Genomic DNA, 144,179 nt, shown 5'->3' with positions numbered 1-144,179 from the left:
TGTCCCTTCATGAATTTTAATTCTCTAATCCTCATCCTTCTCCAAAGCTTCTGTAAACAGCCGCAAAGACAAGTCTTTACGAGTAATGAGCCAGAAATTTGTGATGCTGTTTTTGGTGTCGACGCCTCAAATAGTAAGCCTAGAAATTGCTGCCAAGATTTTAATTGGGGAGGACCATGTGGAAGATTTGGATAAAAGCAAGTTTAAAAGTAAGTGTCATGACTGCCGTGGAAATTTGGACCACTTCTTAAACAATAAAAGCTCAGCTGTAAACTGGTTTCCAACTATATTGAGTATGTAAACAGATCTTCTCTGATTTTGTTTTTTATCTTCTCCCCAGAAGCCTTGGTAATACTGATTTAGTTAGCTTGGAGGATTCGAAGATGTGAAAAAATACTCATTTACCACTTTGGCTTCATTTGATATTGTAACGTTGCTCACATTTTACTCAAGCAAAATCTGTACTGCAGCCTAAATGAGCAGTAAATTATAAAGTGGGACGGGTCCCTGGGTCTCCACTCTTTCCACTGATGCTGGCACATGAGTGTGTAAATAGCTCGTAAAGTTGTCCCCAGAAGTGACCAGCAACACGGTCTGCCATTTTGAAAGGATGGTTTTGGCCAGATTACCTGCTCTCCATTGGAAAGGGACTGTATACCGACTTCCTAACATGGAGCCCTGTCCTCAGCACTATGTCAGACATTGCTGGAAGGATGTAGAAAGAAGCACTCAGCAGGTGGGGAGGGACCCGTTCACACCCATCTCTGCTGAGAGCTACCCTGGTCATGGGCCACTTGTAGGACCTGGCTGGATGGTGAAGAAGAGCTGCCCCCATTGACCGCAGAGGTTGTGGGGGATGCCTGGGAGCTATCACACAGAGACTATCACACAGAAGTCTATTCAGACATCTCCCACTGATAGTGTATCTGTAAAGACAGATTTAAGAAGGGAGAAAAGGCAGTAAGGCTTGGGTGATCTGCAATTTCAGAAAATGTGCCCTAATACTACTGAAGGGTGACCTGCTTCTTCTGAGTCACTGGACAATTTCAGTGCTCTGTTTCTCTGGTTAGTCACATCCTTGAAATCAGCTCCAGGAACTGCAGATGTGTGATTTGCTCAATCCCCAGGGATTTCAGAGCCCCCTGGCATGGCTATGAAAAAGGGGACTCCATCTGTCATTTTGTACCATCAAGACAGAAGTAAAAACAGTCTTCTTATGACAAAACTTTTTGAGATTTTTGATTTGCTGCATTAACAAATCTATGCTTTGCCTATTATATAAAGACAATATAAAAAAGTTAATGAATTTTGATGAAGTACAGTATTTTCCATGCTGTGATATTAAATAAATCTTGTTATAAGCTATTGCAAGCAGGAAAGCAATACATTTGTTACTGATGCTTTTATTTCTCTCTGTTCATAAAGTTCTGAATTCTCATGAAAAGATACCCAGGAGTGGACTTTTTATTTCAAAATCTATAACATAGTTTCAGACAGAATGATCTCATCAAGTCATTTTTTTCATCTTCAAATGTACTGTTGTCACTTCAAAATTCAGTACCAGCAGGAATTGAGTCCTTTAAATATTTAAAACTATTTTTTGTCTTAATGCCATATCACTAGAATAACTTAAAAGGAGTCACATGTTCCTCTGACATTGATGGTTAAGACAGCTTTTAGAATACACATGAAGTCCTTATGAAGCAAAATCCTTTGATCTTTCATTATTCCTTTAAGTAGTATATATGCTTTTTTTTTTCCAGCAAAAATTAGGAGGTTGTATGATATAGCTAATGTTCTGAGTAGCCTGGATCTTATCAAGAAAGTTCACATTACAGAAGAAAGAGGCCGAAAGCCAGCTTTTAAATGGACTGGCCCAGAAATCAGTCCAAATACCAGTGGTATGTATTTTTTTTTCTCTCATTCTTTGCTTCATTATTTGGAATTAAGACACATTTGGAGATAGTCTCCCCTCCCCTCTGTACCCACATATGAAAAAAACACATGTAAATGGTTGAAAAGATAAAGATGAATCACAACACACAGTGTTTGACTATGGCTCTGTCAGCAGCCCAAGATCCATAATACCTGCCACCCTGTGTCCAGGAAGCAGAATCTGTATGTGAAAGTGTCTGAGAAAGCACCACAAAGCATAAGATACTATTGCCATCGTTATTATGCTGTTTGGTGGCCACAACAGAACCCACACACACTGAGAACATGAAATGAGTAAATTCTAGTACCAAAGTAGATATTTCTAGTCCTTATCTTTACTCTGTGATTCTGATACTCTGCATTCCACCAAAAATCTCCACCCAGAATCATTGGAAAATGACAAGAACATGGGCCATGCAGGCAGAGGGAGTCTTGGGTTCCAGTCTCAGCTCTGTCACTCATTAACCCTGCTGCCTTGAGCAAGTTATTTCTCCAAGGTTCAGCCTCCTCACCTGTGAAATGGAAAGAATAATGGCGCCTTTTGGGGATTATTGTGATTTTGACTGTAATCTCAGAGAGAGGTCCTGTGGTGCAGGAACTCAAAGTTAAGGGCTATACTGACCAGATTCCAGGCCCCTGTGCTCCCAGCTGAGAGACCTTGACACAGTGGGTTAACATATATGTGGACCACAGCTCTCACCTCTCACGTGGGGGTGTGTTTCCTGAGGACTTACCTTGTAGAGTTGTAAGGTTCACCATATTTCATCAGATCTAAGACTGCACTGACTATATATAAGATGCACAATTCCGGCCGGGCTCGGTGGCTCAGCTGTAATCCCAGCACTTTGGGAGGCCAAGGCAAGTGGATTGCCTGAGCCCACGGGTTTGAGAGCAGCCCGGGCAACTTGGCGAGACCTTGTCTCTACAATTTAAAAAAAAAAAAAAGCTAGGCATGTAAGTGTGCGCCTGTAGTTCTGGCTACTTGGAAGGCTTAGACGGAAGGATTGCCAGAGCCCAGCAGGTCAACTGCACTCCAGTCTGGGCAACAGAGTGAGACTCCAACTCAAAAACATTAAAAAATATATATATAAGATGTACAGTTCCTTATATATGCCTAAAAAAAGAAAAAAAAATCATTCATAACTACTCTCCGGCACACCACTTGTTGTAAGAGACAGTGCAGCTTCAGAAATGTTAAAATATGAAACAGCATGTCTCAATTCATTCAATAAGCTAAGGTTTCATACATAAACAGTGTCTGGTACTTGGCTGATGCTCTAGAACTGCTGCCGGTTTTTATTCCTAAAGTCATTTTAGACTGACATTTTGATTTCCTATCCCAGGTTTTAACACACAGACCTTTTCTGTTTCAGGCGCCAGCCCCATTGTGCATTTCACTCCCTCTGATTTGGAGGTAAGGCGGTCTTCAAAAGAGAACTGTGCCAAAAACCTCTTTTCCACGCATGGGAAACCAAACTTTACTCGGCATCCATCCCTTATCAAACTGGTAAAGAGTATAGAAAGTGATCGGAGAAAGATAAATTCTGCGCCCAGTAGCCCTATCAAGACAATCAAAGGTATGTTTCCCATAATGTCAGCACTCTGCTAGAAGGAAATCCTTTTTTATCTTTTTCCTGTTTTTTTTTTTTTTTTAGCTTACTTGATCCCTGCAATGCTTGTCAGAGAGTTGTTTCAATATTCATATACTCAAACCCTCTTGAAACCTAACTTATGTATGAGTTAAGGGATAGAAAGTTGTTTGTGGGGTTTACTGTTCAATTGCCATGAAGTTTTGAAGGGAGGTGTTTGTTTTCTGTCCTTTGACAGCAGGGTCCATCTGTGGGAACATTTATCCTTTTGCTTGAACCAATGCCCCCTCCCTTTCTATTTTACCAGCTGAGAGTTCTCAGAATTCAGCACCCTTCCCAAATAAGATGGCTCAGCTTGCGGCTATTTGCAAAATGCAGTTAGAAGAACAGTCAAGGTAGGTTGGCAATCCTCTTGAGTAACAGAATGAATTACTTTTACATTGCATTATTAGGATTGCTTATTTTATGTGAGAACAAGCACTAGACTTGGAAACTAGAGAGCGAGTCTTTTCTATATCTTACACTCAGTCATTACGGAACTATCTGCCAGTTTCATAAAAACCTGGCTTCAATCTGAGGCTTAAAGTGGTAGAACACTTCAGAGGAAATGAGTTTCCGTTGTGTCATGTTTTAAATCTTGTCTTTTAGTGAGCCCAGAAAGAAAGTGAAAGTACAGCTAACAAGACCTGGGTACTGCAAGCCTGTGGTCCCTCTAGACAACTCCGTGAATGCCGAGCAGGAGCTGACTGCACCATCCCTCATGCAGCCCCTGGGGGTGGTACCCTTGATCCCCAGCCCGTTGTCATCGGCGGTGCCCATGATCCTACCTCAGGCCCCTTCGGGTCCATCTTATGCCATCTACCTGCAGCCCGCCCAAGCCCAGACCATGACACCACCCCAAGGCCTGAGCCCAAAATTCTGCCCCACCCACTCTTCTAAAGCTATTGGATCAAAAGACTCCACAGATGTCCCCACCGAGAAGACGGTCAACAATGCCCCCAAATCCAGTGTCTCCACCAGGCCTGGGAGCTGGTTGCCGGCACCAGAGAGGCAAGGTGCAAAGAACCGAAACAGGGAGCTGGCTGGAGAAAGAGGCTCAAAGAGGGCGGGCATACTCGAGGACAGTGGTGCCCCCAAAAAATGTAAAGAGGAACTAAAAGGACTTGACAGTGTCTCCGCAGTAAGTACTGCCTTGAACTGCGCAAAGCTTTAGGAATTCCCTGGTCGATTAGAGAATTTGGTGGCCTGTGAAATTTACCAGAGCAGAGAGCAGTCTTTCAGAAGATAAGGAACTGTTCCTTAGCATTCTCATAATCCAAATGAAGTCCTAGACAGCTAATCTCCTGACTGGGATGATGGCAGGGACATTTTTAACCTTCAGAGGAAGGGATTATTAGCTATCTTTTTAAAGCACCATGGGTGGTTGTCTTTAATTCCATTTCTCCATCACATACTGGAATGCAAACACCTGTCGTGAAAATCTTAAATAATTTACAAGCAGACATAAGCCCAAGTGAATGGATGGATGCATAGGGTGCCTGTAACTCCTGCTTTCTGAGTCATTACCTAATGTTTGTTTGATGCTGTGTAACTGACATCAGTTGCCTAGAAGAGAAATTCTTCCCATTTCTACTTTCTACCTAAAATTGAAACCAAAATTTCTATTTTGTATAAATAGAAAAATTAAACCAATCTTGGCAAATCATAGGTTTAGTTGACATATTGGTTTCTAGAGATTTTGACATTCTGGATAATTTTTTTTCCTAGATGGGAATTTGGGAAGGAATTAATTGTTCTTGAATGCCTACCTACAAACCAGATGGAATAGGTGTTAGGCACTTTTATATACATTATCTCATTTTTCTCCCTTAGGACAATTATATATGAAAGGCATTACTATATCATCAAATGAATACCAGTAAATGTGGAAGCAGAAGTTAATCTCTCATTTTGTCTCTGCTGTCTACATAAGTGATTTCTTTTTTTGGAGTTGGATCCTCACTCTATCCCCCAAGCTGGAATGCAGTGGCACGCTCACAGCCACCACAGCTTCAACCTGCTGACTCAAGATGACGCTTCCACCTCAGCCTTGCAAGTAGCTGAAACTACAGGCGTGTGCCACCATGCCTGGCTAATTTTTAGTGATGTATTTGTAGAGACGAGGTCTCGCCAAGTTGCCCAAGCTGGTCTAGAACCCCTGGTTTTAAGCAATCCTTTCACCTCTGCCTCCCAAGGTGCTGCGATTATAAGCGTGAACCACCACGCCCAGCTGTGATTTCACTTTTCTATATCTAGTTTTTCCTCATCTGTAAAGAATTTATTCCATCAACTTTCCTTGATGGTGTCCTGGGTATAAAGCTCTGAGCTGTGGATCAAATCTAACCCAGCACCTGCCTTTGGTGGCAGTTACTCTTGAGTGTTTGTCCCATGGCCACAGTTTTGGTGGGGTTAAGGGAACTTATTACATGATGGTATACATAAAGAGTTCTGATCCTTTTAGAATGCCATCGAAGCTGGAGGGTATTATCTGTTACTGTTGTTATTACGGAAGCTTTAGTGTTTGTCAAATCTTCCCTGAGGATGGCCTCCTGGTAACCATTCAAAACATCTATTATCTCACATAGTATCATTTTGTATTTAATGTGCATGCTAGGGAGAAATCACAAGGCTTTGGCTTGATTCCATTTTCTGGAAGGTCCATAATCTCTTTGGGCCACTGGGTATGACTTAATAGCAGTCTCCTGTTGCTCAGTTATTCAGGATTAGGTTTTTCAGTGGATAGGTTTTCCATGTCCTCCTGCTTCTTTTTATTTTTTCAACTGTGCCACTCCATTTTGACCATTTCTTTTTCTAGCATGGACTGAGCAAAACAAGATGAGTCATGTGTTAATTCATTTAGCAAACACATACTGAGAATCCACACCTCTAAGGGTGGAGAGAAGACAGTTTGCAAATAAATGCAAACATCTCAGAATTACAAAAACCATTGGTGATTTGATAGGAGGAGAGGGTGGCAGGACTACTATGGGCTAGAAGAGGTGATATTGGAGTTGAAATGTGCCAGATCTATTCATTCAGCTAATTTAATTGTTCCAATTTTTTTTTTAATCCTCTTTTATCCTGGCGTCATGGGAAAAAAGATTTTGTAATGAATACAGTTGTTGAAAACTGAAAAATTATTATTAGAATACTGTATGCTTTACTGAAGACTTGAAAGAGTTAAACCAGCAATCAAAATAACTTGTACCATGAGAAAATATGACTAAAGAGAGCAGCTCTTTGTAAAATGCCTAAATCTACCCCTTAAGCATTCTCTATTCCTGCAGATTTCAGGGCACCTACTAGTAAAGATTTGGAGTGGGACCAGGCACCCAAGAAATGGAATTAAAAGAGCTTAGGGCATACTTTTAGCATTGTGGATTCTGAATTCACTGGCTCCCAAGGAAAAGACCTATTCACAGCTAGATCAAACTGTTGTTTTGACAAAGCAGAGAAGAAGGATCTAAAGGAAGACAAAAGGAGGGGTCCTCATTTATAATAGTCGTTTAGCTTTTGCCGTGACCAAGCACGGTACGGCTGAGGCAGACATTTCAGGCAGTTCAGCCACCCATGCAGACTTTTTCTGTGTGTAGAAGTCCAGTCATCTAACAGGCTTGGTTGGAGTGTCTACAAGCCACCCACGGGGCCTTTTTTCTTTGGACTATAACTTTATTGCCTAAAGCTTTTGCCCAACTACATGTGGGTCTCTAATAGGAACTAATCATTGCTCTTCTTCATAATTTTTTAACTCTGGTGTACTTAGTTTGCATATTATAAGAGTGTTATTATCAGAGAAAGCAGTACTAGAGAAAAATACTGGAGAAAAATATACTTGTATAATTCCTTTGTTCAAAACCAGGGGCTGGCAAACTTTCTGTAAAGGGCCGGATAGTATTTCTGGCTTTGTGAGCCACATGGTCTTATTGTGCCTATTCAGCTCTGCCATGTAGCAGGAAAACAGCTATAGACAATACCAAAATGAATGGTCATGGCTGTGTTTCAATAAAACTTTATTTATATAAAGAGGCAGGAAGTGGGATTTGGCCCTCGGACCATAGTTTGGCCACTTCTAAATCAGCACTGCTTAAAGTGTTTTCTTTGAATGCTAGTCCTCCCTAATAGCTTACCAAAAGTATAGTTGCCAAATAGTCTGGGAAATGCTACATGCTGTGTCTCTCCCTTAGAGAGTTACAATGCATGCCAGCATTAAACTCTCTTGGAAATCCTCTACTAAAGACACCAGTTGTCTTGGTTTAGTTCAGCATTTCCCAGACATATTTGATCTGAGTCAAGTACCTGTTTGCATCCCATGGACCTAGAGTCTCTCAGAATACACTTTGGGAAATACCATCCTATGTCATTCAAAAACAATCAGATGGTCGGATGGCCGGGCATGGTGGCTCATGCCTATAATCCCAGCACTTTGGTAGGCTGAGATGAGAGAATTGCCCAAGCCCACGGGTTCAAGACCAGCCTGGGTAACTTGGCGAGACCTCATCTCTACAATAAATAAATAAATAAATAAATAAATAAATAAATAAATAAAATTAGCTTGGCGAGACCTCATCTCTACAATAAATAAATAAATAAATAAATAAAATTAGCTGGGCATGGTGGTACAAGCCTGTAATTTCAGCTACTTGTAAGGCTGAGGTGGAAGGATCATCTCAGTCCAGGAGTTCGAGGCTGCGGTGGCTGTGAGTGTGGACTCCAGCATGGGTGACAGAGTGAGACTCCAACTCAGAAAAACCAACAAAACAAAACTAAACAATCATGATAATCAGCAGTACCATGCATAGAGTTCAACTGCATTAAGCTTGGTTCTAACAGTTATACTGAGAAAACTGATAGCAGGGGTTAGGGTGTCAATGTGAAGGTAGTGTGCCGGGTGAATCCTACCCCTAAGCAGGCTCAGTTCCGGCTTCCAGATGTTTCCTAAGACCACAGATGGCATTTAAGTAATGGAGGTTTAGCCAGGCATGGTAATCCCAGTACTTTGAGAGGCCAAGGCAAGAGGATTGCCTGCATCTCTACAATAAACCATAAAAATTAACTGGGTGTGGTGGTGCACACCTGTAGTTTCAGCTACTTGGAAGCTTGAGGAGGAAGGATCGCCCAAGCCCAGCAGGTTAAGACTCAGTGACCATGAGCATGCCACTGCACTCCAGCCTGGGTGGGAGAGTGAGAATCTGACTCAAAAAAAAAAAAAGAAAAGAAAAGAAATGGAGGTTCTGCATTACTCAGGACAAGCTTTGGAAAGGGTGGGAGGGGACTGTCCGGCAGGAGCTGATGGCTGCCTACCTCCAGCCTGTACCATTGAAGGAGTTTGTCTGATGAGACAAACACTAACCAAGGGAGATTAGTCCTGGAGACCATTTTCCTTCCCGTATTTGTGTGTAAAATAAACCCTTCCTCCTTGTTTTCTAGACCTTGTTCCCATCAGGATACCTAATCCCTCTCACACAGTGCTCAGCCCTGGGGGCAGAGTCCATGTTGTCTAGTAAAGAAAACTCATGCACTCTTTCCCCAAACCACAGGATCTACGGCCCCCCGCTTACAGGTGAGTGCACATCGAACACTTTTCAGATGTGGGCCAGTCTCGAGTTCGCTGGCGCTTTGTACACTTCTCGGATAAATGCCTGTGTTTTTAAGATATCGTCCCCTTTTTCTTCCCAGGTGTTGTTCCAGTGACATCATCTGAACTCACTGCTGTTAATTTTCCCTCTTTTCATGTAACACCTTTGAAGCTAATGGTCTCACCAACATCCGTGGCAGCCGTACCTGTCGGGAACAGTCCGGCTCCCACTTCGAGCCACCCCATTCCCATCCAGAACCCAAGTTCAGCCATTGTAAACTTCACCCTACAGCACCTAGGACTCATCTCCCCCAGTGTGCAGGTGTCTGCCAGCCCTGGGCCTGGAATCATTCCTGTGTCTCCAAGAATAGAGGCTGTTAGTGTCGTCCCAGAAAATGCAGGCACTCAGCAGGCAAGGGCCACCCACTGTGACTCGCCAATCCTGGGCCAGAATCAACCAAATGGACAATCAGCTACTATGACGGGGACACAACAGGTGAGAGTATTTCCACTTAGTTTCATTTTCCCTTGAGTTATAAAGTCCCAAATATCTGCATTTTCGCAGCCTTTGGAGAGCAAAAGGATAAGAGAGAAGAGACAAAGGCCTACCTTCCAGAACACAGGGAGAGCATCCAAGAAGTCCACACTCTTGGGTTATCATGAGATTTTTGTCTCTCCTTAAATAAAATAATTTAGAATGTAAAACTCATCGAGGCTGCCCTTGCTATTTTTTTTTTTTTTTTTTGAGTTGGAGTCCCACGCCGTCACCCAGGCTGGAGTGCAGTGACACACTCACAGCTACCCCAGTGTCAACTTGCTAGGCTCCTGCAATCCTTCCACCTCAGCCTTCCTAGTAGCCGGAACTATAGGTGTGCACTCCCACGCCCGGCTAATTTTTGATTTATTGTAGAGATGAGGTATCACCAAGTTGCTCGGACTGTTCTCGAACCCATGGGCTCAGGCAATCCACTTACCTTGGCCTCCCAAAGTGCTAGGATGACAGGCTGAGCCACCAAGCCTGGCCACCCTTGCCAATTTTAAGGCATGCTATTTTACCAACACATGACATATCCATCTGGTCCAGTCTTCCAAGTCTGCTAGGGCTTGTGTATCTGTGTGTATTTGACTTCTTTTTTCCATTTTGCTCTTTCCAATCAGCCTGTTCCTGTGACACCCAAGGGGTCACAATTGGTGGCCGAAAGTTTCTTCCGTACCCCGGGAGGACCCCTCAAGCCAACCAGCTCATCCTGTGTGGATTTTGATGGTGCTAATAAAACCTCTTTAGGAACTCTCTTTGTCCCACAGCGAAAACTGGAAGTCTCGACGGAGGATGTCTGTTAATTGACAGATGTTGGCTTCGTTTAACTTTCTAAAGAGTTGTTTCATGGAGAAGATGTACATAGACTGATTTGGAGAACACATTCTCCGAAAATACTGTAAATACGTTGGGGGTTTGCTCAGTGTCAAACCAGATACTTGTTTTCGTACGTGTATATATATATATATATATGTATACACACACACATACACATATATATTTGTATAAAGCAAAGTTTAGCCTTCAGTCCTATAAAATAAAAGCAAAATGTTGAACTAAGATATATTAACTTTTAGAGGGAAAGATTCCTTATTTCAGCTGTGCCTATACTATTATGTAAAGTAACTATTAAAGTTTACTTCCCTCTGAGTAAATATGTTGACATGCCTAGCACAGCATTCTCTCCAACCTTTTTGCACAAAGAAAGTGCTGTGTGATGTACAATGTTGTATTTTTAAATAGGGCTATAGCTATATTTTTTTGTAATTTTTTAACCTGTTGCAATATGTCTTTTTTTGTAAAGTTCGCAACAATCTTCAATCAAGTCTATGGAAAAATTATTTATAAAATGTATTTTTAATCATAAGTTGTTCAAATTAAAACTTTTCTAAAATGTAGTTAACATTTTCATTTGACCAGTTAGGGCACTGTCAGGAGAAGATGAAAATGTATCTACTCTTAGAAGCCAATTCTTGGTAAGGAGTATATATTGGGTTCCCTTAGGTATGCAAATGTACAGAATATGTCTACATTCTTCCCTTCTTTTAACCCTGGAGATTGCTTTTGCAGAAGTGAAAATGAATTTAGAGAGGCTGTTGCTTAGCCAAGGTCACCCAGCTAAATCCCATGTGCTTTCTACCACATCCTGGGATATTAGAAGTAAAAGCTGTAATCCCAGCACTTTGGGAGCTGGAGGCGAGAGGATTGCCTGAGCCCAAGGGTTGGAGACCAGCCTGGGTGACACGGTGAGCCCTCATCTCTACAATAAGTTAAAATTAGCTGGGTGTGGTGGCCACACGCCTACAGTTCCAGCTACTTGGAAGACTGAGGCGGAAGGATCACCTGAGTCCAGCAGGTCAAGGCTGCAGTGGCCAGTGAGCATGCCACTGTACTCCAGCCTTGGCGACAGAGTGAAACTCTGACTCAAAAAAATAAAGTAAAAAAAAAAAAAATGAAAGGCAGCACTGGGGTATTCCCTGCCCAGCCCTAGCATGACCAGCATGTACACCAGGCTTTCCACTCTCCACAGAGCAGAATCTATACCCAGTCCTCTTTCCATATCTTCTGGATGGCACATCTGCAGAAGTGGGAAAACAACAGGATTCTAATTTTCTCCATGCTAAATCCCCATGAGTTTGAAGACAAGCAATGAACTATGATGTGTTCAGTGTGCATCTCTCTAACTCTTGTTACAGAGAAAATTGCACCTTGAGAACTGACAAGCTCCTTCCCTGGTCAGGGTCTTAAGGAAGTGTTGCAGGCCGGGCTCAGTGTCTCAGCCTCTAATCCCAGCATTTTGGGAGGCCAAGGCGAGTGGATTGCCTGAGCCGGCGGGTTTGAGATCAGCCTGGGCAACTTGGCGAGACCTCGTCTCTACAATTAAAAAAAAAAAAAAGGTGTCACAAAATCGATTACTCGATTTCCTTCATGTTTAAGTACAGGATCTCTGTGAGCTAGGACGGAGGTCACTGAGGCTCAGAGTTTAAAGCAAGTACATGGTCACACTGCTAGTGGACCTCTTTATCCATTACCCATCTGCCTCCTGATGCATGACTGGCAACTCTAGTAGGACCCAAGTTCTCAAGTAGGAAAATTGAGACAGTTTCAAGGTATTCTGACCACAAGGTCACCCCTTTCAAATATATGCTTTTTGTTTGCACAACCAAGTACAGCTAAAAGAGGGCAGATTAGCACCTTGATCTAAAAACTACTCTCCACACCACCAGAGAACCAATAAGAGATACTTCTTCCATAGCACCTTTTTTTGTTTTTATCCACTTGGAGGATGTGCAAATGGTCCCTGATATAAGAAATGGTCCCTGCCTTCGAAGTGCTAGTAATATAGTTGAGAAAGATAGTATTTACAGGTGAATAAATAAGGGATTTCCATGCAGTAAAGAGAAGGTAAATTTGCATAATGATAAATGTAGACAAAATATATAGTTCTGTAGAGACAACTAGATTTTACTGCATACCCAGAACTAAGAGAAACACCAACCCAGACAGCCACTGTAGCTCTGAAGAGGTGTGGTTCCTTATATCTCCCTCCTCCTCCTCTGACTGAGCTAGAGAAATTGGAAGTCAAAGTTTTGGTTTTGCTCCCTTCATCAACATTTCACATGAAGAAGTACCTTCCTAGGGAAATCAGATGCATAGGAAAAAAGAGGTATGTTTGATTTTGAGGCAGCTCTGGAGATTGTCCCACCCAGAGCCACTGACAGATCTGTAGGGTTGTCTCTTGGTCCCCATAGCCTGGTGGTGTTCATGTTCTTATGTGATCCCCTCCCCTTAAGCATGAGTTGGACCTGCAACTTGCTTCTAACCAATAGGATACAGTAAAGGTGATAGGGTGGGTGATTATCTGATTATATGACATAAGACTGTGTTACTCATCTTACTGGAGTCTCTCTCCCTTGCTGGCTTTGAGGAATCAAAGCAGCCACGTCAGGGGATCCAAATGGCAAGCAACTGTGGTAGCCTCTTGGAGCTGAAGGCAGCCTTGCAGCCAACACCCAGCAAGAAACTGAAATCCTCCATCCTAAATATAGCTGCATGGAACTCAATTCTGCCAACAACCCAAGTGAGTCTGGGGTGAATCTTTTCCTAGTCAAGCCTCAGGTGAGACCACAGCCCCCACTGCCACTCTGGTTGCAGCCTCATGCGACTCTAAGCAGAGGACCCAACTAAGCCATGCCCAGATTCTTGACTCAGAAACTATGAAACAATAAATGTGAGTTGTTGTAAGATGCTAAGTTGACAGCAATGCTGTTATGCAACAACAGGTAACTAGTACAGCTACATGGCCCACTAGTATTCACAAATACCTTCCAGTTTCTCCTATTATTGTCCATTGGCTTATAGGCATTCATAGAAGGAAACACCCCTAGGACACGGTAACCCCGGATGCTTTAATGGGAAAAGCATTTTCCATTCATTTTCAAAACTGGAAGGAACTTTAAAGACAATAGGTAGTAGCACAGTAGTAAAGTTCTCTACCCAGTATGAAATTTATTTCCCCAAGCTGGTTCCTTATTTCTGCCTAAGGAATTACATTTTCCATGTTGGATGGAGTCCAGTGGACTGTCACTGAGGGCCCCACTAATGTCTAGCAAGAGTGGACACGTTTTCCAGCCTGGGTCAGCCGCCTTGGATTTTGACATCTGCCTCATCCTAGCAGTGGCCTTCTTGCTATTCTGTTCCCACTGCAAGACTGTCACTGGGGTCCTGCTTCCCAGCCTCTAGAGCAGCCATGACACCTGCCCATCTTCAAGCCCAGTTTTCAGCCATAATCCACCGATTCTGTGGGCCTTTGCTACCTTTCAATACGTTTCTTTTGCATAAAGTTGCCAGTCATTTCTGTGGCTGGTAACCAAAGGACTCTTACAAAGGGAAACCCACAGCTGGGGTTTCCTAGTTTTCAGACAAGTTAGCTCCCTATCCTCTGGGTCTGGTGAAATGTAACCACTGACTGAGTAGAAAAGACCTTCAGAAATGCTTATTTCACCAGAAAATGCAAGTAACTTGCCTATGCTCAAGTGAATGTAAAGTGCCATTTCAAATACCTGAAAGGGACATTTTTGAAATATGGCATAGAAGAAACCCAGGAAACTTGAGCGATGGAATTTGACACCAATTTTTTTTTAGTCAGTTTTAAAACAAGTTCCTTCAGTCTTGTCCTTTTCAAGTGATTAGTGTTTCTGCAGAATTTAAGGCAGATAAGCTGTCGGGAACAATTCTATTAGTTATAAAAAAGAATGTGGTTAGACTGCAGATTTTTTTGCAGTATTTGTCACCAGCAGTTGCCAAATCTTGAGGACCTAAAATGAAAGATAAGCTCAAAGAAAAAGTGTCATTATTTTAGGTTAAAAAATATAGTATCAGTCTAGGTGCAGTGGCTCACGCCTATAATCCCAACACTTTGGGAGGCCAAGGTGGGATGATTGCTTGAGCCCAGGAGTTCAAGACCAGCTGGAGCCAGGAGCGGAGGCTCATGCCTATAATTCCAGGACTCCGGGAGGCAGAGACAAGAGATTACCTGAGCCCAGGGGTTCGAAACCAGCCTGGGCAACACGGCGAGACCTTGCCTCTACAATAAATCAAGAAATTAGCCAGCCTGGGAGACACAGTGAGACTTCTATTTATTAAAAAAAAAAAAAAAGGCCAGCCTCGGAAGCAAAATAAAACCTCGTCTCTATAAAAAATAAAAAAATCAGCCAGGCGTGGTGGCACACACCTGTAGCTCCAGCTACTTGAGGAAACTGAGATGGAAGGATTGCCTAAATGTAGGAGTTTGAGGCTGCAGAGAGGTGTCAGAGCAAGACACTGACTCAAAAAAGTATCAAACTCTTAGTCAACTTTTAAAGAAGTAGTTTTACACCTCCAAGTCCCATTTAAGTGAATTAGGTCAATGACTTGCTCAATCGGGCCAGTAGCTAAATGAGGACTTATCATGAGTGTCAACATTTGTAGAAAAACATAGGTAAGGAATATATTTCATTGTTCTCTAACAGTCAAGTAATCAACTATCCTTTATGGGGGGTGGCGCACAACATCAATAAGGGTAACTGATCTCAAATCGGGCGAAGTGGGGATCAAAGGGAGGCCCAGACTTTACCTGTACAAGGACCATTTGTATACCTAATTCTGAAATGTAGCTCACATCTTTAAAATAAAAAAAAAGAAAGGCCCCTTATATATTGAATTCTATGTTTAAATATTTATTTAATACCATATGCTCAGTACTGTGTTGTACAAAACAATGCCTATTATCCTACTTTGTTTAATAAAATACTCTGTATATGTGAATCTTCTAGAAGTTTATCCTGAATAGATATTTTTATTTCAATTATTTTAGATTAAAATCTAAAATGATAATATAGCTGCCCAATTCCCCTAGAGTACTATACTTTAAATATAATTTAACCTTTTCTTCATGTTTCAGAAATTCACAAGCACTATTTGTTAGATTCAAGTTCAACAAATGCAGTTTAGGCTACCTATGATACAGGACTGCCTTCAGGGGCTATTACGTAGGTGGTCTGTAGTCTCTTGAATGAATGGCTCCAAAATACTATGCTTTTTTTTTTTTCGAGTCAGAAGAGTGAGTTTGGTGACATGGGTTCCCCTGGAATCCTTCAGTTTTTCTGGGGAAAGGACTCTGTCACCCAGGTTGGAGTGCAGTAGCATGCTCATGGTCATCGCAACCTCGACCTGCTGGGCTCAGACGATCCTTCCACCTCAGCCTTCCAAGTAGCTGTAACTACAGGCATGCACCACCATGCCTGGCTAATTTTTTGACTTATTGTAGAGATGAGGTCTCACCAAGTTGCCCAGGCTGGTCTCAAACCCTTGGGCTGGTCGGAATACAATAAATCAAGAAATTAGCCAGGCTGGGCGACACAGTGAGACTTCTATTCATTCAAAAAAAAACAAAAAAAAACAACCTCGGAAGCAAAGTGAAACCTCGTCTCTATAAAAAAAATCAAAAAATCAGCCAGGCGTGGTTCTCTGTCTCCAGCTTCGATATCAGCTTCCAGTTGCCTCTCCCCTCATGATTCATGTCTCCTCTCCGACCCAGGAAAACTGAAGGATTCCGGGGGAACCCATGTCACCAAACTCACTCTTCTAAACCACTCCAAGTCAACAGACTTTTGTCTACCAGCTTAAGAAGACTCCTCCTTCTCCTGGAGGGGAAAAGGCATAAACTCATGTCAGGTACTTCCCTTGCCGACCAGTGGTCTTTCTCACTATCCACACAAACCGGAACTTGTTGATACTGGAAACCTGGGACCACAGCAGAATGCCAGGGATGCTGAATACAATTATATCCCTATATTCATTACCAAAATCCCATCTATGACTATTTTAGGCTCTATACTTTTGGTGACTGATTCTGTTTCAAATCACCTAAGCCAGAATAGCATCTCACAAAAACCCCTCCACATTATGGCTGTGATTTTGAGTTGGCCCAAAGAGGAACTTGGACAAGAAGGGCATTTCTACATGGAGATATTCTTAGAAACAGGACAGTTCCTAGATGTCCTAGGGGAAAGCGTGAGACTTGGGAGAGAAAAGGAATAATTTTTATTGAGCATCTACTATTATTCCCGCTGCCAAACAATATCAAGGTAGCTCGTATCGGCCCCATCTTGGGGAAGTTAATGTGAAAAAGCTTATGGATCACGTCTCCACCACACAGCCAGGGTGTGGGCTGTGCAGCAGAAGTGCCTGGCCCCAAGGCCTGTGCTGACTCCAACACACCGCATGCTAGAGATGAGGTAACCAAGAGTCGCCTCACGGTCTCAGACTGTGGTGAAACAGGCAGATTCCAGATTGTTTCTGACAGATGGCCACGGTGCTTCTGTGGTGTTACTCCCAAGGCGTGGTGACTCCCACACTTGTGGTGACTGATTGACGATCAAGTTGCTTAAGCCAGAACATTTCACCCAAATCCCTTCATGTTGTGGTTGTGATTTTGAGTTGACCCAAAGAGGAATTTGCACAGGATGCTGGAGGGAGAAAGGAGACAACCACCATTTTTTTTCTGAAGGCCATTACAGTGTGACATAGAGACGGACACAAAAGTGCCCATGGCTGCCTCACTGTCTCCCACTACTTGTCTACCGCCTCTTGCTGATGGGGCTAGGGGACTGCTGATGCCCAGCAGCTCCAGGCCTATCACCAGAAGCTTCAATGTGGACCCACAGAGATAACAGATCCCCAGATCTTCCCAGATAGGCCGCCAGCCCCTCCTCCACAGTCCTTCTGGGGTGACTGGACATGTGTGGCTTCTCAAATTGACCAGTTTATGACTCCTTTGAGCCTCCAACTCACCCTTTCAAACCTTTGCTTCCCCAGTTCCTCTCACAATTGTGTAAGGTCTAATTCCTTTTAAAAAATCCTTTCCTTCATAATTCATAGTGGCTGTTTTCCTGATCAAACCCCGCCTATACCATACCATGTAGTAATTCTGAGGGAAAATGGGGGGGAAAAATGTTCCAGAGAGAGTCAGGAGTCATCCACTTCACAGTGCCCAGAGAAGAGGATGTGCTAGCAAGTTGGCACTTTGCAAACTGTGGGTCATTTTAGCTGCCCGTATTTTCATAGCTGCAAATCCAGGAGCTGAAACATGCTTAGGTCAAAGTACCCTTTACAAATGCATTGTATGGCGCCCAGCCACTGCCAACTGCAGCTGTTTGACCCAGCGCAGTTACGATGCCAGGAGACTGCATCCAAGATCCCACTTGATTCAGCTCAGTGAGAAAGGACGTGCTTGGCCCAGGAGCCAAAGTCAGGCTTCCAGCTCCAGCTCTGACTCCCTAAATAAACCACTTAACTTCTTGGGATTGGTTTCCTCTTCCATCCTTATAGAAGTGAGTCCAGGAGATGATTTCTGAGGTCTCTAGAAATAAATTTTTGTGAAAAGCAAATTCAAACTCACCAGCGATTCCTAGCACAGAAGTAGACACTGCATTCAACCAAAATAGCATTGTCAGATATACGGGAAATGGCTGATCCTAGGGAGAAAGGAGGCTTGAAATGAAACCACTAATCTTCAGACTTGAGCACACATGATATCCCTCTTGGCTAATACCACATAGATTTCAAATTTATTGCTACTATTATTACAAGGAGTTGTTATTTCCATGAAACTAATCTCACAGATTGGGAGTCTATCCGTTCTCCTGTCGGTTTTAATATCTTGATTTTGCTACCAGTCATATATTTTTTTCTCTGAGACATTTTTTGAGATGACCCATGTGATTTAAAGCTTCAGTTGAAATTTTGAGAAATAAACAGAATGGTACCTTGTTAGCAAGCAGCTTTGTGAATGGATAGTCTGAATAACATAGAGTCTGAAGATCTCAGGGCTGGAAAGGACATTGGAGATCATCTTCTTCAGGAGTTCACAAACTTCCAACTTTCACCTTAACTTTGGGCCCCCAGGGTGGCTATATCAGAAAAACCAGAAAGCATCTTTTACAGATTCTTGGGCTCCCATTTGTTCTAGGGTAGAACCTATGAATCTGTATTATTTATTCCAATTTGCTGCTAGGTTTAAAGAATAATGGTCTAGGAGAATCTCAATCCAGTATTTAATTATCATTTTAGAACTTCTGGTGCTAGTTAAGACTAAATAAGCCCATTACAGTGTATCTCTTTGCTGATTACAACTGAAATCTCTGGACAGAATACAAACATACCACCCGAGAGAAGAATAACTGGCATAGCAGTAAGTTTATTGGGTTTTTCTTTCCTTCTTTACCTCTTGGCTTTCACATTTCACCTTCAGAAGGCAAGACGCACTGCAATCAACCCAAACAGGTTGATTGTCTGCTAAAATTAACAAACAAATAAAATCAACATTTTCATCTGATTTTAAAAGAACCTTGACTTGTATTCACAATGTATAAAGAACTCTCGAAACTCAGCAACAAGAAAACGATCCAATTTTTTAAATGGGCAAAATATTTGAACAGTCACTTTACTAAAGAAGATATAAGGACAGCAAATAAGCCCCTTCAGAGATGCTCAACATCATTATCCACTAGAGAAATGCAAATTAAAATTCCACTAAACCACTACTACACAGTTGTTAGAATGGTTAAAACTTAAAAAACAAAAAAACAAAAAATTGACCATATCAAGTGCTGGCGAGGATACAGAGCAACAGGACATGGCTGGTGGGAACGCACAGGCACTTTGAAAAACAATTTGACAGTTTTTTATAAAGGTCAGCATGAACTTACCATATGAACCAGAAATTTCATCCAGTTATTGACCTTCAAAAATGAAGAGTTATGTTTAAAACAACAAAAACCTGCATGCTAACATTTGTAACATATTTACTCATAATTGCCCTGAGCTAGAAATAAACCAAATAGCAACCTATTTATTCTGCCTAGTGTTATCTGAGTTTCTTGTATCTGTAGTTTGGTGTCTGACATTAATGTTGGGAAATTTTCAGTCATTATTGATTCCAATACTTTTTCTGTTTCTTTCTCTTCCTTCTGGTGTTCCCATTGTGTATTTTTACACATTTATAGGCGTCTCATAGTTTTTGGATATGCTGTCCCATTTATTTCCAGTATTTTTCCACTTTGCTTTGAAGAAGTTTGAGAAGTTTCTATTGAAATGTCCCAAAGCTTACTGATTCTTTCCTCAGCTGTGTTCAGTCAACTAATAAGCCTATTAAAAGCATTCTTCATTTTGATTAGTGTTTTTTAATTTCTACATTTTTTATTCTTTCTCAGAACTTTCATATTTCTGCTTATGTTATCCATCTGTTCTTACATATTATCTACCTTTCCCACTAGACCCCTTAGCATATGGATCATCACTGTTTAAATTCCTGGCCTGAAAATTCCAACGTCCCTGTCATATCTGAGTCTGGTTCTGAAGCTTGCACTGTCTCTTTCAACTCTGTTCTTTGTCTTTTGGTATGTTTTGTAATTTTTTTGCTTAAAGCCAGTTAGATTAACCCAGTACTGGTTCCCACTGAGATTTCCTCCCATAGGTTTCTGTTCCAGTAAATTGTGTAAAAATTATTTGTATCTGCCTGTCTGTCCTGTTCAATTTTGGGCAGCAGTTTATCCTGTGGCCTCAATTCTTTGATGGAGCTAAGAAGAGTTTTGATTTTCAGTTTGTTCTGCTTTTTTACTTGTTGGGAGGGAGTGATGACTTCCAAGTTTCTTAAATGTTGGGCTAAATGCCAGAAGTCCCCCCAAATAATCTTTAACTGGTGAACGAATGGACACTGTGGTACAACTCTACAATCAAATACTACTCAGCAATAGGAAGGGACAAACCATGGATGAGTCAATAATGTGGGTGAATCACAAATGCACTATGCTTAGTGAATGACATAGTTCATAGGCCTGGGTACCAAGTGATTTCACTTATACACAATTCTGAAAAGGGCAGAACTACAGGGTTAGAGAACAGATGTGGTCGTGAATGGTTAGGAATGGGAATAGGTGTGGCTACAACGGGGTAGCTCAAAAGAATTTTGGGGTGGTGATAGAATTGTTCTGTATCTTGATTGTGGTGGTCGTTTATGAGTCTTTGCATTTGTCCAAACTCATAAAACCATAACAAAAGGTACATTTATTTAAAAGTATATTTTAGTTGCCATTACAACAACCCCCATCCAGGTTGTGTTTTGTGTGCGTGTGTTTTTCTTTTGCCCCTACTTGAAGGTTTCCTATGGTGAGTAATTTACTCTTTCTAAAGAACAGTGATCCCATTAATGCAGAGCTTCCCAATCACTGTCCTAGGAATGGGTTACAGGTTACTAATATATTCATCGGGACTGGAGGTGAGTTCGGAGCCAGGGCACTCCAGGCACTTGTCTCTTCGGTGAATGCCTTTTGGTGTGTCGCTGTCTGGCGCCACTGGACTGGGAGACCAGGAGGTGAGAAGAGAAGGAAGAATATTGGGAGGAAACAAGATGTTTTTCAGCTTGACAAATAGACCATTTTCCATTTTTCTGACTTGGTTTTCCATGGAATTTGACAGAACAAAGAAAACATTTTATGGTCCATAAAGATATTAATCATCTCAGCCCTCAGGCAGGTAAGAGCCATCAAACTACTCTTTATCACAGCAGGCTGTAAAAATTATTTCATTTTCTATCACTGCCATAAAATGAAAAAATATGCACTGCCTTACTGAACACTACCTGAATTTCTTTTACATTGAGACAGTATCGGCCTATCTGCAACATCTGTCCTCATTGGTCTTAGTATTTCCCTTACTTGGAACAAATTTACTGCCTCCTATATGTGACAGTTCATCTGATATTTGAAGGCTTGCTATAAGATTTGATGCTCCTATCAACAATTCTTCTCAGAATACATGTATCGGGCGGGTTTCTTGGGCTATTTCTCACATGACCTGCCTTTAAGATTATTGCTCCCTGGAACATGGTCTTCATTTTCAATATTTCTTCCCAATCACCATAGTAGAACATGACATTTGATTTTCAATTAGCCTATGCTATAAAAATTTTTTTTATTGAAGGTGATCCTGTGATTTCTGTCTTCACACATCCAGAAGAGTAAGCAATCTTTCTTTACAGACTGAAAATATTACAGGGTCTGATGGTCACTGAGTTCTGTGGTCTTACTTGTACTGGTTCTATAGTTTCTGAGAGTTCTTATACACTTTCAAATTCTAGCATTTGGGAAAACTCATTAGAAGAAAATCATAGACTTGAAACATCACAGAACAAGTCAACAATAACTAAAACCTAGCTTCCAGTACCACATCTCAGCATCTATAATAGGATCCACATCTATAAGAAGACCCACAGTTGTCATACCATACACTTGGCCCCTTTCAAGTACTCTGTCATCCTGTGACCAGAGCTCCTTATTGTACTCAAGTACTCATGAGGCACAATCCTCCCATCTTCTGGGAAACAGGAGACCTTTCTTAGGCTCCAGCTAATCTTCTCAGGAAGCTTTTCCTCACCCACACAGCATCGCACATCTACTTAGCCCACATTCCAGCTAACAGACATCATTGCAACAGTAAGTATACCGTAACAGTGAGTTAGTAAGAAATAAATTTTATCCCCTGTGGGTCTATGAGGCATTGGTTGAAGTCCCTCAGCCTATGACATCAGATATGGCAAAAGTAGGTTTAAGAAACAGGGTTGGCCATTGTCTTGCTACACTCTGGTGTGGCCATGTGATCTTTGAGCTATGGCTGTCGCCACACCTCCTGACTTTGGCCACCTCCCCCACCTTGGGGAGGTGAATATTTTTTCTCCCCTCTCTCTCTCTAATTTACTTTTAAATAAATCTTTTCTTCTCTCTCTCAAAAAAAGAAACAGGGTTGAAATCTGTCACTCCAAGACATCCTTTCAATGAATATTTGAGGCACACATTCAAAGTTATAACTCAAGTCTTTCCACCATTGATTTTTCTAACTTCTATTTCTACTAATTCCTAAGTTAAGAAGCTACAAATAGGCTGGATATGGTGGGTCATGCCTATAATCCCAGCACTTTGGGAGGCCAAGGTGAGAGGACTGACTGAGCCCACGGCTTTGAGACCAGCCTGGACTACTTGACAAGACTTCATCTCTACAATAAACTGTAAAAATTAGCTGGGCGTGGTGACACATGCCTGTAGTTCCAGCTACTTGGAAGGCTGAGGTGGAAAGATCACCTGAGACCAGCAGGCTGCGGTGGCCATGAATGTGCTACTGCACTCTAGCCTGGGCAACAGAGTGAGACTCTGACGCAAAAAAAAAAAAAAAAGTAGAAGAAACTACAAATAAAACAAAACCTATTTCATTTTGGAGGCCATAAAGACATTTCTGGATAAGTGAGATTTCTGAAAGAGCAATTTAAAAGCAGGATTTTGCTTGAATAACATTAAAAATAGAAAGAACAACTTTGCAGTGTTCTGTAAACAAATTGCAAAAGCCAGAGATGGGGATAAAGGTATTTGCAAAAGACCCATCTGCCACAAGACTATTATCCAAATACACAAAAAACTCTTAAAACTCAACAATAAGAAATGAACAACCTGATTACAAAATGAGCAAAAGACTTTAACAGACACCTCTCACCAAACATATACAGGGAGAAATGCACAGATGAAAAGATGCCCAACATATGTCATTAGGAAGCTTAAAATGAGAGTCCATTATACATCTATTACAATGGTCAAAATTCAAAGCACTGATGACTCCAAATGCTGGTGAGAGCTTTCATTTATGCTGATGGAAATGCAAAATGGTACAGGTACTTTGGAAGACAGCTTGGCAGTTTCTTACAAAACTACACATACTCTTACCATATGATTCAGTAATTGAGTTCGTTGCTATCTACCCAAATGCATTATATTCACACAAAACTATGTCCACACAAAAATTTGCACGCAAATGTTTGTAGCAGAGCCATTCACAATTTCCAGAACCTGGAAGCAGCCAAGTAATTGACTGGATAAAGTGTGGCACTCCCATTCAGCACTAACAAGAAACCAGCTATCAAGTCACGAAATGACATGGAAGACACTCAAATGCACATTACTTAGTGAAAGAAGCCGATCTGAAAACACTACATAATATATGATTTCACTCACTTGATAGTCTGGAAAAGACAAAACCCTGGAGACAGTAGAAAGATCAGTGGTTGCTAGGGGTTAGGGAGAAGGAAGAGATGAACAGAGGAAGCACAAAGGATTTTAAGGCAGTGAAATTACTCTGTATGGTACTCTAATGATGGATATATGTCTTATACATTTGTCCAGACCTACAGAATGAACAACAGTAAGAGTGAACCCTAGAGTAATCTACGGACTTTGGGTGAAAATGATGTGTCATTGTAGATTCCTTGATTACAACAAATGTACCACTCAGGTGGAGGCTGTTGATACTGGGGGAAGCTATGTATGTGAGGTCCCTTGGCCAGGGGCATATGGGAATTCTGTATCTTCCTCTCAGTTTTGCTGTGGATCTAAAATTGCTTTTAAAAATAAAGACTATGTTTAAGAAATGGGAATAGCAGCGCTTAAGAATATTGCGGGGAGGGCTTTCAGGTTTCTTCTTGTACAAGGGGAGCTATCATGGCATCCATTAGGAGCCAGCTGCACACCTGCACACATCACCTTGAAGATTCCAGCTTTCCTTGGACCGGAGTCGCTTTGTAGAATGCCTTCCCTAGAGACCTGAGTTTTTAAACTCAACATCCAGGCACCTTCTCCTTCCTCGCCAAGTCATCCTCAGGTGTGACCTCACCACTTATTTGTTCCTCCATCCAAAAGGTCAACTAACCCTTCTGAGGTCTTTTTCTTCTCCTGATGTGTGTCCTTCTAACCATAAAAGGGGCAGAGCACCGATGTTTTGTCAGTAAAGAGTTTTTTGTTTGTTGGTTGTTTTGCCTTTTGTTAGTTTTTTTTTCCCCACATTGGGAGCTCTCACTTCATAAAATGCCTTGTACCCTTTCTAAAACCCAAATTTTATGTAATAGGGCCATAGCAGAACAAAGGTGCTTATGAGACAATTAAGTTCGAGAACTCACCCTAGAAAAAGTATTACATACCTTTATTGCTGAATATCACTGTGGTCACCTTCGAAGTACTCCCCTTGGGAAGTTATGCACTGATGCCAGCACCTAGTCCACCCGTCAAAGCCATTTTGGAACCCTTTTTCTGGAATGGCCATCAGAGCTGTCATCATTATTTGTTGATGCCTGTGTCAGTGCATAGCTTCCCGAGAGGAATACTTCAAAGGTGATGATAGTGATATTCAGGAATGAGGTATGTAGCACTTTTTCTTTTCTTTCTTTCTTTTTTTTTTTTTTTTTTGAATCGGAGTCTCACTCTGTCACCCAGGCTGGAGTGCAGTGGCATGCTCATGGCCACCACAGCCTCTACCTGCTGGGCTCAGGCAATCCTTCCGCCTCAGTCTTCCAAGTAGCTGGAATTACAGGCTCGTGCTACCATGCTTGTCTAATCTTTTTAAAAAAATTTATTGTAGAGACAAGGTCTTGCCAAGTTGCCCAGGCTGGTCTCAAACCCCCCGGGCTCAGGTAATCCTCTTACCTCAGTCTCCCAAAGTGCTGAGATTACAGACTTGAGCCACCACTCCCAGCTGCACTTTGTCTGTGATGGTTTGTGAGCCTAATTGTCGGAACGTGTAGAAAGTCTGCATATTACTAAAGGACTATCACACTCAGAAGGAAATGAAGACTTAGTTTTCCTACCTAGAAAAGAGATTGCCTGAGCAGTGGATTGCCTGAGTCCGTGGGTTCGAGACCAACCCAGGCAACTTGGCAAGACCTTATCTCTAAAATAAATAAAAAAATTAGCTGGACGTGGTAGCATGCACCTGTAGTTCTGGCTACTTGGAATGCTGAGGCAGAAGGATCGCCAGAGCCCAACAGGTCGACGCTAGGGTGGCGGTGAGTGTGCCACTGCACTCTAGCCTGGGTGACAGAGTGAGACTCCGACTCAAAAAAAAAAAAAAAGACTCATCAAATTATAGAATTAAAGAGACCTGAGAAATAATTTTGCCTAGCACAGATGTTCTATAAGTAAGAAACAAGAAAGGAGAACTAGCTTGCCCAGAAGCACATAGCATGCTCACTTCGGCAACACAGATGCTAAAATTAGAATGATACAGAGGAGATTAGGACCGCTCCTGAACAAAGATGACACACAAATTCGTGAAGCAGTTCATATTTTTATTAATTTCATTAATTCCTCTGATATGAGCAAATACATTCAGACACTAAGATCTCGGACTTACATAGTATGTTCAAATGCAGTATATTGCAGAGTGATAAGAGTAAAACAGAAAAGAAAAGAAAGACAGAAAAAGTCCTGTTGGTCCCCTTGTTCTCATGCTTTATGTTGCTTTTATAACCACCTTGATCTTCATCTTGTCCAACTCTCTACTTTTGTTGAAGGGTTAACATCAAAGTCAAACATCTGACAGTGTTCTTTCTTCCAAAAACTTTCTTAATTAAACCCCAAAAGTTCCTTTTTTGCCCTCAACATTGAAAATGTATGTGCTTACCCAAAAGTACCATATGCTCCTGAGTTTTAGGCTCCTCAAACCATAATCTGGATTATTGTTGTTTTAAGAACTAAACAAGGCTGGGCACGGTGGCTCACACCTAAAATCACAGCACTTTGGGAGGCCGAGGTGAGAGAATTGCCTGAGTCCACTGGTTCGCAACTAGCCTGGGTAACTTGGCCAGACCTCTCATCTCTACAATAAATCAAAAAACAAGCTGGGCACGGTAGTGCACACCTGTAGTTCCAGCTACTGGGAAGGCTGAGGCAGAAGGATCACCTGAGCCCAGCAGGTCGAGGCTGTGGTGGCCATGAGCATGCTGCTGCACTCCAGCCTGGGTGAAAAAGTGAGACTCCAACTCAAAAAAAAAAAAAAAAGAAATAAAGAAAGAAAAGAAAAAAAGAGAACTAAACATACACCTGAAATAACTACAAAGGCTCATTCCACAGGCCATGTGCCAATAAGGCAACGTCTGTTCCCACTAGGTGATGGCATGTACTATACACGTGGACAAGAACACATGGCTGCAGTGTTTCCTACTCAAAAAAAAAAAAAAAGAAAGAAAGAAAAAGGAAAAGAAAAAGGAAAAAAAAGTATCCAAATCTTATTGGCTATATACTTAAATAAGCAAATTTTTTTTTTTTCTGAATCTGTGCTTTATCTCTTGCTGCTTATCTCAGATATGGTAGGAATTTAGCCCTTTGAGACCTATCAAAATTACTCAATTTCATCAATTAGATGAAATAAATTCAATCCCCAATTCCTAAATGCCTACTAGGTGCCAACATTGAGGACCCAAAGATGAATACAATGCTGTCTTTCCCACAAAGGAGTTCACCATCTAATGAACCAAGAAGACACATGAACAACAGGGAACAGGCGAAGTTCCCTGCAAAGAGAAGTGTGAAGAGTGTGCTTTGGGGGTCTAAGCGAAGAGAGTGGTACGTCCTACTTGGAAAGGGTGGGATGGAGGCCTTCCCTGAAGAGGCAACTTGAGCTGTTTATCAAAGGAAGACTGCACCAGAGGGAAGAGGTGGACGAGGTGAAGGAGGCGGAGGACATTCCAGGCAGAGGAGGGAGCATGAGTCAAGCAGAGAGGCATGAAGTGCTGGCTATTTTTGGAGAACAGTGATTAGCCTGGAGAGGCTGGGAGATAGGATAAAGGAAAGTGGGGTGGTGGGAAAAGAAGTTGGAAGGTTCATTTGGAGCAAGATGAAGAAACTTGAATGCCCTGTCAAATTTTTTAATATGATCTATGCTGTAATGGGGCGCTCACAGAGGTCTTCAAGATGAAGGGTTCCATCATCAGATCTGCAGGGAGTTTTTTGTTTGAGGCAGGGGCTTACTCTGTTGCTCAGGCTGGAGTGCAGTGTTGTGATCTTAGCTCACTGCAGCCTCAACCTCCTGGGTTCCGCCAATCCATCTGCCTCAGACTCCTGAAGTCCTTGGATTATAGACGTGAGCCATTATGCCCAGCCCAGATCCACGTTTTGAAAGACCACCCTGAGCCAGGCACAGTGGCTCACACCTGGAACCCCAACACTTTGGGAGGCCGAGGCGAGAGAATTGCCTGAGCCCAGGGGTTCGAGACCAGCCTGGGCAACTTGGTGAGACCTCGTCTGTACAATAAATTAAAAAATTAGCCGGGTGTGGTGGCATACGCCTGTGGTTCCAGTTACTTGGAAGGCTGAGGTAGAAGGATTGTCTGAGCGAGCCCAGAATGTGGAGGCTGCAGTGGCCATGAATATTCCACTGCACTCCAGCCTGGGGAACAGAGTGAGACTCCAACTCAAAAAAAAAAGAAAGATGATTGTGGTGGTGGTGGTGTGACAGATGGAAGGGAGGTGGGAAAACTGGGTGGGGGTGCTTCTGAAAAAAAAATCTGGGCAAGACAGCTGAGTCAGGGTGATAGGAGGAGCGGAGGAAGGACTAAATTCAAAAGTCGTTGAACTGTCTGTTGTTAACACAGGTGAACAGTTACAAAGACTATTCAACCCATGGAAATACCTCCCAAGACAACCCCAGGGATCCACTGCCAAACCTCTGCAAGATGATTTGCCTCTGTCGATTTGCTGGCCGTACAATACCCACTTCAGGGGCTTGTGCTGCTTTGGGCTTCTAGAGGCTTGGTAGGAGCTAAACAGCAAAAGTAGGAACAGCCTCTAGTGAACCCAAGGGACTGTTCATGGAAAGCCCTGCTAATCTCTCCACACAAGATGAAGCTGAGTTGGTGCATCAGCTGTGCAGGTGCCCAGACCCACAGTGTCCTCTCTCCCACGTACCTAACGCCCACTAAGCCAAATTTCAGCTGGATCCATCCACTAGTTAAAATTTCCATCCAAGCATTGCCTCTGGAGCAGAGAACTTGGGTTCAAAGTCTGATTGCATAATTGACTAGCTGTGTGATCTAACCTCTTAAGTCAGGTTCTTCATCTGTAAAAGCGGATACCTATAGCCTCCCTCTGCCAGGGAGACAGAGACAGAGATCAAGAGACGGAGAGGGAAAAGATTGCAGCCAAGAGAGAATCAAACACATCGTAGTGCTTTTTAGTTGAAAAGCATTATGTAAGGAAACACTGTTATCACAGCAAGCAAGGAATGGCCGTAAAAAAAGCAGGCTGATTTTTAAAGTCTGGATGATGTAAATAAATGGGCTATTTGTTTCATCAAGTCTCACTTCATTTCAGTAAAGATGACAACATCTGTCTTTATTTTCTGGGAAAAAAGAACCATCTTGATGCATTTTTGTGCTGCCCATGTGCACTTATGTGCCTTTCATGGATGGGTCATGTGGCCAGGAGCAACCTTTGAATGGTGAGTTAGAGCTAATTCTCTTTTTGAAATAAGAACCAATAACAAATATCAGTCCACTGGCTCATAGACACAGAGAAAAGTTCTAGTTACTCAAAGAATGTGGCTGACATTGAATTCATTATGAACCAGTCATGTTTCTTTTCAGAGCAGCATAGATGAGTAGAAAGGAAGCTGAGATTCCCAGACCCTCGAGTTCTTCTACAAAATATCCCCTCTTTAGCATGGCATGGCTTACCACAGTGGTTTCCCAAGTGGGAGTGAGGTGGGGCAGGACCCTAGGGAACATGTGAAATAATACAAGAGTGTGAGAAAAAGAATTAGAATCTTAATTCCATTTATTTTTATCTCTTTTAGGGTATAGTTTTGAACATGATTCATAATGTGTACATACATATATACACACATATATTTACATCATTATGAAACATTCATATATATGAAGTTCAACAATTGGGTTTGTAAACCATCCTAGAAAAAGTGCTACATACCTCATTGCTGAATATCACTAAAGTCACCTTCGAAGTACGCCCTTTAGGAAGCTATGCACTGATGCCAGTGCCTAGTCCACCCATCAGAGCAATTTTGGAGCTTCTTTTCTAAAATGACCACCAGAACTGCCGTTGTTATTTGTTGAGGTCTGACAATTAAGTTCACCCAATGCCACTGTGTGCTTACATTGGCAGCACTGTACAAATAACTGTATTGGAACACCCTCCCTACTCACCTGATCTGGCTCCCAGTGACTTTTTCTTTACCTGAAGATAAAGGAAATATTCAAAGGAAGACATTTGATGACATTCATGACATCAAGGGTAATACAAAGACAGCTCTGATGGCCATTTCAGAAAAAAAGTTCCAAAATTGCTGGTGTCGGTGAATAGTTTCTCAAAGGGAGCACTTCAATGGTGACCATGGTGATATTCAGCAATTAAGTATGTAACACTTTTTCTAGGACAAGTCTGCGAACTTAATTGTCAGTCCTCATATGCATATATATATATATATATATATATATATATATATATACACATATACACACACACACACACACACATATACATATAAACGTGTGTGTGCATGTGTGTGTGTGTTGCTCAAACATGTTTACTGAGGGCCCTGTGATCAAACGAATTTGGAAACCACTGTTGTAAAAAGGTTTTGGAGTTAGATCTGGGTTTGAATTCCCCTGTGATGTGTGCTTCCCAGTGACTTACCAATTTTTCATTATCCAGGGGAACAAAGAGGAGGAAGCAGTGGATTCTAGTCCTAACATTGCCATGAACTTAAATTGACTTAACTGTGTGACCTTGGAGGATTCACTTCGCTTTCATGAGCTGTATTTACCTTATACCTCACTCATACAGTGGAGAGTATAATAACACTTTCTTGACAGAGTTATTGTGAGAATTAAATAAAACGCTGTTTCTCATCTACTTCCCTCTTCTTTCTGAGTTGGGGGAGAGAGGTTGTGTTTTTCCTTTGTTTGTTTGTTTTTTTGAGTCAGTCTTACTCTTTCATCCAGGCTGAAATACAGTGGCATGCTCATGGCCACAGCAACCTCAACTTGCTGGGCTCAGGCTATCCTTCCACCTCAGTGGAACCACAGGTATGTGCCACCATGCCTGGGTAATTTTTTCATTTTTATTGTAGAGAATAGATCTCTCCATGTTCCTCAGTCTGGTCTTGGACCCATAAGCTCAGGCAATCCTCTCCCCTCTGCCTCCCAAAGTGCTGAAATTACAGGTGTGAGCCACCACACCCGGTTGAGAGGTTGTGTTTTAACGCATGTGGTTTAAAACTACACTCTCTGGCCCGCGTCACTCTCTTGCCTAGTCTCTGCCATGGCCTCATGCCCTCATGCTTCTCACGGCTTACTCATTTATGGTGATTCTGGGGAAACGGTGAGGCAGGAACCGTGAGCTCGGGTCCTACCATTCACTGAGTAGCATTCATCTAGTATTGATGGAGCACATCGCTATGTGTCCAACACGAGCATAAGATTATCTGTTCCAGCCAGGTGTGGTGGCTCAAGCCTGTAATTCCACCACTTTGGAAGGCCAAGGTGAGGGGATTACCTGAGCCCACAGGTTCGAGAACAGCCTGGGCGACATGGTGAGACCTCATCTGTACAATAAATCAAAACATTATCTGCACATGGTAGCGCACACCTGTAGTTCTGGCTATTTGGAAGTCTGAGGAGGAAGGATCGCCTGAGCCCCGCAGGTCAACACTGGGGTGGCAGTGAGCATGCCACTGCACTCTAGCCTGGGTAACAGAGTGAGACTCCAATTTAAAAAAAAAAAAGAAAAAAAAGATTACCTGTTCCTTCTAACCTCCCAAAAGGAATCTGAAATTCCTTGATCTTTCAGATGCAGGAAGCTCTGGACCTGGAGAGCAGTGCTGTCCGATAGAACCTTCCATAGTGATGGAAGGAGCATCCTATATCTGTACCATCTACTGTGTGGGTTCTGACCACATTTGGCTGTTAAACACTTGAAATGTGACTACTTGTGCCCGAGAAACTGATTTTTAAATTTTATTTACTTTCAAATAATGTCAATTTGAATAGCCACATGTGGCAGTTGGCTACTGTGTTGGACAGCACAGCTCTAGAGACTGCTGACAGATCACAGAATTCCAGAAAGATTTAAAAGAAAATGAATCAGAAATGATACTGAAGACCAACAACAAAGTGGCTATTAGCAAGTGAGAAACTGTGAGGAATTCCAGAGAGAAAGCAGAAAGATGTGGATTGGCAGAGTGAGAAGGCCCAAACACATGCAGCAGGGTGCCGTGATGAGGTGGGCACTGTCCTGGAATATTCCAAACCAGGAGCCAGGAGATACACAGAGTGGGAAGGGCTCTGGGCTCTCCTAAGGGTGATGGGTAAGAACTGTTCCCAAAAGGGCCAGTAGCCTCCCTCACTTTCCAGTGTGGCTTCAGGCTAAGGGGCCAGAAAGTCTGGGAACTCCCCAGAGAGCCAGTGACCTCCAGAAGTACTGGAGGGCCACACCCAGAAGACAAGACACCACAGCACACCCTGGCAACAGGCTTTCTCTCTGTCCACAATCTCTGCAGGAAAGCACCTTTAGTAAGAGGTGATGTCCACTAAGAGACAAACAGGAATTCTCAAATGTAATGGCAAACATATAACCAAGAGTCCCAAATACCCAAGGGGACCCCCAAAAAACCTGGAATGATTTTCTGGAGGGTGGACCCCTTGTAGCACAGGCTTCCTCCACTAGGTAAGTGTTCTAGGAACCCATTGGCATCAGCATACCAACTAGCCAGTGTTGTTGTGAGGCTGCATTTTGCTTTAGAGAATTTTTTGTGGAGATTCCATGATGGTGATTTACAAACACACGTGCCCACGCCACGCTGAGTATTCAGCAGTTTTTGACCAAAAATGACATGACCTCCAAACCCCACCCTCCTTATTCACCCAATTTCACCCCAAGAGACTTTTTTTTCCGTTTCCCTGCATGAAAAAAGTCCTTAAAGGAAATCATTTTGCTGATGTGAAAAGGTGAAACAAAAAGCAGCAGAAGCACTAGAAGACATCCAAATAGATGGGTTCAAAAACCATTTTGAGCAGTGGAAAAAGCATCTCAACAGGTGTATTGCTTCAAGTGGAGTGTACTTGGAAAGTGATTGAAGTTTAAACATAATTTTTTATGAATAAATTCTGGGGGGTTTTTTGGGTCCTCCTTCATATTTGAAAAAACAGCACTATGAAGGAGAACACACCAAACTCAACAAACAAAAGAACGAATATCCAAGAAAACAGAATTAATAAAGCAAATAGAAGACTTCCCCCAAATTAGTATAATTAATATTCTCAGTGAGAGTTAAGATGATATATTGTTCACAAAGCAAGAACAGGTTATATGAAAAAAATCAATTATCCTAAAAATGTAAACATGCAATTATTTTAAAAATCAGTAGATAAACTGAGCAGAATGTACTGGGGTGAAATGCAAATTCTGTATAAGGTTGAGCTAAGGAATTATCCTTGAAAAAACATAAAAAGCCGGGCTCAGTGGCTCAGCCTGTAATCCCGCACCTTTGGGAGGCTGAGGTGAGTGGATTGCCTGAGCCCGCGGGTTCAAGACCCACCTGGGCAGTGAGATCTCATCTCTACAATAAATCAAAAAATCAGCCGGGCGTGAAGTGCATGCCTGCAATTCTGGCTACTTGGAAGACTGAGGCGGAAGGATCGCCGGAGCCCAGCAGGTCGAGGCTGCGGTGGCCAGGAGCGGCCACTGCACTCCAGTCTGGGCGACAGAATGAGACTCCAACTGAAAAACAAAACAAAACATAAAAGAGCAAAGAAATTCTAACTTCTTATGAGAGTCCCAGCAGGATGAAATTGATTAAATAGAGGGGAGGATTAATGAAAAAAATAATAAAAGAAAATCTCCCTAAGCTGAAAAAATATATATACGTTTTTAGGTTGAAATGATTTATTAAATTCTAAACAAAATAAGTTTGTAAAGACCTTAACTGAGAAAATTGCCATAAAATTCCAGACAAGATTCTAAAAGTTTCCAGAGGAAACAAACCAAGTTAATAAAGGAATGTGAATAAGATTGACACCAGAACTGTCATCTACATTATTAGAATGAAAATTTCTACAAAATTCTGATCCAAACTTACTTAGAATCTAGATTTCTAAATTTAACCAAAGTGAAAACAAAATTAAGAATTTTATGGGCTGAATTGTGTCCTTTCAAAATTCCTATGTTGAAGTCCTTACCCCCAATACCTCATTATGTGACTGTATTTGGAGAAAGGGTTTTTAAAAGATGATTACATTCAAATGAAGTCATATGGGGGGCTTCCAATTAAATAAGACCAGTGTCTTTATAAGAGGAGGAAATTAGGATACAGATACACACATACTGATAAGAACATGTGAAGACAGAGAGAGAAGACAACCATCTACAAGCCAAGGAGAGGGGCCTCAGAATAAACCAACCTTGCCTTGCTCTTGACCTTCCTGCCTCCAGAATTGTGAAGAAATAAATTTTTGTTGGTTGAACCACCCAGTCTATGGTACTTGTTTAAGTATGTGAGAATTTAGTAGGTTTACAATAGACTCTGTCAATGAATTTATCAAGAATGCATTCTATCACACTCACACACAGAATTAAAATTTTAAGATATAAAAAGCATACAAGAAATAGTAGTTGAATGAGAAAGCAGTATAGTTTATAATGAAGTGTAAATAACTATGAATGTATAATGAACAAAACTGATTACAATCCAAAACTGAAATCTCAGATGTCTACACATCATTTTGTGGACAGGGGTGCAAAGTGAGGGGGAAGATGTGATGGTTAAAGTGTGCTGTTCATTTCAAGCAGGAAAGCTCTTCTTTCATCTAATTTCTATTGATGTTTTATCAATAGAAGATGTTTTCTCTGCTTCAGTGATGTTCTATTGAAGATAATCTATAGAAAAAAATATTCTGATGCAAAAAAAAAAAACCAAAAAGAAATCCACACAAATTTGAAAGCCACTCTCCTGGAAAACTTCTAAAGTCTTTCACTTTATGGAGTCTCCAATATTGCCTCATTTCTATGGTGAACACACTGTTCCATGAAAACACAGGCTAAGGATATCTCACGGGAGGCTGTGCCGTGGCCATCTTTGTGACATTGCCACTACCTTCTTGACAGTAAAACATTCCACCATTCAATCAACTGTGGTATGAAAAGGTAACCAGAGAGCAAATGTACCTGATGTGAAGGGGTGGATTTCATAAACCTCCTGGTTGGGTCCTACCTACCCTTTGAGCTCAGCATCCAGGTCCACATGAGTGGAAGGTGCCCAAGCCTGAGGAGAAGATGGCCTGAGTTCCACTGCCTCAGTTTCCTTTTCCATAACATGAACAATTGGTCTTCACATCTCTGAATTTCTTGTTGGCTCTTAAATTCTGTAATGTGTATCAATCTGTGATCAAAGCCAAACTATGTGTATTCTAGGCAAAGAAATACTAGTCTTCCAAAGAAAATGTGGGTCTCTAGGTTGGGCATGGTGGCTCGTGCCTATAATCCCAGCACTTAGGGAGGCCAAGATGAGAGGATTGCCTGAGCCTACAGGTTCAAGACCAGCCTGGGCAACTTGGCAAGCCCTCATTTCTATAATAATAATATTAAAAATTTAACTGGGCATGATGGTGTGTCCCTGTAGTTCCAGCTACTTGGAAGGCTGAGGTGGAAGGATCGGCTGAGCCCGGCAGGTTGAGGCTATGGTGGCCAGGAGCGTGCCACTGTCTTCCAGCCTGGGTGACAGAGTGAGACTACAATTCAAAAAAAAATATGAATCTCCAGAGAGTTATAAACATGATGAGATGATGAGAAACATGCCACACTGCTGTGTCAAATGCTTAAACAGAGAAAGGTGACGAACACAGTGACCCAAAACTTTTGAGAGAAAACTTTTATTCCAGGGACAGATGGAGTGACAAGCCCCCAGTGACGAGCTGACCTTCTTCTCCCCAAGCTCCCCTGAAGAGATTATCTGCATAGCATTTCAGACACCCATCACCCTTATTTTTAGCTCTGAGTTCCCTTCACGAATGTGGTGACCTGCAGCTCGGCACTCGAGAGGTCTCCCAGATACGGCTGATGATGCATTTGCAGGTATCCTGCCTTGAGTTCCAGGAAGGTCAGAGCGTGGGCCCGGAGGAATGATTTGAGATAGAAAACCCTTTGCTCGTGTTCCCATAACAACTACTTGATCAGAAGCAATACACTCCAGGAATTGATCACTTGGGGCCATACGCAATTGGCAATGAAAATAGAACCAGAGTGATATTGTTCTCCAAGAGGCTCACAGCTGGCGTGCAGGGACGAAACTCAGGGCTTTGGTCACAGGCTATTTTCAGCCTCTGATAGCAGTTGTGTTACTCATGTCTCATTCACCCTCTCCCCTCGGCCTCCCTCCTGCCCTTCCCCCAGCAGGTCAGGACTGGTGACAGCCTCCATATATTTAAAGAGGGCTGGAGCCCTCCACACTCAGTTGAGCCCAACAGAGACCACACAGGGAGGTGAGTGAAGGGAGGCAGGCGTTTGGGCTGAGGGCGGTGGGCTCTCTGGTGGCTTGTCGGGATTCTGAAGGGTCCCATGGAGTAGGGGTGTGTTTGACGTCCCAAGTGTCAGCATCCGCTCTGCTTCTGTTCGCAGAGGCTCAACTTATACTTGATTCTGGTGTGGATCTAGCGGGTGTGAAAAGATTCCTAAAAGGATGATGACTATTTGGGGGCTCGAGGGAACCTCATAGACCGAGAAATGAGTAAGGAATTATGTTTGGTGTAAAACTACTTTCACAGTGGAATGTTTCCTATCGTCGTCGTCCGGATGGCGAGAAAGCAGACCAAACAACAGAAAGTCCATGCGTGTTCTAGTCATGGGACCATCACATCGTTAGTGGATGAGACTTGGAGGAAATTCCTGCCCTCAGGGTCTTGGTCTTGTCCTCTGGAAAGATCAATATAAATTGGCAGCATGTTTCTAAACTGTAAAGTACTGCATAGATACAGAACGGTTGTAATTGAGGCAATATAGACAAAAACAGCTTTCCCATGCCCAAATTATGAGCTATTGTGCTATTCAAAAGCCGTGGGTGAATGCGCGACATTTCAAGTTGGTTGGATTAAAATAGATTTTATATCCCAAAGATATTCAGCAACAGGCTTGTTAGTAATCATTTGAAATTAATCAAAACTGGACCCAAAAAAGACATCGCTACATTGAAAATCTACTAAAAGCTCTATTAATTGGGAGGGTAATTCCCAGCCGGGATGATGGGGGATTCCTAGTGTTTCCTCCAGATTTCAGTCAAGCATTTTATTTTTTATTATTTATTTATTTATTTTTGAGTTGGAGTCTCACTCAGTCACCCAGACTGGAATGCAGTGGCCGCCCCCAGCCACCGCAGCCTCGACCTGCTGGGCTCCGGCGATCCTTCCACCTCAGCCTTCCGAGTAGCTGGAACTACAGGCGTGCGCTACCACGCCCGGCTAATTTTTGTTTTATTGTAGAGATGAGGTCTCGCCAAATTGCCCAGGCAGGTCCCGAACCTGCTCAGGCAATCTACTCACCTCAGCCTCCCAAAGCGTGGGATTACAGGCTGAGCCACCGAGCCCAGCTTGGCTTTTTTTTTTTTAAACGATTCCAGTACATGACAGGCTTCAGTGTGATTGAGAATAAAAAGTGGTTTTAAGCAATGAACTGGGTGGAAATATTGCTGAAAGATCAGAGCTGCCACCTCTCATTTCTGCTCGGTCCCTGAGCCTGGATGACAACTCCTCTGGGGGTCAGAGGGACTGTGTCTCTCTGCAGTACAAGTCAATGTGATTTAATAAACATGTGTGGACACCTCCTGTGTCAGGGCTGGAGGGAGGTAGAGGCAGCCATGCAGGGAAGGGTGGCTGTGAACAACAAGAAGGGGGAGAAATGGGGCAGCCTGTCTCCTCAGCTTATTTTGGGGATTGAATCTCAATGCTGAGAGCACTCCGTTGATCACAATATCTGTAAAACTGCTTTATGGCCCAGAAAATGTGAGTGATTCGTCCGACTCGGCATTGGGTCCTTTCTGAATACCTCCGTCATTTGTGGTCAGTGGAAATGGGTCCCGGCTGCTGGACAGGAAGTGCAACTGATTCCCAGGGCTTGGTGCCCTCCCCAGCGCTTGGGCAGACAGGTGCTCTGCAGCCCAGACACACATGCCATCTATTAAAGACAGGGGAGGCAGGGCAGGGGGCAGGTGAGGGAGGAAGAGAGGATGGGAGGGAGGGAGGGAAGAGTGAGGGGCAGCATTCAACAGGCAAATAGCCAAAATCCTCTTGGAAGAAATAGAGACAGAGTCTCGGTAGAATACAAATTCAGAAATCCCGGGAACCTCGAGAAGGAAAAAGAAGAAACCAGACCACCAGTCTTAGAGTCCATTTAAATTACAGCTCTGAATATCACTTAAGTTTTCTGAGTTTCCATTTTCTGAATAGTCGAATTAAGGTGAGACCACCTATATCAAAGGGATTTGTGGGAATTGGATGAGAGTATATGAAAGCACTTTGTAAAGTTTAATAAAACTGTACAAACATACAAGGCCTTTGAGAAAAGACACAGATCCCAACCTGATGGGTTTCAGGAGAAATTCCTGCTAAGAACAAGTGTGGTGATGACAAACTGACCAGGAGTAAGAAGATAATTAACTTGTTTGACAAAAGGAAGGATGCAGGAATAGGGATATAACATACAGGAAATCCCAGTCCCGAGGCAGGCAGACTTCCAATTACGCGCATGCTGTTCAGAGGTCTGGGAAGACTGTATAGAGGGTCAAGCTTCACGGCCAAATAAAAGTGTGTCTGTAAATGTGAAAACTGCAGTTATTTACCCCAGTGAAGAAAAGCAGGAAGGAAGACAGGAATGATCAAGGGTCCTGGAGGATGTAGCCTTTCCTGAGCCTCCCTACAGACCTCATCGTGAGAGTTGATCACAATGTGATGGTTGTTTGCAGTCCTGGGAAGGCATGGGACAACTATTAGCTTATTAACTATCACTAAAAGTTCTGCACAAAGTCACTCTGCAGAGGAAGAAAAGTTCATAAAGCATAGCAATTGCCCAGGGTCTCAGGGCTGGAAAGAGACAGAGCCAGGATTAAACTGAGGAACAACATGATTTTTTTTTTGAGTTGGAGTGTCACTCTGCCACCCAGGTTGGCATGCTCGTGGCCACGGCAGCCTCGACCTGCTGGGTGTAGGTGATCCTTCCACCTCAGCCTTCCAAGTAGCTGGAACTGCAGGCACGCATCACCACACACAGCTAATTTTTTGATTTATTGTAGAGATGAGAGCTCCCCAAGTTGCCCAGGCTGGTCTCGAACCCATGGGCTCAGGTAATCCTCTCACCTTGGCCTTCTAAAGTGCTGGGATTATAGGTGTGAGCCACAGTGCCCAACCAACATGATCTTTAAAAATAAGTCGTAAAGGTCAAAATAGAACAAAGAATGAATTTCGGAGTTGGCCACACTTTCAGAGATAATTTCAGAAAAGATGTAATATGACCACGTGTTCCAGACTTTGTTTAACAGTGTGTCTACCATGCCAGAGTTTCACGGAGTGAGACCAACACTTGGTTTATTTTGGTGCTGGCAGTAAGCGGCCTGTGCTTCCCAGGCTTGGGAAGGGGCCTCCGGCTGGAGAACTTCGTATATCTGGTTCAGAAGCTGGAGACGCAGTCACTGACCTTGAGTGTCCTACAATGGGAGCCAAAGGGCTTGTCTTGTCTGGGCCACAGGCACCCTGCTTCCAACCTAATCCAACCTGAAGGTCCAACCTTCACTCTGACCTGGCCATGCCTGCTTGGAACAAGGCACACTCAAGGCAGAACAAAGCTGATTCCCAATCTGAACCAGAGGCCCACAGAGAAGAAGCAGGGAGAGATTTGCTTGCTTTACAAAAATAGATTTGAAGCGGGGCATGGTGGCTTATGCCTGTAATCCCAGCACTTTGGGAGACTGAGGCCAGAGAATTGTCTTAGTCTAGGAGTTCGAGACTAGTCTGAGCAACTTGGCGAGACCACATCTCTACGATAAATCAAAAAATTAGCCAGGCATGGTGGTGCATGCCTGTGGTTCCAGCTACTTGGAAGGCTGAGGCGGAAGAATCACCTGAGCCCAGGAGGTCGAGGCTGCAGTGGCCATGAGCATACCACTGCACTCCAGCCTGAGAGACAGAGTGAAATTCAATTCAAAAAAAGAAAACAGATTTGAAAACTGAAATAGAATAATATCAACCACCACAACAATAGTAATAATTCTAGCAACTAAAATTATTAAAACACCTGCTATGCATTAAGCAATTATATATAGCACCCTAGATATTATTATCTTATTTAACCTGAAAACGACCTTCTCAGACAAACCTTCTCATCCTGCTTTTACACACACGAGGATACTGGGTTCAGAGAATCTGAGCGATTTGCCCAGGGTCCACCAGTTAGTGTTTTTGAACCCTGGTTTGATCCTTCCCAAAGCCCATGCTTTTTCACTATGGCTCTCCCATCTTTCTAAAGGCAGTGTTTGAGAGGGGACACCCCTGGGCAGCACATCTGCAAGGTGGATCTCAACTGCTGTTCGGGTCCTTAACTCTGTCTCAGGGTCTGAAGGACCCTTGAAGGGGCTTCGCTGAAGAGCAGTCACTTGGACATCCATCCTCACCCAAGCAGGAAATCAACAGCACAAGAGAACACCAGCTCCCAGGAGCCCTTTCTGGGTTTGGACAGTGCTGACTCTTAGAGAGTCCTTTATTTGGCTGTATCAAATTCAGTCTCCCGGTTCCTCCTACCCATGAGTACCCTCTCTGTCCCATGAAAAGATAATGGATCTGTCATGCCTTGATTCCCATCAACTGGGACACTTGGTGAGAGGAGGTATTGACTCTTGACCCCTCTCCATTGTTGCAAGCACGAGCATGAGATACAGAACCAGCTAAACCAGGGCTTGAATTGCAGCCCTGCCACTTACTAGCTGCATGACCTTGGACAAGCTACCTAAACTCTCTGTTCAGTTTTCTCATCCACAAAATGGAGATAACAAAATGTGTTCTGTGGGACTGTTGCAAATATTAAAGAGAATATATGGTCCAGCTTGGTGGCTCAGCCTGTAATCCCAGCACTTTGGGAGGTTGAGGCGAGTGGATGACCTGAGCCCGCGGGTTCGAGACCAGCCCGGGCAACTTGGTGAGACTTCATCTCCTCTACAATAAATCAAAAATTAGCTGGGCATGGTAGCGCGTGCCTGTAGTTCCAGCTACTTGGAAGGTTGAGGTGGAAGGATCACCAGAACCCAGCAGGTCAATGCTGGGGTGGCTATAAGAGTGCCACTGCACTCTAGCCTGGGCGACTGAGTGAAATTCTAAATTAAAAAAAAAAGATAATATACATAAAACAACTGGCAAATACTAAATGGTAAATAGCAACTAGTATTAACATAAGGACACAGCTTTGGAGTTAAAGAAGCCTACTGTTCCCATCTAGCCATGTGACACATACCAGTCATATGACCCTGGGCAAGTGATGTATTTTCCCGAAGACTTCACTTCCCATCTGTAAAGTAAATGTTATAACAATCACATCTAACAAGGATTGTGTTCCAGACATGTTGCTTCAACAATAACATTCTTCTATTAGTTATAAGTAGCACTTAGATTTCAGACGTCTATGTTCCTATGATCCAAAATCTTTGCCTCAGCTGGTGTAGACAGTTTAACTCGTTGTGTGGAATCAGATATCTCGCAGGACGACTGAGTGAACCAGCACTGAGCTGAAAACGGCAGCACTGTGGCATTGTCTCTTGAGATCCCTGCTCAAAGTCAAAGCCACGGCCTAAAGTTCCCTCCTAGGCTCTTTGATGGACCTCTACAAAGAAGAACCGAAATCCCTAAGTGCACATTTTGTGCACCCCACCACTTTGTGCCCTAAGGCTACATCTTTCAGTTTCATGGTTAGTAGTGAAAGAAAGGGAGAGGGAGGGAAGTAGGGAGAAAGGGAGGGAAGGATATGGGAAGGGGGGGGAGGGAAGAGAGAGTTGAGTTAGAAAGAATGTGCTGGGGGTGGGAACACAACATCAGTGAGTGACTGATGACAGGCATAGTGGGGACCAAAGGGGGGCCCAAACATTACCTGTGCGATGTCCACTTATATACCTAATCCTGAATTGTACCCTGCATCTTTAAAATAAAATATAAAAAAAGAAGAAGAAAAGAAAGAAGGAACATGCCTAGGATACACAGTTCAGTTATTATTATTATTTTTTTTTAGTTCAGATGGATACGTGACAACTTAGAGTTGTGGCAGAACTAATCAGCTCTTACATTTTATAATACTCTACAGTTTACAGAGTGATTTGACAGTCCTTGGAGGAGTAGGACTCTTCTAGCAATAGTGAGATCAAAGAGACTGTTGGCCCCACTTTAGTGAGGATACTGAAGTTCAGAGAGGTTGACTGGTTCTTCTAGATTACACAGCCCTGAAGAGGCAAGGTGAAGCTAGAACTCGGCTCTCCTGCCTCTGATCCAGTGCCTGAAGCCATGTCCTGAAGCCATTCCCAGCACCATCTCTTGCACAGCATTGTCAGTTAAGGAGTCTACCCAGGTTGTTTCTCACTGGGATCTGGGTGGCCAGGTCTGGAGTCCAGCCTCTCCCAAGCCAACACAGCAGGGCTCTCCGTTCCATGTCATCCTCATACATTCCAGACTGTCCCCCATTTCCATCCTGACCCACGACTTACCTGTGACAATAGAGCCATCTCAGGAACTGGCCCAGAGAGTAGCGCCAGGTCGTGTGATGGAGAGTGTGACCCAGGTGACAGACAGGGCCAAGTGACGGGCAAGCCTAAATTTGGCATTCCACCTCCAATGACCCTTGCCAGTACCAGGCAACGCTGATAAACACAGGGCCCATCCCTTGGTACCCTGCCAGGACAAACTCACATTCCAGACCTGGCTAGGGTAGCGTTGAGACTCAGGAATTCCAAAGCCATGCGGGAGGCTAAAAAGGTTTTGCGTAAGTCAGGCCTAAATGGCCTTTTAAACCACGGGGCCGATTAGCACAGGGGTGCTGTGTGAACAACCTGAAGTAAAGCCGTGACAATACCTTGCCTTTGAACAACTGCCCAGTTCTGCTTAAACGCCATCATACTTCTGTGACCTTCACAACCATCCTGTGCAGGAGATAATAGGATCAACACTTTTCACCCAAGTTCAAAGGCACAAGGTCAAGATTAGACTCCATATCTTTGGATTCAGGACACTTAAAACCCCCTCTGTCTTTGGGCCTGAAAGCATTGGAAGAAGAAATCAGAGACATCTTCTTGTTGAGCCCCCACAGTTACAGTCCCATCTTCAGAAACGGAACTGAGCATCTGTTAAGAGAACACTTAAGGATTTCTATTTTGGGTTTCAAGCCCTGATGATATATGTATGTCAGATATTTACGATCACTTAAAAACAATCGGTGCTAGGATACATTAGCTTGTGAAGAAGGTATTATCTCTCATCTTGTTCTCATTTTGAAAACGATATCTAGACAATTGCTGAATATATATATATATATATATATATATATCCATCCCCAAGAGGCACAGTCATCTCCCATTCGCATGCAGGACATGCCAATAAAATCTCCACTGAAGGTTTAAAATTAGAAATTTGACCTAGGGTTGTTTTCACTGAAAATTTCTATATCATTAATTTTATAAGTGTCATTGTCATGTTCCTGGATGAAATAGATCACATTTCTTCTATTTTATATCACATTGAAACTCGGGATCAAAATGAACATGAGTGAAATTATGTGATTCTACTATTTTCTAGAAAATGTACCGTCTTTAATGAGAGAAGAATGCAAATTGGAAAAAGAAAATACGTTAAGAATACAACTCTCAATGTTTACTTTTTAATGCTATACCTTGGTTATAAATGAGGGTGGCAGGCAATGTTAAAAATAGTTTCCAACTCAAAAAGTCTATAGTGTAAATGGAGTCCCAAATAAATCCTTGGACTCTTGTAGTGGATATTAAGGCCTCTAATGCCTTCCTGCTTGCTCTTTTCTCTTCCAGAAATGTCCTTTCCCTTTTTCTCTACTTGGTGAACTCCTATTCACTCTTCAAAACCTCACTTGAACATGATCCCTTCTGTAACCCTCCAGCAACTCACTGCTTTCATCCTTTGTCTTAATATATAGTCCTTGTCACAAGACTATTCTTTGGTATAAAGTATTCTGGTTCTCACCTATCTTCCTCATTAGAACATGGGCTTTTCAATGCCAGAGGACACAGATTACTCATTTCTATGTTTTCCCCCCCTGGAGTACCTAGTGCAGTGCTTGACACATGATAAGCAGGTGGTAAATACAGGGTGAACAAATGAATGAATGAATGAATTGAATGCTGGCAGGAGTCCAAACCATTCAACCCAAAATCCATTACTCTTTCCTCTATGTGAAACGACTTGGACTATAAAAATAGAAACACTAAATGTTTACTTAAATTTTTTTTTTTCTAAAATTTTGCCAAAGACACAGAAGAGCCTGCTCCTATGAGAGGAAAAGTGGCATCTTCCTGGTTAACCTCATGGTTCTTCTAGGTGGGAAAAGCTCTTTGGAGGAATATTTAGACAGGAATGTTCCCTTCGGTTCCAGTGTCAAGTTCAGAGGTCTGTTTGCTATTTACTTTCTGTTTCTTAGCAAAAAAAACCTGTCTTTGTTATGAGACTGTGAGATACAATCCCAACCAGTTGACCCAGGAAGGTTTAGTGTTAATCGCCAACTATTATAAGAAGGTGACTGACTTCCCAGAAGGGAAGGAAAAGGTCAGAGGCAGCCACACTGGACGGCCTGATAGTGCTTAGTGTCAATGACAAGATGACACATCGAGCTTCTTGGAAACCAAAGGATCCCGGCGGAAATTCAGCTCCCCTGGGCAGCTGGCAGGATTTCAGAAATTTCATTGACTATCAATGGCTTGTTTCAGTTTTGCTCTGGGGAAATGGCAAACTTGAATTCATACTTAAAAACACACACAGACACAGGAAGAAAATGACTTTTGTAATCCTCTGCTTCGGTTAATATCTGTTCAACGTAATCCTCTAGTGAGGGGACAGTGACAGCCCTGGGCTGTGACTATCAGCAGCTCCTTTCAACAGAACATGTCCCAGGGTACAGGAGGACCCAACAGTCCCACACGTGGCTTCTGTCGCACTCTGTGAACTCTGTCAAGCATCTTCCTGCACATGGTGTCACTTGGCTCTTTAAACAGCACTGTGAGGCAGCATGGAAAAGAATGGCTCTTTTTTTTTTTGATTTGGACTCTCACTCTGATGCCCAGGCTGCAGTGCAGTGGCATGCTCATAGCCACTGCAGCCTTGACCTACTGGGTTTGGGTGATTCTCCCACCTAGGCCTTCTAAGTAGCTGGAGCCACAGGCATGCACCATCATGTCCGGCTAATTTTTTTGATTTATTGTAGAGACAAATTCTTGCCAAGTTGCCCAGGCTGGTCTTGAACCCCTGGACTCAGGCAGTCTTCTCACCTCCATCTCCCAAAGAAGGAGATTACAGGTGAGAGTCACCATGTCCAGCTGGTTCTGTCATTGTATAGGTGGGAACACAGAAGCCAAGGGAAGCTGTGTGGTTCATACCAGTACACACAGCAGGGGAAGGTCACCCTGGAGGCAGAGTGGTTTCCGGACCTCAGACCCAGTATAGCACCAGTGTGTCTTATAGCCTGGTGATGATATTCTGGGAAAGGAATTCATAAAGATGAGGAATAAAACTGGAGAGGAGATTTGGTATCTCATCTATTATATTTACCTGCAAGATAAGCTAAGATCTCGCTACCCAAAGAGCGGTCCACTCAGCATCCGCGCTGTCTGGAGTCTGACAGACACACAGATCTGCCAATCTAGAATGTGCATTTTGGCAAGGTCCAGGGGGATTTGAGGAGCACTGAGCTAGACAAGAAGATAAGGACATTTTCATAGGTGACTCCCATTTCTGATGGGATAATTTTTAAAATGTTAGTTTAAAAATGATAATTCTTGGCCAGGCTCGGTGGTTCAACCTGTAATCCCAAGCACTTTGGAAGGCTGAGGTGAGTGGATTGCCTGAGCCTGCAAGTTTGAGACCAGCCCTGGCAACTTGGCGAGACCTGTCTCTACAATAAATTAAAAAAAAAATTAGCCAGGTGTGGTAGCGCATGCCTGTAGTTCCGGCTACTTGGAAGGCTGAGGCGGAAGGATCACTGGAGCCCAGCAAGTCGAGGCCGGTGTGGCCGTGAGTGTACCACTGCTCTCCAGTCTGGGCAACGAGTGAGACTTCAGTTCAAAAAAAAAAAATAATAATAATAATAATTCTTCATACTTGTATATATAATTTGACATACACAAAATTAGCCCGTCCATTCCTTCCAAGAACCCCGTGAGATACATAGGGGGCAGACGTTACTGAAGCTCAAAAGAAGAGGAAACTGAGTCTTCTAAGTAGTAAAGTGATCACTCAAAGCCATCGAGTGTCTGAGTTTAATCAATGACTAGCACACAGTGTCTATTTGCTGAATGAATGAATGAATGAATGAATGACCAAACAAACTGTGTTGGACCCTGGCCTTCAGACCACTGCACTCCTAGGGATTGGTTGACTCCTGTGGCCACCTACATTCAGGGTATTTGCTTCTATCCCGCTAGACTTGACCTTGGTCGGAGTCTTCAACATGCCGAACTGGGGCGGAGGCGCGAAGTGTGGCGCCTGTGAGAAGACCGTCTATCACGCGGAGGAGATCCAGTGCAATGGAAGGAGCTTCCACAAGACCTGTTTCCACTGCAGTGAGTGGAGGGAAGGGGTGGGGGAAGGGCCTGCACCCAGCGGTCATGGCCAGGTTCACAGTTAGCCGCAGCTACAGGATGCCAGGGTTCTTAGCGCGTGGCCCCGGTCCCACAGCATCAGCACCGCCTGAGAACTTGCTAGAAATAGAACACTTGGGCCTCTCCTAAGAAGGGATGTGGCTCTCCCGAGCAGCCCGTCTCCAGCCACTCAGCTAGCTCAGGGGCCACTGAGGTCCCTGAAGCTCAAAGTCAGAACAAGTGGGCCTGTCCCTGCTCTTCTGGGGAAAACCTTGACCCAGTGGCAACACTGACAACATGGCAGAGAAAGGAAGAGGCCATGGTGGGTCTGGCTGGAGCCAGGGTGGATCTGGCTCTCTCTGTTTCTCCCAGTGAGCAGCTGTGACGGAAGCTGGCTGTGGCCGGTCTCACCTAAGAACCCGTGTCAGCCGGGGTCAACAGGTATAAGAGGCAGAAACGGAAACATTTCAGGGCCCGGACACCAGTAACTCCATGAAGGGGACCTTGAGCATCCCCTACCAGACACAGATTCACAGATGTCAAAAAGAGTGGGAGCTTGGCGACCCCTGTGGTGCCCTGAACGCCTGGCTCTCCCTGACCAGGCGACACCGGACATGTCATTTCCGACCTCTAAGCCCAGTTTGCAGGCATGTGCAGCAGAGCTAGATACCTGCACTTGCTTCTTCAGACTCCTGGTCCAGCGCTCTTTGACATGACCTCGTTCTACTGAATTCCCGGCAGCTGGTCCTGTTTTGGGAAACATTGGTCATGGCTTGAAATGGCCACTTCCCTTCTCTGTTTCCCCCTCAATAGGTCTGGCTTAAGGGCTGGCTTTACTGGACATGGAAAGGGCCCCTCCTCGCCCAGTCCCCATTTCCACAACACTCTCATGCTTCAGCCCAGGGGATGCAAAGTATCCGCGTAGCTACAAACTGCTTCAAACTGGACTTCAAGGGGCAGAAAAAACTCCATCCTTAGGTGCCAGAAACAGTAACATTGTATCAGCTGTAAGAGTTTCTATCATCTCTCATATCCCAACACAATTACCCTGGAAGAACCAGGGAAACACGCTCTGAGCAATTGGCTGGGTGGACTTACCAATACTTTGGATTTTAATGATGGGTAATTATTTTTTAAGTCATTCTACACATCCCTCAGATTTATCATTATTATTACAATTATCCAGATTTCATCGCTCAAGACAGTCCATTCCATAACCCTCCAAAAATAGCTGGTGTTCTTTCAGAAGAGCAAGAGTAAAGAATAGTAAAAAGAACATTGAAATTAGAGGAAAAAGACTAGAGGTTGAGTCTAGGCTCTGCCACCTGCTAACCGTGAGAGCTTGGGCAGGTCATTTCATCACCGTGAGCCTCAATCTCTCCATTTTGAAATGGAGATAGTTATATCTACTAAACAGGCTGTTACAAGAAGGAAACGAGGTTCTTGATCTCGAAATTCATTCTAAGTCTTTATTTTCCTTTGACCAGTATGAATATCTGAGTGGGGACAGAAAATGGTAGGGAAATTTTCCACAGTAGAAGGTGTCTTGTCTTTCCCAGGTAGCAAGATGTCCTGTTCAATGGAGCCATGATAGAAAGGATTTGAGCATTTGGTGGTACATCCCTTTTTAACCCTCTGATGGTTTCCTTAGAACTCATAGGTGGGGTGAGGATCTGAGCAGGGTAAGATTCAGAAGTGGCAGATAGAAGGACCCTGGAAAAGAGAACACTTTTCTATATTATATCACAAGACGTACCTGTCCACAGGCAATCCCGTAGCTGCCGGACATAGGGTTCAGAGAGGCAGGGTCTACCTTAGATGGTCCCCTGGCCAATGTTCTCCTATCTTCTAGATAAATCTCCATAATTAGTCTCTAGACTCACTTTTTGCTGTCCAAAAGAAACATAATGCAAGCCACATATATAGAGTTACATGTTTTAGTAACCATCATTTTAAGAGTACAAAGAAATAAATGAAATTAATTTTAAAACATTTAACCCAGGTTGGGTGGAGGGGCTCAAGCCTGTAATCCCCGCACTTTGGGAGGCCGAGGCGAGTGGATTGCCTGAGCAACACGGTGAGACCTCGTCTCTACAATAAATCAAAAAATTAGTCGGGTGTGGTAGCGTGTGCCTGTAGTTCCAGTTACTTGGAAGTCTGAGGCGGAAGAATCGCTGGAGCCCAGCAGGTCGATGCTGGAGTGGCCGTGAGCGTGCCACTGCACTCCAGCCTGGGTGATGGAGTGAGATTCCAACTTAAAAAAAACCCCAAACTTTAACCCAATATATCTGAAATATTATAGTTTCAATGCATAATCAGCATATAAATTACTGATGGGATATTTTATATTCTTTTGGCATATCTCCTAAGTGTTTGAAATCTGGTGTGCAGTTTGCACTTTAGCAGATTATGTGGCTGGTGGCTACAGCCCTGGAAAGCACAGCTCCCTCCCCTTTGTCCGTGTGTAAACACTGGTCAGAAGCCAGAGAGTGGCAGTCTTGGAGTGAGAAATAAGCACTGGACTGAAAGTCAAAGGCCTGGACTTCTGCAACTTACTATTGTATGACCATGGTTTACCTTAACACATTCACTTATTCATTCATGCATCATTCAGCAATGTTTACAGAGGACTGATTCCAACCCCAGTCCTGGGCTATGTTCTGGGGATATTAAGATAAAACAGCCTTGCCCTCAAGGAACTCATCTAGACCCTCAACAAATATGGAAGAGACAGTTCTGGAGGTTAGTAACTGGTAGCAACAAGGGTAGAGACAGTTATCTACCTTCTGTGTCCTGATATAAGGCACTTCCTCTGAAAATAAGTCTTGAATTAAAAGATTTGCCTTGTGTTCAAAGCCTTAGAAAGTCTCTCCTCAGTTATAAGAACTTCTTTCAATTATTTCTATTTACTTATTTAGTTTTTTTTTAAACAAAGAATCCTAAAAACACACGATGTTGACAGAATAGTGAAATAAACTCCCAGATGCCTGTTTCCCTGGCCCACACCATCAACCCCTGGCCAATTCTACCTCATCTGCATCTTATCTTCTTCCTCCGTATTCAATTACTTTATTTTTTCAACAACAAAATACCATTTGAGGGAGGTGTATTCGTCTGAAATGATCTCATTTGATGCTGGATTGTTTATAGAGACCATTCGATAGAACTGGTTTTCTTTAAAACAAGCAAATCGATTTAATGCACATGTGTTATTATTCCTGGGGATAAGCTCTCACTCTCACAAGAACCAAGCATCATTATAGACAACCTTTAAGGATCATTGTTGCAAAGCAATACAGAGAGTTGTTATGTTGTAGAAATCTCTATCTTTGCTAAAGCTGCCCCAGTGAGATGTCAGAAGAACAGAACTTTCTTTTTTTGTTTTGTTTTGAGTTGGAGTCTCACTCAGTCGCCCAGGCTTGAGTGCAGTGGCATGCTCACAGCCACCCCAGCCTCGACCTGCTGGGCTCAGGCGATCCTTTCACCTCAGCCTTCCAAGTAGCTGGAACTACAGTCGTGTGCCACTATGCCTGGCTAATTTTTTTATTTATTGTAGAGACGAGGTCTCACCAAGTTACCCAGGCTGGTCTCGAACTTGTGGACTCAGGTAATCCTATTGCCTCCACCTCTCAAAAAGGACCTTCTTGTTGAAACAATTTCCAGGTGGCAGCCTCCTACTCAGGCATAAAACAGAGCTGCCTATCAAAAGCTATGGACAAAAGGCAAGGTGAGCTGGTTAGCAAAGCTGGGTCAGCTGCCCCCAAAAGTGAGTTGGGAAGGTGAGGAAAATGCTGATGGTTAAAGAAGCAGAGAAAGAATTGGAGACAATTGTTCCCTGAATTTGTGGAAGATTAGAAAAAAGGAACATTTCCAAATCAATATATTGCTGATTATATTACTGAAGTAAATATTATAAGTAAATATTTGACATTTTCATTCACATCTTTAAAGGTTTGTTTTCAAGTTTGCAAAAGAAAATCTTTCTATAAATCTTCTTTTTAGAAAAACATGTGAGGCTACTTTACATTACGTAATATACGGTAAGCAGGGGTAAGCAGGGTGCTTAAGGAGTCCACGAGGCCGGTCTGTGCCCATCACCACCTCCCCGCTTCCAGAGCTGGACCAAAACTAACCTCAGTAGCCATTGTCTCCTTGAACATCACAGTGTCTTTCAATGTCTTGATCCTGATTCTTAAATGACTAAGAAAAAAAAGGCTCCTCTTCTGCTTCAACATCCCCCTTCCCTCCCACACATAAACACACACATTTCCCTGATGTCACTCAGGGTGAAGCACTCAGGGACATGGTTCTTAGCAGGTTTGAGATGACACATCCGGTTCCAGTGCTGACCTCTGCCCCTTTCTAGCTGGGAACCATGGAATCCAATTTCCTGGTCTGTGCTATGAGGACTGTCCTGGAGTGCAGACTCAGGACGGATGCCCTGGTCAGGCATCAAAGTCGTGTTCTTGGCTTGAGAGTCTCTCGTGCTGAGACTCTGGCCCCGAGTATGACATCGAGGGTGCAGAAAACGGGAGAAACATCTCAACACCAACCCCCTGACCCTTTCTTTCCCTGGCAGTGGCCTGCAGGAAGGCTCTCGACAGCACGACAGTGGCGGCTCACGAGTCAGAGATCTACTGCAAGGTGTGCTATGGGCGCAGGTATGGCCCTAAGGGCATCGGGTACGGACAAGGCGCTGGCTGTCTCAGCACGGACACAGGCGAACACCTTGGCCTCCAGTTCCAACAGTGAGTACTCCCGGCTCCCCTCTCCCAGAAGGCTCCAACACATCAGGACAGTTCATTCGTTCCCATAGCAACGTGTTCTGGAAGTGGGAGAATGAACTCTATTGTTGAGTCGCCAACAATAGGAATACTCAGTCTGACCAAGTTTGAACAATATGTCCTCCCTCCAAAGGCTCTCTCTAAATTATCTGCCTTTCTAAAGGGCAATTACTTTTACACCATGGCTCTTAGTTTGCATGTCAAGAGAAAACCCAGAATGTACAGATGTTCCATTGTTTGACCTTTGCAAAAAACTGCAAGGAGTCTCTTTTCTTCCCCTTTGAGAGTCTCTGTGTAAATCACATAAATATGGCAGGGAAGCAATGGCCATTCTTTGTGTGCTTGTCACGAAGAGATTTCTTCCCTTGGGTTGTAAGATGACTAATGTCCACATGGCAGGCGGAGTGCGTCTGCAGGGATGGGCTGCGCCTCGAAGTGCGCAATCAATCCTGATTGTTCTAGGGGGTCTCCCAGGCTGCCTGCTGCCAGTACAGTGCTGGAGTTCCCTCAGCATCACACTGGCCACCTACATCCACCCATCTCCTCCCCTCAGTCCTCCTTCTTGGTGATCACACTGGCCTCCAGTCCAGGCCTGCAGACAGTCTGATGGCCACTGGTATCCAAGCTCAGCTCTGTGGTGGGACAGGCCAGTAGGGCCCAGCCCAACCAAGGAAGTGTCCTGTGGGAGGCCTTCTCAGAGAGCACTTAGATCACCTGAGGCGTCACCCCTCCTTCAAGACAGTAACCCAGCCGGACATGGTGACCCAAGCCTGTAATCCCCGCACTTTGGGAGGCCGAGGTGAGAGGACTGCCTGAGCCCAGAGGTTTGAGACCAGCCTGGGCAACTTGGTGAGACCTCATCTCTACAATAAACCAGAAATTAGCTGGGTGTGGTGGCACATGTCTGTGGTTCCAGCAACTTGGAAGGTGGAGGCAGAAGGATTATCTGGGCCCAGCAGGTTGAGGCTGTAATGGCAATGAGCATGCCACTACACTTCAGCCTGGGCGGCAGAGTGAGACTCTGACTCAAAAACATAAAAAGTAACCCACAGAAAAGCCTGGAAAAGTGGAGGAACGTGTGATTCATCATCTCAAGGGAGATGCTCTCTTCGCTAAGTCTTTTTTTTTTTGAGTCTGAGTCTCACTCAGTCGCCTGGGCTGGAGTGCAGTGGCACACTCATGGCCACCACAGCCTCCACCTGCTGGGCTCAGGGGATCCTTCCACCTCAGCCTTCTAAGTAGCTGGAACTATAGGCATGCATCACCATACCTAGCTAATTTTTTGATTTATTGTAGAGATGAGGTCTTGTCATGTTGCCCAGGCTGGTCTCGAGCTCCTGGACTCAGGCAATCCTCTCGCCTCTGCCTCCCAAACTGCTGGGATTATAGGCATGAAACTTTTCTTATCACTCAATCTCAGTTGGAGACTTTCCTTACGGAAGAAAAGACACCCACTGCGTTCTCTGCTTCACACTAAACAAAGTTCACTTTGCAGCCTGAGGGCTTTCTTGTGATACTGCACGAGGAAGACTGGGTATGAAGACCCGGGTGTTTTCCCAGCCTCCCAGCTCAGAGCTGCCCGGCCCTGGGCAGTCTCCCCTCTGATCCTTACTCTCCTCCCAGCCCTGTCAACTTTATAGGGTTGTGGCTCAAGTGACAGAATGGCCAAGAAAACACCGGAAGACACAAATACACAAGAGGCTGTTATTGAGCCCCTATTTTGGACATGAATACCCCTGGGACAGGTGTTCTTTGGATGCAGGGTGACAGCTAACTTGTGATGAGGAAAGCATCAGCTCATGGATGTGGCTTGTCAGGAACTAATTAGCATGCATTGCCAAGAACCTGCCTTGCCCTGTGATTTTCACAACTCCCTTCAGAAAGGAAACCCGTGGCCCCCAAGATAGTACAGAAAACCAGACACCAGCACAGCGGTAATAATGACACAGCAGTAACAGTAACACTAGTGAATATACCTGGAACACTTCCTAAGTGCTATACACCAGAAAGGGAAGGTTTAAACCCATTTTAGCTCACACATTAGCCCTAGTCAGGCACTGTCCTAAGTGCTTCCCATGTGTCATCTCATATTTTTGTTTTGTTTTGTTGGAGTCTTACTCCATTGCTCAGGCTGGAGTGCAGTGGCATACTTGAGGCCACCCCAGCATCGACCTGCTGGGCTCTGGTGATCCTTCTACCTCAGCCTTCCAAGTAGCTGGAACTACAGGCACATACTACCATGCCTAGCTATTTTTTTAAATTATTATTTTATTGTAGAGACGAGGGCTCACCAGGTTGCCCGGGCTGGTCTCGAACTCGTGGGCTCAGGCAAACCACTCACCTCGGCCTCCCAAAGTGCTGAGATTACAGGCTGAGCCACCCAAGTCTGGCTGTGTCACCTCATTTAATTACTCTTAGCAATGCTATGAGAAAGGCACACAATTATTTCCATTTTCCAGATGAGCAGTCTGAGGCACAGAGAAGTGAAGTAACTCGCTCAAGGTTACACAGCATGCACTGTTTGCTAAGGGAGGTCCACGTTTCATTCATTTATATGTTTCCACCAGGTCCCCAAAGCCGGCACGCTCAGCCACCACCAGCAACCCTTCTAAGTTCACCGCAAAGTTTGGAGAGTCAGAGAAGTGCCCTCGATGTGGAAAGTCAGTCTACGCTGCCGAGAAGGTCATGGGCGGTGGCAAGGTAAGGCCTTGGATATGAGCCAAGCAGGATGTGCTCACCCCCACTAGACCAGCGGGAAGGAGGTATGAGAGAGAAAGTGGGCACTGCTGGCGGTTGGGTGCCAGGCCTCTCATTCTCCTCAGCTCCCAGAGCCACTTTAGAAAGCACACATCCTTACCTACTTTCCCAGGCTGTGACCATCATCCCGCAACACCCTTGGGAAGCCAGAACTAGTGACATACGATGCAGCAAATGCTAGCCTGCTAGGTGAATGGAACCCAGCTAAAAGCTCAGGGACATAAAGACACTTGAGCCCCCCTGCCCTCCAGTGTCCACAGTCCTTCCAGAAAGGCGTCAGCCCTGGGACCTCTCACCAGTGCCTGCTGCCGGCATCACAACTGAGGGACACAGCAGATGCCTCACAGCACTGAGATGCATCCTCACTGGCAAGTGTCAGCTCTCAGGAAAGTCATCATGAGACAGTCATGCACACTTGCTCTACAGGTTCCAGTTTAAGGCTCAAAGCCAGGATATTCACCAAAGGAGTTGGACCCAAGGAAAGAGAAAAACCTCGTTTACACTAAATGGGGAGGAAGAAGGGCCATAGGGAACTTCCAACACAAGGGCAGTGTCCACCCCAAAACTGACTAATTGAATACATAAGAGAACCCTAAGCTGTGCCTGTTAGACATGCAGATGTGCAAGAGAAAGATCTTTTGGAAAGTCCAAGTCACAAAACTCTCTGCCACTGGAATTCCATAGTATTAAAACATGGTTGAACTTCCTGGATAGTTTTCTTATTTCTTTCCTTCACTTTAGATGCAATAAAAATGTTACCCACTGCCCCAACCCAAGTTCTTTTCTGACCAGTTGGTTCCTTGGATCTTTTCAACCCAAGGAAGCCCTTTCCTGTTCAGTCTGTCCTAAAGGAATTCACAGGCAAGTCACCATCCATTTACAGGCTTCCGAGGATGGCTGGCCTAGCAGTAGCATCTCATTTTTTCCAAACCCCTGGAAAAATTATTCTGTGGACCATTAGATAAGTGAATGGTTAGGACAGTGCCACGCCTCTGTATGCTGCTGGTCAGGGAACTTGAAGTGGAAGCAGAATGTGCTGCCTATCTCCCTAAACATGAGACTCTCCTGTGCCCCTCAGCCTTGGCACAAGACCTGTTTCCGCTGTGCCATCTGTGGGAAGAGTCTGGAGTCCACGAATGTCACTGACAAAGACGGGGAACTTTATTGCAAAGGTGAGTGACTCTGGAGACTTTCTTGAGATATATTTTCCCAACAAGGGCCCTTGGGAAGGAAAATTGTGTCCATGCCCAGAGTCCTGTGTCTGCCGGGAGGCATGGTGGCTCAGCCTGGGTAGAATTTGGGTTCTCAGGAGGGGGAACAAAACCACCTAATGGAAAGAAATCTCCCACCTGGCCCAGCTCTGGTCATCTTCATTGAAGCACCTGGCAGGGACGAGATCCTTGCAGATGCTCACTGGTTCAGGACAGCTGGGTGCCTAGGGGAGAGGAGTTCACTCTGCTTCTGGCCTTGTAAGAGGTCCCAGGCCTGGACAAAAGTCCAAACACCCTCCGTCCATCTGAGTGACAGACAGGGGCGACAGGAGGGTAAGCTCTGTGATCTCACTTGAGTTCATCACAACATAACTATTTCCCTCCCTCCCAACATTTCTGTTTCTATGCTGCACGTCATTCAGTGATACAGGGATACATCCAGGTTTCCTGCTGGTCCTCACAGTTCTGCCCCTCACTGCTTCCATAATCCCTCCATCTTGAGGAGAGGTAGCAGAGACTTAACTCCTTCCCGACACTACAAAAGAAAAAGATGCTCTAAGGCCAAGGCAATGTGTCCTCAACCCCCAAGCGTCTCCTGGGCCTATTCTGTGGCTCAGTGGAGCTTCATCACTTCATGACAGGGCCTCAAGAATCTCCCCACAAGTATGCAGCAGGGGGGAGCCATGGAAGGGGGTTAGGAGGGAGGATTTCATAAATCAAGGCTGTAAATTGCCAGCGCCGTTCCCTGTTGATGCAGAATGGAGTTACCCCTCCAGCTGACAGATGGTCGCCGGCTCTGGACAGTAGAGGACACAGAGGGTCCTGAGCACTCATAGACCATCATATCCTACAATATTGCTGCAGTCAGCAGGAAGATCAGCATGGAAACAAATCGTTGCATTTCTTCTTTTTTTTGAGCTGGAGTCTCACTGTCACCCAGGTTGGAGTGCATGGCATGCTCACGGCCACCACAGCCTCGACCTGCTGAGCTCAAGTGATCCCTCTGCTTCATCCTTCCAAGTAGCTGGAACTACAGGCACATGCCACCATGCCTGCCTAATTTTTTGATTTATTGTAGAGATGAGGTCTCGCCAAGTTGCCCAGGCTGGTTTTGATCCCATGGGCTCAGGCAATCCTCTCACCTTGGCTTCCCAAAGTCCTGGGATTATAGGCGTGAGCCACACTGCACTGGGCCTATTGCATTTCAAAATGAAAAAAGGAAAGCTATGGCAAAGGAACATTCATGATGTGGTCACCAACAAAGGCATCAGCAGGGGATGATGGGGAAGGTTTCCTAGAAGGCACCTTTCTCTGGGGCTTAAAGATTGAGTGTGAGCTTGAGGGGGGCATTCCAAGAACAGGGAGCCGTGGTGATGAAGACTCCTGAGCCGGGAACTACAAGGGGTCTGGGTGCCTGGGGTGTAGAAAGGGAGGCAGCAGGCAGGAGGCACCAGGCGATGAGACTGTGTACCCCACATCTTCAAAATAAAAATTTTAAAAAGTAAAGAAAGTAAGTCTTTCTCAGAGGACTTGGAGCATAGAAAAACCCATGGTTTGGCCTAGTGTTTCATAGTTTTATCCATAGATTTTCATTTGCTTTTATACACTCCACAGTATGCTGACTCAAACGAGAAAATGTCTGTGAACACGCTTAGTAAAATGTGAAGAAGTATAAACAATTCTTATTAGCAGATCTAATATGTGTGGTTTAATTTATGTAAAAGTGAATGAATGTAAGCATTTATCAGAAGGACGTCAGCAACAGGTGGAAGGACCGTGCCCTGAAATAATGATGCTAACCAGTGTATTCTCTCTCCCCTCACCCCTTTCTCGTTCACAGTTTGCTATGCCAAAAATTTTGGCCCCACAGGTATTGGGTTTGGAGGCCTGACACAACAAGTGGAAAAGAAAGAGTGAAAAAGGTGCACCATTTCTCAGAATCTTCACCAGCTGGAAATATTTGCCAGGTAGCCCTGCACAGACAGCAATGTTTCCTCACATGGCCTCTCCTTGGTAGCTGGACAGTGAGTCTCTTCAGAAGTGATCATGGTCTCTACCCACAGCTGGAAGAGGCCTTTGGAAGAAAATGATTTAACACTCAATCTGTAGCAAATGATTTCTTATTTACAATGCTTGGGGTAGAAGAGGCAATAAATGAATGTTTTAGTGGTATCTGGATGTCTCTGAATCTTCTTTTGGAGATAGAGAGAAATTAAAAAAAAAAAAAAAAAAAGCAGAATCAGTTCAAAAAACCAGTGGCAGAGAATGTCATACATGGGGTTGTCAGCCAGGAAAGGAGTGGGAAAAAAGAAACAATGGGAGGAGGATGGCCATCTTTCAGAACCAATCAGTGGAGTGTCTTTCTAGTTCCTGTTAACCGAGAAGAAAAAAGGGTCTTGTGAGAAAACAGAGGACATGAGAGCAAATTCTAAAAGGAAAAGCAAAACTCATCAAATTGCTGAAGAGTCGATCCCTTTGTCCTAACACGGGCTTTGTGATGTTAGATGCTCCGTGGAAACTCAGAAATGACAATAAAGCATGGAATTTGCTTCTATATCATAATTTACATGAGGATGATTTTCTTTTCTTCTGGGACAATTCCTCCGGGTTTAGCAATTTTCTTAAAACTTCTCCGTCAAATTGCCAGCCTCACAAATGAAATGCAGCTAGTTAGAAACGTCTTCCTCTGCCTCTGCAGCAAGTTCTCAGTGGCTCCCATGCTCATGTCTTCTTGAGCATTTAGCCACAATAATAGAACTTTTAACCACCACAGCATTCCTCCCACCACCATGCAATGCTGAATTATTTGAAGCAAGTGAAAGCAAATGAAAATCTATGGATAAAACTATGAAACACTAGGCCAAACCATGGGTTTTTCTATGCTCCAAGTCCTCTGAGAAAGACTTACTTTCTTTACTTTTTAAAATTTTTATTTTGAAGATGTGGGGTACAGCTCAGGGTTAGATACACAAATGTTCATTATGCAGGTACCCTTGTTGATGAGGTGTGCCCCTCCCTCCCCTGGCAGTTTCCCTCAACTGCCAATCCCACGCCCCCCTGGCAGTTTCCCACTACTTTCATTAAAATGAGCATGTATTAGGCCAGGCACAGTGGCTCATGCCTGTAATCCCAACACATTGAGAGACAAAGGTGAAGAATTTCTTGAGCCCAGGAGTTCGAGACCAGCCTGGGAAACACAGCGAAACCATATCATCTCTACACACACACACACACACACACACACACACACACACACACACACACACACACACAAATTAGCCAAGTATGGAGGCACACACCTATAGTCCTAGCTACTCAGGGTACCAAGGTGAAAGGCTGGTCTGAACCCAGGAGGTTGAGGTTGTGTCACCCTTTGGCTTGGGTGATAGAGTGAGACGCTGACTTGAAAAATAAATAAATAAAAATAAAATAAATAATAATGAGCATTCACTCAGAGCTGCTTATGAGCTGTCTTGGACAAGCCCCTGCAATAACTTTAAAAGCACTATGGGTCAAGTACAGTGGCTCAGACCTATAATCCTAGCACTCTGAGAAGCTGAGGCAGGAAGATTGCTTGAGGTCAGGCAACATAGCAAAACCTCACCTCAAAGTTTAAATTAAAAAAATTTAAAAAGTAGCCAGGCATGGTGGCACGTGCCTAGAGTCCTAGCCTCTCAAGAGCCTGAGGTAAGAGGATCACTTGGGCCCAGGAGCTATGCTCACCTCATTGCACTCAAGCCTGAGCCACAGAGCAAGACCCTGTCAAAAACCAAAAAACAAACCCTAAAAAACTAAAAAAAAGAAAGAAAAGGCAATAAAGTCTCTTGGCCCTATGTTGGAGACTTCCAGGCCCACTGCAGGGTACGGTACATGTGTGAAATGACCACATAACTATACAACCCTCCTCCCATGCTCCGTGTTACGGTTACTAGCCCCACCACTCACTTGTCCACCAGGGAAGACTAAAGCTAAAATCTCCTTAGCCCCGCCTCTTCCTCACCCTTCCTTGCCTCACTCAAGCCTCCTTGACTCTGATTCCAGAATAAATCTCTATTCCACGTTTTAGTATGTGAATTAGTCAGCTAGGCCTGCCATCACTAAGTACCACAGACTGGGAGGCTTCAATAACAGAAATGTATTGTCTCACAGTTCTGGAGGCTGACGTCTGAGATCAAGGTGTCGGTAGGGTTGGTTTCTTCTGAGGCACCTCTCCTTGGTCTGAAAAACCGTCTTCTCCCTGTATCTTTACATGGTCTCCCTGTGTGTCCCTGTGTCCTCATCTCCTTTCCTTAGATGGACACTAGTCATATTAGATTAGGGACCGCCTAAGTGACCTCATTTTAATGACCTCTTCAAAGGCCCTGTCTCCAAAGGCAGTCATACTATGAGGTACTAGGGGTTGATTTCAACATAGGAATTTTGGGGAGACACAATTCAGCCCATTACACTATAAGGACTTTCCCAAATTAGCCTCGATCTTAACTCTCCAACTTAGCTTTAGACAATCCCTTCCACACAAGTTCCAGCCACGCTCAAACACTTGAAGATTTCAAATACGCTTGGCACCCTCTCCCCATCATCCTGGAAGACGGGAACCTCCTCCAACTTTACCCCATCCCAACTTCTTGGCCTGGTGAACTTCTGTGAATCAAGCACAGGTCACAGGCCACCTCCTCTGCAAATGTTCCTGAACTACCTGGGCAGGATTAATCTATGTCTATGCTCCCACAGCTGGTAGATTAATTAATAGAGCACTTAGTGCACTGAGGTTTTGAATTCCCATTTACTTCATTAGCATGTGACACCCTTACGTTCACAGTGCTTGACAAATAGTAGGCCCTTCATAAACATTTGTGGAGTGGATGAAGTGGGTGGGGGGAGTATAGGTCAGTTGAGATGGAAATTCTGCTCAAATTCAAAAGAAGAGATTAATACAGACTAGATTGAAGGAGATTAGAAAGGAAAACACTGAACAATGGAAAAACCTGCTAACAGTGAAATGGACAATGACGCGAGGAAGAAATAATATTGTTAAGCCACTGAGGTTGCAGGGGGGGATTTAAAATTTTTTTTTATTATTTTTGAGTCAGGGTCTCATTCTGTTACCCAGGCTGGGGTGGAGTGGCATGCTCAAGGCTCACCACAACCTGGTCTCAGGCGATTCTTCTGCTTTAGCCTCCTGAGTAGCTGGGACTTCAGGTGCTAATTTTTTGTAGAGGCAAGGTCTTGCTATGTTGCCCAAGCTAGGAATATTTATCAACGCATTAACTCCTCTAAGACATACCTGAAATATCAAATGTGCTACACTTGAGTTATTCCACGTCTCACAGCTCCTCCTTCTTCAATATATCTGTTTAAGTCACAGGGGCCATCACCAAGATTTTGCCTAATGTTTATGAAAGCGATCCAAATTTGATATCTCCAATGTGACTCCACAGATATTTGAAGAAAGGAATAAAGTTATGGTAAGATTAGCATAACAGTCACATTCTCCAGCCCTGACAAACACAACTGGGTTTGTCTCACCTTTAAAGCAAAAAGACAAGATCTTACTATTATGTCCCGCTCTCCTTTCAGAGCCAAGCTGTAAGACTAGGTTCTACTTAGTCCTTAGTTTTCTAGCATCCATCTTCCAAGTCCCCTGATCGTCCCTGCTCTCCATCCCCAAGCACCACTACAGAGGCCACTGATAGCCTCTTAATCACCAATTCTTTGGTCTTTCCTCAGTCATTCTTCTCAACCTCTCCTTAGCTCCTGACCACCGACTTCCTCTGATGTAAATTCTTCTCCCTGGATTCTCTGACTCTGTACTCTCCTGATCATTCTCCTACCTGACCTCTTAAGTTACTTCTTCCTTCTTCTCCAGTTCCCTACATCCATATTCTGTAAGGTCCTGTTCCTGCCCTTCTCTCTCTCATGCTTTTTTGTTTGCAATTGCTGTCATCTGTGGCCTCTTGTTAGAACTGATATTCCCATTTGAAGACAACACTACGTCTTATTTTTCTCCTTCTCTCCTGTGACAATCTCATCCATCTGTGCAGATGGTTCTTATCCATGTTCTGACCTCTTTGCAACTGCCTTCTAGGCTTTCCCACAGGAGAGCCCACAAGGACCTCAAACTCACTGGACCCCAACCACCAGACTTCTCACCCTCTTATTCTTTGGGTTCAACACTTCAAAGTCATCTTTGACTCTCTTCTTCCCTGCACATCCAATCAATGACCTGGGCCTGCTGAGTCTCCTGTGTGCCACCGTCCCCATAGGCCTTCATGACCATTATTAACAGCCAATCTCCAACATCTGTATTTGTCAGATCCATCAGAGAAAAACAGAAAACACACTAGTTATTTTAACAGAGAGAAAATAACCGAGGAAATTGGCTAAACAGGTGCCAATATTTTTGAAAAAAGTAAATAGGGAACACACTGACTTAACACAGAGATAGTAACTGCTGGAAGCAGCGGTCACTCTTGAGCCTGAGGAAACAAAGAAGAGATGTGTTATCATAATTCAGACACCTAGAGAAGACTTCCAGGCTGGGGCCAGGAGAGATGTTGCCTGGTTAGTGCTGGTGCTTCTAAGGGGGCACGATGGAGCAGGCTTGGGGAATGAGACACTGATTTCAACTGTCTCTGTAGGGTGAAGGGCCATCGTTGGAGAAACACAGGTAAACAGCCAGCAAGCAGAATGGAGTAAACTCCTTTTCTGCTCCTCCTTCTGGTCTATTGGTAGACTTTAATGAGAAATCAGCTGGTAAGGAGACAGGAGCTTGGCCCAGTTTAGCCCCAAGACACTCAACAGTTTAGAAGGGTAGATCTGGTGCATTTCTCTACCTCTAGAAATCAGTTTTCCACAAGACTTCTAAACTAAAAACCAGCATTTATTGAACACTTACTACGAGCCAAGTATAACTGTAAGCACTTTTAAAAATTAAATCACTTAATCTTCATAACATTTGGAGGTGTTTACTATTATTACCTACATAATACAAATGAGGAAACTGAGGCACCAGGAATTTCAGTCATTTGCCCAAAGAGACAAAAGTAACTTATGCAGTAAATGGTAGATCCAGGATTCAAACCCAGGGTTCTTAGCATCTGGTCTCTTTGCCACCACAACTGCCTATCTATAAAACAGCTTCTCAAACTTAAAAAAACAAAAACAAAAAAACTCACACCAATATGTATTTGACAGAAGAAACAAAACAGAATGGAGAGGGTAAGATTCCTTAAGTAAATTATTCTCAAACAGTAGTGTATACACTAAGAATCATCTGAGAAATCTGAGAGAAATTAGAATTCCAGAACTGATTCCCCACAGTCTGAGATGGGAAATCTGAATTTTAAACAAGTGAGGCTGGGCTCTATGATTTGGCTCTAAATGGTCTATGGAACACAATACTTACTTGGCTGGGGTTGGTGAGAGAGGAAGGGAAAGAGAAGACAGAGCTTGAAAAAGTCCTTTTGCCCCTCAACTGAGAATCAGTCTTCAAACACAATCCTCATCACATCACATCTTGCTTAAAAACTCTTTGGGTTGGTAGCGTTGGCTCTCACCTGTAATCCCAGTACTTAGGGAGGCAGAGGCGAGAGGATTGCCTGAGCCCAGGGATTCAAGACCAACCTGGGCAACTTGGCGAGACCTCGTCTCTACAGTAAATCAAAAATTGGTTGGGTGTGGTGGCGCACACTTGTAGTTCAGCTATTTGGAAGGCTGAGGCAGAAGGATTGCCTGAGTCTAGCAGGTTGAGGCTGTGGTAGCTGTGAGTGTGCCACTGCACTCCAGCCTAGATGACAGTGTGACTCTGACTCAAAAAAAAATTTTTAAACGCTTCAATTGGTCCAAACAAATTAATTTAAATATTTATTAAATGAATACTACTTGTCAGGCAATACTCTAGGTGACTAGAGCTCTGGAGTGGAAACCCAACTTAGTATCTATGTGACCCTGGAGAAGGTAGAAACTTCTTTTGGCTTTAGTTTCCTCAGCTGTAAAAGATAAGGCTCTGTAAAAGAAAGGTGAACAAATCTTTGAGGAACTGAAATGTCAATTGATTAGAGTGGTCTCGAGTGACACTGGTCAACAAAACAGGTCATGATTGAGAATATTATTAGCTTTTACCCCAAGAGCAATGGGAACCTGAGAAGTATTTTCAGCAGGAAGGTTCAATGTCCACGGGTGTTAACTATACAAGAGTTAAAGTCAAATTAATATTTCTTCCAGAACAAGGGAAATTAGTTATTACAATCACACCCATCTACTATTTTGAGGGTACTAATTAAAAATAGTAATTAATCTTTAAGACTTTCTATGTTCAATTTTCTAAGCCATATGGAAAACTAAATTAAGTCATGCTTACTGGTGTTAACAGTAATCTCAACTCATTTGTGGACCTGTGAGTTCATTTATGTTCTATGTACCTCTCAGCTTAAGATTTTAGAAGTGTTAAGTGTCAGAAACTAAGCCTCAGTTACAAAAAAACTTTTTTATTAAGTTTGAAACCAAAACAGGTACATCTATTTAAATATATTTTTACATATTTATAGATACAACAAAGACAAATAACTTAGCAAAATTACAAGTTTAAAGAATAGTACTATTTTGAACAGTCAATATAGTGTCTGAAAATACTCAATTTTATCCATAATTAGTGAATACTATCTCACAAAAAAGTAAACTTGCATTTTCTTGTGAAAAATATAAAGCTTTTTTAGACATCTGCCAAGATTGAACAGCCACGGTTCATCTTTCTAAATCTAAAAAAGTGTAATGCCTTCATTGAGAACGTGTGTTTTTATCAAATGGCTTTAAAACCACCAGTATTTTCCTTTGGACTTAGATGAATGCTCCATCTTCACTTCTTTCAGACCACAGGGCATCAACATAAACAAAAATAAGTCAGATTGAGAGTTTCAGGCTACTTTTCTTCAAACTGAGTGAAGAACCTTCTCTTTGGCTGGGTGGAAGACCACGGTGTACTGAGATGTCCAATCTACTATAGAGGGCTTCACCAGGCCGAAGCAGCCACACTGGAAGAAGTCAGCCAGGTTCTGCGTGAATCCAAGACTGCCAGGAAAAAAAGAGAAATATGTCTTACTACTTTTCCTGTGAAGCAGGCAAGCATTTATTCAAACCACATTCACTGAGAATCTATAATACAAAATGTGCTTTGAAGACCCTAAAGAAATCCAGGTGTAAATCAGACAGTTCCTGGGCTTTGGGTCCTTATAGCTGAAGCCTGGCTCTATTTGTGGACCTGAAGCCCTATTTTGAGTTTCTCTGGCTTCTGCCCAGCAACTTAATTGGGCTTTTCGTCAACACTTCAATTTGGGTCCCCCACTCACTGGACTGGTCACTGACATCAGTAAGTTTCTTTTATTCAGTTACCACTGCCCTAATTCAGATGTGATTATCAAAGGCACATAGGCCAGAACAACTATAATCAGCAAGATGGGTATTCTCCCTTAACCTTCCAAGTAGCTCTGTAAGCAACGTCCCTGTCTCAATTCCTTCTAATTCATCTGTCCTACTGCAGAACATCTAGTCCTCCAAAAACCCTAATAGCCACTCTCTCCCAATCAAAACTCCTTAAAGATACTTCCCTGTCCAGAGGTTCAAATCTAAATCCCTCACCTTTGTATTCAAGGCCACCCCTTGAACACAACGTATCCCTCAAGCTCTGGCTCCCCTTTATAAACCTCTGGCTCCAGCAACTCTGGTTCTCTGTTTCCCATGACCACACCTGTGGGGGCTTAGAACCCAAATGTTCCAGCCTTACCTCAGGTAGCTCCGTTATCCTTTTAAGTCCTACCAGTTTTGAGGCTCAGGCCAACATCCACATTCTCGCTGGAGCATTCCTGGCTACAAATGTCGTTATCATCATTTTTCCTCCATTAAATTCCCTAAGTCCTACTGTCTTATTTCAGTGATGAGGAATGCTTATTTTTACACATATGCCCTATCTTTAGGCGTTTATCCCAACCCCTTAAACACATCAAAACACATCTGTGCATTAGGATACCTGTGTCACTCTTCAGAGGACTGTGTTCTGCATGGGGATGATGTTGCTGCTGTCGGCAAAGGGCCAGCCATGAGGATGATGGTGCAAAGGGCCAGCTACAGGGCCCAAAGTAAAATCTTTGGTTTGGGCAGGATTGTGAAAGCTAGATTCAAAGTGGTTCAAGGTTTTACCTTCAAAGTGGCTCACGGTTTATGCTGCCATCACTCAGCAAACAGGTTCCAGCTCTCTTACCTATGCATCCATTCATAATCTTCTCTAGGGCCTGGAATGCCCATCCTCCCTTTCTCCGTGTTGCCTACCCCACATCTCTCAAGGATCAGCTTCAAATTCTACCTCACTTACAAGGCTTTCCTTATTTACTTTACTAACTTTGGGACATGAGCATTTATTCCTCTGGTTAAACTACCAAGAAGGGGTTTTCTCAGTACCGCCACTATGAAACCATCATCACAAGCTTTACACTACTCTCCACGCCCAGTGCTTCAACAACCTCTTCCCAATTAAGTCAATTTCTCTCCTCTCTAAACACATATCATCGTTATATCCCAGCCTCTGATCTCCTTGTCTAACAGCCTAACAGTTTCATCTTGTACCAAGAGTGTGCTTTAAAATAGACTGCTCATGAGATATGCAGTGAGCATTCAAATCCCAGAGGGCTCTGGGTCACCTCTGTACACTCCCAACCTCCAAGACCCTGACAGAGCTGCAGGGAGATAAGCTCCAAAGCTGATCTTCCTTATCATAAGATGACAGCCTTCCTACCAACTCTCATTTCATCTGAGGACAGGTTTTATGCAACAAATGCTCTGGGGGAACATGTCCTAAATCTGAAAAATTGGCAAGTGGGATCATTAAATATAGGGCTGAAAGAATTACTGGTGACAGAAAGCCAGGTTGGAAATCTTGGCAAAGCATTCAATCTAACGCTTTCTACAGAGAGCCTTGTGGCTGGCTTTCTCAGCCACGTGCTTAATTATCTCACGTTGACTCCATGCCAGCAACATGCAACCTTGTGACCACAGTTTGACTGGAGAGATTCCCCATCTTGGCAAAACTTCAAAGTCACTTACTATGTTGTGCTAAGGCCAGTAGACTAAATCCCAAATTCTTACCTTGGGGCTCATGATCTTACCACTCACCCCGTCATTGAGGCTTCTTTAAGAGGGGTTCAACTCCACCAGACACCAAGTTAGAGAACAGCGGTAAGGCCAGGGCAGAGGCACTAGTTTGGGAAGCCAGTGGCTAGGGAACCTTCCATGTGACTCAGTGGCCAAAGCAGACCTCACTTACTTGTATGGTGTCTTCCTGAGGGACAACGTCTGTTTCATATGCCTGCTCTGCTTCAGGAGACTGATTCTCTCATGGGAGGTCAGGCCCAGAAAAGCAATCTGACAAAGAAGGATGGAAAGCCCATAAAAAATGCCACATCATGTCTCTATCATGCCTAGGAGTACATCACAGAACACTGGCCAACACTGAATACTTCCCCAAAGACAATACCCCCAGTTTTCTAACCAAGGATCATGGTGAGAACAGAGATTCTGCAGTCTTTAACTATATTCTCCTACATCAATCTAGTAGCGGGGTATTTTACTTTTTTTTTTATTGCCCCCCCCTTTTAAATTCCAGATCTCACCCTGTTGTGTGGCTGGAGTGCAGTGGCATGATCATAGTTGCCTCAACCTCCTAGGCTCAGGCAATCCTTCTGCCTCAGTCTCCTGAGTAGCTGGGACTACAAGCATTGCCACCATACCTGGCTAGTTTTTTGTTTTTTGTAGAAATAAGGTATTACTATGATGCCCAGGCTGGTCTTGAACTCCTAGGCTCAAGTGATCCTTCTGCCTTGGCCTCTCAAAGTACTGGGATTATAGGTATGAGCCTCTGTGCCTGGCCTCAATTGTCTAATTTTTATTAATCTTCAGGAAACCACTTTGGGTTAATTGCCTTATTAATCTGAGCCGTGGCTTATGGTCATGGTTAGATTCTTCACACAATCAGAATGCGATTTTTAGATGAATAAAACAATATAAGGTCAGCATCACAGGTGCAATGATCTGAACCTGTGTGTTCTTAGTATCTCTTTGAAAAGGGACAAAGAAAAAGTTAATCAGAAGTGAAGAATATTTAAATCCATCAATTTGAGGAAGAGTAAGAATTAAGGTGACTGAAATGCCTGATGGAAATGCTTAGAGTGGTGATGTCACTAGTACAAGACCACACAGCTCATAGTGGCAGAGCTAGGACTCACACCTCGGTCTGTGTGAGAAAAAAGCCCGTGCTCCCAACCAGGAGTCTAGACTCTCAGTCTGAATTGCTACAGTAAAGCCATGATTTATCAGAGCACATGAGAAATGAAAAATTTCAAAGAACAAGATTGTTTTGTTCATTCAGAAAACAACTTTGTTTTGAACGGTTTTTAAAAAGTATCAGAAAATGAGTCCATTTTTCTGAATTTCTATGCTTAGAAATTGCAGAAAAATATATTAACCTTTCTTTTAAAAATCAAGACTATTACAGCCTCACATACTTGTATTTCTTCTAAGAGTCCAGAAAAGAAAAAAAGGAATTAGATGCCTCAAATATCAGTTTCTACTTAGATCCACCTCTCACTAGGTTCAAGGCCATAAGCAAGGCATTTAACATTGCTTAGGTTGTTTTCTCACCCATAAAATAGAGACACTAGTCTGGCATGGTCTCAAATGCTTGTGATAAAATAGATGGGAAAATTCTTTGATTTTTATTTTTAAAAATTTCCCTGATGAACATAGATACAAAGGGGAAATTCTCTGAAAAATGTAAATCAGCCAGGCATGGTAGCTCACACCTGTAATCCCAGTACTTTGGGAGGTGGAGGTGAGAGGATTGCCTGAGTCCCGGGAATCGAGACCAGCCTATAGAGGCCTCATCTCTACAATAAATACAAAAAATTAGTTGGGTGTGGTGGTGCGCACCTATGGTTCCCAGTTACTTGGAAGGCTGAGGCAGAAGGATTGCCTAAGCCCAGTAGGTCGAGGCTGCAGTGGCCATGAGCATGCCACTGCACTCCAGCCTGGGCAACAGAGAAAGACTCCAATTAAAAAAAAAAAAGAAAATGTAAACCAAATACAAATGTTAGGTATTATGAATATTATAATTCATAATAATAATCACTGATGCTAATATTCACTCCTGCTGTCTGAGCCTATTGATGTCAGATGGATAGGAGATTGAGAAGAATGTTCAGAAACTTCAGTTTAGTCAATTTTTTTAACTTAATTCCTTTCCTTGACATTTTTCTTTTCCTTTTTTTCTTCCTCCATCCCTCCCTTCTCCTCTTCTTATCATCACTCCTATTTTAAAATTGGCTACTTGTCCATAAAAGTGAAATACATTTTGCTTTGGTTAAGTAATGCTCTAATTATCTGAGGTCTTGCATTAATTGACTCAGCCTGATCACTGTCTGCTGCCCATTCCATGTAGACAGGACATAGCAACAATGAGAACTAGGTTAGGCTCAAAGGGGAGGGAAGGCAGAGGGAAGGGACAAAAGCTTCGGAGAAAGCTGTAGGTGACGACTGCTCTGGAGCCTTAACTTTCTACTGGCCATGGCCTTCTCTGAAAATGTAACTGCCATGTCTGTTGGTTAGTGATGTATCTTTCACTCCTTTCCACCCCCATCCACCTAAGCAGTGCATAGTAATAAGGGTAGCCCACAGGGTTGCAAAATCTGAGGAAAATGAGCATCTCACATTTGCACAATGCTTTACAGCTTATACCATGCTTATACACAGCACATAATTTCATCGTACAATGGAAAAAGCCCTTGAAGAGGACTATCAGAAGACCTAAGTTCCCAGTTCTGATTTTGCCACACTGGGGTGACCTTGAACAATTAAATTCACTTTTCTGTTCCTCTATCTGTAAAATAAAAGGTCTAGTTAGAAAATTCCTGGGTCTAGTTCTAACAATTTATTACACTAACCTTTAAATCATCTTGTCAGAGAAGACAGGTATTACTGTCCTCATTTTACAGAGAAAGAAACTGAAATTCAAGAGTGATTAAATGACATGTTTAAACTTCTGGGGGGTTTTTTTGTCTTTTTTTTTTTTTTTCAGTAGAAGTCACTTTGTTGCCCAGGCTGGAATGCAGTGGCATGCTCACAGCCACTGCAGCTTCAGTCTGCTGGGCTCAGGCGATTCTTCCACCTCAGCCTTCCAAATAGCTGACAATATAGGCACGCGCCACCACACCTGGCTAGTTTTTTTAATTTATCATAGAGACAAGCTCTCACCAAGTTGCTCAGGCTGGTCTCGAACCCCTGGACTCAGAAAATCCTCTTGCTTCTGCCTCCCAAAGTGCTGGGATTATAGGCGTGAGCCACTGTGCCTGGCCATATCTTTTGGTTTTTAATTCAAGCCTTTGCACCTTACTACAAGGTATTGAAAATTTTACTCAAAGGTATACGAAGGGAAATAAATACCTGAAAGAGTTGATTTAATAATAAAAACGTTGACCACGAGAAATGGAAAGCTGCTATCATGAAGATGTATAAAACCCAAGGGGAACAGGCCACAATCTGATTGAGGTAAGTCCACAGTCCATCTTCTTTGAATGTTGTGGCACAATGATTTGACCAATCTGTGAATTTATAAAAAAGGCAACCCATTATTTAAGAAGACAACAATCAGCGGTCATTCTCCAAGATAAAATCACTGCAGTTCTGTTTGAGAAGAAGAGAAAGCAAAACATGATGGCACAGATTAGGATTCAACTTTAGGATTTTAGTTTCCAAATGCCAGCTCAACTCCCAAAGAAGAGAAAATTGTGCTTCAGTGTTAGTTAAGGCTCTGATAACACAACATTAGTAGCTGACAGTGCAGGAATAAAAGTGAAAAAGGTCCATTAAACCCTTACTAAAATCAACATAAAATGTACTAACTTGAAGTTAATTGTTCAAGGATTTAACAACTGAAAATGATTACATTTAATAAAATGCTTTCCTAGAAAATGTTCTATCTTCTCCATGCTTATAGCAAGTTATGAGTCTATTACAGTACTGAATATAAACTATTATTAAGGGTTCAGATGAGCAGGCCATTGCTGTGGACACAAGATAGCCTATCAACACCTACATCCCATCAGAACACAACCTAACAGAATGTGGGGAGCCAAGTATGGGGGTGTTCTGCACTGGCACCATCACTAATGCTGCAAAGGAAGAAACACCAGGTAAGGGACTTCACCAGACACCCCTGGGAAAGTATATAGAACAAAATTCAGATGGTCCCAGCTCAGTGTCTCCCCCAGGAACATCTACATAACAATTAAAAGAGAGGACTTTACTACAGCCTTCATGATATGGATGCCATTCCCCATGCAGATAAGAGCAGCCATATAAAGAAATATAGGTAGGAGGCAGCAGAAACAAGGGAACATATCTTCAAGGATATGGAAATTCAATGACTTTTGTAGGCACCAGGATCATGCATAAAGTGTGAATTATTTTTAAAATGAGATTCTGTAGATAAGCACCTTGAGGTTTCACAAATGCCTCTGACAGTTTGATAAGTACTTTTGGGTATTTTCCTAAAGCAACTCTGAAAAGCTCCTGGGCTAGGAAGAAAATGAATCCATCACTTTACTGTCAACTCTCTGTCCATTTAAGTCCTAAAAATCTATTTTTCTTTTTCTTCTTTGAGCCTTATTTGAGTCCCTACCATCTCTCATGAATATATATATACCAGGACCATTCTAAGCAATCGTCATAGAGTAACAATCAAGTTAACATGGCAAATTACACTCTTTAGAGTTTCTCTTTAGGACAGCAAAGAAAGATGCATCCCATGCACCTGATATCACAGAGAAGAATGTAATTTCCAACAGCAGGTGAAGAAAACAGCTGCCAGGTAGGAAGAATATCTACCTTCTTCCTGTGTATGGGTTTCTACAGCTCCCTTATGGGAATTCTTTTGATATCACAGCATGACCTCACACTGAAGTTTTCAGACTTAGTATCAAAGATACGACTGCATGTTGGCATGCACCCTATCTCATGTAATATAACACTTTAATTTGTGCTAATCTATTCTTCTCAGGTGATCAGTAGCTAATGACAGGCGACTTGTATTTTTCCAGGTCAATCGTTTTCATCTCCAGATAGCTCTCACAGTTGCAAAGTTCTTCCTGATATTGATCTAAAATCTTTCTTCCTGTAACTTGGAGGATGTTGGTACTTTGAGTCACTTACTATCTACCCTGAAAACAGACCTCACAAAAGATTAAGTAGATGGAGGCCCTACAGAAGCAGAAGCAACAGCTATTGGATCACAAGAGGAAGGTGTATGTGTTTACTGAGTCTCTAGTAAAAGGCATGTTAGTGGTAAACAAAGGAGGAGGATGACAGTGACAGTCCCATTAATGAAATGGAGCACAAGTTCATGTTTTCTGTGAACTAATGATAAAGGGTAAGATGTCCTCATTCAGTGTAAAGAAATGCTGCTAGAATATAAATGGAAAAAAGTAACAAAATATGATCAGCTAGTTTACATGGTTATGGTAAGTGAATTTAAGGTGGGACAGTTCCTCAGAAATAAAACATAACAAAAAAATTGGTTCAGAGCCAGAGAAAAAAGATAAGGGGGAGGGAAGAATCAACGTGTGTTATAAAAAACTAACTTGGAAAGACTGAATGTGATGGAAAATCGCTTCTGTCCTTATCAATACAGTCTTATGCTAGACACAGATGCCAAACAAAGGTGACTATTTTTAGTGAAGAGTGAGGAGACAAGAGTGGTGTGAAACCTGGCTCCTCTCCCTTAGGGTACAGTCCAAAAGACAAATTTGTCCATGGGCCAACTTAGAAAGGTTTTCCAGGAATATGCTTTATCATTAGGCCTTAAAAAGGCAGCTTTCTCAATAGAAAGAAGCACTGTGTATATATATATATATAAATTTTCTTTCTTACATTGCAAAACAAAATCTAAGGTTTTCAAAATCTAATGCTCAGGGTTACTGGTGGCCTTTGACAAGAACTGAGCTCAAGGATCCCAACCTTATGACTATCTTAGATGGTGACACGTACATTTTGCTAAGAAAGCATACCCTGGAGATCAGACACCCAAGATGTCAGGTGGGAAAGGGTCTGACAAGGTAAGGGAAGCCCCCATGCCCACGGCAGGGCAAAAAAACCATTCACACAGATATAGTTAATAAATCACCAAAATGACCCTCCCTCCCCCAAATTTGTAATACTGGATGTTTTGGGGAGAAAAACTGGGAGGTTGGGGGACAAGTGCAGAATTGTTTTTCAAAATCTAGACACAATTTAAACTAAATTGAGATAAAAAGAGAAAGAAAGAGAGGAGAGGGAGAAGGACAGAGGAAGAGAGTGTGTGTGCTGGGGCTTAGGATGCTATGGGGAAACACTTTCTTAGTATCTTTCTGAACCACTCCAGATTTCAGCTCATGCAACAAACTAGTGCTCCATTGGTAAAATCGAAGACTTGAACATGAATATAACCAGAGGGTGGATGGAAACAAAATAGAAGTGAAGCCTCTGCATCTAGAGCCAAATTCTCCCAAAGCTTTGCAAATATGTAAACTAACAATTAAACAAAGTCCAAATAAATAAACTACAAGCACTACAGGCTTTTCCAGTAAGGTAACCTACTTCCTATTTCTGAATAGTATAGTTATGCAATTCTTAACTTAAGTGGTAATCAAAATCTTTCTTGTTTCAATTTAAACCTTGTCCTTCTTAGTCAATATCTTTGGAACAGCTGGCTGTCATTCCCTACATGAGACCCCTAGGCATACTTTTAAACTGCTACTGAAAGTTATTTGCCTTTCTCAGGGCCATAGAATAAGTGATCTAATATTTTCTTGTAAGTTATTATTTCCAACCTTTCAACTGTTAGTTGTCCCATTGGTTTTCAGTTTCAACTTGATACTTATCAAGTAGCATGGGATTTCAGAGCTGTTCCTTAACCACCATCTCCCCAGGCACTCCACCACCAACCTTTTTTCTTTTTGTCTTATTTACTTATCACCTCCTGCTTTGTACTTGAGCAGCTGACTTCCTCTCTTTACTGAGGTACAAATCTGCACTTGCCTTAAATGAATTTCTATTTTTGACCACTTTTCAAATTTATCAGGGGTTTTTCACAAAGTACTGAGGGTCTTAGAGTCACTAGATTCATTTTTGTTAGGGTTATGATTTATAGTCACCGGCCAGAATGTGACATAAAAGCATTTACAAAGGAAAAGGAGAAGTGAGTATGAGTGCATGTACTTATAAGAAAATTTTATACTTACAGAAGAAAGATCCATATATAATCCAGTCACATACCATGGAAAGGAAAAACAAGAAGAATATGTAATAGTGATGGTTACCAAAACCTAAATAAAAATAAGAAAAACATATTTAATACTTTCTTTTCCTAGAATGATTTTCCAGATAAGAGCTCCTTAATCACTTTCATGATAGAAATCTTTGCCAAAGTAAAACAGAAATAAGGCTGTTGTTGTTTTGCTTTTAAATACCATTAAGCCAAATCAAACAGTTCTGATATGTCACAGGCAATTGTCCATGGGAACTGAACTAATATTTATTTACTACTTACTTAAAAGAAGATACTTGTTTTGAATAGAACAAAGTTAAGTAAGTAAACACGGCTCTACGCTGGCCTACACTGTGTTGCAGGGAAGAGAAACAGGCAGATTTTGGACAAATCACACCCAGTCTCTTTCTTCCCTCCATGTGATATATATATATAAAAGTACAACCTCTGAACATCAAGGACTGACTTGATCAGGGGCACAGAGAAAACAAATCTGAGGAGCAGCAATAAACACACATGTTACAGGAGACTGGGCGTGGCAGAGGGTCAACCCGCAGCCTGCACAAGGTCTACAGGAGGGAAGGAAAGGGGAGAGCCAGGCAACCTCGCCCCTCTTATATATGTTGTCTTCTCGATGCTGGAGATGAGAACGTTTCAAGCTGATGACAAAAACGTTCCTCAGGTGCCATTATGGTCCCATCTTCCGAAGCAACAAAGCCCAGCAGAAGGAGCATACCCTTGGAGTCAGGAGACCTAGGATTACGATTACTAGCTATGTAAGCACTGCCAAGTCACGTCGTTTTACTTTTTTGATCTAGAGTTCTCACATGTAGTACAGAGACAATATTCTTTTATCTACTTCACAGGCCTTTGGCAACCAAATAGGCCGACGCCTGTGAAAACACTATGTCAAATACAGTGTGAAAAAAAGTGTGGGTTCATTGCTATTGATATATTTGAATACTGAAAATGGAGCCCTTGGATGCCTTTCCACTTTTTCTGAGTCACACACATTATTAAACACATGCTTAACTTCATAGTGGTAACTGAAAAATCCAATCTTACCCACGCAGCGTCCAGTCCATAGGCAGTGTTGATCATATCGAGCCACACAGGAGTTGCATACATGGCAATGGAGTGACCTTAATGGCTTCCTTATCTAAGTGGGCAATTAAGAGAGGCCTGAGCAAAAAAAAGCGTCTCAAAGTGGTAACAAATCACAAGCAAAATGTTAACCCTAAGTCATAAAGACATTAGCAAGACAATCTTAAAGAGACCATCAATTCACATCAAAGCTCCAGAGTGCCTTATTAATATTTACTTCCATATGTCTACTTTGATTAGGCCACCGCTAAGGGAGATCTAAATTCCAAGGCTACTCACACTGGCTAAGGGGAAGTGAGGCAGCATTTACCATAGCGTAAATGAGCATGGGGCTAAGAAAAAGGAAACTCAGTTCCATTTCTAGCTTTGCCAGTAATTTGGGGGGAATTTACTTCCTTCCTTGATTCCTCCATCGCAAAATGAGAGGTTTCACTAAGTGGCTTCTAGGGTCATCATACGCCTCTGACTTGATGTTAGCTCTAATATGCTTCATGATAGGAAAAAGCAAACAAAACATACTATAGATAATTCACGGAGAGATGTAACCACAGGCAACTTCAAGAGATTACAAACATAATTCTTCCATATGTTCAAGACAGAAACTCATCCGACAGTAATGTAAAATGAGAAATGGGTAAAAACAAAGGTATATAAATATACCATGAAGATGTGACAATGCTTACGTGAGCAATGTTATCAAGAATTTCCTTTTACTATGGAAAATAAACCATACAGAAAAGACTCACAAGACACGATGTACAAAATGTTCTGAAGTCCAGACGGCCAGTTTCTGCAAGCGTGATGATATTCTGAAAGACACAAAGTTTGACCTTAAGATTGCATTTTACTGAAGAATACATTATGCATGGTTATATACCATTCTCACCACTCTTACTCCAAGCTGAAGTGGCTAGAAATGCAATTTGGAAAACTTGCCACCAAATTATTCTGTGCTTGAAATAAAGTGACTCTTCAAGACTGCATTTTTACCCAAAAGCCAATAAATTAGAATGCATATAAATTACACTACTCCACCACTTCCACCTACCACCTTCCTCTCTGTGAATGGTAATCATCTCCCAGTTATAATCTGCTAAAGAAATAAATATGCACATATACACACCATTAAAAAAGAAAAATTCATCAGCATACATTAAAACCAAAGGTTACTAGCACTAAGGGCTGAGTGCTTCAGGAACACTGGCTTTAGGAAACAATGACAACCCTTTCCCCAAATTCTAAACATTCACAAGCAACATAAAACATGCCATGTCATATGTCAAATTCACATGTAAGGAAAAGAAGAGCCATCTCCTCAGGCAAGAAGGAGAAGAACTCTCTTTGGTCCCTGTGTTAAGTGGGGGGAACTTAAGTTAAAAGACCACTATCCAAGGGGCAGGTATTTCTTTAATATAAAATAAAAATAAAATAAAAATTTTTAAAAAATTTTCAGATACATAAATGAAAAAAGTATATCTCTTGTTTGCTGATTTAATCACATCACATGTCATGTAGCCATGATAAAAATCAACATGGCTGTGATTTTCTAAAGTTTACATACCCTGCTTTTAAAAATAACAGGAACAGAGAAAACTCACCACTTTTCTTTCCTCCTCAGAAGTCTTAGTGAAACCTGGATCAGTTGCCCATGTCTTGTAGAAAAAGTAAAGAAAGGCTATTATGCTGAAAATGAAAGTGAAATAGAAGGGGGTTCCTGCTAAATGTTAAAGCCAAGTTAAGGAATATAACAAACTTCTGCTAAAAAGAGCATAATTACAATGTAAGCAAATTTTATCCCTGATGCTTAAGAACCTCTCCTTCTCTGCATTCTCTCTACCTTCCTTTATGTACACACAAACCCAGCCCCAAACCTGTCCTCATTCTATGTTCTAATAATATGAGCATTTGCTTCTAGGTGGCTAATAATTAATTATTCCACACTAGTTGAAACTCTTATTAAATACTGATATAGTCGCAACTTATGAGGAACACCCTGAAGACTGAAAAACATTCAAGACCAAACAAATTAATCCCTAAAGGTGTAATTGAGGCTCTTCTGTGAGTATTTAGAAAAATATTCTCTGATCATTTTAACAAAATAATTCAAAGAAACAAACCACTTGGTTCAGAGATTCCAATTAAAAATATTTTCCTATATATTAGATAAATGCTTGTAAAACTTTGCTACTGCACTCATAAGTGGTGCCTGAACAACTACAGTATTATTACAAGAAAAGGATTGAAAGTAGCAGGAAACTGCGGGGGTTGAGGGAGTGGGGAGGTGGGATTGACAGTAGTCGATAACTGCCTGAGGAAGGGGGGACACACCTCATCAATATGGGTACCTACACAATGAATATTTGTATACCTAACCCTGAATTGTACCCCACAATTTTAAAATAAAAATTAAGAGGAAAAAAAAAAACTTTGCTACTGAAAGTTTAGTAACTAATTCCCTCTTGCCATTGTATTAGGCTGAAATAATTTAGAAACAAAAGAAATTGCTCTCCTTGAAAAATAATTACCAATCACATACTATTGGGGAAAGCCAGATATCATGGATAAATTAAGATAAAAAGTGTTTCAAGGATAAATATAACATGTTTTGAAATGTTTTTAAAGTGGTACAAATTATTTGTATTAAAAAGTAAAATTTTGCTCCAGGGAGAAGACAAATGAACAAGCTGTAATGAATCAGTATAACCACCAGTGAACCAACTGCCCTCACCCAACTGAAATCATTCCTGACACAGTAATGGTATCTGCCTTCCAAGGTTCTGCCAAGCTATCCTGTTCCAAAAGTTGGAGTGGAAAAGGTGGCCACAAAATACTCTAAACCCTTGCTATTCAAGGTGTGGTCCATGGACCTGCAGCAACAACTTCACCTACGAGCTTATTTGAAAAGCAGAAATCCAGGCTCCACCCTAAACCTATGGAACCAGTCTCTGGATTTTAACAAGATTTCTAGGGGCTTCAACACTCATTAAAATGTAAGAAGCCCTGCTTGAAACTGCAAAGACCAGCACAACCACATCTGGTCCAGACAGGTAGGAACAAATCTCATTGGCTTATTTTATCATAGTTTATCTGCAGGTGGGCTGAGCTTTAAGAAAGAGACAGGGGCCAGGGAAGTCATGTAAAATTAAATTTTAACAAAGTTTACTTAGAAAGAATTAAGAAGAACACTATTAAAAAGAGTACACAGGGCAAGAATCACATCCCCCTTTTTCCATAAAATCCTGATCAACACACATGACTCATTCTCAAAAATACATTCAGTTGAATCATATGATAATTCTGCATTTTAACTTGCAAAACAAAACCTGAAAAAATAACTCCCCTCCTCCAATAAAGTGACCTGCACTCCATCCTTTCACATACAAGCCAAACACTTTTCTTGCTTCCAAGTCCTTGCCTGTGTGGTTCACTATCCTTAAATGTTCCCCAGCTTCCTCTCATGTATTTCTAAAACCATGCTTCTAGGATGACCAAGTCCTAACTGCCTTCAAGACCTACTTATATCCTCTCTCCCCTTGTGAGTCTTTTCTGATTCCCTGGAGAGAAGAATTCGCTACCTTCTCTGAACTTAAGAATGCTTTTCTGACGCTCAGACCTTAGATTACAGTTATTTACAGACATATCAGTCTCCTCAGTAAGCTGGGGACTCTTTTGAAATTAAAAAGTGTCTCAATATGGAACTGAAACTTGCCTTTTTGTGACTTCAAACTACTGGGCTTCATCTTCTAGATTTACCCTATATAAACTTACTCCTAAATCTTCTAGATTTACCCTATATAAACTTACTCCTCATTGGTTCAACACATTTCTATCGTGTGCCCATTCCATTCAGTGCAGAGGCTCCCAAATGGCAGACTTTCAGACATGTGAAATTGGAAGATCACACCTCTGGGATAAGATGCACCACTTTTCCTCATATAACAGTTTCCTGGTCAGTTCCTCTGTTCGTGCTCCCATCTGTCACTATCTCTTTTTAAAATAATATAATTAAAAACAGAGCAAACACCAGTGCAGAGGACAGCGAGACTGCTATTGTCCTTTGCTTTGGACACTTAAATCCTCATCATACTATTTGAGAATATACAGGTTTCCTTGATAGCTGCGTTGCTAGCCACACACGGCATTTAATCAACACGCCTGGTTCCTTTTCACTTGACAAGAAGCTATGTCATACCTCACCATAACATGTACCTGTACATCTGATTCCCTGAAACTCATATAGGAGTTTACATGCATTTATCCCTCTTAAACTTAACTCTTATAGCCAGTGTCACAAATGTAAGATGATTCAGTGGTTCACCATTTCTTTCCTGAGTCTTACTTTCACTTTCAAACTCATTCTCTTTCACTCAATTCCCTCTCTAAAAAAAAGCAAAATACACTATTTGCTGAACACACAAAAGACACCAAAAGAAACTGATCATCTCAGGAGCTAATCTAGAGTTGGCCTTAAAATTAGTTTCAACATGTGGCCTTCCACAGATTTCATTCATAAGAGTAATTAATAAAATATTAGGTATTATTTGTAGAATGCCTATTTTGCAATGGGGACCTGTGATCAGTACTTTATCTACTTTGTACTGTTATCATCAATTTAGAAAAAACCAAGGTTTGGTGAAATGAAGTAACTTGTCCAATGGCATATAACTTAGTAAGAGCTAAAACTCAAATTCATTCTGTCTGATTCCAAAGACCATACTCTTTCCACAGTGCCCCAGAACATATTCCTATGATAGACAAGTATCTGAGGGAGCAGAAGCCCCCATGCCTGTGATCCAGGCTTGGCGACCTGAAACAAAACCTGCCTAAATATTAAGGATGGGTCTTCATGGGACATCACCTCCGTTCAACTACAGGGTTGTTCCAACAGCATTTAACATTTAGCTTGAAAAACCCTGATCTGATGGTGAAGGATGCCACCTACTGACTCACATGCCCTCACAAATAGCAGGTTCACATAGGTGCCCACATCAAATGGCTGGAGGTTGGGCAAGCAAGTAAAATATTCCATTCTGTTGATTCCAACATCTTATGATTCTGTCTAGCTATGGAAATCAGTTCTTCTGATACAGTAACATCTTCACAAATATTGAGCAGTTTCTGGTTAAACAACTAAATACTAACGTCTGTAATTAAAGTTTTCAAACTATAATGGAGTTACGTTTTTGTGCATTTTGATTCTGTAAATTGGAATTCAAATTCAACATAAAAACGTTTTGTGCAAAATTTGAAAGAATTCAAGTTGCTCAAATTTTTAAAATTCATCAAAAATTACAAAGTTGAAAACTTCATTCCACTGCCACATGGGTTGATACACAAAAATATCAGCTCTCCTCAGTATCAGGGCAATTACCCTGGAATTTATGAGCCTTGGGTCTTTTGCAAGTGATTTTGGTGTATACTGTGCTGTTATTTGATACACTCATGATTATCTATAAGGTATTTTTATATTACATAATAACATCATCTAAGCCTTCATTAAGTGGTGGTAATAAGGCTAGTATTTTTTTTTAATGGCCACCAAATCAGTAATTATGAGACAAACAATAGATGTAATAAAATCTTTTGAAAGCAGCCAAATGACCTCCATGGTATGTTGGGCCATTCATTTGAAGAAATCTAAAAATGTAACCAATAATGCTCAGAAATAAAAAGCAGTATTAAAGCAAAAACATGCTATATGAACACAGATGTATATACTCTGAGAGCTCATATGCCCACATGTCCTTCTCTGTTCTTTCTTTTCAGAAATGCTATTCCCAGAAAGAGAAACAACATAAAAGTTAAAGGAAAATGCTAAGAAGGTACATTTCTAAGTATAACATTCCTTTTTCTTCTACCCTGCAAGCAAAGAAAAAAAAAAAAATTCATCCTCAGAAAGAGCTGGGAAGGGATTGAAAATGCCTTCCACCTGACTGGACTTGTAAATGGCTATGCCCAAGAAGTAAACTTCCTCCCTACTTTTAGGTGACCGGACCTTGGCCAACCCTAAGAGGAAAACACATCTCTGAGCTGGGCCCTAATATTCAAGTGATAAATGTATTCCTCAGAGGATTTTTTTTTTTAAACCACAAGCTGATATTATTTAGTAGGTCATGAAATAATTAAGTGGGCTGTGACTAACATTTTTTTTTAAAGAAGAAAAAGGATGAAATAACAAAATAGGGTAAAGCATACATTAGGAGTATTGTTTTCTAAAACTTTTGTTTCACACATGTTTTGGGAGGCAAAGGAAATTTATTTTCACTGTAGATTGAGAATCACTGCTTTAAATAATATCACTGCCACCTCACATTATGGAAGAAGTCACATTTTTACCAATATCCCTCACATACAGGCCATCTTAGTATCTAGAAGATTTACTTATCAATTGTAACTGCTGACCAAGTTAAAAGAACCATCTGACCATGAAGAAATCTTAAGGCAATTCAACAAATGATGATGGGTCCAAGTAAAACAATAATTCATTCTAGCTGGGCTCAGTGGCTCAGCCTGTAATCACAGAACTTTAGGAGGCCAACGCGAGTGGATTGCCTGAGTCTGCGGGTTCGAGATCAGCCGGGCAACTTGGCAAAACCTCATCTCTACAATAAATAAAAAATTAGCCGGCATGGTAGCACGCGCCTGTAGTTCCAGCTACTTGGAAGGCTGAGGCAGAAGGATCGCCGGAGCCCAGGAGTCGACACTGGGGTGGCCGTGAGTGTGCCACTGAACTCCAGCCTGGGCCAAAGAGTGAGACTCCAACTCAAAAAAAAAAAAAAAAAAATTCATTCTACTGCTCCCTTCTATGAGTAATAAATACTAGTCACCTAGTGTTTCCATAGTGTGCTGAGATTACTTCCAGAATTGAGTAGATTTTCAACATCATCTTTTCATCTTCAACCAGAATGATTAAATGAATGCAAATGTAAGCTGTGGTGCCTAGATCTTTTCCAATGTCAAAAGTCCTAACAATGGCATTATTTTTTTTTTTTTTAAAGCAAAATGAGATATGCATCTAAATTTAAGTTTAAAGGATATCAGGAAAAAATAAGATGAACCATGTCATAAATATCCAAAAAATGGAACTTAGCAGAAAGACTGTTGGTATATATACAAGGTTCTTATAACCAACCAAGAACCTAAAAGAAAAAAGGATAAACATAAGAGTATTAGTGAAATAAGTCATCAGTACAACTCATATTAATTTTAGTTCTAAATTTCCCTAAATAATAATTACAGTAATAACAACAGCAGCAACAGCTATAGGATTCACTTACTGTGCGCTTGTTATATTACTATGTGTCACCTTCCATGTGGTAACAGCTATGCCTCATCATCACCCCATCTTACACCTGAGAAAGCTGAAGCACGGCTCTCACTAGTTTTGCTAGCCAGTTTATATATTATTTCATTCACAATAACTTAACATATATTTCCAGTGGATCTTTTGTATTTCTACTGAGACATATCATATTTGTATTTTTTTTTTGGAATATATTTTTAAACACTCCAAAATGTAAATATTTAAATACTTGGAGACTCACTTTTAAATTTAACAAGCTTTCTTGCAGAGGTTAGTAGCATATTTATGAAATACACAGAGGCACAGAACCTTATGCACATTTATCTGGCAATCAGCTCGAGAAGCAGATGCTTTACATACAAAGATACATAAAGGCTAAAATTGACTGTAGTGAACAGAACACTAACAATCTCACTTGGGCCATGAGCAACTTGAAATCCACATTTAACTTATTCAAAATGTTTAATATTGCGGTTTCAAAAGAAAAAAATCTGTCTTTCATACTAAATATTCAACACAGTCAACCTATGCATAAGTATAATTTACCTGGATATATTCTAGCATTTATACCAGGAAAAACAATGGTTAATGGTAGGTATGAAGTGTTTTTTTAAAAAAGCTATCAGAATTATAGCCATAATTATGATAAGACTGTATTTAGGAAGAACTAAAGATTCCAACTAAAGATTCAAGCCTCAGACACCCAACATGCTGCTAGAATAGACCAAATGGAGCCCATGTGGCCTCCTGGGTATGGTCTATCTAAAATTTTGCAGCAAAAAATGCTTTTGACCTAATTAGGAAGTACAGTGAACTACGTAATTTGTAAGAGCCTGCTACTGCTATCTGTCTACTTCTGACAGGTGTCACATTACAGCCTGGATCAAAGCAACTCCCCTGTAATAGTAATAGAAGTTTGCAGCTGCTGATCTCCATGAAATTGGGACTCTACAGAGGAGAATGAGAAATAAAAGCAGCATGGATAAAGTTGCTGCATGCATCTGACTCACTTGTGAATTGTATCCATATGCCAAGCATAACATAAGAAGCCCCCAATTCACTGTCAAAAACAAAAGTTTTTTTGGGGGTATGATTTGTTATAATGTAGGTTTCAACTACAACAGTCAGTCAAACAAAAAAATCTTAAATGTGCCTATCCTAGGTGAGTAGATATTGCCAACCTTTGGTTTCTCTCTGAAAAGAATGATGTCTGTGATCCCTGGCGATTTGACTTTAAAAAATTAAAAAAAAAATTTTTTTTGCCCAGGCATGGTGGCTCAAGCCTGTAATCCCAGCACTTTGGGAGGCCAAGGCGAGACCTCATCTCTATTATGAATCAAAGTATTAGCCAGGCGTGGTAGCACATGCCTGTAGTTCTGGCTTCTTGGAAAGCTGAGGCAGAAGGATCGCCTGAGCCCAGCTGCTGGATGCTGGGGTGGCTGTGAGTGTGCTACTGCAGCGTCAAGGCTCAGGCAATCATTCTACCTCAGCCTTTCAAGTAGCTAGAACTGTAGGCACATGCCACCACGCAAGGCTGTTTTTTTGATTTATTGTAAAGCCAAGTTCTCGCCTAGTTGCCCAGCCTGGTCTCGAACCACTAGGCTCCAGCAATCCTCTCACCTCTACCTCCCAAAATGCCTGGATTACAGTTATGAGTCACCATGCCCAGTCTGGTTTAAAATTTATTTAGAGACTGAGTGAATTCAATTAGTGGAAAATGAACAAATATCTCTGAGCTAAAAATTTTCTGAACAGTACACAAGTTTAGGCATTTGGCTATTTTTCAGAAATTTAAGCATTTATGTTACATTTAAATTCTTATTCATTTCCAGCCAACTGTCCTGCCCTCAGTGACACAGTAGTTAAGATTCCTCTAATACTTCGTTTACTCTTATGACAAAAGCAGTGCATGCTTATTTCAGAAAAAGCTGGCAATAAAAGGACATAGAAATAATCATAGTCACACACTGTAGACAGCAACACTGTATTTCATTTAGGTCCTTTTCTATGGATCATCATTACATTTTCCTTTCATTCAGTGAAAGAAAATTTTTAACATCAGACAAATTTCCTGCTTTTACAGGCCTTATATAACTGCAGGAAAGTGATTAGGTGCTATGAAGAAAACAAAACAAGGTGATGCAGCAGTGTCATCAGGGACAGCCTCACTAAGGTGGTGACGTCTGAACTGAGGCTGAATGACATCTCCAGCTACGCAGAGATATGGTGTCAGAACACTTCGGACAAATACACAAGCAACAGCCAAGGCCCCAGGTGGGAATGAGCCTATGGCTCCAGGAACAGAAAGAAGGCAGAGTGAAGGGAGGGGAGGGAGAAGAGATGAAGACAGCAGGGAGGGAGTGAATCACATCATACCCCATAGGCAAGGAGTCTGGATTTTATTCTGAGTACAACAAAAAGCTACCAAACGGCTTTTAGCAGGAAGAAAAGAGAGAAACTGCCGTGCCTTTTAAAAAGACTAGCTTGATTGCTAAGTGGGGTGAACTATAGAGGGATGAGAACTGAAATCAGGACACCAGTGAGGAGGCGTGGGGCCAGTTGTGAAGATGGAAAGAAGCACAAGAGGGGCACTTGGTAACAGGCCAGATGAGGGAAGTGAGGTGAGGATGACAGCAATCCAAGGAGGACACCCATATGCATGTGATCACGTGAGGGATGGATGTCATTTTACTGAGAAAAGGAAGGGTAAGGGGAAGAGATGGGGATGTGATAGGATTAACAAGTGCTATGTTAGCCATGGTTCTAAGGTGCTATCACAGTAATCATCCTCATTTTAGGGATGAAGAAACTGAGGCACAGTGAAATAAAGTAACGTGTTCAAGGTCAGACTGCTATGTGGTAAAGCTCGACTTGAATCCAAACAAAGTGACTCTAAACCACTAACTGTTTATAATCATGTTTAAGTATTACCCTAAAAATAAAACTACATTGTATTTGCTGTTTTATACTCTCCCACAATTTAATTGGGTTCTTTAAGCCAAAAATTACTGACAGCAAAATAAATTTAGCTTTAAATAAATTTAGATCCAGAAAAGGAAAAAGAAATTTTGAAAAATTTTTTAAAAAAGGCTTCAAGGTGTAAACTGATTATAAAAACCTCCCCCTTATTCACTAAAACTGACAATTAAAAAGTGACCCAGGATATTTATTTTCTACTAATTGTCAATTCAATCAAATTTCTAGGTTGAGCAATCTGGTTTAAGCCAAATCATATGCTACCAAAGCCCTTTCCTCCCACCAACTCCGAGGATGCAGTTAGGTAGTAAATAACATTTATAAGTCTGTGATTCCTGCTAATCAACAACAGAAATAAGCAATGAAATTGAAAATGCAATAACCAGCCTTGCAAAGACTAACATACACACCTTGGAAACAAAGATGTCAGAAAAAACAATGTTACTAGAAGACATCCTTTTAAAAGCCAAGAATCTGAATTGAAGTCCAGTATGTATCCAACAGCCCACATGGTGATCACAGAAAGCATCAGCAGCAGGAAGAGCTATTAAGAGATTCAGAATTTTATAACTTTATGAATTTTACCTAAGAATCTAATAATTAATTCAATACAAGAATGACTTTGTAAACAGACAATAACAATTAGTATAAGAGCGGAACTAACACAGAGTTTTTCTTTAAAGTGCTGACTGATAAATTTTAAGTTTGTGAAATTATACATCTTGGAAACAATCTTTTAAATACCCTATATTTTATACAATGCTGTTTAAATATATTTTGTTTTGCATTTCTCTCTTCAATTAGGGCAATATAAGAGCTCAAACCTGGGCATCGCAAAGAAGTCTAGACAGAATAACTCTGTAGAAAAGACCAACTTTGTGTGGGGGCATGATGAATTTTAACACCTATGGACATCTAGGAGATATCCAGAAGGCAGTCAAAAGAGTAGGAAGACTTGAGATTTATCAGTATACAAAGGGGGACCCAAAACAATGCAGAATTTATTTATAAAAAGTTGTGTTTTTATTCTTACATGTTTAAACTTCAGTCACCTGCAATGTACTTTCTATTTGATGCAATACATTCACTGAAATGTTTTTTCCACTGCTCAAAAAATTGATGAGTTTCTTAACTCATCAATTTTGATGCCTTTTAGTGCTTCTGCCATTTTTGTTTTGCCTCTTCCACATCAGCAAAACATTTCCCTTTGAGGACTTTTTTCATCGGGAGAAACAAAAAAAAGCCACATGAGGTAAAAAGATCAAGTGAACAGGGAGGGTAGGGCATGAAGGTCATGCCATTCTGGTCAAAAACTGCTAAACACTCAGTGCAGTGTGGGCAGGTGCGCTCATAAATCACATCACGAAATGGTGTATTGAAAGAATCTCCAAAATAAAAATAAAATAAATTCACTGAAGCCAAACGCAGCCTCTCACAACAACATTAGCTGGTACCCTGATACTGACGGGTTCCTGGAACACTTACCTAGCGGGTTAAGACTGTACTACAAGGGGCCTCCCCTCCAAAAGATAATTCTGGTTTTTTGGGGTCCCCTTCATTTAGTTAAAAAAAAAACCATGAGTGAATAACATCTAAAAGTTTGTGTGTAGGTAGAAAGGGGCAGATGATTAGCCAAAACAAACATTTAAGGGGAAAAAAGGTAAGTCAACAAAGGGTAATCAAGAAAGACTGGCAAGATAAGAACCTAGAGAATTAAAACTTTCAGAGAAACCAGGGAAGAGAGTTTCAGGAAGGGAGAAGTTCTTAGTGTCAAATGTCACATGGAGATCAAAGACTGAGATATGTGCTCAGGATGCTAATGGTTCAGGTTTATCTTGGCAAAGTTAAAAGAATGAAGCATCTACAAACCAACAGTCTGTCTGCGCTGAGGCTGGGCTCCGCATTTGTAAAATGAAATCCCTAAACTATATGACTCAAGATCTTGAAATCATGCAGGGCTTTTGCAACAGCAAAGACAAAAATGTATTTTGCTCTATCTTCTTCCATTTTCACTTCTTTAAGCCATATTTGGGAGTGGATAAATCAAATGACATCAAATCTCAAAAATGCTTCCAATATCAATTGGCATGAGGACATAAAATGGGCAAGTTTAGATTTTTAAAAAAACTTTAGAATTGCCTAGCAACATAATCTCAGAACAGAGATAAGAATTAAATATGGGTATCAAAAATCTAAATCCTGGATATAACACTCCTATAGATGAGCCCCACTATTTATTCATTCAACAAATACTTGGGGGTATATTATATAAAAGGTACTGCTCTAGGCACTTGGAACACATCAATGAATTTAAACTTTTGCTGAGAAAGATAGACATATAAGTATGTTAAGTGAATTTTAGAGTATATAAAAAGCTGGAACCTAAAGAGCCTCATAGGCCATAATAAAGACTTTGCTTTTACTCTGGGAGAAATGGGTAGATATTATAGGAATTTGAGCAGATGAATGATCTGACTTACACTTTAAAAGATTCATCCGGGGAATCAACATGGCACTGGTGGAGTGGTGAGAAGGGGTCAGACTCTGGATATAAACTGTAGGCAGATCTCGCCAGCACATCTTTCTAATGGATTGGATATGGTATAACAGAGAAAAGGCAAAGGTGGCTGGGATGCTGGAACTGCCACCTGCTGAGATGGGAATGGCTTAGGGGTATGGTGGGGAAGAGATCAGGAGATTCCTTATTGGACACTGAACTGGATGAGTCCAATAGGTAATCTGATGTTTGAGGCTGGAAAGGCCTGGACTAGAGGATCAAATTTGGGAATTGAGACCGGATGCGGTGGCTCATGCCTATAATTCAGGACTTTGGGAGGACAAGGTGAGGGGATTGCCTGAGTCTATGGGTTTGAGATCACCCTGGGCAACCTGGTGAGACTTCATCTCTACAATAAATCAAGAAAAATTAGCTGGCCGTGGTGGTGCATGCCTGCAGTTCCAGCTACTTGGAAGACTAAGGCAGAAGGAGCCGGGCTTGGTGGCTCAGCCTGTAATCCCACACCATTGGGAGGCTGAGGTGAGTAGATTGCCTGAGCCCGTGGGTTCGAGTCCCGCCTGGGCAGGCGAGACCTCATCTCTACAATAAATAAATAAAAAAAAAAAAATTAGCTGGGCGTGTGCGCCTGTAGTTCCAGCTACTTGGAAGGCTGAGGCAGAAGGATCGCTGGAGCCCAGCAGGTCGAGGTTGCAGTGGCCAGGAGCGGCCACTGCACTCCAGTCTGGGCGACAGTAAGACTCCAACTCAAAAAAATAAAAAATAAAAAGGCAGAAGGATCACCTGAGCCCAGCAAGTCAAGGCTGCAGTGACCGTGAGTGTGCCACTGCACTCTAACCTGGGTGACAGAGTGAGACTCCAACTCAAAAAACAAAATAAACAACAAAAACTTGGGAATTGTAACACATAGATGGCATTCAGGGAATAGATAACAAAGAGATTCAAGGACTAAATCCTGGGGGATTCCCTACCAATAAAGGGTTGGAAAGAAGTAGATGAGCTGGCAAAGGTGACTGGAGAGTCTCTCCTCCTTCACCTACCTAACGCAAAATAGGTGTGGCATTCATGACACTCCTCTACATAGATATCTGACGTCTGTCAATTTAGAATCACTCTGAAAGTACAATTGCTAATTATTAGATGATGACGGTATCATATTTGAAAACATTAGAAACAGTGGAATTAATGTGATATTCCATTTCACCAATTTGAATTATATTCATTACTATGACTTAGATTTTGTTAGCCATTCATGAGAACAAGCTGAACTTTCTAACTTTTTCCATTATTCAGTTCATTTCAAAGAGTAGAACACCACTCAGAATTGTTACAATTTTAAAAGATGAATAAAATTTGGGTTTCATCTCTCAAATTCTATGTTTTATGAAGTAATATCATATGTCTGAAGTTTGCAACACTGTCACTTTTAAAGTCTTCAAGGTTCTAGCAAAACACTGTAAATGTTATTATTTTCCTTTTGAGAAATAATAATTGAATACAAAACAAGCTCTTTCTAAAAGCTTCAATAAAATTTCTTGCAGTAAGGTGTTTTCCTTTTGCTTCTCTAAGAATCTAATAAGCCATTTGCATTTCAATTGATTCATTAAATAAATATGGAGGAACACTGTGATATTCACAAGGTAACTTGAAGTTTTAGAGTCAGCTAGCTGAGAACCAATAAGAAACAGCCCTTGAAAGTACCAAATTTCCAGCTTTGGGTAGTGGGATGCATGGGAAAAATATACTCAGCAGATATGATGCAGCAAAAAGCCAACTCAAGTTCCTCTGATGCCCTGTAGAACAAAAACACATGGACAAAAAAGTTCTTCTATCCCATAGCATGGGCCCTATATGAAGATACCTCACACTTCTGCAGCCACCTCCAAAGTCTGAACTTTTGGTTGGCTCTCATTTTAGCTTCTGTTTTTAGCATGTGAATAATGAGCTGATTTTTGCTTTGTAGAGCCATGTCAAGAGGTGTCTCTCCCTTAAGGAAAAAAAAAGGTGGGGGGAGAGGTTAATATTATTTTGGATATATTATAGGTACCAAACATTTTTTTAAAGTTCACCAGATCTCAACACATTTATTCCAAGGGTAGCCAGCTATTATTGTTTATCTGTCTTGTAACTGAAAACAAATATATAGTTGATCTTTATGTTAATCGATCAATCCTCGAACTGAAGATATAATAAACTTAGAGAGATAAATACCTGGCCATACCTTAGCATTTCGGATATCCAGGCCAGAACCAGCTTCCAAAAGTTTATCAACTGCATTAACATTTCCTGCTGCAACTGCCCAGTGAAGTGGAGTGTTTTGGTGTATCTTGTCAATCACATTGAGAGAAGGATTAAATTTTAAAAGAAATCCAGTTGGTTCAGAACTGTCTCAAAATGGTAAAATAGAAAAGGGCATTAACAGAAATGATAATTTGAGGAATAAATGCAAATTATGAATCTTTTAGGAGAATGCATCAAATCAGTAGGTATTCTGAACTGAGAAACTTTTTCGTGCTTTTCTATTCTAGGTATTAAGAGGAGAGATTAAAAAAAAGACATCCATTAAATGACAGGTAAAGCAGATATAAATAATGTCCCAAAATATTTGTATAACTTAGAAAGTTATGAATAGAAGACAGCATTCAGAAAAATATTTTTACTTTATCAGCACCTTCTCTTCCTCCATAACCACTCAAGAGAGTCTTCTAATAAAACAATATTCTACATTTATTATTCCATCAAGACATTTAGAGATTATACCTGACTTCTGAGCTATCATCCAAAAACAGAAAATGCTTTTTAACAAAATTCTACCTCCAGTCCCACCACTCTATGGACAAAAAGATACTACGAATTATTATGAATTAAAGTGTGATGGTCTAAACTAGATAATTTTTAAGATCTCTTCCATATCTTGTATTTGATGGTGACTATCAATATCTTATTCTAACTAACCCAGTTCCTGGAAGAGAAGTCCTAAGTATAAGCAGAATTGGAGATTCAGTCCAACATAGAAACAAACAGATGAAGTGAAAGCTGTAGCATGCATCTTTAGAGATGAGTACCAGAAGTTGGACTATATAATGGTTATTAATCATCTTTATATTGTATATAAAAATAAATACACAGAAAAACTTAAATATTTAAATGCCTGATCTGAACATACACTCTTTTCAATTACAATTAATATTTTCAGAGTAGTCAACAATGATGCCAGAGAATCTCAAAATTTATTATTCTCCAGAAAGCAGATTTATCACCTAGATTTCAATTGTAAGAACATTTAAGCTTGTAGCCATATTTTTTTTTTTGAGTTGGAGTCTCACTCTGTCGCCCAGACTAGAGTGCAGTGCCCGCTCCTGGCCACCGCAGCCTCGACCTGCTGGCCTCCAGCGATCCTTCCGCCTCAGCCTTCCAAGTAGCTGGAACTACAGGCGCACATGCCCAGCTAATTTTTTTTGTTTTTTAATTTATTGTAGAGATGAGGTCTCACTGCCCAGGCGGGTCTCGAACCTGCGGCCTCAGGCAATCCACTCACCTCAGCCTCCCAAAGGCACGGGATTACAGGCTGAGCCATCGAGCCTGGCTTGTAGCCATATTTTTAAATGCAAAAGAAGAAACACAAGTCATTTTAACAAGTATATGCTAAGGAATCTCTACCAGTTCTATAAGGGAAATTTGTTCTTATTAGTAGCTTCAAACTTTTCACCAAAGCCATGAAAAAAGAGAAAATGTATTTCAATAATACTTTTCTAACTATAACTACCTTAAAAGTCCATATCACAGTCACAGGTTAGAGAATCTTATTTTCTTCAGACTGTACTATCATCTCAAATAGACTGACATACTTAAAATTATATGCATAGAAAAGAAATTGTTGGAACCAAGAATCAGATTGAGGCAATTCAACTGAACTCACCCAATTACTTTGTGAGCTGATAACATGAGTGGTGTCTGTCCATTTACATCTGTCATATTCACACTCTGTTTAAAAAGGAATCAATTAGCATAACTGTAAATACATTCAAAAATCTTTCTTCCCTTAACAGAAATATCTCTTTAATACATTCAGCACTATCTTTGTGTCTACATGAAGGGTTCAAATACCACCCGAACAAAAGGATGTTTTGCTTCACTTCCATAGGGGAAAACTCCATGGATTTCTACAAAATATTTTTAAAAGGAAAATCTGAATATATGATGTAGAGCACTGTATGAAGAGAATGGAGACAGCTAAAAAAAAAGAATAAAATCTTAATAACCACCATCAAACACAAGATATATTACAGACCTTAAAAGTTATCTAGTTTAGACCCTGACACATTAATTCATCTATCATTTCTTATACAAAGTCATCCATTCTCTACTCAAACACTGCCAGTAACAGTGAACTCCCTGTCTTCTGAGGCAACTTGTATTTCTGGACTTATGATGGGGGGACCCAAAGAAAACTAGAATTATTTTTTGGCAGACAGGCCCCTTGCAGTACTGACTTCCCCCTCTAGGTGAGTGTTCTAGGAACCCATTGACATCAGTGTAATAGCTAGCATTGTGAGAGGCTGAGTTTGGTTTCAGTGAATTTTTTTTTTTTTTGAGAGATTTTTCCACATTTGCCCATTTCATGGTAGGTGATTTACAAGCACACCTGCCCACACTACGCTGAGCATTCAGCAGTTTTTGATCAAAAACAGCATGACCCCTGTGCCCTACCCTCCCTATTCACCTGATCTCTCCCTGAGCAACGATTTTTTGTTTCTCGGATAAAAAAAGGTCCTAAAGGAAACGTTTTGCCAGTGTGGAAGAGGTTAAACAAAAAATGCCAGAAGCACTAAAAGGTATTAAACTTGATGAGTCCAAAAACCATTTTAAGGCCAAGTGCAGTGACTTATGTCTGTAATCTCAGCACTTTGGGAGGCCGAGGCTGGAGGATTGCTTGAGCCCAGGAGTTCAAGACCAGTCTGAGCAACAAAGTGAAACCTCGTCTCTACAAGAAAATAAAAAAAATGAGCCAGGCACAGAGATGTGAGCTGGCAGTCCCAGCTACTTAGGCTGAAGTAGGAAGATCGCTTGAGCCTAGGAGTTCAAGGTTGCAGTGAGCTATGATTATACTACTACACTCCAGCCTCGGTGACAAGAGTGACAGCCTGTCTCAAAACAAAGAAACAAAAAACTTTTTTGAGCAGTGAAAAAGGTATCTCAATAGGCGTACTGCAGCAAACGGAGAGTATTTTGAAGGTGACTGAAGTTTAAACACATAAGAATAAATACACAATTTTTAATAAATTCTGGGGGGTTTTTTTTGGCTCCTCCCTCGTATACTAAATTTCAAATAGTAAAACATAAAAACCTCTTTTCTATTTTCTGGAATAGAGAAAAAGGAAGTCATATCCCCATGAGGCTATGTTCCTTTTTAATAAAACAGGCACAGGTTAAAGATGTGCAGTAATGGTTCTAACCACGTCCAAGAAGATTTTCAGTTACTGAAGAATTTTATGAGCCTCAGAAGAACAGAATTTGGGAAGGAGTCCAAAGAGAAGCAAAAGGACTTCTCCTCATTTATCATTCCGAAATAAAACCAGCAGGTTATAATTATTCTACTTCAATTGGCTAAGTCTGAGAAAAAGTACTAACTTAAAGGGAGCACAATCATTCCAACAATATTTGTGCAAACATGTTTTCATGTCTTTTACAGACAAGTCTGCTAATACACAAACCACTTTGCTACCAGAAAACGTATTCCAGGCAAGCACAACTGACAGTAAAACTTGCACTGCCAATAACATATAATTTAACCTGTGCTTCTCAAGACAAGTCATTTTTCATGGAATTACTTTAGAAAACAAAAGAAGAAAACATTTAAATTGGCCTCCCACTTGGGCTCAAATAATGAAAGCAAATGACAGGTTAATTTAGTGATCTCACTACCATTTTTATATTCAATCAGAAGAAAAATACAGGCTTTGAAGTCATGTTTTTGAAAACTTCTGCAAATTACTGGGTTCATCAGAAAATCTATTACAGGTTTACAAGTTTTAGAAATATCTATTATATGTTACTGAGCTAAATGATCTGTCCTTTTTTCTCCGATGAGGTCAGAAAAGTATTCAATAGCTAGACCTACTGAGACTAATATATGAATATCTGGGTATCTATTACCTTCTACTTTAAAAATGTGAACAGACTACTACGAATAATCTTCCCAATCTCTTCAGATATACTAGCTGGAGTATAAGACACATTTCCAAACACACCTGTCCCTTTGAGATGAGATATGCTATAATAGGCATATGTTGAAATAATACTGCCAGGTGGATGCTGCTGAATCCCTCTCCATCAATGAGAGAAGGGTCTGCACCATGCTGGAGTAATAATATGACCATCGGCAAATGTCCTTGTCTGTAAACAGAAGATGAAAAATTACACAGAAAAAGAAAAAATATTCAGGGAGAAACTGATATCTCTAAGACATGAGGAATTTTGATTACATGTAAAAAAACATTTCCTAGCAGTAAGATTTCTGAAGTACTACAGATTGTCCAAGTGTCTTTTACTCAGATGCTCCAAATTTGGAGCCATATGGACAATAATGCTTGGGTACAAGTGATAAACCTAGTAACTTCCCAATCTACCTTAAACCTTAAGTTGCTAAGAGTATAATAATTTTATACACCAGGTTAACAATGAAGACTTTAAGACCACTTAGACTTCACTGTTGCTATTTTAAAAACAAAATATAATCATGAGTCAAATATACAGAAATAAAACATTCATAAACTGTGGGTATACTTCAATATTATTAAGAACTATATATTCTTATACTTGAATATGGTTCACTTTTCATGCAAAGGACTGTACCTCAGTGACTTAAAGGAGATGAATTATCCCTAGATTCTTCAAAACTCTTAGCTATAAAGAAAGGATTCAACTCCTTGCCTTACACGAACAATTATTCACTTCAGTTTCAGGTTCGTGTCAACCCCACCAACCACAGAGACTGGCGTTTAAATAAAAGAAGTGGTTAAGTAACAAGACTTATTGACTTCAGCTTCTCATGGCTAATACACATCAAAGAAAAGAGGACAGTGACCAAACAAAATAAATGCTCTAAGTCGATCTATTCCAAAAGTCTTGTTAAATCTGCAACAACTTTCAAAAAGAGTTGACTTATTTGACCCTACAAGATATAGAGATATACTTTCAGAGAAGAAATCCACCTCTTTAAAACAAAATTACAACCGTATGGTTCTATATAGGAATGTGTCATAAGATTGAACTGATTGAGTTTACAGCTCACTGAACTACTGCTTTTATTCATGTCACCAAATATAAAAATGTATTCTCATTATAAAAAAAGAAAGCATGATACACACATTTGAGTTTGACTATCATAAGAGAACCCTAAATTAAACACCTTTTGTGGAAACTCTTTACAGTTGTAATTGCTTTTTAAAGGAATGAGGGGAAAAAAGAAAAAAGCCCTTCAAACTGTATGTAACTTATGACTTCCAATATGGTGACCACTAGCCACAGATGGCTACTATTTCATTTCAGTGTTTAAAGAAACCTTACCGGATGGCCCAGTGAAGAGGAGTGGAATTTAAATCTCCACCCAACTGATCTACAACAGCACCTTTTGAAATATAAAACCTGTTAAAAGCAAATACAAATGAAAATGAGATTTGAAGCTTAAGTTCATATTGAGAAAGAAAACACTAATTTTTTCTTATCAGACAGATAATCTTCACTTGGGCAAATATTTTAAATAATACAATGCATTATATAAAATTGTATTTCAAATTTAGTTTTTAAAAAAAAGGTCAAACTCCCTACCTATCTATTCTTCCTGGCATCACAATATAAAATATTACAATGTTTCTTCTAAACTAGATGAAACTTCCTGTTCTATTTGGAAAAAAATTTGTTATGCTTTTCTTTTAAAAAAAAAGTTCATTCTCACTTTCTAAACTTTATGATGACACCCTCCAGTTTTATCTCTTATTTTCCTTTTTGGACCAACTAGGGTCCAGGATTGTATTGTCTCTTAAGGTACTTTTCAACTCTATAGTAACCAATGTGTATGGCAGAAAGTTTCAGGTCTTCATTTATTATACAGGAGTACATATTGTTCAATACTCATACTTGAAGAAAAAGACAAATAAAGGAGAGGTCTAGAATTATAAATACACAATTAACCATATATATCCCATTTACTTTACAAGATCCAGCCTGTTGTTAATAGCAGCCCAATGAAGAAGTGATACATTTTCTTTGTCTGGTTGTCTGACATCATATCCAGCTTCGACCAACTCTTTACATCGTTCAAAAATCCCGTATCTCAAATAAGAAAAAAAAGGCATAATTGATACCACCACAGTCATTTCAAATATCAAAATGTTTTCCTTTTACCAAGTCTTTTCTTTATTCAAACTGTCTTTCAGTCAACACATAAACAGAATAATTAACAAGATAATGTACAGAGAAAACATAGGGTAAAGCCAAACAACAAGAATAAACCTGGCTTACTTACTGATCAGATTACTCTACTTAGAATTGAACTTGATCTTCTTAAATAAACTTTAACATTTAACATTGTCCCCCTTTCAATAAGTTTCATTTGATCCTCCACCATGTACCAGGAACACATGGTGCCAATTCCTGACTACATCTTATCCCTGAATCAAACCAAGCCCATGCAATAACCTCACACTAAGGGAGAAACACTAAAAGCAAACATGGAATGGGATAAATTCAGTTTTAAAACATGGACATTAATATGCATTTAGCAGAGGAAGGAATGATTAGCCCTTCCTGAAGGAGATGAAACTGAACTATATCTTATAGGCCAAGGCAGGAGGATCACTTGAGCCCAGGAATTCGAGACCAGCCTGGGAAATATAGCGTGACCTCATCTCTACAAAAAATTAAAAAAAAAAAAAATCAGCCAGGTGTGGTGGTACACACCTGTTGTCCCAGCTACTCGGGAGGCTGAGGAGGGAGGACTATCTTAGTCCAGGAGGTTGAGACTGTGGTGAACCATGATTGTGCCACTAAATTGACCAACAGAGTAAGCCTGACTGGAAAAAAAAAATAATGAGGACATACTTTGCTAAGAAGCTGCCCACAATCTAATGGGACAGCCTGGTACAAAAATAATGAAGGTAACCACTATACAAAGTACTCCGATGTTGGCATGACAAATATATGTAGTGCCGTTGTTAACAAGCTACCATTACAAAGTGAAGAAGGTAAACATCTGAAGTACCATGAGCTGCACATACATTATTATTCACTCAACAGATAATAAGGATAAAACAAACATTTGGAAGACTTACTGAGTAGCTTTTACAATGTCACAGTTACTAGAGTCCTCTATAAGAGGAAGAGCTTCTCTTGCCTTGGCAAGTTCTTTGTTTTCATGTGCACAGACGCCATATCGACCAAATCCTGGAGGGTGGAGGCCATGGCTGTGATTCCTGCACTGAAGAGGAAGAGTAATTTGACAAAGCATATAAGAGAATTAATGTCATATTCAATTATAAATGAAGCATTTGCTACTGTCAATAACACCTGTAATAATAAATTAGAATATTGTGAGACTTAGAAGTGTATCCTAGGGAAGATTTTATCTTAATTCTGTTTGCTAGAAAAGATGCTTAATAATAGAAAAATCCAAATTACATATTTTGTCATAAAACAAAGGTCACCTGAGAAGGCAAAATGTAAGACTTCATTTCAGATGGAAGAAAAAAAATGAAAAGGCACAAATGGAGCTTGTTACTTAGAGTGGGTAGAGGACCATAGCTACTGACATGGCAGGAAGGTCACCAGGCCTCTGCTTTGGAGGACTGTGGTGGACACACTCAAAGGATACACCCACAATGAATCAAATTCTTATATAACCCCTTCCCCAGAGTACAAGTAGTGACTTCCTTCCAACAATGGAATATGGCAGTGGTGATGAGACAATGACTCCCATGACTGTTGTTATATAAGACTCTGACTTATATAAGACTCTGAGTTTAGGTGACAGGAGCAGGAGATTCTTCTGCTGGCCTTGGAAAAGTTAAGCTGCCAAGATATGAGAGGGCTTGTGAGAGGGCCACGAGGCAAGGAACTGTGGGCAGACTTTTGGAGTGAAAGCAGTCCCTGGCAGACAGCTGGCAAGAAAATGGAGACCTTGATCACATAACTGCAAAGAAGTGAATTCTGTCAATACCTACATATGCTTGAATGAGGTCCCAGAGTTTGTGAGACTCTGTACGGAGGACCTAACTAAGCAATGCCTGGAATCCTGACAAACAGAAACCGCGAGATAATAGGTAGGTATTACATGGTGGCTGACTAGCTCAATTGGTTAGAGTGTGGTACTAATAAATAGGTGTTGTTTTAAGCCACTAAATGCATGATAATTTGCTATGCAGTGTAGATAACCAACACAGAAGTAACTGCAGGGTTCAGTGAGGGTAAAAAGGACTGTCAAGATAGACCCATCAGCTAAGTCAACAAATGTTACATTCTAACTACCCATTAGAAGCAGCAGCAAAGGGAAAGCTAAAAAATTCCTCTTTAAACAAGTATTATCTTAAATTTGTTATTCAAATTGATTGAGCATTCTCACCCCAACTTAGCAGAAATTCAGTACAGAACTCTCTAACATTATTTTTAAAAAAGAAAAGAGAAGTCCACAAAGTCTTTAAGATTATTCATTCTGTAGATTATGAATGTATTTTGTTTCTCCTTTTCATCACCATGCCTTTTGGGTTCATCATCGCCTCTAGAGCAGACAATCAATTTAGACCAGCAACTGTGACACTTTTCAACAACTTTGCAAAAGTATTTCCTGGGCAAGCAGGCAGTAGGCATGGGTTAAAATCTTTAGCATAAATGAAGCTTACTGAATCACTTTAACCCTCCAAAACAAAGACTTAGTTTTACTTGAAAGGACTCTTCCAGCTAAAGATGTAAGCTATTCAAAGTTTCCTAAAAGCACAAATATATCAAATGGACATATTACTTATGTTCTAAATTTTAAACATAAAAAAAAAACATACTCTACAATCATAGTGATACTTCTGATCATTCATTTACATAGTAACCAATATAATTAATCTCCACTATTCCGATTTCTAAGCAGGAAGGGATTCAAGTTAAAGTATCCAACTTTAATAAAACATATTATATTGCTTTCTCTAAAGAAATAACACCTCAAAGTATAACCTGAATTAATATTATTAAACAAATTAAGATACCTATCTACAATTTCAAAAATTGATTTTTAAAAAACAAATATACCAGAACTTATATCTTCAAAAGAGTCTCCTTGGGAGATTGTTAGTTATTCCACAGCATCACCATAAAATGTTTTAAAAATTTCTTTTCTGAAACTGTCCTTAGAGTCATATAAAAAATTTGAGATTCAGACCAGCCCGGCCAACTTGGCAAGACCATATCTCTACAATAAATAAAAAAATTAGCCGGGCATGGTGGCGCATGCCTGTAGTTCCAGCTACTTGGAAGGCTGAGGCAGAAGGGCTGCCTGAGCCCAGCAGGTCGAGGCTGTGATGGCCGTGAGCATGCCACTGCCCTCCAGCCTGGGTGACAGAGTGAGATTCCAACTCAAAAAAAAAAAAAGAGAGACTCATGTTTTTAAACTCTTAAAATATTGTGATATATCATAAATAGAGAAGTATATAAAACGTGTACAAATTTGGATTTTGTAAAGTATAAAGAACATAAAATGAACTCCCATGAAAAACCATCACCTCTGTCAAGAAACAGAACTCTGACACCACCCCGGAAGACTGGCCCCAACACGTGCCACGCTCTATCACATTCCCACACTAAAAAAAGTTTCCTGACTTTAGCAATGATCATTTTTTGCTTTTCTTTATAGTTTTAGCCCTTGTACATGCAACCCTAAAAAGTATAGTTCAGTTTTACATTTTTACTTTTATATAAATGGAATAAATTCTTTATCATTTGTTTTGCTTCACATCATTTATAAAATTCATGTATGTTGTTGTGAAAAGTTACAATAAATTCATTTTCACTGCTGTATTAATGTTCAAATATATTAATGTACCACAAATAATTTATCTATTTTACTGCATCTGTAAAATAGATAAATTATTTGGACTGTTCCCAGTTTGGGCTATTATAAAAAATATTTTTGAGTTGGAGTCTCACTCTGTTGCCCAGACTGGAGTGCAGTGGCCGCTTCCGGCCACCGCAGCCTTGACCTGCTGGGCTCCGGCGATCCTTCTTATACATGTCTCTGAGCATATATATGCAAAGAGTCCTCAGAACATATATCTAGAAATGGGATTGTTGATATTTAAGATAAGCTTAACTTGTCCTCAAAATGGTTGCACCAATTAAACTTTCCCCAGCAGGGATGAGAACTTCTGCTGCTCTAATCCTTACTAACACTTGGTATCATCAAATTCTGTAACTTTTGCCAATCTGATGAATGTGTAAACATACTCTGTAGTGGTTCTAATTTGTAATTCCCTATAATTACTAATTAAATGACATATTTTTCATGTTTGTTGGTCATTGAGAGTTCTTCTTTTTATAAAGTACATGTTTAAGCAATTTGTATACTTTTGTTTTACTGGATTTGTCTTTTTCTTCTTGAATGGTAGCCCTTACACTTCTGAATATTCTCTGCTGGCTAAATGCCAGCTATAAAATGAAGTAGCACCTTTTACTTCTGTGCAAGAGGAAATAACAAGGATTGGACTTAACCTCTTAATCTTGCTATAAAAAAAACAAACTAGAAAACTGGACAAAATATATGGAATAAGCTGACTTTGGACAATAGGAAAAATGGGACTGTGATGGGAAAAAAAAGGGGAGCCCCATCAGCATCCTGGCAATTTCAGAACTGTGGGCACTGAGAGGAAAACACTTTTCAGAGCCCAGCAGCCTTGCCAGATTGAGGAGACAGAAACGTGAGATCAGAGAGGATGGCTAGAAGCTGGGGCGCATTTCAAGAGAGAAATGAGCTAAGCAGAAAAAGGGCTCCAAAACTCTGCACAGATCCTCTGAGTCTTTGCTGGAGTACTAGGACAAGCATGTATGGAGTGAAACTCCACAAGACTAGGCAAAAATTGACTTGGGATTAGTAAAGTGAACATTACCAGAGTTTACACTAGGAGGAAGATGTCTAACTCTGACAAGCTACAGTGGAGAGTCTTTGATGATCCCCCTGGGTTATTCAGGGGAGATATCAGAAGGTCAAACCTTAGTAATAAAAGTTACCTCAGAACCACTTTAGGAAAATTTAAAACCAGACTTCAAAGGACACAGATGGTGCTGCATTAACTTTATTGCCTGCCAAAACACTATCCAACACTCTTTAAAGAAAGGGAACAAATACCAGATACTCATCAACATGCATTCACAAAGTCCACCGTCAAATCAAGACATGCCAAGCAAGAAAAAAGTGGCCTATAAAAAGAAGAAGAAAAAAAAGACTTTGATAAAGATGACAGAATTAGCAAAAAAAAAGACATTAAAACAATTAATATATGTACGAATAGTTAAAGGAACACACAAATAAAATGAGCAGAGAAATTGAAGATATGACAGATGATCTGGTTAAAACATCTACAGATACGCCGGGCTCGGTGGCTCAGCCTGTAATCCCGCGCCTTTGGGAGGCTGAGGTGAGTGGATTGCCTGAGCCCGTGGGTTCAAGACCCGCCTGGGCAGCGAGACCTCATCGCTACAATAAATCAAAAAATCAGCCGGGCGTGGTAGCGCATGCCTGTAATTCTGGCTACTCGGAAGACTCAGGTAGAAGGATCGCCAGAGCCCAGCAGGCGAGGCTGTGGTGGCCGAGAGCAGCCACTGCACTCCAGTCTGGGCAACAGAGTGAGACTCCAACTCAAAAAAAAAAAAAAAAAATCTACAGATAAAAAACAATCTCTGAAATACAAAATTACACCAGATGAAATTAATAGCAGATTAGACAGAACAGAAGAAAAAGACTACTGAATTTGAAGACACAACAATGAAAAGTATCCAAAATGAAGCACAAAGAGAAAAAGACAGTATGTAATTTGAGTTCCAGAAGAGAAGGAAGAAATTCTTTTTTTAATAATTGAAGAATAGTCAAAAACCGTTTAAATTTGGTGAAAATTATAAACCTGCAACAACTGGAAGCTCAGTGAATCCCAAGTAGGATAAACCCTGAAATCCTAGACCAAAACATAACCTAATCAAATCACTAAAAACCAATGACAAAGAAAAAATCTTAAAACTAGCCTGAAGAAAAAAAGAAATATTTTGTTCAAAGAAGCAAAGACAAGAATACACTCAGAATTCTCATCAGAAACAATGCAAGCTTGAAGACAACAGTACAACAGTTTTAAAGAGCTGAAAGAAAAAAAAGTAAACCTGGAAAAAACAACACAAATATTCTTCAAAAATAGAAGCGAACTAACAACTTTTTCAGACAAACAAAAGCTGAGAAAATTGCCAGCAGACCTATCCCTCCCCCACAATGACAAAGATTAAGGAAAAGTAATACCAGATGGAAAGCTGGATCAAAACAAAGGAATAAAGAATGCTAGAAGTATGTGGGTAAATGTGTGTGTAAACACAACAGACTTTTTCTCATTTTTAAAAATTTCTCAATGATAGTAGGAAAATGGAGGTACACTGCTGTAGAGATGCTATAATAGTGTCTGAAGACAGGCTGTGATAAATTAAAGGTGCATAATGTTAACCCAAAATCAGCCTCAAAATAAATAAAACAAAGAAGTATGAGTAATAAGCCTATTGCAAAGATGAAATATTCTAAATATTTGATTAATATAAAAAGGGCAAGAAAAGATCTTAAAAATGAACAAAGAATAGAGAAAAAATTTTAAAAATACAAGATGATATATTTACCCCAGCCATAGTAATAATTATGTCAAATGCAAATGGTCTTTAAAATTCCAATTGAAAGACGCAGATTGTTAGATTGGACGTAAAAACAAAAAAACAACAACAGAAAAATCCAACTATATGTCTCCAAGAAACCTACTTTAAATGCAAAAACATACGTGGTTTAAAAGTAAAAGAATGGAAAAGAATATGCCATGCAAAAACATTGGGCATTAAAAAGTGTAGTGGTTATATTAATGTAAGACAAAGTAGACATTAGCACAAGAAATATATTACTAGGGATAAAAAGACACATTTCATAATATTAAAGAATCTGATTCCTTAAGAAAACATAACAATATTAAATGTGCTATGTACCCAAAAGGAGCTTTAAAATTCATGAAGCAAAAACCAGCGGAACTAAAAATAGATTCACAATCATAATTGGAGATTTCAACACTTCTCTTAGTAACTGACAGAACAAGTAAACAGAAAAATCATACAGAAGAAAGGTTAAGAATCATAAGGATAGACAAGACTTAGAGAACATTATTCACCAACTTATTCAACAGACATTTATATAAAACTCCACCCAATAATAGCAGAATATTCTTTTCAAGTGCACATAAACATTTACCAAGACAGACCATATAATGGGTCATAAAACAAATCCCAACACATTTAAGTAAACTGAAATCACAGAGCTTGTTCTAGGACCATAAAAGAATTAAACTAGATAACCATAACAAAGGAGTACATGGAAAATTCTCACATGTTTGGGAATTAAACAACACACTTGTAAATAACCTACAGGTCAAGAAAAAAACAGAGAAAGAACAGAAAATATTCTGAACAGAATGAAAATGAAAGCATATCAAAATGCGTAGGATGCGACCTAAGCAGTGTTTGGAGGTTTACAGCTTTAAATGCTTATATCAGAAAAAAAAACAAACAAAAAGAATCTATAATAAATTATCCAAGCTTTCACCTTAAGAATCTAGAGGAAGAAAATTAAACTCTAAATGGATAAGATGAAGAAAATAATAAAAAAAGAAGAAATCCATGAACTATAAAATAGAAAAATACAGAAAATCATCTACACCAAAAGCTGGTTCTTTGGAAAGAATAAATCAGTAAAATAAACCTCTAATCAAATTGGTCAAGAAAAATGAGAAGTTATCAAAGACAAATATCATGTTTTAAAAAGAGATATCATTACAAGATCCCACAAACACCGAAAAGGAGAATATTTTGAACAACTTATGTCAATGAATTAGCAACTTAAATGAAATGTACAAATGCCTCTAAAGACAACCATTGTCAAAACAGATTTAAAAAGAAATAGCTGACATTATATCTATTAATGAAATTGGATTCATAATTCCAAACATTCCCATAAAAAAGTTCTAGGCACATATAACTTAACTGATAAAGTCTGTCAAATATTTAAGGAAGAAATATTACCAACTCCTTCAGAAAACAGAAAGGAAATGCTTCCTAGCTCATTTTATGAGGCAGTATTACTCCATACCAAACCAACAAACATATTACAAGTAAAGAAATCTATAAACCCAGCATCCCTCATGAATATAGATGCAAAAAATCCTGAACAAAATATGAGCAAAGTAAATTCAGTAATAAATAAGAGAACACACACTACAACCAAACTTAAACATGCCAATTTAAATCACTGCAATTCACCATATTAACAGAATAAATTAAAAAAATACTCAGCACAGTAAAATAAAGAATTTGACAAAATTCAACAACCAATAATGATTAAAAACTCTCAACACAGGAAAAAGAAGGAAACCTCCTCAATCTGATAACATTATAAAGGCCGGACCCAGTGGCTCAGCCTGTAATTCCAGCACTTTGGGAGGCTGAAGCAAGAGGAATGCCTGAGTCCGGGCATTCGAGACCAGCCTGGGCAATTGGTGAGACCTCATCTCTACAATAAATCACAAAAAAAATTAGCCAGGTGTTGTGCCATGAGTCTGTAGTGCCAGCTACTTGGAAGGCTGAGGCAGAAGGATCACCTCAGCCCAGCAGGTCAAGACTGTGGTGGCCATGAGCGTGCTGCTGCACTCCAGTTTGGGCAACAGAGCAAGACTCCAACTCAGAAAAGGAACATTATAATAAATCTACATACAGCTATCATCACACTAAATGGTAAAAGACTTGACTGCTTTTACTCTAAGACTGGATAAAAAACAAAGATGTCCATGATCACCACTTTTAATCAGCACTACTGAAGTCCCAGACAGCACAATAGAGTAAGAAAAGGAATTTAAATACATACAGATTTTTAAAAAGTAAAATGATCTTTGTTTGCAAACAACATGATCATATACATAGAAAATTCTAAGGAATCTTTTAAAAATCTTATAGCATCAAAACCATAAAATACTTAAAATGCTTTCACTTCTCTAAGAATGAGATTGCTTGGCCATATGGCAGGTATATTTAAATGGATAAGAAATCGCTAAACTATTTCCCAGAGTGGCTGTACCACCTTGCATTGCCACAAACAACATATGAGAGTTCCAACTGCTGTGCATCCTCACCGACACTTGGTATTGTTAGTCTAACAGAGGTACAGAAGTAGCTCACCATGGTCTTAATCTGCATATCCCTAATGGCTAATGAGGTTGAGCATCTTTTTATGTGTATGCCATTTGTATATCTTTTTTGGAGAAGTGTCTGTTCAAGTTTTTTGCCCATTTTTAAATCAGGCTGTTTGCTTTCATGCTGTTAAAATTTGAGAGTTCTTTATATTATATATTCCACATTCAAGTCCTTTGTCAGATATGTGATTTGCAGATATTGTTTCCTGGTCTGTAGCTTACCTTTCTATTTCTTAAAAGTCTCTTTCAGAGTATAGTTTTCAAATTTTGAAGAAGTTCAATGTATTGATTTGCTGTTTTACAGACCATTTTTAGTGTCACTTCTAAAAACTACTCTCTTGGGATCACAGTACCTCTGCCGAGAGAACAAAGTTCTCCCTAGGAGTTTCTGGTCCCTGTGCTGCCAGGAGACCCCTTTCTTAATCCCTGAGCCTGAACTACATGGCTTCTACTGAGTCTTCTCTGTCTGCACCAATACTTCCTTCCAGGGCTCAAGTTCAGGCTGGGGCAAAGTGGAGTGGAAAAAGGCAAATTAGCTACTGGTTCAGTGGTTTTTGAGTTCTGGTGTTTTTTTCTTCTTCAATCTACCTGCTCTTTTGAATAGGTTAAGTTCTGATTTAACTGAAATCAACCACCCCCAACACACACACACTCAGCATCACACACAGCTAAAAATAAACAAATAGGTAGTTACATTAAAATGTAAATAAGAACATTAGGATCTTTCATGATATCATAGTAATTATATTAAACTGGAGGAAGACAAAGTGTTGAGAGAAAGAGTTGAACTATATTCAGAATTTCTAGGATGTCAGTAAATAACAGATATAACAAAAAGTACAGCTGAGAGTGACAGAGAAATTAGTCTATTTTTTACATAAATTTTTTAACAAGAATTTGAAAAATTTTAAATGATACATATTAATTTTAAAGACCCAGCAATACAGAGGTGAATAAAGGATTATCAACCTGGAATCTTTCTCCTCCAACAATGTGCCTCCACAGACAACCATGACAATAGCTTGGTACATCCTTCCTCATTATGTATATATATTTTAACATAAAATTATTATATACATACATATAGTTTTGCATCATTTTCTTTTTATATTTATTTAACCAAGAATGAGATCACTTATATGCACTTCTCTTAACTTCTTTTCTCACCTAGCAATGTATCAAATACAGGCCTACAGGTCAGTAATCATTGAATATTATTCCACTGTATAGATCTAGCATAATTCATTTAACCATTCCCCTATTGTTAGAGATGCAGGTTGATTACAGCCTTTTAATTCTACAAATCCTACAATTGACACCTGTACATTCAAGTTCTATAGGGTCGATTCTCCAAAGTAGGACTGTTGGGTCAAAAAATATGTGCATTTTAAACATAAATAGATACTGACCAAAAACCCTCCCCAAATCACAGTTCCAACTGCAAGATATGTAAGAATTTTTTTATTCCTACACACCTTCCCAGAACTAGATAATATCAATCTTTTCACAATCTTGCCAATCTGACGGCTACAAATAGCGTCATGTTTTTCATCTGCACTCCCCTAGCTGCTAATGAGTCTGAGTGTTTTGTTTTTTGTTGTTGTGTATACTGGCTCTTCACATTCTTTTTTCTGTGGACTGTTTTCATTGTCTACTTGTTTTTCTAGTGGACTTTGTTTATCTGTTTCTATTTGTATGATAGGAAGATTAACCTTTTGTTCACATACAGATTTTTCATCACAGAAAATTGACTCATTCTACAGAAACAAATTTGTTGCTTCTTATAACGCCTTAAGGCATTAAAAACATCAGCTTCTGGCTGGGCACAGTTGCTCACACCTGCAATCCTAGCATTTTGGAAGGCTGAAGCAAGAGGGCTGCCTGATCCCAGGGGTTCGAGACCAGCTTGGGCAACTTGGCAAGACCTCATCCCTACAATAAATCAACGACTCAGCCAGGCATGGTGGAATGCACCTATAGTTCCAGCTACTTGGAAGGCTGAGGTGGAAGGACTGCCTGAGCCCAGCAGGTCAAGTCCGCGGTAGCTATGAACATGCCACTGCACTCCAGGATAGGAGACAGACTCAAACTCAAAAAGAAAAAGAAAAAGAAAGAAAGAATATCAGCTTCATTTTTCATGTATAAAGTCAAGGAAGATTACACATTTTAATAGAAAGAATATCCACATTTAAAAGCATGTATTTATTTAGCAATTAATTACTGTGTATTTATATGTACAATTATGCTAGGGGCACAGAAGGCATGGGAGTCTATCCTCCAAGAGCTTAAGTCTAACAGGAGAGATATGTAAGAGACAGAGAAAATGATAGTAGAAGGCAGTATATGATTATGTACAACTAAATGGCAGTGACAAGAGACCAAAGGAGATATCCTCTCTTCGTGCCATCATTTACCTACATTCAGATAAAAGTAAAACCTAAAAATGACTATATAAATCCCAAACCTGTGTTTGAAGTCAATGGTCTCCAAAGTGAAGAAAGTATACCAAGGTCATATATACAGTAATCCACTAGGTAATTGGATAGAGTGTTAAAGCTTCTGTTGTAAATGACTTTTATCTCTAAAAAAATTAAAACAGGCCAGATGCAGTGGCTAACACTTGTAATCCCAGCACTTTGAAAGGCTGAGGGGAGAGGATTGCTTGTCCCCGAGTTCAAGACCTGCCTAGGCAACACAGCAAGACCTGTAGAAAAAAAGTAAACTCATCCGGGTGTGGTGGAACTCTCCTGTAGTCCCAGATACTTGGAAGGCTGAGGTTGAAGGGTTGAGGTTGAGTCCAGGAGGTCAAGGCTTCAGTGAGCCATGATCATGCCACTGTACTCTAGTTGGGCAGCAGAGTGAGATCTGGACTCGAAATAAATAATAAAAATAACAAAATTTACAAACTTGTGTTTTTTTAAGCTTTAGCAATTTTTAACACTGGTAGTCTCATTTATCTGTATGTCACGCAAGTCACTCCTTATACTATGTTTACAAGGTCACCTGGGGGCAGAGTAAGGGTTCCACAGCTGGAAGAGATTGACAGTAGAACCATCAACATGTTACTTACCCGATATATAAGTAACACATTGGGTAAGTAATTTTCAAATTGTATTACTGAATTTTAACTAAATTACCTCTCCCAAAGTGAGCAAGCAGCTCACGATATTTCTTCAAAGAAACCATGAATTGATGAAACAATTATCATAAGCAAAAGCAAACAAGTGGCTGAGCACAGTGGCTCATGCCTGTAATCCCAGCACTTTGGAAGGTGGTGAGAGGATTGCCTGAGCCCAGGGATTTGAGACTATCCTGGGCAACTTGGCAAGACCTCATCTTTACAATAATTCAAAAAATTAGCCAGGTATGGTGGCACATGCCTGTAGTTCCAGTTACTTGGGAGGCTGAAGCGGAAGGATCGCCTGAGCCCAGCAGGTTGAGGCTGCAGTGGCTGTGAGCGTGCCATTGCACTCCAGCCTGGGCAACAGAGACTCCAATTCAAAAAAAAATAAAAAATAAAACAAACAAACAAGTGAATGGCAGAGCTGACGAGTCTATTCCTAGGAGTTCTACATCAGACACATGATGTATAAACAAAGACAATCTAATCCAATTTGACAAGTCATCTCCCCCTTCAAAAAAATTCAAAATTATCAAAAAGGCTAATTTGAGGCAGGTTTATCACCACTATCTTGATTTCAAATTTTGCAAATAATATGCTGAACTATTAATTAATAAGTATACTTTAGAAATACACTGTCAAATCTAACACCATGACTCATGACAATATGAATTTGGTGACTGGCTCCTGCCCCATGTTCAGAGCAGAGCTGAAATTTTTATTTTCTGTGAAGTTGAAGGAAGGTCATGAAAAAGGGAGTGAGGACATGCAGAAAAGCAGACAGCAGCTCTCAGTCTTAAAGACAACACTGGGCTGGGCTCAGTGGCTCAGCCTATAATCCCAGCACCTTGGGAGGCCGAGGCAAATGGACTGTTTGAGCTCGCAGGTTTGAGACCAGCCCGGGCAACTTGGTGAGACCTCGTCTCTACAATAAATTTTAAAAATTAACTGGGCATGGTAGTGTGTGCCTGTAGTTCCGGCTACTTGGAAGGCTGAGGTGGAAGGATCGCCTGAGTCCACCAGGTCAATACTGCAGTCGCCTTGAGTGTGCATTCTAGCCTGAGCGACAGAGTGAGATTCTGACTCAAAAAAGAAAAAAAGAAAAAAAAAGAAAACACTGAGTCCCTGCTTCTGCAGAATTCTCTCAGCCTACTCTCTCCTAAGTGAACTAATGAAACAGGTGTCAACTCACCAGATACCTAGTACTCTCATGCTGGCTATAAGATGGTGGGGAATCATTTGTAAAATGAAAGGGGCAGATCAACATACCTATAAAGTTCCTTCTAAGTCCCATGTTGTATGGTCCTAAGAGGAGCTGTTACGACAGTCACTATTAACTTATGCACAGGTAAAGACTTTACTGCATGAACGAACACCCTCTATGGATACAGAAGCTTAACAGCTAAATGGATGCCCACCATGTTATGGAAACAGAATAGTCTAAGCAAATTTTCATGATGCCAGCACACTCACATGAATTTTCATTAATCATTCACTCAGGGAAGTATAAAGAACACCTACTATGTACCAATCACAGTACTACGTAATCAGGGACAAACGGCGAATGAGACATAATCCCTGCCCCAATTCATTCAATCCAGATATTTACTGAATACCTACTATGTGCCAGGCACTATTCTAGGCATAGGGATATAACATCAGACAAGACCCCTAGTTTTCCAGGAGCTTATATTCTAGTTCCGGAACTATTCCCTTCCCCATTCTCAGAGTATAGTAAAACACAGACTACTCCTCAGGCCTCGAACTAAAGAATGAATGGATGCCAGGTAACAGCAAACAATCAAACAAGATCACTGCCATGACTGGACCACCTAAACTGCAATGAAAAAGGACCACATCAGCAGCACTGAGACCTAGGCACTGCTGCTAACTTGCTGCAGATCTTTGGAAAACAAGTTATTATTTCTGAGTCTCGATTTCATGGGAAAATTAAAAGGGTTAGACTAGATCAATGGTTCTGACCTTCCTAATGTCACGGTGCTTTTTGAAAGTGTTACCAAAAGTAAAGCCTCTCTAGTCAGAGAAATGCACAACTTAACATATAAACTAATTCTTTTTAAAAAATTAAAAATAAATAATAATAAATAAATACATAAACTAACTCTTGCATATAATTTCAGGATGTTCACTGATGCCCTGAAGCTTATCCTATATATCAGTTTAGGAATCTCTGAACTAAGTAATTCACTGAAAAGCCTTCTAGCTCTAGGAATCTCTGAACTAAGTAATTCACTGAAAAGCCTTCCAGCTCCAGGAATCTCTGAACTAAGTAATTCACTGAAAAGCCTTCCAGCTCCAAGTATTCTATGATTCTACTCCATTTTACCTCCTCTGGTCCTTCTAGGATTTCAATCTACACGTGGCTCAAGATACAAGAAAAACATGTTTGTTGTTGTTTTAATTAAGACACACAGGCCAAAAAAAGGGGTGGGGGGGGGGGACCAAGAAAGAGATGTAGCTAGCTGCCTCTCCTATACAGGGAGGAGAAAGCAGAACAAGATGTTATGAAAATCATCTAAGAGACACACGGATACATGTGTGGTACTTTTTACAGAGCACCCCAAGTTCTCTGATACTTCTCCACCAAGAGGTAGGGGCCCACAACCCTTCCTTTTGACTGAGATCTGTGACAACTTCACTAACAACATAATGCAGAAATGATGCTGTGCCAGTTTGCAGCCCAGGTCTTACAAACAGAAGCTTCCCCCTCCTGCCTCTTGAGATGTTCGATCTTGGAATCCAGCACCAAGCTTTGCAGAGGCCCAGGCCTCGTGTAGGTGGCTTTACTGAAAGCATCAACTGCCAGAGTGAGTGAAGACACCCCAAATAACACTAGTCCCAGCTGTCGAGTCATCCCCAGCTGATAAGTCTTTTCAGCTGAGGCTCAATAATGGTGAAACATAAGCAAACCCACCCGGCTGCAGCATGTCCAGTTCCTGACACTGAATCCACAAGTAAGATGATGGCTGTTTATACCACCTTGTTTTGGGGTGGTTTGTTATACAGCAATAGATAACTGGGCATCTTAAAGCTCTAAGAGATCATGTAATATTTCTCACACAGAGATACTATGAGCAAGATTCTTTTTCTAACTAGTACATAAATACTGTTGAAGTTACCGTGGGCATTAATTTAAGAGAAAACGAGGATTCAGAAAACCATACCCAAACTCTGATGAAGGTCACTATCCTGGCAGATTATCAAATCAAATAAAAAGACAGCAAAGGGTGTGAGGGGGAAAGTCATTATCTGACATATATGACAGCCATTAAAGTTTTCCATGAAATTAACAGAAGTACAAAAGTGGTACTTTGGGAGGCCAAGGCGGGAGGATCGCTTGAGCCCAGGAGTTCGAGACCAGCCTGAGCAACATATTGAAACCTCATCTCTACAAAACAAAAAATAAAAAACACTAGCTAGGCATGGCAGTGCACACATGTAGTGTCAGCTGCTCAGGTGGCTGAGGCGGAAGGATCCTCTGAGCCCAGAAGGCCAAGGCTTTGGTTAGTTGTGATCATGCCAATGCACATCAGTCTGGGAAACAGAGTGAAACTCCAACTTAAAAATTTAAATGTAGGCGGGGTGCAGTGGCTCACACCTGCAATCCCAGCACTTTGGGAGGCCAAGATGAGAGGATTGCCTGAGCTCGCGGGTTCAAGACCAGCCTCGGCAACTTGTCAAGACCTCATCTCTACAATGAATCAAAAAATTAGCCGGGTATGGTGGCATGCATCTGTAGTTCCAGCTACTTGGAAGGCTGAGGCGGAAGGATCACCTGAGCCCAGCAGGTAGAGGCTGCGGTGGCCGTGAGCATGCCACTGCATTCCAGCCTGGGTGAAAGAGTGAGACTCCGAGTCAAAAAAAAAAAAAGAAAAAGAAAAAAATTTAAATTAAAAAAAAAGAGAAGTACTGAAGTTTCCAAGTTCACTCAATGGACAAGTATTTACAGAGTGTCTACCAGTGCTAAGCACTGTTCTAGATGCTAGGCACACAACTGTGAACATAACAGATAAAAATCATTGGCGGGGCTCGATGGCTCAACCTATAATCCCAGCACTTTGGGAAGCTGAGGCGAGTGGATTGCCTGAGCCCCCAGGTTAGAGACCAGCCTGGGCAACTTGGCAAGACCTTGCCTCCACAATAAGTAAATAAAAAAACTACAGCGTGGTAGCGCACGCCTGTAGTTCTGGCAACTTAAAGCTGAGGCGAAAGGATTGCGGGAGTCCAGTAGGTCAAAGTTGGGGTGGCCGTGAGTGTGCCACTGCACTCCAGCTGGCCAGAGTGAGACTGACTCAAAAAAAAAAAACTGTCCTTAAAGCACTCACATCAGTAAAGGGAAAGAAACAAAGAAAGGACAAATAAGTATATTAAATGGTATTAAATGAGGAGAAACACAAAGTGAGGAAGGAAGCTAGGGAGTGTTGCAAGTACTGGTGACAATAGGAAGAGCTTGCAATTTTAAACATGGGGTCACAGTGGTGACATTTGTGTCAAGACTTTCAAGAGGCAAAATAAGCCCAGAGGGCACACAAGGAAAAAGCATTCCAGGCAGAGCAAATAGTGAGTACAAAGGCCCTGAGGCCAGTGTGGCTGGGGTTGACTGAGCAAGCAAGAAAGTAGTAAAAGAAGAGGTCAGAAAGGAAATGGGAGACCAGACTGTTAGAGGCAAATTCTAGCTGAAATCCATCAGCACTGAACTTGGAATCAAGAGAACCAGATCCAATGAGAACAGTCATGTTTTCATCTGTTTTGCTCACGGAAAGGAGGGACCCCAAGAATCTTAGGATAGACTTAGCTTTAGCACAGCCATTTTTGCTTAAGCCTTACCCCTGACACACTGCTAAGCAGTCTGCACTGCCTGCCTGTCCCTCGTACCCTGTAACCGTTAATCACCTTTCCCGAAGCTGGTTCCCAGGACCAGTTTCCCAGGGTCAGGCCTTAGAGTTCAGTGATTACTCAAACCCCCTTAAGCATGTCCAGTCCTCCTAATAATCTTTCTTCCAGGCATTTGTATCAATACATTATTATTAACCAATCCAGTCCACCACCTGGAGGCATCTGAATATCACCCGACCTTGACAACCTCCAGCCTACAACCTGAGGTCACGAGATGACGGCATCTGGTAATGTCAAGATCCAAGACTCCTGTGGCTGCTCTCCACATTAGACATTCCTTTTGGCCCAAATCCCTCCAGGCCTGAGACCTCCCTTGTCTGAAGAGCCTTAAACATACTTAGTTCTCAGCCCTTGCCTGAGTGCCGGACCCCTTTCCATCTGTGAAAGGTGAATAATAAACTTTACTTCTTTCTGCTTCCTTCTTTGTGGCAACCTTTCATTATTCCTGCAGCACCGGCCCACCTTGCCTCAGTTTACCCTTTTACTCACTAACTTATTGCCAGCACCTAGAAGGGTACCTAGTAGACATTCAGAACACATTTGCTAGAATGAATAAAGGAAGTGTTGGCTTTATCACTTAGTAGCTATTTTGACTTGTAGCAGGTCACTCCAGTTTTGTTTTTGTGTGAGTCAGGGTCTCATTTTGTGGCCCAGGCTGGAGTGCAGTGGCACAATCACAGCTCACCACAGCCTCAAATTCTTGGGTTCAAGCGATTCTCCCGCCTCAGCCTCTTGAGTAGCTTGGACTACAGTTGCTCATTGCCAAACCCAGCTAATTTTTTGTTATTTTTTTTTGTAGGTACGAGGTCTTGCTATGTTGCCTAGGCTGGTCTCAGACTCCTGGGCTCAAGCAACCCTCCCACCTCAGCCTCCCAAAGTACTGGGAACACAGGTGTGAGCCACCAGACTTGGCCTCACTCCAGTTTTCTGAGCCTCAGTTCTCACCTCTATTATTATTCTTAGAATAATAAGTTCTCCCCACCTCAAAGGATCCTATTGAAGATCAAGAATGGGGAAGCATTTTGCAAACTGTAAAGCACTAGGTATGGGTAAGGTCTGTATGTTATTATTCAAAAGTTAATAAGAGCAATTATTATTAACAACAATGACGATCTCTCTACCTTGCCCCACTAATTTCAACCTCCAAATCATTTTCTCCCTCCATATGTCATGGAACTGGTACGGAGGTATCTTCCCTTCAGCATCAAGGAGCAAACTTTAAGTCCTCGAAGGCTTTTGTAAAGGAGTGGCAGTAATGAAGACACGATAGGTATTTCTACCAACTTTTCTGCCAGACTCTGAGAAAAAGCATGAGGCACAATTTCCATGTGAAGATTCCACACCCTTCTGTAAAATCCAGTCTGCCTGCAAAGCATTTTTTCCCTCCCGTCAAAATGCAACACCCAATAAGAACCTGACCTTCCCCAGACATCCTGCTCCTCACTTAATCCCACCCCAGTCTCTGGTGAAAGAAGGGAAAGGGAGAAAGTGAGGAACACTTCCAGGATTGGAAAGACTTTTTTGGAGGTCAACTAATCCAGTCATCTCAAACTGCTTGAAAAATCTCATTCCCACTGAAGACAACTTCAGTTTTCTCATCTGGCAAATGGGGACAGTATCTTCAACATGATGTACATAAAAGCATCTGGCGTATGTTAACAACTCGCTAAAATTAGCTGAATCTAGAAATTCTTCATTTATTCAGGAGATATTAAGTGAACGTCTACAATACGCCAATCAGTACTCCAGGCACCGGGGAGGGCCATAAGCAAAAATAAAAATCCTGTTCTCTTGAAGCTAACATCTACCTCCCGTAACTTCCCCCACTGGCCCGCTTCGGCTCCCTGGGACTACATCTGGTTTTTGTAACACCTCCTCCACAGAACACGGCCCTTTGGGATTTTGCAGATAGCTATCCTGTACCTCCCTCTCCGCCATCCTAAACAGGCAGCCTTAATTATTTCCAGGAGAAAGCAAGGACGTGGGAACATGTGCTAAACGGGCCTGGGTGGGGCCACGGCGGGGTCCAGGCGCCGGGGATGAAAACGAAATCGACAGACTCGCTCGGACTCCAGGCCAAGGTCAAGACGGGCCGGTCCCACTCAGGTGTGTCACCTGACACGCCTCCCGGGAACGGCCCCCCCCCTTCCCAGGCCCCACGGCGGTCCGGGCGGGCTCCAGGCGCCGGCCCCAGGGGGCGCCCCGGCCCAGGTCGGGCTGCAGGAGGCAGCAGGGCGCTCCCCCGCCAGTCCTCGCCCTTCCTCTCCGGTCGCCTCGGACAGAATCCCCGGCACCATTCCCGGGGTCTCCAGGCTCCCGTTTCCCGGCCCACGCGGCGCCGCCCCCAGAAGCCCCTCGCCGAGCTGCCTCACACCCTCCCAGCTCCCCTGCGGTCGCGGCCGCTCTCCGGGCCCCCGACAGCCACCGCCGGCCGCACTCACCTGCGAGCCCAGGCCAGGCCCCTCCATCTCCCCAGGCACTCGCGGCGGCGGCGGCGGCGGCGGCACTCGGCAAAGTGGCGCCAGGAGCCCGCTCGCCAGCCCGCCCTGAGGAGCCTCTTCTCCCACTTCCGGCTCGCGCCCCTGCCTCCGCCACCGGGGTCCCCGCTCGCGCCCTGCGCCGTCAGTTGGCCTCGGAGAGCCAATCCCGGCCCTCCCTCGCCTGAGGGCGGGACTTTCTCGCCGTCGAGGAGGCCAATTGCGAACAGCCCGCTGGGGCCCCGCCCCTGGCCCGCCCCCGCCGTACGCTCTCGCGGCACTGCCCACGGCTGTGCGCCCCGCCCCCTGGTGCCCACCGGCCCGGTGTCCTTACAGGTTGTCGTGCCATCGTCAACCCCCTATGAAGAGCAAATCTGGACTTGGCTACTTAATAGCTAGGCGATCCTGTGAAAGTCTCTTACTTTACCTCAGTTTTCTCATCTGTGAAATGGGGAAAAATGATAGTACCTACTTCATGAAATTGCCGGGAGGATTAAATGAGAAAAAGCACGTAAAACTCCTCAGCCAGTGCCTGGCGTAGAAAAAAGAATTAATAGATATCGGCTATGAAATAGGAAAATGAGCCAGCCTCGGTGGCTCAGCCTGTAATCCCGCGCCTTGAGAGGCTGAGGTGAGTGGATTGCCTGAGCCCGCGGGTTCGAGACCCGCCTGGGCAACTTGGCGAGACCTCATCTCTACCATAAATCAAAAAATCAGCCGGGTGTGGTAGCGCGCGCCTGTGGTTCCGGCTACTCGGAAGGCTGAGGCGGAAGGATCGGCGCCCAGCAGGTCGAGGCTGCGGTGGCCGGGAGCGGCCACTGCACTCCAGTCTGGGTGACAGAGTGAGACTCCAACTCAAAAAAAAATAAAAAAGAAAAGAAAAGAAATATGAAAATGTTTACCACTCTCCGCTTGTTGATCTTGAGCAAATTACTTCTACCATTTGGGGTTATTTCTCATACAAAACAGAAAATACATGAGTCCCGCAGAGCAGTCTAGAAGAGGTCGTGGCAAGAGCCTTCCACTTGAAGCCTGCCCACCCTCAACATGCCCTCTTGTGGCCTGCGCTGGAGGAGTTGGCATTTAAGCCCTGTCCTGCTTGAAGGTCTATGAAACCAGGATAAGTATGGTTCCTGTTCTTGGGGAGCTCCCGTGGGGCAGTGGGGCAGTGGGACAGTGGGGCTCTCCTACCTCAGCCCCCCAAAATACTGAGGCTTTTCAGCGCTTCACACAGATCTTTGTAATTATTCCTTAATGTGTCTGTTGCCAAAATGAACCAGACTAATGCTTTAGAAGCTAATTTGAAAAAGAAATCCTGAAAATACAGTATTACGTCTCCCTTGTCCTACAAAAATAATTCTAAACATGAAGTAAGTCTATAAATTCAACAGAGTTCTGGGTTTTCCCATAACAATACTATGACACAATACAATTGTAGGTTTGTTATTATTATTATTATTATTACTTTAATGTCTCTGTCCATTGAACAAACACACCCTGGATGGCCCCAAAAGCCCTTTGAGGGCAGAGACCATATCTATCCGTCTCTGACCTTGCAGTGCTAACACAGTAGTGGGACATGGAAAATGTTCAGCATAATTTTGTTGAGCGGATGGATGGCAGTACAGGTGTGTCATCAACTTCTATGGTACAAGGAATGACAAACTGGCAAATAGAATGCAAACGACTTCCATGGAAAGTCAGAGGAAAAAGCAATTAATTCAGACTGGTTAGGGTGAGGCATTTAGCAAGGCTTCACAGAGGAAAGAACCTTTGGGTGTGGTCATTTTGCTTAACTCACCATAGCTCTCTTTATCGATCACTTACTTTGTGTTGATTCCTGTGCTAGTGTTTTGCATACGTTACGTCTAATCCCTGAGATTAGTGTCGTTTTCCACCATCTTCCAGTAGAAGAAACTAAGGTTCAAAATGATTCCTTAACCCCCAAGTCACTCTGCTGGTAAGTAGTAAAGAGAGGATTAAAACCCAGGTCTGTTACTGCAAGGTGCTTTTCCTGAAGTAGTTTGGTTCTCTCATTTTCAAAGTCTGATTTTGGTGTTGTTGAACTTGAGGGGGGCTTAAAAGCTGCTATTTCAATGTTTCGGCATTGATATCCTAACACATCGGAAGATTCTGGAGCATATAAATCCCAATGCCCCACTCCTTAACCAAGCTCCTGGTTTTCCTCTGTTCATTTGTTTTATGCCTCCAATGAGCCACTTCAGATTGTGATAAACATTCATGTCTAATCATTCTATGGAAGCAAACCCAGTGATGCCTCTAAGTGCTGCCATACCTCTCATCTTTAAAAATGCTTTTGGCTTGTAGACATACCCCAGGAGAATAGCATGATAGTAGGCACATTCTCCTGGAGCCGACTGCCTAAGCCTGAATTCCAGCTCCAGCTTCACTTAGTGTCTGTGTGCCTTTGGGCAAGTTACTAAATCTCTTTGTGCTTCAGTTTCCTCATCTGAGTCTGAACTCAGGGGTTCGAGACCAGCTTGGGCAACTTGGTGAGACCTCGTCTCTACAATAAATCAAAAAAATTAGCCAGGCATGGTGGTGTGTGCCTATAGTTCCACCTACTTGGAAGACTGAGGCAGAAGGATCATCTGAGTTCAGCAGGTCTAGGCTCCGGTGGCCATAAATGTGCCAATGCACTCCAGCCTGGGCAACAGAGTGAGACTCCTACTCAAAAAAAAAAAAAGGAAAAAGAAACAAATGAACAAATAAATGAGTACAACCGAAAAAAAAATGGTTTATAAAATGAAATCAAAGGCAGCTCAGCTCCGTCAATCTAGGATGTGCTGACTTCACAACATTTAACAGTTCTTGGATTTTAAAAAGTTCCTAGTAGGTTTGCTGATCCCCATGATCACAATGTGGGTGGCAACTTTTGCTTCTGGTTTCATTTCTTATAACCCCTGGAAAGGACAGGGGTATTTTTGTTTCCTGAACCCCAGGGGCTTGTGGTTGTAATCATTTTGATGGTGACACCAAAATGACCTTCTAGAATGTCAAAAAAAACCCCACACATCTGTCAGCAGAGGGTTCCTCACAAACACTGCTTAGGAAATCCTGATAATCTGTGGTACCAAGTCAGAGGGGTTGACCGAGGTGGGTGCTCGCTGTACCTCGGGCAAACAGTATCTGTTGAGCTCTGAATATGTGCCAGATCGAGGCTAAACATACGAGTTAAGTGCTGAACAACCCAACCTCTGCTCTTCAGTTCAGTCTGAGGGATGCAAATACTGACAAGATAGATAAATAGATAAAAAAGAAGTGGAGATGATGGTAAAGGCTAAAACAGAAAAGTAGCCAGACTATAACACTATTCTATACAGGGACCCACTGAGGGACAGGTAGGGAAGGGAGTCCTCTTCAGAAAGTCACAAAAGTAGCTCAAAGGACTTTCCCAACTTCTATTCATAAATAGGGAAGCTGAGGCTTAGGGAGGGAAAATGAACAAAAACACCTGCAAAGTGGTGGAGACAGGGCTAGGAGAACTCTTCCTACCTCTCTGTGGTGCTCTCATCAGCCCTCTGGCAGCCTCCGCCTTCTAACTAAACAAAATTCATAGATGCTCAGGACTGGAGCATTGGGAAACAGGACAGGAATTGCTTAGGACTCTTGTTCAATCTCTTGTTTTCTACCCACGAGAAAACTTCACCCATTAAAGGTTAAAGAATCTTTATTTTACATACAGATCACCCAGATCTAGTCATGAGATAGTCTAAGAACCACAGTTACTATGGGCTGGATTAGGAGCCCACAGTGTGCACATTATATGTTACTTGCTGGATTAACCAGCTTCATATGAGTGTGTGGGTATGTGTGTGTATGTGTGAGAGAGAGAGAGAGAGAGAGAGAGAGAGAAAGAGAAAGAGACAGAGAGAGAGTGAGAGAGAGAGAAGGTGAAGCAGGAAGTATTCCTACTACTTTTCAGTGGTTACTGCACTTTGGGAGGTCAAGGCAAGTGGATTGCCAGAGCTCAAGGGTTCAAGACCAGCCCAGGCAACTTGGTGAGACCTCATCTCTACAATTAAAAAAAAATAGTGGGTGTGATAGCTCTCGCCTGTAGTTCTGGTTACTTGGAAGACTGAAGCAGAAGGACCCCCGAAACCCAGGAGGTCGATGCTGGGGTGACCGTGAGGGTGCTACTGCACTCCAGCCTGGGTGATGGAGTGAGACTCCAACTCAAAAAATAAAAATAAAAATAAATAAATACCTACTCCTATGGAAAGTTTTTCCAAATTGTGACAGTGACACCCAGAATTGGGCAATAAATCTACTTTGACTCTGATATAGATGTGGCAAGGGTCTCTTCTAATCCATCTAGCATAACTGTGTATTTATTAGTTGAAACACTCTCTCTGCTTGGTCAACTCCTAGATCAAGTTACGAGACCCTTTTTACTGCCCCCACAACACCCCATAATGCTCCTATCACAGCACCCATGGAACATTGTTACTTTATAGCATTCATATTTAGCACATCTGTTATCTCTGTAGTTCTGTGAACACAGAGCCTGGGCCTGTCTCAGATTCAGGTGTGTTGCCAATGCATAGCACAGTACCTGGCCCATGGGAGCTGCTCAGTACTTGTTGTTGAATGACTAAACAACTATATGTCATTCGCTTTTATTTATATTCCTGACACCTAGCATAGTTCTTAACACAGGCTAAGTGCTCAAAAGTGTTGACCTGCATTAAATAATCCCATATCTGCCTCTATCGAGTTTTTTTTTTTTTTTTTTTTTTTTTTTTTGAGTTGGAGTCTCACTTCATCACCCAGGCTAGGCTGGAGTGCAGTGGCATGCTCACTGCCATCCCAGCATCGACCTGCTGGGCTTCAGCGATCCTTCCGCCTCAGCCTCCTGAGTAATTGGGACTACAGGAGCATGCCACCCACCACGTCTGGCTAATTTTTAAATTTTTTGTAGAGATGAGGTCTCACTATGCTGCCCAGGCTGGTCTCAAGCTCCTGGGCTCAAGCAGTTCTCCCATATTGGCCTCCCAAAGTGCTGGGATTATAGGCATGAACCACCACACCCAGCCATTTTCTTCTCTCTTTTTTTTGAGTTGGAGTCTCACTCTGTCACCCAGACTGGAGTGCAATAGCCGCTCCCGGCCACCACAGCCTTGACCTGCTGGGCTCCGGCGATCCTTCCGCCTCAGCCTTCCAAGTAGCTGGAACTACAGGCGCGCACTACCACGCCCAGTTAATTTTTTGATTTATTGTAGAGATGAGGTCTTACCAAGTTGCCTAGGCGGGTCTCGAACCCGCAGGCTCAGGAAATTCACTCACCTTGGCCTCCCAAAGCACAGGAGGCCACCGAGCCCGGCAAAGATATTTTCAAACTCACACCCGCTTGGGGAAATCAAGGTAGGTCATGCATTTTAGAGGCTCACTTTCTGTGTCCTCCTAGGAAGAGACTGGACCACTTTGAGCCTCCATACTCTTCATCTGTAAAGTGGGAATAATAATAGTACCTACTTCATGGAGGATTAAATGAAAGGATGTATAGAATGTACAAACAGTAAGTGATCTATAAATGTTAGCTGTTACTAGGTCCAAAGGCAGATGAGAAAAACTGAAATCTTAAGAAAAACCTGGCCTTGACATTGATTATGAATCTAGCTCTGAAATATTCATGACTTGACAGGAAATATAGTGATCAAAGATCTACTGGCCAAAAGTTGTTCCTAGTTTCAACACGTGGCGTTTAATACGAGTAATTGTCCTTCTCTTTTTATCATCAACATGCTCTACACACTAAATGATTTGGGCTCATGAGAAAAGTGGCATTCTCTCAGCTTTGCTTTCACTGGAGAACAAGGCACTGGTTAAATCTCTTGCTGGCTGCTGCTCTAATCATAGTAGTGCAGTAGTGTCCATGGTGATGGGCCAGGCTGGCTGTCTGTGGTACAAGTTGTTCAAGATGTAGAAGATAGCACCATCTGAGGCCAAATTGCTTTAGTTATCATCTCAATTTCTGAATGAAAAATAAAAATTCCACATTGTGCTTTGGAAAGATGCTGGAGCGTGACAAAATCAGAATTTCCCAAGTTGAAGGCACTGGAGTCATTCCCAAGGCCACTGAGTCCCCAGTGCTTCTTTTGGGCATGTGGACTGTAAACAAGGGCAATTGACAAGATGGCAGTAGAGGCAGAATGCTGAATAAAATAATAGAGTGAAATTCTGCCACTCCCTTGAGCCTTCTGTGGATCCCTGATGCCTGCTGCAAAGTCTTGGCTCTCTGAGGACATGGAGTTGACTAAGACACCCTCAGGAACCAAGGGAGCCACACTATTCTCTCTCACATTCCCTCTCTCTCATCTCTGTGCCTCTGGACATATGTTCTGCTTCCCTACCACTTATACTTGCATGGGATACTGACAACAGCCCTGAGTCTAAGGTTTTAAACCCCAGCACCCACCACCTGCTGTCACTGTCTTTGTGCCTCTTCATTTAGGTTCTTTTTTTTTCTTTTTGAGTTGGAATCTCACTCAGTCGCCCAGGCTAGAGTGCAATGGCATGCTCCTGGCCACCGCAGCCTCGACCTGTTGGGCTCAGGTGATCCTTCTGCCTCAGCCTTCCAAGTAACTGGAACCACTGGCACACACTACCATGCCCAAATAATTTTTTGAATTATTGTAGAGACAAGATTTCACCATGTTGCAGAGGCTGGTCTTGAACCCACAGGCTCAGGCAATCCTCTCGCCTCGACCTCCCAAAGTGCTGGGATTATAGTCTTGAGCCACCGCACCTGGCCCGTTCAGGTTCTTAAAGAGAGAATCTACTTGATAGTTACTTACTTAATGGCTTAGATGACCCTCGGTTACTTATTTACCTTGACCAGTTAGCTATGATGGAGTAGCTCATTCTTACTACAATCACCGAGGTCTTTAGCAAGGACTGCAGGTGGGAACAAGTCTCACAGAAGGGAGTCTATCTACCCCACCTGAAATTCTATGAATTAGACGTTTATTTTCCCTTACAAGTAAACACATTCAGGAGGTTGTGTAAGTTTTTTAGGGCTGCCACAACAAAATACCAAAATGGGTGGCTTAAAACAACAGGAATTTATTCTCTCACAGTTCTAGAAGCCCAAAGTCCTAAATCAAAGTGTTGGTAGAACCACGGTCACTCTGAAGGGTCTAGGGGAAGATCCTTCCTTGCCTCTGCCCAGTTTCTGGTGGTCGCCAGCAACCCTCGTCGTTTGCAGGCATATCACTCCAATCTCCACCTCCTTTGTGGCATTCTGCCTGTGTATCTGTCTGTGGTAAATTTCCTTTTTCTTATAAGGACAGCAGTCATTAGATTAAGACCCGCCCTAATCCAGTATGAACTCAACTTGATTATTTCTGCAAAAACCCTACTTCCATATTAAGGTCACATTCACAGGTGCTGGGGTGAGGACTTCAGCATATCTTTGTTGGGGAAATAATTCATCCCACAAGAGAGGGTAACGAAAGTAAGTAAGGGGGATTCATCTAATTTCAGTGTATTTCTCTGAGAAGTCACGTGCAAACAGCTGTTTCTATTTGAGAGTAAAGACACGTGAGTTAGAAGTCATTCTGAAACAGGCACTTCCTAGAGGGAGAATTCAGGGTATGATGGTATAATGAGGGACTTTGGACAACTAGGATGTGGTGAAGGGAACTGGGGTTTTGGCATCAGGACATGAAAGAATATAGACGTTACTTATTTCAAAACTTGTTCAAGGATCCACTGAGTGGGGTCACAGGAATCCTGCACCAACTCTCCAAAACACCTAACACAGTGTGGAGTAAATAATAGGTATTCAGGGCATGAGAGAGAGGGAGGAAGGGAGGTAAGGAGGGAGGGAGGGAGGGAGGGAAGGAAGGAGGGAGGGAGGGAGGAAGGGAGGGAGGAAGACAGAGAAAGAGAAAGAGGAAGGAGGAGGGGGAGGAGGCCAAGGGGGAAGATTGGATGTCACTTCTTGTACAAAACCTCCCTTGATCACCTCTCCTCACCCCCACTGCAGCATTCTGGTGTTGTGCTTATCTATGTTATAACCACCTGTTTACTCATCTGCCTATGCCTCCAGTCTGATACTGTGTGAGTTAAGGGTCCTTTCCTGTTCATCACTGCATCCCCAGAGCCTAGTACAGAACATATACATAGTAGGCACTCAACACATGCTTACTGAGTGAGGGGATGGAAATTTTCAGGAAGTTCATTCTCAGGACTTGGTTGGGAGGGCGGGGTGGGGGGGCACACAGTAGGTTGGAGGTTAATCCAGGGCATAGCGGCTTCCAATTTCAGCTGGTCACGTGACTCCTTTTCAAATTCTACACATGTCCTGCCCTCTTCAGAGTCAGTTCAGGAGCAGAATGACCCAGCAGTAACCCTCGCAGTGGGGAGCTGGAGGGAGCAAAGGGTAGCGCCCATGACACAGATGTCATCACCAGTCATATTAGGAATTCAAGTGTCTTGAGGTTGTGGGGGTTTCATGTGACCCCACTCGGAAGAGCTCTCTGGTTGGCATGTCCCCAGGGAAGGAAAGATCAGAGGGATTGAGATACAGTGTCACCAGGGTGACCTGAATACAGGGCACCAGAAACCAGGCCTCCAGCTGTGATTCAGCCTGGACCACATTACAGGCAGGCCCAGCTTCCTCTTCCATCGATTTGATGGGACAGTCAGTGGCACCTGGTGAAGGAGCTATGTGGGACAGTGAAAGGAGCACTGGGCCAGGAGTCAGGGAGCCCAGCTTGGACAGGGAATCTCTCTAGGTCTGAGTTTCCTCACCTGCAAAGTGGAACTTTGGACACAGTGGTTCCTTATATGCCACAGACGAGAATGGAATCCTCAGTTCCAAGGCTGAGTCAGCTCCAAACATCTCTGGACACTTGCAGGAGACTGTCCTGTTGGACAGTTGGACTCAAGCCTCAGGAAGGGAGAACCAGTCCCATGTGGTTCCCTTAGTGCAAAGCTTGGGTGATGGACCCATGAGCAGGGCAGAGGAGACTGAAGGAAGCGCCTACCAGACATCTCCCAGAGCCTGGACACTCTGCCCTCCTGACAGCCCCTTGCCTTATGCCCCATCCGGGTCCTCTCTTTCAGGTTATTCACTTAGAGTCTGAAGCAGAATATTCAAATCAGCAAAAATATTTTCAAACAAGCAATCATCTTAACTGGATTCAAATGGAGCGTTTTTTAAATGCTAAGCACAAAACTAAAGACTCTGGGAAAGTCTGAGTCAGATTAAAATGCTTAAAGATGCATAAAAATATGCAAAATGTTCCTATGGTATATCTATATTATTAACACATGAGTTTTCTTTCTCTTTTTTCTCCCCAATCAATGTGTCATTTTTACTTTTTTTTCCAAAGTGACCCAGAATCTTGGATCAGACTTGCAAAGATTCTAACTTCAGGAAATGGGCAGAAATCAAGGAGTAATTTCGTAACTATAGGGTATTTAAAATCCTCCCTCTATCCAGTCTGTCCCCTGAGTCAAGGTTCTCTCACTCTCCCACATCCCTTAAAAACTGTTGTTACTATCTCCTTGAATACCCACAGTGATGGGACACTCACTACCTTCTATTATTTTGGTTACATTGAGCAGAACTCTACCTCACAGTTGCATTTATACTTAGTCCTGTTCCTGGCTCATTAGGCTATACAAATTCTGACGAATTCTATCTTCTACATCACAGCCCCTTGGATGCTTGAATGAATGATGACATCCCTTAGTGTGTTGTCCCCCTGATTAAACATTCCCAATTCTTCCAACCATCCTTCAATTGGTGTGGAGACAAACTGGGGAAAATGCTGCCATTCTGGCAACTAGCTTTGAATCCTGACTCTTGTCAAGTAGCCATGTACCCTTGGCTAAGTCACACAGTCATTCTGCAATTCTACTACTATTTTATAAGGTTGTTAACAAGGCTAAATGGGAGAATGTGTAAAAAGCATATGGTATGGCATCTGCCTCACAGTGTGTGTTCTGTGTGGTGGGAGGTGCCAGTGTTATGGGATCAGGGACAACTTGCCATCATGCCTCCCTCAGAAGAATTCTACATGAAAAAGGAATGGGATTGAGATATCTGGGAATGGAAAGAAAGCTGAGACTGGCGTGGCCTGGGTAAGGAAGCTTGACAGAGGAGGGCTTGAAGTCAGAAAGAGGAGAAAGGCTAGGCACAGTGGCTCACACTTGTAATCCCAGCACTCTGGGACATTGAGGTGGGAGAATTGCTTGACCCAGGAGTTTGAGACCAGCCTAGGCAACATAGCAAGACCCAATCTCTATCAAAAAAATTTTTTAAAAAGTCGCCAGGCATGGTGATGCATGTCTGTAGTCCTACCTACAGGCTGGGAGGGTGAAGAGGAAGGGTCACCTGAATCTAGGAGGTCAAGGCTGGGGTGAGCCATGGTTGTGCCATTGCACTCTAGCCTAGGTGACAGATAAGACCCCCCTTCCCCCCAAAAAAGGAAGAGAAATGACAAGTCGCAAGAGGTCAAAGACTATTTTCTAAAGTGAGGGTGAGAATACTTACATCATAGTGACTGGCATTGTAAGGAACAAATTATATAGTGCATGCAAGAGTACTTTGTAGAATAAATGCTCCCCTGTGCTCCCAGAGCACCTGGTGTTTTACCGAGCTGTATTATGATAATTTGTCAATGTGTCTATTTCCCCAGAAGTTCACTGTGTTAAATTCATTGTGTTGGAAAAATGTTTTTGTCTGCCTAGCTCCCTCCTTCCATTGGGGAAGTGTCTCTCCCTCACCCCAAGTGGTTTCGATGGGACTGTCAATTTCAGTATCCTGCCTGCTGTGAGCCACAGGGCTGAGTCTCTGAGCTAGGTCTGACTAGTCAAGATTGTCCATCCATTTGTCCAGAGGGATTGTTTGGCTGGGAGGGGAGGTGGGGTGGTGGTGGGAGGGGTGTGTGGGTGAGTGTATGCAGATGTGACCCAAGTGGGGCCAATTAGAGTCCTTCCATGTAATATAATTTATGGATGTTGGAAAATACAAGTTTCCTTCTTCTGAATTATGAATTCTAAGAATAGAAGTGTGGAGCTACACTTTATTTGTTCAACAAATATTTATTGAAAGCCTAAATATCAGTTAGGGTTTGGAGGGCCCAGTCATGAGAATGTGAACCTCTCTAGATATTTTAAACAGAGAGAATTGTCCAGGCATGGTGGCTCATGCTTGATCCCAAGAGTTTGAGACCAGCCAGACAACATAGCACGACCTTGTCTCTACAATAAATCAAAAATTTAACTGGGTGTGTGACTCATACCTGTTGTCCCAGCTACTGGGGTGACTGAGGCAGAAGAAGTGTCTGAACCCAGGAGGTTGAGGCTGCAGTGAGCCGTTTCATGCCATTGCATTCCAGTCTGGGCAGCAGAGTGAGACCCTGACTCAAAAGAAAAGAAAACAAAACAAACCCCCCCCAAACCAGAGGGAATTTAGCATAGAAAACTTGTTGCACTGTATTGTTCGAAGGGCTGAGAGAACCAACAAGGAACTTTAAATCAACCCAGAATAACTGCTGGAAGAAGTTTCCATTCCTAAGGCTGGAGAACAAAAGGATAGGGGTGGTATTATCAGATCCAGAACCTGAAAGAAGGGGAGGCATCACTGGTGCATTGAGCACAGAAGTTTTTAAGGTGGCCAGTGCTAAGACCACTGTGAGGATTCTGTAAGTTGGCTGGAGAGCTGCATAGGCCCTCAGGAAGGAGTCACATTTGCAAGTTCTGGAAGTTCCCCAAACACCCTCTGCTGGAGGGATGCTGGAGGAAGTCTGAAGCAGAAGAGACTCCTCTCCTCTCCTGTCTTCCAATTTCACACCAGAGCCTTACTGGCAGAACCTATCTGAAAGTCAGTTGGCAAGAGAATCTAGAGCATGTAGTTCCAGGGCCCAAGCCTCCCTGAAATCCACAGCAGAACAAAGCAGAGATGACGAAGATGCTGAGAGCAGTCAGGCAAAAGGCAGCCCCATGCGCAATGGACTAGTCTCATCCTAGGGACTAGAGGTACAGCAATAAGTAAGCAAGATAGACCAAGCCCACGACTTGCTTCTAGAGGGATGGAAAAAAGCAGAAAGGCAAGCCTATGAACAAGCAAGGTACCAGCAAAGCATCACTCGGTCTCAGTACAGATTCCCTAGGTGCTGAGCACAAGGTGAAGATGGATATGCAAGTGATTTATGAACGGACACCTGCTAAAGGAGGGAGGGAATGTCATGGTTAATTTTATGTCATTTTAGCAAGACTATGGCAACCAGCTGCTTGATCAAACACTAGCCTGGATGTTGCTATAAAGGTTTGTTAAAAATGTATTTAGTCGACGTTTAAAATCAGTTGTCTTAAAGTAAAGCAGATTACTTTACATGGTGTGAGTAGGCCTTGCCCAGTCAGTTGAAGGCCTTAAGAGTGAAGACTGAGGTTTCTTAGAGAAGAGCAAATACTGACTCCAGAGGTCAGCACAGAAATTCCAGGCTTCAGATTCAAGACTGCAACATCAACTCTTTTGGGGGGAGGGGTTTGGAGTCTCACTCTGTCATCCAGGCTGCTGGAGTTCAGAGGCATGCTCACAGCCACCACAGCCTCAACCTGCTGGGCTTAGGCGATCCTTCTGCCTCAGCCTTCCAAGTAGCTGGAACTACAGACGCATGCCACCATGTCCCGACTAATTTTTGTGATTTATTGTAGCAACAAGGTCTCACCAAGTTGCCCAGGCTGGTCTTGAACCCTCAGGCTCAGGCAATCCTCTCACCTTGGCCTCCCAAATTGCTGGGATTATAGGCTGAGCCACCGTACTGGCCGCAGCACGAACTCTTACTTGAATATTTAGCCTTCAGCCCACTGACCTGTCCCATGGCTTTCAGACTTACCAACCCTGAAAATTGCTGGAACCAACTCCTTAAAATATCTGTCTGTTTTTCTTGTTAGTTCTGTTTCTCTGGAGAACCCCAGAGCAATGATGTGATTTCAAGTAAAGTGCAGTCTCAAGTCTCAGCCTGATGCCTCTGGGCCCTCTGGAGCATAAATTGCACCAGAGTTTGTCTGTCTTGAGGCATCAATCAGTCCCTTGGGGCAGGTTACATACATACTTTAACTATTGTGAATTCCTTTTTTGTCTCTTTATAAAGGTTATGGCATTGTAAATCCAGAGAATCACAGACACCCCTGGAAGGAATGACAGGAATAAAGTATGTTTCTTCATCATCCATTGATAAATTAGAAGGGATTTCTTTAATTAGAAAATTGGCTGTGGGTCTTGAGTGCTATGGGGTTTGGTAGAAGGATTTAGGAAGTTGTGGCTTCAGGATCCAGGTTGGCTAATTCACCATGTGACCTTGAAAAAATTAGTACTTGCCTTCTTTGAACTTTACCTCTTGGGTCTACCAGAGAGCTAGCCAGGGCAGTAACCAGTTCTACTCAATCCAGTTCTCCTGCTCACACACCCACATCCTGCCCTTCACTACCAGGTAAATGCCACTTCCTCTGGAAGCTTCCCTGATCTCTCTCGGAACTTCCATTTCTGCCCTCTCTTAGGGTGCTGCATGCCCTTTAATTATCACACTTGTGAAAAGAAATAGAATCTTGGGACCCCAACTCTCTATGCCCATGGGAAAGTGAAGCTTGGGAAGCAAGTTAGGCAATACTTCCTTCCTTTTGTTCCCAAGCAAATAGCTGTAATTTCACAACCCTGTGTCACAGCCTCATCCATAAGCCAGGTTCCCAAGAGAACAGAAGGTGACAGTATCTCCCCTGATGGCATCTCTCACAGATTGCTCATGAGGAAATTCCTTGTAAACCTCCTATTTTTTTCAGGATGCATATCCCTCCTGTAAACTAGCCCTAAAACCAAGTTCTGTTGAATAATCACCCTGATAATGTCAATTACAAGTTTATCTTCACAGGTACAGGACCAGAAACCATCCCTTCGCCTACCCTGAAATGGATGCATCCATGGACTTTTCCTCTACTCACTTTTTTCACATGTTGACTTTATCTCATGTAAAATGTAGACTTACTGCGCTCCAGAGAAATGCATAACTGACTTTTTTCTCAGCTCTCTCTTTTCACATGTAAAATGTTGATTTACTGAACCTCACAAGAATGTAACAATTTGCCTCATGCCTATTCTCCCTCTCCTTTTCTCCTCTTGGTGGCTCCTTCTCCTTTAAATACTGAAGTTTCCTAAACCCATTTGGAAAAATACAGGTCACAGATGCTCCTGTGGCATGTGTTTTTCCTGGGGGATGTCCTCAAACTTTAGCTAAATATACTCCTAAGGATCGAGACACCTGCCTTGGTCACTCTTCATCAGCATCTGATCGTTTGTTGGGGAGTGTGAAACTGTCTCAGGGCAGAGGGTCTCCACTGTAGCCATGGTCATCAGGCCCTCCACCAAGTGACAATGGACAATGGCATCAGCTGGTGCTCACTTGCTGAGATGCCCCTCAAGTGTTGATTTGACTACATGTGGTGCATGTAAGAAATAGAATAATTTATTTTCAAAATGAACCTTGAGTCATGTTTAAATGTCTTTGCTGAGTCACTTTCTGCTTCCTGCTTCTTTAAATGTCTTTGCTTTTGTTACATGTTTAAACTTTTGGCAAAATCCAATCAGAATAGTAATCCTGTAAGCCGATTGGCAGATAGAACATGCAAGTGAGATAATGCTCTAAAACCAATAACATGTAACATGTAGGCTTCCTACGGCAAAGCATGTAACTCCTACAAGTATTCCTCCAATGAGGAACCAGGAGAGGGACGTGCATTTTAGGAATAAAGGTGCTGATTCTTCCTGCTTTGTTGTGCCTGCCCACCAGACACCGGACCCTGCAAGACTGTCATTCAAGTTTCGCTTCTGCTGCACTCCATGTCTCTGCGTCCATCCTTTGATTTTGGACAGGTGAGTTTATTTCTCACATACAGGACCCCAAAAGTCCCCCAAAGGGAAGGCATTGTGTCCAAGAGGCTGAAGAAATGACCCAAAGACAAGAGATGAGACATGGACTTTATTCAGGAACATACTATGTTCAAGAAAGGTGTGGTTCAGGAGCAGCCTGCTGGACAGGAAAAAAACCGCTCCCGATTGGGAAAGGCACACAGGGCTGGGTGCAGTGGCTCAGCCTGTAACCCCAGCACTTTGGGAGGCTGAGGCAAGAGGATTGCTTGAGCCCAGAGGCTCGAGACCAGCCTGGGCAACTTGGTGAGACCTATTCGATACAATAAATCAAAAAATAAGCTGGGCATGGTAGAGCATGCCTGTGGTTCCAGCTACTTGGAAGGCTGAGGCAGAAGGATCACCTGAGCCCCGCAGGTCGAGTCGGTGGTGGCCATGAGCATGTCACTGCACCCCAGCCTGGGCGATGGAGTGAGACTCCAACTTAAAAAAAAAAGGAAAAGGCACACATTATATCGCATTTTTTCAAGGGCGATGCAGGGTTAAGCTGATAAGGACCAGGTTTCTAGTATGCAGGTGGAGTGTGAGAACACACTTATACATTGTACATCGCATGTATACACAATAACTGCGATTTCTCTCTAGGGGTAGAATTTTTAGTATTATAATGAACTAAAGGTGGACTAAAGGTAACCGAAGTTTATGGACATTGATTCAGGTCTGCTGTAACTGGTCTGAATCAGCCTGAGGATCTGACTGCCTCGAGGAAGGGTGCCTGACAACATTCACTAGGCATAGCTGCAAGATTGGTCAGCAGGCTTCAAGAACACTTTGCCCATGGCCTCAGCATGACCTGCATGTCCAGGCATGGAGCCTGAGGGGAAGGGGACTCCCAAGTTGGCGCCCCTCCCCCAGGCTCCAACCCCTGCTTGGGACCATATCCAAGGTGTGCTCATGTCACTGAGTGTGGGTCACTCTGAGAACCTTCGTAAGCACTTGCTCCATGCTACCTGACACGGGCTTCAGCTGTGCTTCCCCAGCACTTGCCAGAATCACAATGAGAAAGCAGTTGTTGTTTTCAGAACTTTGCAGTTCCTGAAATAAAACACCCAGTTTCAAAAACAGGATATCTGCCCACTTGTTGGATAAAATATTGCATTTGCTTAGGTTGGAGGAGTTGTTCCTGTTGGGATGGTGATGAAGGTATGAGATGCTTCGGCTCAAGTGAGATTCCTTTCGGGTTTCTGCATATAAATTCAAAAGTGATTTGAGGTTATGTTGGGCAGGAGAAGATTGGGCTCCACTAAAGGACTACTAAAGTCCTGCTCGTTCCTAGGTGTCAACTCAACTTGAACCTTGTTTCCTGAAGATAATGGGTAGGGCCTAATAAACAAGATAAACACACTCTACGTGGTATTTTTTCTTACCCAGCCAAATAAAGTGGCCAGGTTCTCAATTCCACCCAATAAATGCCTGTTATAGATTAACTTGATTCAGCAAATGCATAAGGAAGGTTAGAAATGAGGCCTGTGCCGGCTCTGACAAGGTGAGCAGTGTGTGTTTGTGTGTGTGTGTGTGTGTGTGTGTGTGTGTGTGTGTGTGTGTGGCGTCTTGGGAGGCAGCATGGCGAATGGTTAGAGGCATGGACCTAGGAGTAAAGTTTCTGCTGTATATTAATTCATTACAGACCACTGGGCTGAGGTCCTCTGAACCTTAGGTTTCTCATCTGTGAAATGGGGTGGGGAGGTGTTGGATGAAATACCTTTAGAATCTCCTTCAGCCTAAATAGAGCACCAGGAGCCACTGGCCATAAAGCATGTCTAGCCTGGTAAGCGTCTTTACTGAGGCTCTTTTGACAATGATTTTTGTCTGATAACTCCATGTGTTCTGCATACTCTTGAAGCAGTGCTTTCTCCTAAGTATAGCATGTATAGAATATTAAAAAATAAAAAGTGGCTTGGTGACTCACAATTTAATATTTGCGTTGTGATTATCTATGACAGCCGTCTTCTGAATCTTTAGATATTAACATTCCAAACCTCTCCCTAACACACATCCATCCATGAATAAGATTTCATTATTAAGAATTTCATTTTTCATAATGAGTTTTCTTTTTCACTTAAGCTCCTTGGGCAATGAGCTGAGATTACATGATTTATTGCTTTTAGTTTGCTCACCTTGAACTGTCCTGCCTGTGTACTAATTTTATGGCACACTGAACTGCTTTTCTACCAGCTTCTTCCCAGAGGAAGAAAAACTACAGCCGCAATACCTTCAAAACAAAAACAAGTAAACAAACAACCTCCTCCAGGATGTGGAAGCAAAGCCTTTCTCTTAGAATGAAAGGGTCACCTTTGTTAACAATGCTATTATTCTACCCATGAGTTATTGAAAATGGACTAAAGGAAACATTAGATAAATAACTGTATTGGTAGAAAATAGAGCAGATGGATTAGTTCTTAATTAATATCCATGTGGAGTAAACATTCTTGGGTAGTGACCATCTATGAACCGTCTTAATAAGCATTAGATTCAACTTAAAGCATTTCAGTTCATAATAGAGGTTCTTCCTCTTGGTAATGGAATATATATGGAAATACATGGTATTTGATATATAACATGTGTGTGTTTTACAGGGTTCAGAAAGATTGTGAAAAGAGGGAAAGTTAATACTTACTAAGTATATTAATTTCCTGTGGCTGCTATAACAAATTGTCACAGAGTTGGTGACTTAAAGCAATAGAAATATATTATCTCACAGTTCTGGAGTCCAGAAGTATGAAATTGGTAGCATCAGGCCAAGGTCAAGGTGTCAGCAGGGCTGTGTACCCTCCAAAGGATCTTGGGAAAACCTATTCCTTGTCTCTTCCGTTCCTTGGCTTATGGACACATCTCCAAATCTCTCTCTGCCCCATCTTTACATCACCTTCTACTCTGTGCATATGAAATCCCTCTCTGCTTCCATCTCATGAGTATACACATGATTGCATTTATGATCCACTCAAATAATCCAGAATAATCTCCCCACCCCAAGAATCCTAATTTAATCACATCTGCAAAGACCCATCCCCTCTCTTTTGCCATATAAGGCAATGTTCGTAGATTCCAGGATTAGAACAGGAGGCTCTTTGAAGGGCACTTGTTCACTCGTCCACACTGATCATGTACTCTGTGCCATATCCTGACTTTTATCCGCATACCTGTACCTCCTTCTTATGAGTAGCATGCAGTCATAAAAGACTCTGGACCGGGAATCAGAAGACCTGAGTCCTTTAACTCACCAGCATGTGTGCCATGATATGACTTTTCTATGCCTAGGGAAGACATTGCCTGTTGATCACACCACTAGTTTTTGCCAGAACCCCTGAGTTGACCTTATAATTCTTAATGCAGTGTTGCAGAAAGTCATTGTGGATTTAAACCCATTTGACTGCTCTGTCTTGTACTCTCAGTTTCCTCATCTGTAAAAGGAATACTCCATGTGTATGTATCTCTTAGGGAGAATGTAAGGATCAAATGACATAATGGAAGGGAAAACACTTTATGAATGCTAAAGCGATGCCTAAAGAAGAAGTTATGGTCCCAACAGGAACTTATCGGAGACTGTCTGGGAGACCCCTGCCTAGAAAGGTAGAGGGCTCTTATTACAAGGAAATTGTGAGGGTCAGGTTCAAGGTAGTAAGCCTAGATCTGAACTATAGATGATCACTCTTCCCTGTATTCACCCCCAAAAAATAACATAAACAAACACAGTCTAAGCATTCAGTAAGAGTATCTTAAAAATAACATCACCCTGGCTCTCCTGTAATCCCAGCACTTTGAGAGGCTGAGGTGGGAAGATCACTTGAGCCTAGGGGTTTGAGACCAGCCTGGACAACATAGTGAGACCTCGTTTCTACAAAAATAATCAAAAAATTATCTAGGCATGTGGAGTATACTTGAAGTAGCAGCTACTTGGGAGGCTAAGGCAGAAGGCGTGCCTGAGCCCACAAGGTCAAGGCTGTGTTGAGCCATGATTATGCCACTGCACTCCAGCGTGGGCAACAGAGTGAGGCTCCGACTCAAAAACAAAGCAAGGCTAAAGTAGTGCGCTGGCAGGATGGCAAGAGTCAAGCCTCTACACTGCCAGGAAGCTCCACAGCCACTGGCAGGTCCAGAAGCGGCATGACAAGTAGCATAAGAAGGTGCACTTGGGCACAGCCCTGAAGGTCAACCTCTTCAGGGGCCCACCCATGCCAAGGACATCATGCTGGAGAAAATAGGAGTTGAAAGCCATTGCAGCCCAACTCTGTCACCAGGAAGTATATCCAGGTCCAGCTGATCAAGAACAGCAAGAAGGTCACAGCCTTCCTGCCCAACGATGGCTGCTTCAACTTCATTGAGGATATGTGCCGAGGCCCATGTGGCTGCCTTGAGGGTTCCGAGAGAGAGCAGTGAGAGATTAAGAAAGACACAAATACAAAGGCATAAAAAAAAGCTGGGGCTAGGTGGGACACTTTCCTCTGATGGAGGAGAAATGACCCCGAACTAGCTCAGAATGTTTATTTTATAATTAAGCACAAAGAAAGTTAGAAGGGATTCAAGGTCTGTGAGGGAACCATAACGGAATTTTGTTGCTAGCTAAAGGCGAGTTGTTTTGCGGTTATCTTGTTGTGGCTAAGGTTTTATTTATGCTATGTGCACCTGGATGCATGGGCATCTGAGACACCTTTTCGCATAGCAGGCTGCATCCCTCACCTTTGGCTAGGATGCAGAGTTACCAAGTGAGTCCTTGCCTATGAACTTGGGGTCATTAAGCGAGACCTTGCCTTTGTTTGGGGCCTTTACTCAAGGCCTGCTACAGTGACAGTACTCGTCTGCTCCCCACATCACAACTGCTCCTGACAGTATGGTTGCTGGATTCAGTCAGAAAGGTCATGCCGTTGGTGATATTCCTGGAGACTGCTTTAAGGTGGTGAAAGCAGCCACTGTCTCTCTTGGCCCTATACAAAAGCAAGAAGGAAAGATCAAGATGGTAAAAACACTGTAGTAATAAACTGTCATATGATAAGAAAAGAAAAAAAAACACTAAGCATGTAACTTGTACAATAGTGTCTTTTTTTTTTGAGTTGGAGTCTCACTCCATCGCCCAGACTGGAGTGCAGTGGCACGCTCCCGGCACATAGCAGCCTCTATCTGCTGGGCTCTGGCGATCCTTCCACTTCAGCCTTCCAAGTCACTGGAACTACAGGCGTGCACTACCACGCCCGGCTCATTTTTTATTTATTGTAGAGATGAGGTCTCACCAAGTAGCCCAGGCAGGTCTGAAACCCACAGGCTCAGGCAATCCATTTGCCTTGGCCTCCCAAAGTGCTGGGATTACAGGCTGAGCCACCCAGCCCGGCCATGCACTAGGTCTTGCCTGGCTTAATAGCCATCTGCTACGTGTTGGCCTAACGTCAGGGCTATATACTTGCCTAGTATCTAGGCACCTTCAAGCCTGTCTGTTCAAATAGTATCCATCCTTCAAAGATTGTTAAAAATGATAGGACATGCTCTTCCCCAACTCTAATCCCCCACTCCCTCATCACTTTGCACGTGCAATTCAAATGCATATGCAGGAACAGGACAACTTCGGATAAGAACAGGGACAACTCCATTTCTGTCTCCTCAGATGTTTTATGGGTTTTTGCCAAAAAGACCCTAAGTAATGCTGTAAATGCCCCTTCAAGGTCCTAAAATGTTTCCTCTTTCCCTTCCTGCCTCTCTCTTTCTTACCCTATCTCCCTCCCTTCCTTTCTTTCTTTCCTGCTAGGCTCAGGTGATGCTTCTGCCTCAGTCTTTCAAGTAGCTGGAACCACGTGTGTAACCACACCTGGCTAATTTTTTGATTTACTGTAGAGACAAGGTCTCACCAAGTTGCCTAGGCTTGTCTTGAACATCTGGGCTCAGGTAATCCTCTCGCCTCCACCTCCCAAAGTGCTGGGATTACAGGCATGAGCCACCAGACCTGGCCTCCTTCCTGTCTTTGAAGTCAGAAGATGATCCCTCAACATTTTGGTGACCCTAAATGATTCTGGCTTGGTTGCTTTTACTGGGATCTGCTTCTAGGCTTGGTTCTGCTACAGACCAGCTGTAATCTGGACATGCTCTGAGACTCTGCTTCCTTCTTTTTAAAATGAGAAGGGGGTAGAACACCTTCCCTCCCTGCCCCTCAGAGTTGTAGGCACTAGCTAAACATCACAGGCTTTGTTGCATACAGAGGAGTTCAAATCCAAGCTCATTCACATTCTAGCTGTGTGACCTTGGGAAAGCTGATAAACCTCACTGAGTGGTTTTTTTTCACCTATAAAATGAGAATGCTAATACCTACCTTGCAGGATTGTTACTAGGGATAACACATGTGTAATGCTTAGCACAGTACCTCACATCTAATAAGTGCTGAAGTTAACAGGAATTGTTATCTTAAAGGAGTTCTTTCTTTCTTTCTCTTTCTTTCTTTCTTTCTTTTGAGTTGGAGTCTCTCACTCTGTCGCCCAGACTGGAGTGCAGTGGCACACTCCCGGCCACCGCAGCCTCGACCTGCTGGGCTCCAGCAATCCTTCTGCCTAAGACTTCCAAGTAGCTGGAACTACAGGCGCGTGCTACCATGCCCGGCTAGTTTTTGATTTATTGTAGAGACGAGGTCTCGCCAAGTTGCCCCTGGCGGGTCTCGAACCCGCGGGCACAGGCAATCCACTCTCCTCGGTCTCCCAAAGTGCTGGGATTACAGACTGAGTCACCGAGTCCGGCCTTTTTTTCTTTCTTTGTTGAGTCAGAGTCTCACTCTGTTGCCCAGGCGGGAGTGCAGTGGCATGCTCACGGCCACCACAGCCTCGACCTGCTGGGCTCAGTTGATCCTTCAGCCTCAGCCTTCCAAGTAGCTGGAAATACAGGCACTCGTCACCATGCCTAATTTTTTAAAAGAAATTTAATGTTGAGATGAGGTCTCACGAAGTTGCCCAGGCTGGTCTCGAACCCTGGGCTCAGGCAATTCTCTCGCCTCAGCCTCCCAAAGTGCTGGGATTACAGGTATGAGCCACCATGCTTGGCAAAGGCACTGCTTTAGTTGAAAGAAATGGTATCGTCAAACTAGAGACACAGCTAGGCAAGCCAGAGGGGGCTGGGACCAGACAAGGAACCCAGACCAGGCATGTGTGAAAGTCTAGGCAGTTGGTCCAGGAAAGCCGATGGGTTGTCCTGCTGGCTGAAGTTCAAGATCAGGCAGGTTGTATTGGAATAATTGTAATGATAACAATCAACATTCAAGGTGGACTTCTTCTAGGCTTTTGTATTATCTTATTTAACACAAGTTTATTTAACTCCTCAGCAACACTATTCCTCAGGTGTTATTATTCTCCTTCTATAGGTGAGGAAGAGAGGCTCTGAGAGGTTCAATGACTTGCCCAACATCACATAAAAGATCACGGTTTTGAACCCAGGTCTGCCTGCTGTCATAGCTGTTTGACCTTAACTACAAGGTAAAAAAGTCACACTTGAAGCTCTTAGTACCGTGCTGGGCACAGAACAGGTGTTCAGTACTTGTTATCTCCCTGCCCCTGGTGGAAGAGTGAGAGTATGGCTAGTACCACACTGGGGCAGAGCCACAGTCTAACCTCAGGGGAGACCTTTGGAGACAGGGGTTTTCCACAGGATGTTCAGTGGTAGTGAACTTGCTAAAAGTATGACCCGTTAGCCATCTTTGAACAAGAGGTGAAATACAAAGTGAAGCCATTTCAGTTTATCTGGAATTCTCTGATAAAATCTTATTGAGAATAAAAACCTCCAGTGTCGTGTCCCATATTTAAGTTCAGAGTCACCATTCCCCACTCCAGCATGGTTGAGCAAGAGAGACCAGGCAAGCAGAATTGGATCATCCTTTATCCACCGTCACCATCCCCAAACACAAAGCAAGATAAGAGGAGGCCTGGGAGGGAGGACAGTGTTGGCTTTTGGAGCGTGCAGTGTTTGAAAAGAGACTTTATCCCCTTTGATCATCTCCCTGTGGGGAAGAGAACAGGGCTTTTGAGTGGATTCTCTCTCTGCAGCAGAGGAAAGGTGACATCATGCATCAACTGGGAATGTGTTTGGATGCGAGTTACCAAAAATACGATGTGAAGTGTTTGAGCTGATGGCTGCAGTATTAGTTCACATGGCACATGCTCATCCATGCCATTAGGGACCCAGGCTCTTTCTTTTTGTTCCATCAGCCTTCATGTGTTGGTTTTCTTTCTTTCTTTCTTTTTTTTGAAAGGACTTATGGAGAGGACAGAATAGCTACCACAGTGGGAGGGGACCCCAGGGGGTTGCCCATGTGTTGGTTTTCATTCTCTAGTTTATCATTTTATGGTTGCAAAAAGGCTGTTGCACTTCCAGGTTTTCTACTATTTCATGTAGTAAGAAGGGAAGAGGAAAGCCTTGGAGGCGTGGCCTTCTGCCCCTACCCCCTACACACTTTTCTTGTATTTCATTGGCCAGAACTGGGTCACTTGCCCACTCTTTGACCAATTAATGGCCAAGGGGCATGAGAGCATGATTGGCTTTGACCAATCAAGATTCACCCCCTAGAACTGGATGACATGGGATCTCTCTAGCCACTACTTGGGGAAATTGAAAAAAGGGAGGTGAAAAGGTTATCGGATAGGTCTCATCTCAAAAAGAATCAATGGAAATATTTGGTGTCTACAAGAAGGAGAGACTGACATCCCATCCCCTGACTGCTAGGCCCCAGACTTGCTTGTCTGCTCCAGTGCTCTCAGATTTGGGAAAAAGATACTGAGGAGAGCTGGGAAAAGCCAGGCAGAGAGGGGCAGGACTCCCTCAAATTCCAGATCGTGGAGAGATCAGGTAGACGAGTCCTACTGATGCCCAAGTGCCACAGAGGAAAGGATCAAAGAGGATAGATGAGCTTGGAGGCTGTGGTCTTGTCACTGATGTGGCAAAGAACCAGCTGGTCTCCAGAGAATAGCATGAATTGAGACTGCATGATCAAATAAGTTACAGTTTGTGTAGTAAGGTGGAATTTTGAAAGGCTCCATCCTTTGACTGACTTCCCTGACACAGTAATGCCTTCACACAGTTTTCTTCAATGAATTTCCATCATGGTTTTCAACACTATCTTGTCAACATATTACTTTCGTACTGGGGAACAATGGTCTGCCTGTTCCGCTTGCCCTCTGACCCAATCTCTAGCTATGTTTCTGGACCCTGCCTGATTGGAATGGAGAGTATGGGTATAATAGTTATCAGGTACAAGGCAGAGACCCTAAGTATGGTAGCAAGCAAGAACTTGTTCTGGTAAAAATCTTCTCCACAATAAATCAAAAAAATCAGCCAGCCGTGGTAGCGCACGCCTGTAGTTTCAGCTACTTGGAAGGCTGAGGTGGAAGGATTGCCAGAGCCCAGCAGGTCGAGGCTGCAGTGGCCGAGAGCGGCCACTGCACTCCAGTCTGGGCTACAGAGTGAGACTCCAACTCAAAAAAAAAAAAAAAAATCTTGTTGAGAATAAAAACCTCCAGGTGTCCCATACTTAAGTTCAAAGCCAACCATCCCCCACCTCCTGCAGGGTTGAGCGAGAGAGACCAGGCAAGCAGAATAGGATCATCCTTTATCGGCCATCACCAACCTCAAACACAAAGCAAGATAAGAGGAGGCTTGGGAGGGAGGACAGGGTTGGCTTTTGGAGATTTTACTTGTTAGAAGCTAAACAGAACCCAGCTTGTAAAGAAAAAGTCCAAGGTCAAAGGTAGCTATTCTGTGGTACGAGTCAGGCCGAAGCATGTCTAGCTGTAATGCAAGACAAACTGGGATAAGTTCTCTAATAGAGGATAATGCTATTTTATAGACGAAAAAACTGACACTCAGAGAGGTTAAATGACTTGCCTGAAGGGCGCACAGCCTGTAAATGACAGAGCTATTCATCACCTCCTGGAGTTTTGGGGTCTTATCCTTGGCCTTCTCTGCCATATCATGCTTCACTGAGATTTCAGGAAAGGGAGAAGTAAGCCCACTCCACTCCCCCTAGTATTTTCTGTCTCTAAGAGATTTGCCACTTTGTACCACTTTGGTACCACTGTTTGGCTCATTTGGCATCTTTCTGGAGGGCATCACCTTATCCTCCAAACCTTTTTCTCCTGACAGTTCTTACTGCAAAAATGTGGGGGTTTCATTACTGGAGGTATGTGGATTGGGACGCATTTTCTGGGGAGTTCATACAATGTGCATAACACGCCTGTAGTTCCTGTAGTTTTTTTTTTTTGAGTTGGAGTCTCACTCCGTCACCAAAGCAGGAGTGCAGAGGCATGCTCACTGACACCCTAGCATTGGCCTGCTGGGCTCCGGTCATCCTTCCGGCTCAGCCTTCCAAGTAGCGGGAACTACAGGCATGTTTTGCCATGCCTGGCTAATTTTTGATTTACTGTAGAGACAAGGTCTCTCCAAAAAAAAAAAAAAAAAAAAATCTTAGTAACATGCCTAGCTCTTAATACAGCAACTTCACTACTGGAAATTTACCCCGAGGAAATAAGCAAGTTTATAAAAATACAAACAGGCATAAAACAAAACAAAGTTTAGCAGGTTTTATTCAGAGACAAGATAAAAAGGGCATATTTATATAATGGGATACTATGTGATCATTCAAAGTGATGGAGCCAGTCTATATTTATTGTTATGTCAATAAATAACACGATAAACAAAAACATGGGCCGTGTGTATCGTACAATCTCATCCTTTGTAAATACATTATATTTGGGTGTGTATGTATCTATGTATGGTGTGAACTCTCCTAATTGTCCTCCAGCCCCTCAGCTGACTCACCAATTGAGTCAACCTTCACCCTCCCATCTGGAAAGCCTTCGGGGTTGATTCTAGAAGGAAGTCTGTATGCCTTTGTACACACTCGCTTCAGCTCCCATCAGAGAGCTTGTGTGCCAGCTGTATAGTTCTCTGCATAGTTCTCTTTATGCCAATTTAACAATTTATAATTGCTATTGTAATCTCCTAGTTAACCATTAAATAAATTGATAGAAGAGTAAGACCAGAAACACACCATTTAAAAGACTAAGTTGAATGACTGGAAGAACTCCACAGCAACTGTATCGTGGGAAGGTGAGGTAGCTCTAAAGAATGGTAGCTCTAAAAGTTCTCTGTCTTCATCAAAGAAGCCAAAACAAGAATTTGAAGACAAAACATTACGATGTCTTTAGAATAATGACAAAGGTGAACTCCCTTCCACAGCCTAACAGTCACATAAAAGGCTATACGGAAACAATGATGTATTTTAAGTTAAAATAAAAGATTTAAAGTACATATATATTTTGTCATTATTATCATTTCTTATTTCAGCTAACTTTTTGTTTAACACACTAAATACTGGTCTCATACTTTCAGATGCTATCTGGGTCTAGAAAAAGGAAAAATATAGTGACTTATCTGGAAGGAAATAGTGAGATTATGGTTGATTTTCACTCTTTTTTCTATACCTTTCTACGCTTAAAAAAATAAGCATGTCTATTACTTTTATAATCAGAAAACACCACAAAACCATCACCATTTTGGGAAGAGAAAACAGAAAGAGAAACTGCAGGATGAAGGAAACGGCGTGCTGATCCTTCCAGAGTGCTCTTGGGACGTCTTGTCTGTCTTCCCCTGGTGACTGACACTGTTTGGATTCTTTTACTGCACATCTTAATGGTGACAATGAGTTTGGCTCTTTGGTGCAGGTCCATCCTGAGGATCTGGTGACATCAGCACCTAGACATTTCAACACACTTAATTACAGTGGGAAGAGGGTAAAAGGGTTCGAGACTGGACCTCAGGCAGTTTAAGTTTCCTGGGATGGACACTCCCAGGTGACAACACAAGCTGAGGGGACCATGAGTCAGCTCAGAGTACAACCAGGACGCAAAACAGAGAGGACCAATTTTGAGTACCTCCAGTTACTCTCATTCCACAGAGGTTGGAGTAAGGTGCCAAAGGTATTTATTTTTTACAAATATAATTTTCTTTCTTTTTTTTTTTTTGAGTTGGAGTCTCACTCCGTCACCAAGGCAGGAGTGCAGAGACATGCTCACTGACACCCTAGCATCGGCCTGCTGGGCTCCGGTCATCCTTCCGGCTCAGCCTTCCAAGTAGCCGGAACTACAGGCGTGTTTTGCCACGCCTGGCTAATTTTTGATTTACTGTAGAGATAAGGTCTCTCCAAGTTGACCAGGCTGGTCTTGAACCTGCAGGCTCAGGCGATCCACTTGTCTCGGCCTCCCAAAGTTCTGGGATTACAGGCTGAGCCACTGAGACTGGCCACAAATATAATTTTCATTCCATGGAGATTTTAAAATAATTTTCATTCTTGACTCAATTACAGATACATTTGTTGAAAGTCAAATTGTAACTATAGTCATTCTAAAATTGTGATTAAGTTATTTAAAGTCTTGTGTAAAAACACAAATGGAAACACAAATTCATTCTTTTTTTTTTTTTAAGAGATGGAATCTTGCTAGGTTGCCTAGGCTGACCTTGAACTCCTGAGCTCAAGCAATCCTACCACCTCAACCTCTTGAGTATCTGGAACTACAAGCATGCATCATTACACCTGGCTGAAAATCAGTTCTTGTTCTAACGCCTTTCCACAATACTTTCTGCTTCGGTGACAAAAAGGCTGAGACAATCTGACAGAAAAAAACAACAAAAAAAACCCCCTGACAGCATTAAAGTCCTGGCCTTCGAAATAGGATTACTGGACTGGGCTCGCTGGTTTAGCCTGTAATCCCAGCACTTTGGGAGGCCGAGGCGAGTGGATTGCCTGAGCTTATGGGTTTGAGACCAGCCTGGAAGACTTGGGGAGACCTTTTCTCTACAATAAATCAAAAAATTAGCCAGGTATGGTAGCACGCACCTGTGCTTCCAGTTACTTGGAAAGCTGAGGTGGAAAGATCGCCAGAGCCCCGCAGGTCGAGGCTGCGGTGGCCGGGCATGTGCCACTGCACCCCAGTCTGGGTGACAGAGTGAGACTCCTACTCAAAAAAAAAAAAAAAAAAAAAAAAAAAAGAGGAAATAGGATTACTAATTGTTTGAGGACAGAGTCTGGAAAGATGGAGTTAACAGGGACTCAAAGAGAAAAGGAAAGGAGGGTCATAGGATCACGTGGTTCTTACACATTTCTAGAGATTGCAAATACTAAAATGATTTAACAACTTTTTGTTTACTTTTGTATTACCAAGCACAGTGCTTGGTATACAGAAAGTATTCCATAAATGCATTGAATAAATGAACAAACACCTAGCACAAGTTAAACATTTAATAAGTATGAGGAACTAAGCACAGTGGTTTGCGTCTGTATTCCCAGCGCTTTGCAAGACAAAGACGAGAATGATTCCTTGAGCCAAGGACTTTGAGACCTGCCTGGGCAGTATGGTGTGGTCTGTCTCTACAAAGAATTTAAAAGCCAGGTGTGGTGGCATGCAACTGTAGTCCCAGCTGTTCGGGAGGCTTAGGCAGAAGATCATCTTAGCCTAGGAGGTAGAGACTGCCGTGAACTGTGATTGTGTCACTGCACTTCAGCCTGGGTGACAGAGTGAGACCTTGTCTCAACATACATACCCACACACATACATACATACGTAAGTAAATAAGTAAAATAAGTATGAAGTTCCTTTGCCTCCTCCTTCCTAGTCTGCCTTAAGGTTTTATTTTGAAAAAATTATACACTCACAAGAAATTGCAAAAATAGAATAGAGAAGTTCTGTTGGACCCTTCACCCTGCTACCTACCTGCAGTGGTGACATCTTTATACCTGCAGTGCATCACCAATTGATTGGCACAGTACGGTTC

The 144,179-nt window shown here is 42.2% G+C and overlaps 3 protein-coding genes and 1 pseudogene across 4 annotated transcripts in view; 3 read left to right on the top strand and 1 right to left on the bottom strand.

Annotated features, from left to right (window-relative positions):
* E2F8 (E2F transcription factor 8) overlaps nucleotides 1-11,070 on the top strand; it is a 17,243-nt gene extending 6,173 nt beyond the window's left edge. Inside the window, exons 6-13 of the mRNA XM_008070939.1 lie at nucleotides 48-209; nucleotides 1,764-1,901; nucleotides 3,309-3,512; nucleotides 3,832-3,919; nucleotides 4,173-4,704; nucleotides 8,991-9,123; nucleotides 9,240-9,634; nucleotides 10,297-11,070. Coding sequence (XP_008069130.1) covers nucleotides 48-209; nucleotides 1,764-1,901; nucleotides 3,309-3,512; nucleotides 3,832-3,919; nucleotides 4,173-4,704; nucleotides 8,991-9,123; nucleotides 9,240-9,634; nucleotides 10,297-10,479 — 1,835 coding nt within the window. The 3' untranslated portion in view covers nucleotides 10,480-11,070. The remainder of the gene's footprint in view (nucleotides 1-47; nucleotides 210-1,763; nucleotides 1,902-3,308; nucleotides 3,513-3,831; nucleotides 3,920-4,172; nucleotides 4,705-8,990; nucleotides 9,124-9,239; nucleotides 9,635-10,296) is intronic.
* Nucleotides 11,071-35,982: 24,912 nt separating this feature from the next.
* On the top strand, nucleotides 35,983-57,351 carry CSRP3 (cysteine and glycine rich protein 3). Its single transcript, XM_008070938.1, has 6 exons — nucleotides 35,983-36,077; nucleotides 46,271-46,408; nucleotides 51,006-51,174; nucleotides 53,778-53,910; nucleotides 55,046-55,139; nucleotides 57,019-57,351. The coding sequence occupies exons 2-6, from the start codon at nucleotides 46,297-46,299 to the stop codon at nucleotides 57,093-57,095; spliced, it is 585 nt and encodes a 194-aa protein (XP_008069129.1). The 5' UTR covers nucleotides 35,983-36,077; nucleotides 46,271-46,296; the 3' UTR covers nucleotides 57,096-57,351.
* A 6,293-nt stretch (nucleotides 57,352-63,644) lies between these two features.
* On the bottom strand, nucleotides 63,645-115,534 carry ZDHHC13 (zinc finger DHHC-type containing 13). Of its 2 annotated transcripts, XM_008070936.2 has the most exons (17): nucleotides 115,400-115,534; nucleotides 96,749-96,894; nucleotides 95,628-95,750; nucleotides 94,986-95,063; nucleotides 93,668-93,812; nucleotides 91,336-91,400; nucleotides 89,638-89,800; nucleotides 89,278-89,403; nucleotides 85,312-85,445; nucleotides 81,661-81,761; nucleotides 76,221-76,345; nucleotides 75,369-75,431; nucleotides 74,584-74,677; nucleotides 73,493-73,576; nucleotides 69,660-69,817; nucleotides 66,490-66,587; nucleotides 63,645-64,244 (listed from the first exon to the last, which is right to left on the bottom strand). In XM_008070936.2, the coding sequence occupies exons 1-17, from the start codon at nucleotides 115,424-115,426 to the stop codon at nucleotides 64,106-64,108; spliced, it is 1,869 nt and encodes a 622-aa protein (XP_008069127.2). In that variant the 5' UTR covers nucleotides 115,427-115,534; the 3' UTR covers nucleotides 63,645-64,105. The 2 variants fall into 2 exon arrangements, with proteins under 2 accessions (XP_008069127.2, XP_021574682.1); XM_021719007.1 differs by lacking the exon at nucleotides 96,749-96,894.
* Nucleotides 115,535-131,201: 15,667 nt separating this feature from the next.
* LOC103273505 lies at nucleotides 131,202-135,352 on the top strand (annotated as a pseudogene).
* Nucleotides 135,353-144,179: the final 8,827 nt, after the last annotated feature.

Source organism: Carlito syrichta, unplaced genomic scaffold, assembly GCF_000164805.1.
Source record: "Carlito syrichta isolate Samal-C Ts95f unplaced genomic scaffold, Tarsius_syrichta-2.0.1 Scaffold314067, whole genome shotgun sequence".
Taxonomy (NCBI): Eukaryota; Metazoa; Chordata; class Mammalia; order Primates; family Tarsiidae; genus Carlito; species Carlito syrichta.
The sequence above is the reverse complement of the archived record's forward strand: the minus strand, read 5'-3'. Positions and strand labels throughout refer to the sequence as shown.

Excerpts from the sequence above, each read along its gene's own strand:
- CSRP3 (XM_008070938.1), top strand. The coding sequence starts at position 46,297 with ATGCCGAACTGGGGCGGAGGCGCGAAGTGTGGCGCCTGTGAGAAGACC. Across the intron at positions 51,175-53,777 it reads CTTGGCCTCCAGTTCCAACA|GTCCCCAAAGCCGGCACGCT; the intron begins GTGAGTACTCCC and ends TGTTTCCACCAG. Across the intron at positions 55,140-57,018 it reads CGGGGAACTTTATTGCAAAG|TTTGCTATGCCAAAAATTTT; the intron begins GTGAGTGACTCT and ends TCTCGTTCACAG.
- ZDHHC13 (XM_008070936.2), bottom strand. The coding sequence starts at position 115,426 with ATGGAGGGGCCTGGCCTGGGCTCGCAG. Across the intron at positions 85,446-89,277 it reads GGTGGCTGCAGAAGTGTGAG|CTCTTCCTGCTGCTGATGCT; the intron begins GTATCTTCATAT and ends ATCTCTTAATAG. Across the intron at positions 81,762-85,311 it reads CTGACATCTTTGTTTCCAAG|GTTCTTGGTTGGTTATAAGA; the intron begins GTGTGTATGTTA and ends TTTTTCTTTTAG.